The sequence below is a fragment of the Agelaius phoeniceus genome, chromosome 3 (assembly GCF_051311805.1).
Source record: "Agelaius phoeniceus isolate bAgePho1 chromosome 3, bAgePho1.hap1, whole genome shotgun sequence".
NCBI lineage: Eukaryota > Metazoa > Chordata > Aves > Passeriformes > Icteridae > Agelaius > Agelaius phoeniceus.
Genome location: NC_135267.1, coordinates 41,544,622 through 41,686,940, shown reverse-complemented (window position 1 = coordinate 41,686,940; position 142,319 = coordinate 41,544,622). Strand labels below are relative to the sequence as shown.

The 142,319-nt window shown below is 41.2% G+C and overlaps 5 protein-coding genes and 1 long non-coding RNA gene across 11 annotated transcripts; 5 read left to right on the top strand and 1 right to left on the bottom strand.

The window, feature by feature from the left end:
- The first annotated feature begins 21,065 nt into the window (after positions 1–21,065).
- LOC129118329 (uncharacterized) lies at positions 21,066–51,747 on the top strand. The gene is made up of 11 exons (XM_077175113.1): positions 21,066–21,508; positions 31,897–31,956; positions 33,149–33,239; positions 35,616–35,684; positions 37,554–37,769; positions 38,664–38,738; positions 40,312–40,410; positions 46,756–46,859; positions 47,559–47,678; positions 48,938–49,067; positions 49,531–51,747. The coding sequence occupies exons 1-11, from the start codon at positions 21,203–21,205 to the stop codon at positions 49,584–49,586; spliced, it is 1,326 nt and encodes a 441-aa protein (XP_077031228.1). The 5' UTR covers positions 21,066–21,202; the 3' UTR covers positions 49,587–51,747.
- A 620-nt stretch (positions 51,748–52,367) lies between these two features.
- Positions 52,368–59,451, bottom strand: LOC129117990 (uncharacterized). Of its 3 annotated transcripts, XR_008533935.2 has the most exons (5): positions 58,021–59,451; positions 57,634–57,755; positions 56,136–57,176; positions 55,732–55,815; positions 52,368–52,401 (listed from the first exon to the last, which is right to left on the bottom strand). It is a non-coding gene; the product is annotated as an uncharacterized LOC129117990 (long non-coding RNA). The 3 variants fall into 3 exon arrangements; XR_008533934.2 differs by lacking the exon at positions 52,368–52,401 and having other exon boundaries at positions 54,680–55,815; positions 58,021–59,450; XR_013181303.1 differs by lacking the exons at positions 52,368–52,401; positions 57,634–57,755 and having other exon boundaries at positions 54,680–55,815; positions 58,021–59,450.
- A 108-nt stretch (positions 59,452–59,559) lies between these two features.
- On the top strand, positions 59,560–72,881 carry LAPTM4A (lysosomal protein transmembrane 4 alpha). 3 transcript variants are annotated; one of them, XM_054629079.2, is made up of 7 exons: positions 59,560–59,741; positions 66,313–66,433; positions 68,532–68,608; positions 68,701–68,823; positions 70,004–70,099; positions 71,475–71,573; positions 72,101–72,881. In XM_054629079.2, the coding sequence occupies exons 1-7, from the start codon at positions 59,643–59,645 to the stop codon at positions 72,173–72,175; spliced, it is 690 nt and encodes a 229-aa protein (XP_054485054.1). In that variant the 5' UTR covers positions 59,560–59,642; the 3' UTR covers positions 72,176–72,881. The 3 variants fall into 3 exon arrangements, with proteins under 3 accessions (XP_054485054.1, XP_054485053.1, XP_054485055.1); XM_054629078.2 differs by lacking the exon at positions 59,560–59,741 and adding an exon at positions 62,313–62,498; XM_054629080.2 differs by lacking the exon at positions 59,560–59,741 and adding an exon at positions 65,548–65,701.
- A 2,390-nt stretch (positions 72,882–75,271) lies between these two features.
- Positions 75,272–89,433, top strand: MATN3 (matrilin 3). The gene is made up of 6 exons (XM_077175112.1): positions 75,272–75,610; positions 77,298–77,867; positions 81,085–81,207; positions 81,750–81,872; positions 87,036–87,140; positions 88,933–89,433. Exons 1-6 carry the CDS (start codon positions 75,481–75,483, stop codon positions 88,986–88,988), a joined length of 1,107 nt encoding a protein of 368 aa, XP_077031227.1. The 5' UTR covers positions 75,272–75,480; the 3' UTR covers positions 88,989–89,433.
- A 4,703-nt stretch (positions 89,434–94,136) lies between these two features.
- Positions 94,137–137,830, top strand: WDR35 (WD repeat domain 35). 2 transcript variants are annotated; one of them, XM_077175109.1, is made up of 28 exons: positions 94,137–94,262; positions 94,876–94,993; positions 95,827–95,898; positions 97,232–97,324; positions 98,403–98,531; positions 98,747–98,880; positions 101,128–101,293; positions 101,390–101,535; positions 103,564–103,689; positions 106,157–106,342; positions 106,881–106,913; positions 108,961–109,021; positions 117,506–117,650; positions 118,929–118,998; positions 119,747–119,800; positions 121,580–121,689; positions 123,640–123,850; positions 124,425–124,505; positions 124,631–124,767; positions 127,014–127,217; positions 129,446–129,592; positions 130,719–130,851; positions 131,514–131,624; positions 133,068–133,232; positions 134,211–134,351; positions 135,119–135,275; positions 135,884–136,124; positions 137,092–137,830. In XM_077175109.1, exons 1-28 carry the CDS (start codon positions 94,239–94,241, stop codon positions 137,240–137,242), a joined length of 3,546 nt encoding a protein of 1,181 aa, XP_077031224.1. In that variant the 5' UTR covers positions 94,137–94,238; the 3' UTR covers positions 137,243–137,830. The 2 variants fall into 2 exon arrangements, with proteins under 2 accessions (XP_077031224.1, XP_077031225.1); XM_077175110.1 differs by lacking the exon at positions 106,881–106,913.
- A 569-nt stretch (positions 137,831–138,399) lies between these two features.
- On the top strand, positions 138,400–140,606 carry TTC32 (tetratricopeptide repeat domain 32). The gene is made up of 3 exons (XM_054630353.2): positions 138,400–139,172; positions 139,247–139,407; positions 140,180–140,606. The coding sequence occupies exons 1-3, from the start codon at positions 139,060–139,062 to the stop codon at positions 140,305–140,307; spliced, it is 402 nt and encodes a 133-aa protein (XP_054486328.2). The 5' UTR covers positions 138,400–139,059; the 3' UTR covers positions 140,308–140,606.
- Positions 140,607–142,319: the final 1,713 nt, after the last annotated feature.

The window sequence follows — 142,319 nt, the reverse complement described above, 5'->3', positions numbered from 1 at the left end:
TGTGAGATGGCATTGTGTTTTCAGAGAAGGTCATGGGTGGATCAGGTCTCTGGATGGAGCACTGGTCTCTAGTGTTTTTAATATTTTTATAGACTGCAGAAAGGAAATGTGGGGATAAATTCCTAGGACATATCTATGCTGCTGCTGCCCCCTCTATGAAAGTGACAGTGAATTTCTCAGCCTGAGGATCTGCAGAGTGAGAACTTCCAATAGAGCAAACAAAGGGACAATTTTAAGAACAGAGTGGTTTGGCAAATAAATGAGTAGAGACTTCCTTGGGCACATTCAGAGTTGCCAGACTGAGCCTGAACACATGACCTAGCATCTGTCAGGACATGTCCATGTCCAGTTCTGTGAGGGACATGTCAGACAGGCCGAGATCTCAGAGATCTCCTCTGTGCTGTTGATGGTCTGCTGTGTCACAGGATCACAGAGTATCCCAGGCTGGAAGGGATCCATAGCTGGGTTATAGGATATTTTGAGATTATGAGAGATCCTGAAAGCATCCCTCACCCAATTATCGTCATCCCATTTTTTGGGTTTTGTCTTCTACCTTCTGTAACATTTTCAGCATGTGCTGCTAAGCTAGGTTCAATTTTGAACCACATGTCCTTGGAAACTGGAGCAACCTTGTCTCAACCATACATTCAGAAACTTGGGACACTAAATTCCTCTGTGCACCTTGGATTAGGCAGTGTTTCACCAGTCACAGCAGCAAGCTTTAAATGAACAGAACTTTATTAGAGGGAAGGTAACAGAAGGAAGCAACAGTTGGGGAAATCTGAATTAACACCCAGCCAGCCCTAGGCTTGCCCCTCAGCAGAGTTATAAATGAATTAGCCTGGACTCTTCTTTCTGCTTGCAGCTGTGACAGCACAAAGGGACAGCACTGCCCTCCTGCCTGGTCCCATTCACCTTGAAACGTGTCTGTGCTCAGGGTATTACACTGGGGTGCCTGTTCAGGCCATTTCCAGGGCTCTGAGTATCCATAGACAATGTTCCCAGCCCTGCTGCTGGTGTCCCCATGGAATCATCATGCCAGGCAGGTGCTCCCAATTGCCCCTGACTGGTACCCAGTCACCTCCAAGCCACGGGTTTTGCCACTGGGTGCTGTGGCTCATGCAGTACCAGCTCTTGCTTACAGCCAGGGACCTGCTCCCCTCTGCAGCCATCACTTGCTTGGGTCACCTCTGGGCCACCCACCCACAGCTCCCTCGAGAAGCTGGGGGTGCCTTTCCTCCAGGCTCTCCAATGGGGCTGGTGAACTCTACACCTTTTACGACATCCAGGATCATGTTTACAAGACTCCTGAGTGCAGCGGTTCTCCTACCATGTGTTTTCACTGTACCAAGGCCAAAAATTGTAAAATTTTAGGTATTACTATTGCAAATGACAAAGATGGTTTCTGTGATACAATGATACATGGTCTGTAGATTGTAACTCTACCTAATGGCCAGAGGTGATGGGGGTGTAAGGAGGGATGATGTCCCTCTGCCCCCTGATGCCCAAGAAAAGGGATGTGTGCTCAAGTACAGGAGGACGAATGGCACAAAGGGAGGTAAGGAAAGAAAACACAGAGAACAGCAAGGGGGAAAAAAAGAGTGGGCAGAGCACATGATATGAAATGGGTCAAAAGAGCAGGTAGAGAGGCAGCCCATCTGAGACATGGTGTAGCCATTTCCTACTCATAATTCATTTTCCCTGAGGATACCCCAGTGCTTCACCTTCTTCCCCTACAAGTCTTTACTACTGGCACACTCTGACCCTGGGGCTGCAGGCCAGGACACCTCCTGCCTGGACAGCCACAATGGCGCTGGTGCTAGAGACATCCAAAAGAGCCTGGAAATACTCATTTCCACCCTCAGCATGTTTAGCACTGATATTAGCCTTGAAGGTTCTTCTATCAAGCACAAAATACATCTGGTTCAGGTTTGCCAAGCGCTATTACAGTCTATACTTGTATTTCTCCAAAACCTTCCTCCCGGGTCCCAGGATGTACTCTCCCCCTTATTACATGTTACAGAAACCCTATTCGCATGGCACACAAGAAGTACGGGGTTAACCCAGCCCTTCACAGCACTCAGATTTTTGAAGAATAGCCCGTGGGCATTGTTTCTGTCTTTCGTGCGAGGCGCGGGGCCGGAGCGCTCCGTGTGTGACACGGGACAAAGCTCAGGCTGCTGTGATACCCTCGGAGCGCTCCGTGTGTGACACGGGACAAAGCTCAGGCTGCTGTGATACCCTCGGAGCGCTCCGTGTGTGACACGGGACAAAGCTCAGGCTGCTGTGATACCCTCGGAGCGCTCCGTGTGTGACACGGGACAAAGCTCAGGCTGCTGTGATACCCTCGGAGCGCTCTGTGTGTGGCACGGGACAAAGCTCAGGCTGCTGTGATACCCTCGGAGCCGCAGCGGGGCTGTGGCAGGGCTGCTGGCCCGGCCCGGGAGCGGAGACACGGCGCTCTTGGCTTTGATAAGGGTGTGAGAGATGCTGGCACCAAGACACGGCGCTCTTGGCTTTGATAAGGGCGTGAGAGATGCTGGCCCCAAGCCGGCAGTGAGCGTCCCTCCCCTCCCAGTGCCCCCAGCCGGGCTGCCCCGCTCCCGATGGGGATGACTCATGGAGATACAATAATCAAGGGAAACGAGAAATATTTGACATTCCTCACACCCTCTCACAGTAAAAAAAAAAAAAAAAAAATACACTAATCAAGGGAAATGTAAAATATTTGACATTCCCCGCGCCCTGTCACAGCCAGAAATGCTCTGGGTTTCGTGCCCTGCGGGCACCTCACGCCGAATGTCCGCGTTCCTCGGAGCACGGAAGGGCCCGTGGTGTTTCAGGAGAAGGGAAATGCCTGGGCCGGGCCTGCCAAGGCCGGTGCAGGATGAGGAGGAGGAGAGGAGCCCTCAGCAGCCGGGGCTGGGCCGTGCCAAGGCCGGTGCGGGATGAGGAGGAGGAGAGGAGCCCTCAGCAGCCAGGGCTGGGCCAGGCCCGCCTTGCCTGGGGCCTGCCGCCAGCCCCACGGGCATCGGGATGGAGCGGCAGTGCCAACAGTGAAGAGTTGTGAGATGAAACGGAGACTTTCACTGTGGAAGAGTCCTGATTCACATAGAACAAAAGAAAAACAAAAAATCAGTCTGCTGCCACATGCCTGGCTTGGCCCTGTTACAATTTACACGCGATTTTTGAGCAGCCCTCCCCGTGGCTGGCATCAGCCATTTTATGCTTAAGTACAAATTAAAGGATGTCTTATCTTTGTTTTCCCATCGTCTGTCCTCTCTACAGCTGATCTTTATACATCCTTGCATTACAGGAAGGGGAAAATACTCCCAAGAATTCACTTGTATTGTATCAAAGAGAATGTCTTTTAAAAACCACAAACCCTCCACCCTGCCCCTGTTCTCCCCTCCCTCCCTCAGGTGGAGATTTTCGGACCTTGCAATATCAAGTTTGGGCTCCTGTTTCAATGGAGTGTCTTCATGAAATAAATCTTACTGAAATCTGCTTCTCCATCACCAGAAGAGCCCTTCTGGATAAATCCCACCTTTCTCCCTCCTGTAAATGGCTGTGATGATCTCACTCACCTGGGCTGGATCTGCATGGCTTAAAGTTAGCAACAATGTACAGAAATAAAATTAGCTTTTTCACCATTTCTTTCTCAGATTCTCATCTCCTGGTTTCTCTTTCTTACCTACATAGGAGGAAAGAAAGTGAAAGCCTTTCTGCTTGTGAGACAATGAATTTCTCTTTTTAATTATGAGGGTGTTTTGCCATAAATGTGGTTTAACTTCTACCCAGGTTGTCTTCTGCTTCTCCCACTACTTCTCAAAACCTTTAAAATATGTAATGTGTTATTGCTTCATGGGCTCATTGACTCCCACATTGTGCTGGAATATGCTCCCATGGGAATACTTATTAAGTCAAGCTTTTTAAAAATTAAAGGGGCTTTGAGCAATCCTTCTCCCTGCCAGTCCTGATGGCATTGCTGAGGACAGACAGGGCTGAGGCTGCCCCTCTGCCCCCTTACCACGGGGTCTAGGTGGTTTGAATCCCTGCCTCCCTCAGCAAGGGTGCTTTTTGGACCAATTTCTTCATTTATCACCTCTGCAACAGCTGGTTCTATTGTTGAAATTTGAAAGGAAATCACCCCACAAATGCCCCAGCAACTAGAGAGGGTTAAATGTTTCCTACAGAAATCTTCTCTATCTGAAAATGTTGGTTAATATGAACCAAACTTATTTTTTAGAGTATGTGTATCTGTTCTGGAGGGGGGGAAAAAGGAAGTGACTTTTTTGCTTAACACAGGAGAAAAATATTACACAAAGGTAACTAAGAGATCTTTGCCTAGACCAGGATTCCAATGTCCTCTCTACAAATAGCTGGACATGAGAATAGGGACTCGACTTTTCCTCTACAATCTATATCTGAGTATGAAAACAACATTTCCTGTTTAGGCAAAGATTGAATAAACAGTTAGAAGATAAATTTTCCCTTAGGCTGAAGCGAGAAACAGAAGTTTAGGGTTTCTGGAGATGAGAAATACTTCTGTTAATATCTAAGATATTTGTGATCTAAACCAACATGTCTCTTAGGGGAGATATAACTTAAACCTTCAAAGGCTTTTTTGGTAAATTTAAGATAATTTTAAAATTCAAGATGGCTTTCTACAGTGAAAAGTAAAGGGGTTTGTTTAGCAAAAGCCAAGAAGGGATACCAAAGTAAGATTTCCAAAAAATATGTCTCCATTTTGAGGGTCAATATTTTTGGCCAAACTGAACCCAGATTTATAAGTAGATTTATTCTTTCTAAAGATGTTTTGATTTTGGTGGGGTTTTTTGTTTGTTTTGGAGTTTGGTGGGTTTTCTTTTTTTTTTTTTTCAGGAAGAAACATACTGTTTGTAAAACTAAATTTAGAAAGCTTCCCTGTCCTCTCACTACATCTGGAATAAGGATTGTGACCATTTGGTTATGCTGAAGTAGGTGAAAGGCTGCTCCCCCACTCCTATTATTTTTTCATCTCGAAAAATAGTGGTTTTCCCCCATGGTGAAACAAGGAATCAGTTTTCTAGTTGGATTTCTTGCCAGGCTGTGACCTGTCTCCCAGCAGGATGAACTCCACTGCAAACCTTCTTTCTCATTTAATGCCTGGCCAAGGCATAGGGGCAGTTTTGAACAGGAAGACTGTCAGCAAACCCCTGTGCACTTTCCAGTCCTCTGGCATCTCACTGGACTAAAGAAAGAGATGGCAGAGGAATTATCTCAGGCAGTGGTGCAGTCTCTTGGCAACTAATTCCTGAGGGAAGCAAGAAAAAATTGTCCTCCCTCCAGGTGTGAGGCTCTTACTGTCCAAGGAAAAGAACAAAACTCTAAAGGCATTACTTTTGGTGAGCTACGTGTAGGTAAAAACACATTTAATTTCTTGAGCTGGATATCAGTTACACTATTGTGAGTAATATCAGCAGGATTATGGCAATTTTGCCACTCCTGCAGAGTCGGAGGACGGCAAACTGAAATCACTGCCTTGATCTGCTCTGCCTGTTTGCTCTTGTTAAAAGGCTGGGGACTGGTTTTCAAGTGGGACAGGTTTTTGAGGGCTCATTGTCAACAGCTGTAAGTGCTTTCAGCACAGCTCACACCCAAAGGCAGCTCAGCGAGCATTATTGTTTCTTCCCTTGGAAATGTACTGAGCGACGCCAGAGATGCAATTTTATGTAACGCAGTGGTGTGCTACAGCATTCTGCAGGCAATTTAGGGGCCTTGTGATCTAGACCAGCATGAAGAGGCAAGGTTGCTTTAATAAATGCTCACTCCTGCCTCTATGGTATCATCAAAACAAAAAGTTTTACATGACCTCCCCTTCAGGCGTGCTGGTTTTCAGTGGCAGTGGTGCATTAATGCACATGGGAACTCCAGCTTCACAGCCAAAGCATGTGCCACAAATTATTGCAAATTAATAAAATAATAAAAAAGTTTCAGCTTCCCCTATATTTGTAGGACCAAGGTTTAAAATGCTGTGCATTTTATTGTATCCTTAGATTTTACGACATTTCCTCCTGTGGGCAGAAACCTTAGACCCCCCAGATTAATATAATTAAACGAAAGTAAATGCCAAGGGAATAGGGGCTGCAATATAAACTGCCTAAACTCTGACTCCTCAGTGGATACCTTGCTTTTATAAGAGCCAGCAAGTCAGAGTATGACCCTGGGTGCCCAGCCATTGCCTCCAGGCTGTCATGGGGAAAGCAAAGGCTCATCCTGCCACCTGCTAATTCTCGAAAGTGCACAGTGAAATACAACATCTGAAAGGGCAGGACTAAGCTTTACATCACTTTTTAATTCAATGGCTGGTTCATTGAAATGAGATTTACAAAGACATTATGCAATTTTGCAGCACACAGTCACCAGGGTTGTGTAATGAATATCTAACCTGCAGCCTGAGAGCCTTAACTGGGTGTAGATCATCTCATGACCATAGCTGGGAAGCAAACAGGGGCCATGCACCAACTGAGCTTGTAAAAATGTGTTGAAGTTTCTGACTCAGTTGTTGTCTTATATAAAAGAGAAATGCTAGAGCATTGTGAAACCTTGGAGTTATGCAAGGAGGGAGTTTAATTACTGTTATTGAATTTGTACATTTTTTGCACTGCTAGTAGCTTTTAATTACTCATTACATTTTAAGCACTTGACAATTAGAAATAAGAACTGCGGGCAAATTTGTCCTTGATACTGCTTTTAGAGTAATGGAAAGTTAAACCTATCAGTACAGCTTATTTTATAGAGATATTTTAATTCATACATGACATAATGAAAAAGAGAAGCTAATAAAAATCTTGTTCACTCGTTTCTCCCTGGGAACTTGTCAAAGAGATTAAACATTTCTCATTAACAGTGTTTTAACTTCTATTAGAAAGGTTTTCTCACCTTGAAACACTTCAAAAGCATTTATTTATGTTACCAAAAAGCATTTCTGGAAGTTATAACACACACACACACATCTATTTTCCAGCCTCCAGTTTACTGAGAATATTGACATCATTTCTTGCAAACAAAAGGTGTAAAAAAGGTAAAAATACAGTATTTATTGCTGTAGGTATGAAAATCTAATAATAAAAACTTGACACAATTAATTGGAAGAAAAAACTATTTATTTCTCATTTAAAAATTGAGGAAGAAAAAGCAGAAACCTAAGTATGCCTCATTATCGACTAAAGTTTTTGAGTGCTAATGGAGTGAAAGACAGGATGCTTTGATTTTTTTTTTTACATGGACATCTGCAGCAATTCTTATAGAAAATATCAGGAGAAAAACAAGCAAAAAATGCATTTGATAATGATTCATATTTGCACTTGTAAACATGGTGAAAGCACTCGACACAAGGAAATGGGCGTCAGTTCTGCAGAGTTATGGAAGAAACATAATGTACACTAGGCAATGCTGAACATGGTCTCCTTTGTCCCTTAACGTAGTCCCCATGCCCATGGCAGTGACAGACACTGGATTTAACTGAATTCTCAGCTACATTTCTGTTGCCCCTGCTGGGTTTAATTTACTTATTTGGTTTACTAGGTAGGTAATGACTTGTGTGAATTCATGTGTCTGTGATTATCAATACCAGTATTGCTCAATACTTGAGATTGAGTCTCCATTGATTCTATTAACCAGCAAGAAGTACAGAGCCTAAATTGTGGTAATGGGGGGAAAAAAGTATCACATTGGGGGTCCTGTATTTTTATAGTTTAGTTTTTTATTTTTTATTCTTATTTTTTAGTTTTTATAGTATAGTTTCCACTGAGTCTATGCTCTGCACATCCTCAGGGTTGCAGCAATTCATTCTGGTGTCTGATCTCAGTTTAGTAATTTAATTTTTTTGTTTCTTATGTAGCAGAGTGATGGCACATATAAACAAAACATGTCAATTTGGTTTGAGTGTTTTGACTTGTCCTCAGACATCTTTACAGCATAAGCACAACAATAATAAATCTCTGCCACTATTTATTTTTTTGTACCGAAAATCCCTGGCCAAGCTCAGGAGATGAACGTAACTTATTCCTGCACAAAAGTGATGATTATATTTTTGCCCTAAAGGTTCAAGGTGGCTACAAAAATAACTGAGTCACTACCATGGAGGTATTTAAAAGAAAGACATGTAGATGTGGCGCTCAGGGACATGGCTTAGTGGGTGACTTAGCAGTGCTGCTTAATGGGTGGACTCTATGATCTTAGAGGTCTTTTCCACCCTAAAGGATTCTGTGAGTCTGTGAATTAGCATAATGTCAAGGTTTATTCCCACAGCCAGGTGTCCCTGGCAGCCAGAAGGAGGGGGCAGGACATGGAGAGTGTTTTGGGGCTGGATGTGCCCAAGTGCTACACAGGGCAGCTCAGTGACCCAGAACAACATCCCAACAGGTACTGGTGCCTGTGCCTGGACCTGTGCTCTGCAAGCCTGGAGCTTGCTGGTGCCAACATGCCCAACAAGCTGGTCAGACTTCCAGCTCCAGCCACCTACCTGGGGTAGTTACAAAACAAGCCCCAAATTACACAAAGCTCACTCAGTCCACCAGCAAATATTTATTTAGCCTTGCCACTCTCAGACAAAGTTTTCAACTGGGTGGTGAAGAATTTGATGCTAAAGACTGAAGCCAAAACCCCCAAAGGCTAGAAGCAGTGAGAGGCAGCGGCGCAGAGCCGCGGATCCCGGCAGCCTGCGGTGCCCCTGGCTCGCCTGCCCCTGTTTTGGGTTACACAGTGTGGGTGACTGAGCCAGGGAGAGGGAGCCCCGGGAGGGGGAAATAAATGTGTTTGGAGGAGGAAATTGAAGGAAGAAGAGTATTTTCTGTAGGGGAGTAGAGTGGTATGTAGGACTGCTTGGTGGAAATCCAACATAAACCTTGCACAAGCCTGACTGCTATGATCCCCACGACTGTCTTCTCATTCCTTCAGTAATTGAGGCTTCAGCTCAGCAAAGCATTAAAGCTCAGGCTTCATTTTATGCTGTCACTAAGTGCTTTGCTGAACAGGGGCTTAAAGTATCAAGCTCCTTGCATGAGATTTATCCCACCTAATTTTAGACATTTGCAGTGCAGATATTTACGCCAGAGCTAGTGACCCCAGGCTCTCCCCACTGTGAATGAGGACAAATAAGCATCTCTGGGGGGCTGTTCATTAGGCCTACTCTACCCTAGAATGACAAATAGCACTCACAGAAGTATTTGCAATCAGAGCCCAAAATAGCTAAATCAGATGTAAACATCTACCATCCGTGTACCTACACGCACGCACCTGAACCACAACAGCCTCTGACAACAGATGAGTAGGAAAAAAACATACCAGTTGGGAGAAATCAGGAAAATGCAAACTGAATTCTAACAGAGAACGGAAACTGAAAATTATTTTCTCCCTGAGAAAGTTACAGTTGGAATTGTTTTTAAGACAAACAGAGGAAGAACAGAATAGGCCATTGTTATTCCCTTGTTTAAGGCATTATTTCTCTCATACTTGCATTGTTTGAGATTGCTTCCCTGCCTCCATTGGTTACTGGGGATTCCTGCTCATCCACCTAACTTTTAGAAAGCTGTAGTTAGGTGAAGTTAATCTCCTCTTGTGTCAGACAGATGTTTTTGAAGGAGTAATTTCAAATATTTGAGATATTTCTGCAAAGTTATTTGATTTGAAGCTCATGTTTCTCTGAATATTGAAAGTCCCTGCTTTCCCTGCGTAGGCAACTGCGATGTAAACTTCTGGGAATCACTGCAAACATGGGAATGCCTGGAATCCCTCTGGGAAATAACTGCAAAACCTTTAAGCCCTGTTATCTCTGAGAGCACATATTTTTGTTTGCTTGATTAGCAGTGGGAGGGGATGAGTGATTGGTGTGTTGGGCAGTAAAGCTTTGTGCTGTTTTTCTGCTGCTGCCTCAGGCTGCCTTGGGGAAGGTGCTGGTTCCTGGGCAAACACCCCTGAGCAGAAGAGCCACAGCAGTGCTTGGTGTGCTTGGTGTGAATTGGTGGGAGGCTGGGAATGTGTGGCAAATACAAAATCAGCAGCAGCAACTGCAGCTGTTGAAAGTACAACACAGTGACCAGTACTGTTAGACTTAGCTGGTGCTCAATCACAGAATCACAGAGTCACAGAATCCCAGAATGGCTTGAGTTGGAGTTCCAACCCTCTGCCATGGTCAGGGCCACCTTCCACTAGAGCAGGTTGTCCAACACCCCATCCAACCTGGCCTTGAACACTTCCAGGGATGGGGCACCCACAGCTTCTCTGGGCAACCTGTTACACTGTTTCATCATCCCCACAGTAAATAATTTCTTCCTAATATCTAATTAGGAAGAATATCTAATTAATGTGGTCTGACTCCTATGGCAGGAGTTTGGGATGCCCATTTAAGCACTGAGTTGAGGCAGTAAGTTAGGAGTAAAATTGCTCTACATTTCGTTCTGCAAACAGTGGAAACAGGCAGCTCCAGAAAATAATTCATGCTATCCCAAGGAAAAAAATTAAAATTTGTAGATTGAATCTCTCTCTGAAGACAACAGTCTCTCTAACTGCAAGAAAGTCATGGGATACTTAACAGTGGTGGATAGTTCACTCCTTAAACATTGCTAATACAAACACTGCTAATGCAGAATCTTACCACTGGAAAATTCTTTTTTTCTGCACTTTGACATCTGCTAAAACGAGGACTGTGCTAAGATTGCTGCTTCTATGTGCTCTCACAGGGCTGCTGATAACAGAACTCTGGGCTCTGTGAAGCCTGCAGAGGGAAAATTCATGTACTGGACTACAAGACATCTCTCTATTTTGACATCTTTCTGGCTCTAAGGTGAAAGCTTCTACCACAAGCCTGGGAGCTATATGGGGACCAGATCTAGTAAAGGGTGTATTTTACTTGGGGACAGATTCTGTCTGGGTGTTTTCTGGGGCCAAAGAAGAGGAAATGATTCACTGACAAAGGGGGGAACAGATGCCTTGACTCACAGTTTCCTGCTACAACCACTAGACAATTCCTCTAGCTATTCCTTAGTGCATCAAAAGGATGGATTAGTTTCTTAATTCCTTCAACATCATGAAATGGTTTTCCAGTATTATACATCCAGGCTTACCATGTTGCTTACTGGAGGAAGATCTCTAGGTTTTATTCTGTAAGTTTGTAGAAAAAGTGCCAAGCTAAGTGCATTTGCCTGCCCAAATGCTAATTGCTGAGGGAACCAAAGTGCCAGGTCTGCTGCACTGCTTTCCTCACATGTGGAGGGCTGGGAATATGGAGTTGATTTACCCATATCTCACTTAGTTAATGAAATTCCAAAGATAACAGAAGATTTTTTTATGCCTAATTTGGTACATTTCTGGATGATGGTTAAGAATCCCAAAAGGATTATGTCCACATAAAAGCAAATTTCAGACATTACTGTTCAATTAAATAATTCTGGGGTTTCACTTTCTTTCCAGTAAACAGAATTTCTTTGTATCCATGACCACTGTAAATGGTTTCTAGATCATACAAGGATGATCAAAAGAGTGATTTATCAGGCATGGATGCAAAAAGCTTATACTTACACTTAAGCTGTCAGCTGTACTTGAGAATCTTAAACGAAACTCCACTGCTATCAGATTGTCTCATATATGCAGTTTCTTTTATGATTATTTCTCCTAAAGAGAAAACACGCTGTTTTCAAAACCCGTATGCTTAGGCTGTCAAATCCACAGGATCCCCTTGAAGGAACGCTCAGATTCACAGCCCAGGCAGCATTTCCTCTTGCAGGCTGGTTTTAGTTTTAAGACTGTGCCATCTGCTGTTGGAACTGCAGATTTCCCTGAGTCCGCAGAGTCTGCAGTAGTCAGCTCCGACGGCCTGGCCACACACGTCTGTGATTTGCCCCAGGTGGGGGACACGTTGTAGAGTGACTGCCACCCCTGTCAGAGGCTTCAACCATCCCAGGATCATTTGTTTCACTGCTTTGAAGGGCTCTGCTTTGGCACGGACATGTAAGGGCTTCCATTTTTCCTTCCTGCTCAGAAGTATCAAAGGTGGTATGACACACATGGGATGTATAGTCCTATTCTACAATATTAAATTTTAGCAAAAAAATAGAACCTCCTTCTGCTCTTCAGTTCCATGAACAGAGAAGGTGCACAAGCAACTAAGGAATGGGCAATTTCACCTTCCCAATCTTATACTTTAGTTCCCATTGTTTATATGCTTGTGGGATCACAGAGCTATTAAAAACTAGATTGAACAATAGAGATATTATTCTGCTACTGAAACTGGATTACACTCCTAACCACAAGCTTCTCCTATCTGCCAACATGAAAGCGATACCGCTTTGGGAAAACTGAAAATGACTGTGCACTGGGTATTCAGATTCCTCACAAGGGTAACCCACATCCTCTGCAGAAGCATTTCTGAGCTTAAAGGTCTACCAGGAAAGACTGGCGGGGAAATATTCCCAAATGCATTTTGAAGTGTAACATTTCAACACAGGGCATTTTCCTGGCAGTCGCTGCAGAAGAGGCATGCTGTGCTCCAAAAATGAGGCAGTTGGTATAGGGATGAGCTCTCCAAGAGAACAATACCACATTTTGAGAGACACGACTGACCTGGAACGTCTTAATTCCACTCCTGCTTCCTGTTATAACTATATCTGACTGCCTAACATCACCAACATGCCTATCTACTGACACATTAGAAAAGGAAATGCTTACATTTTACACACAGAATTATGTGGGCAGTTAGTTAATAGGATTCTGTTACTGGGAGCTGTAGGACCTGGCACCTTTGGCATCTGTCTAATGAGGGGGATGTATATGCCTAGGGATCAAACTGAGAATGGCCAGCACACCACACAATAAGCTTGTTAAAAATCCTGAGGCATACACCTTAAACCCTGTTCTGCTGCAGGATTTAGGCAGTTTTTAAGGCTTGTTTTTCTCTCAGCAGCATGAAGAACTCCCAGATCAACAAGCATCATTAATACTCGCAGCTGGCACGACACCAGTGCTCCTCCAAGTACTTGTCCCCAAGGCTTTAGGTGTCCATCCTACCATCAACAGTTCCTGCACCAAAATGTGACCCCCTGGCCATGCCAGCCCATGCCCCTGGCCACGCCAGCTGACCCTGCTGGCCACAGCAGTCCATGGCTTGTGGAACCTGCCCCCGTGCTACTCACAGGCACAGCACATTCCAAAGTTAAAACTGAGGGTGACAGGGAGAGCAAGGGGTGGTGTTGCCTTGTGTAGACCATGGGCTGGTGGAGTTTGGGGAATGCTTATCTGAGAAGACAAGCAAATAAAGGATGTGAAAGCAAAGCCATTAGCTCCTGAGCTGAAATGACTTCACCAGTGTTACCCAGCAGAGCTGGGAAGTGAACATGGCCCCCAAAGGTCATGTAAACCATGGTTTGTTTTCTAGTTGAGAAATAAAATGGAAAATACCAGGAACAGAAGTAGAAAATCCCTTTTGCAGGCTGAGAATGTGGCTAATATTGGTGTTCCTCCTCTGCTTCATTTACTTATCTTACAATTTGTTTATAACAGCAAATGATTCAATTTCAAATAGAAACAGGATGAAGTGTCAGCCGAGACCCTTGACATAATGATGGCCAGCATTTCCTTCCAGGATCTGAGTTTCTCCCACAGGGCCTACCATCCACACCAAGCCCTTTTTCAATGGGAGCTGCCTTCTCCCAATCTGTCTGCAGCCTGAGGCTAACTAGAGGAGAGCTGTACAGAGGTCAAGATGCTGAAGACCTTTCCCAGTTTTCCTGGCTTCAGGAGGTTTCAGAGCAAGCCTTGGGCCAGAAACAGGGGGCAAATGAAAACAGGAGGGCTGAAAGCAGGAGGCAAAAGTAGCTGTGAGTTTTTCACCAAGAGGGCTTGGGTGAGAGCAAGACATGAAGGGAAGTGAGCTCCTCCTGGAGGGAGGCCTTGGGATCCAGCCATCACTGGACAGACCTGGCAGCTGGAGCTGGGCATGGAGCCACCTGCTCCTGCCTCAGCTGCCCTCTCCTGCCTGTCCCGAGGCCAGCACAGCTCTGCCCAGCAGCAGCACCACTCAGACAAAGAAACTGAGCCTTGGCATGACTGCCTACATTTTCCAGCCTGGATTGCCTCCTGAGACACTTTGCTTGCCACATTCCCAAGGTGGATTTAAAAATAGGACTGCCTCTGATCCATGCCAGGTAAACAGATCTTATTTTCCTGGTTTGCATGTTTGAATAGCATGTGTTGCATGGTATCTAATGACCACGGTAAGCTGCAGGCAGCACAGTTTTTGGAGGCTGAGAAAAGACACATCTCATCTCTGGAGATGTCTCATACAGTGAATTTAAGCTCAATACCCTAAATTTAGAACAACATTACATGAAAGGAACATGAAGTGTAAGGAACTGCTAAAGGACTTGAACTCAGCTTAAGCACACACTCCTGCAAACACTCAGAAAATTGCAAGGTGCTCCCTTCTGAAAAACAGCTACCACATATGCAGCCTTCCTTTCTAAAATGCTGCATTATCTGGGAAGAAATCTGGAAGAACAAGTAACCATGTGCATGGGAGTCTCCAGTAGCACTGCTGCAACTACATGTTGCTGTATGGTGTGGCTGGCAGGCTGGTGGGATGGCACTGAGTGCTAAATTATGCCATGTTGTGAGAGATACAGCCCCAGAAATGAAATGTTATCAGAAAAGTTACAATATAGTTGCCATGGCAATTATAAAAAGGGAAACCATCGATGCCATTTATTTCATTGTCACATGCCTTATGGTGAAATCTTGGCACCCTGGGTTGTGGAGATAAATGTGGGGCTTATCCCAAGTGGCTGAGGGGTTTTTGTGTAGGCTGAGCTGAAGAGCAACAAACCCAACAAATCCTGATTGTCTGGATCCTTGGGGCACAACTCAGAGACACAGTCTTGGGATCCAGACAAAATGGTAGTTTGAAAAACCTTAGGACTTCGTTGCTAATAGAGATTTCTACTAAAAACCCAGATCCATAATTTTCTTTGTGCTTACTGTAGCCCTGTGGGCCTGGCTGCTCACAGGACAGAGCCCTTGTTAGAGCAAACCTATGTGCACTGGAACCACAGGCAACTGCCAGCCATGGAGAAGAGTCAGCCCTTCACTGTGACTCCCCCTTTGAAGGATCTGGGGTCACATTTTATTTAATGGAAATTAGTAAACTGGCTAGGAAGCAGAAAAAACATGAGCAGCCAGCTCCACTGGTGCCCCTCATATGTTTATGAGGAAAAGAGAGCTAAAATGGTCCCACACCATGTGTCTAGGATAAGTTAATAGGTTACAAAGGCTGAATGTTACCTCTCCATAAGAAAATGCAGAAAAAGGATGTCAAGGGAATGTGCAAAATAAGAGACTCCAAAACCAACATGAGACCTGTTGGAAATGCCTTTTGGTGAGAAATACAGTTTTAATATTTTTTGTTTAAGAAGTGAGTCTAAGAGCTAACATATATGTGACACTGAAGCACTTTCTCAGGAGGAATAAGAGAATGATATCGCTGTCAGAGCAAGTCACAGAAATCAGTGGTGGGAAACCAGAGCTCGATAACATTAAATTAGCAACAAGATGTAGGTTTTTTTTTCACGTGGCAGATGACTAAACATGAGAAGAAACCATGGAGGATGTGGTGGATGTGATACATTTTTCAGACCTCCACATCTCCAGATCAAAGTGGAAGATCCTCTTCAGATGCGAAGTTTATCTGAGCACATCCAGGGACAGCCATGCCTTTGATACCCTGATCTCATGAGAATGGGAAACTGCCTCAACACTGCAGGGTAGTCACACTTTTACCAGTGGATGTGTATTCAGACACTTTTGACTCTAAAATCTCCCTGAGGGAAGTGATGCCCTCCCTCCAGTGTGTCAGCTGCATCTCTCAGAATGCTGGTTTTGATAGCAATAAACTGTGTGTCATCACTCATTTACTGCATGCTCACTGTGTCGTTTGCCAGTTTGGATTAAAGCAAGGAGAGACATCTTAATTTGGAGACTTCTCTGTAGACATCATGTTCCTGCAAAATTGCACACGTGCTGCTGGTTTCTGATGAAGAGACCTAGGAAGTCTTTAAAGCATGAGCTTGAAGTGTTTGTCAAAAGAAACAGCAAATTACCAGCTGGTTTCCCAGACAGCTGGATGTGGGACACAGGCTGAAAAGCACAGAGAATAAATATGCATGGAAAGAACATAATAAAGCCCCTCCTTTTGCTGCTAAACAAATACATTTATTACTTGTATAAAATATTTATAATAGTACGTTGTAAGTTGCATTCAGCTTTTTTTTTTTCTCCGCCAGACTCCCAGATCACCACTGAGATGTGCAAAAAACCTACCAATCCTGCTGTGTATTCAGGCAGCCCTGCACAGGCTTCCACCCAGGGGAAGAATGGGTGCTCAGGGTGCGAGTGACCTGGGGCACTTAACAGCTCCTTTCTGAATTGTTTGACAGGGATGCAAACCTCTTCACCTCCAGGAAAGCCAGTTATGCATACTTTTATGTCTACTTCTGCTTTGCTCTCAAGGCCTTTGATTTTATCTTTAAACCAGCAGTGTTTACGGTTCTCAAGATGATGTGTTCTGCTAAACAAGTTCCTTTGTCCCGCAGTGTGGCTGACAAATCTGCTAGTGAAACAATTTTACTATTCAGCAACTTCAGTTCGGCCTCCAACATTTTCTCTGTCGCCTTTGAACTGCCACTGCAGCATTGATGCCTGCTCTGGCTCTGCCTGCCATGCATGTCATTGCTATAGCCCATTAAAGCAGTTGCAGCCGTGCTTACCACTGGCTTCCTCCTTCCTTTGAAGCCGTTTTCTTTGACTGGTCTTAATTAATGCATAAGCTGGGAAAGTGCCTTCTTTCCTCCTTTCAAGATGTTTTTTGTTTCTTTGTTTTAGTTTCATGTCTTTGGCTGAATAGATGTTTCCAGTATGTTCTTTATGAAAATGAAAGGGAAATTGAAGCTTACACAACTTTTTTATTGGTGAAAGAAACCCAGGCCATGGTCTTTCTTTGACTGCATTACCATTGCGTGCTTTTTTGACTCCGTTGCTTCTCTCTATTCAGGAAAGCCAAGTAACATGATTAAAGTCTTCCAACTCAAAGACTTTGACAGCAAACAAAGATGGATCACTTACCAACTGAATGAATCATGTACAGGAAACCGAGGCAAGTGTTAAACATATTTACTAGGGGAATCAGTTAGGAATGGTATGCTGAAGATCTGCAATTAATTAACAGCAGTTCCCTGTACTGAAACAAGAGATTGAAAAGCTATTAGATAATTAGTAAAATTCTATAAAGCTGCATTCCTCAAAGCAGCCACAGATGCCAAAAGGAAATGCTGGACTGCTAGGCCAGATACCAACTTGTCAAGGAATTAATCATCTTATTTAATGGCTAATACCTGGCCACGTGGGCAGCTGTGCAAAATAGCTGAATAGTCTGAGCAGATGGAGCACTCCTCTCTCATTACTGGTCATTGTCACGCTGCTGCCAGGCGTGCAGCCACCACCTTCCTCAGTTTCCTCATCCACAGGCTAAGCAAGCTCAGTGCTTCATCAGCTTTAGGCATGTCCAGGGAAAGTCACTGCTGCACCAGGGCTTCAGACAGGAGGAAAAATGGGAGAAGTTTGCAAATTACACAAATATGTGACAAATACATGTCCTGCACATCAGCAGATGAGCCTCAGGACTTGGTGCAAATGTCCCTTCAAGCCTGTAAACAAGCAGGGTGTGAGACCATCTCAGTCTGTAAATATCTTTGTTACAGGAGGGTTCAAGCCCACAGCAGGGCCTGCAGCAGGAGCTTGCTGGGGAACGCATCCTCACTCAGCATCTCATTGCCCCCAAATGCCTGAAACAGAGACCTGTGCTTTGATCTCAGCCATGTCCAAACATCCTCCTGCACATGTTTGCACAGTGCTCCCCGAAACCTCTCCCAGCTGTGGGCTCAGAAACACAGGGACTGCTCCATGGCACTCAAACGGGTGCAAACCCCACTGGTTTCCACCCAGTTACCCCAAATCCCTGAGGCTCAGAGAGGGGAAGGGTCTGTTCTGAACAGCCTGGTCAGCACCAAGGGCTCCTCCAAGGGCAGGCACAGCTCCTGCTCTGCTCTGCCCTGACCCCAGGATTTCTGAGCAGCTGCTTGGAAACAGAACTCCCTGCCTTCTTCCAGATGCAGCTTGCTGAACTCCTCAGGGTTAGGGAGTCTGATTAAACAGGTCTCCTCACTGCCCCTCAAAAGGTGGTTTTGATGGGACCTCAAAAGATGGTTTTGCTGGGGCAATTTAAAAGTGTCCTCTCTATATCTCTGACTTCTTTGAAATCCCTAATTTTTCTATCATGTCTGTTGCTGTTGATTAAGCATGAGCAGTGTCAGGGTAGGGCATTTCTCTTAGCTTTTGTAGGAGAATCCTTAAGTCTACTGTTAATACATCAGGTCAGAACCTTATAATTTCTGTGAAATGCTATTAAAAATAATGTAATTCCTTCCTTTTTTTAGTAAATTTCATTTTTAAATGTTTCAATAGAAAATCGAAATAAAAATAATGCTTTAATTTCAGCTAGAAAACTCTGCTTTGCCTTTACCATGAAAACTGCCCAAACCAAGATTTTTGCCTTTTTTTTCAGTTACCATATGATTTTGTCAAAATCAAACAGCTTTCATGAAATATTTAAATATTAATAAGACTGGATTTTTCTCTAGAAAACTTCCCAAAACCTACCTTCATAATTTCAGCACCCTGAATGACAAACTCAGCACAGAAGCAGACAGGTTTGACCAGGACCCATCAGGCATTAGTGTCTGCACTATTTTGTCAGTGGAAATCCACCACATTTTGATCTACAACACATAGGTTGTTCCAGCTCCTAATTATTGGACTTTCTGTCCAGGTATGAAGGGAGAACAATTCCCTATCTGGAATTTGCAATTAGCTCATGTCACACATAAATGGAAAAATATCTGCTCATGTTTGCAATAAAATTTCAGTCTTTCCATATAACATGACATGATAATAATTTGTGCTATTTTCATAGAGCAATAATGTAGGAGATATGCTGCCAAATGAGCCTGTAATAATACTAGAAAAAAAAGGTCTAATATGATGATGTTTATCTTTTTAAATAAATGCCATTAGAGGCCAGCCACAGTAATTGCCTCTATTGAAAAAAAAAAGAAATAGAAAGGAATGTTGCAAAGCAGTAATCTCATACTCAATTAAGCAATGCTGACTCCTGAAATGTCTTTCAGCTTATGTTTCCCAGGAAAAGAAAAACAAACTAATTTAGATGAGCTGAAAGTAGTGAATTTATGTATGAGCTGAGATATAGATTGTATGCATTTTAACAGCTCAGACCTGAAGAGATGTATCTTCACTTTAGAGAAATAAAGAAGGGCAAAAAATAAAAATCAAGATAAGGAAAAAAAACCAAAATACAAGTATCTATACTAACCACCTAACTGCGATTTTTAACTATGGAGGAAGTCCCCCTCTCTGACATTAGCACATGATTACTCAGTTATCAGCTCAGGGCTCCAGATGGGTGCAAGATAGACATATTCTCACAAAACATCAGTATCAGGCCTAGCAACAGAAACACTCACATTCCTGAGGTTTTAAACCACAAGATTATTCAGTGCTGAATTTTAGAAGATAGGCAGTGTGAGATACAGACAGCAAATGATAACTTATGTGATCTGTGTTTAAGCATAAGCTTCCTATCCCAACAACAGTATTTGAAGCACCACCATACCCCCACAGCTCCCTCCTGTATATTAAGCATTTCTCCCTCCCTCCCAAAACCTTCTTCTCCCCATAAGGCCATTCAACATATCATTTTATTCACAATTCTCCTGTATTTCATCTGGAAATTTCTAGAGTGCTATAAACACCTTATTTTGCTTTCAAAACCTAGACTTCTTTAGGATTAATTGTAATTCAGCCCGGGATGTGGGAATAATAAATCTTTAATCCCTGAAGAGTTGGTGATCCAATGGAAGGATGGATAATGAGCCTTCCCCATTGCTATCTTTTCAGTGGGTTTCAGTTTGAGCTCCAGCACTTGGATCCACACTCAAGAGAGAGCAGTCCCTGCTGGGTGTGAAATAAACAATGACAGATAAAAGCCATTCTTTTACCAGCCTTTTCTCTGTGCTGGGTTTACTACAAACATGACTTTTTATGCTGTTTTAGTTAAATAAGTTTGTGGGGATTTTTGTGTGTGTGGTTTTTTTTTTTTTTTGGGAGGGGGAGGATTTGGGTTGGGTTTTTTTTTTGGTAGTTATGGCCCCTGGTAAACCGCCCCGGGTTTGTGCCAGGTGCAAGACACAACCATGCTGAGAGAACGAGGAGCTCGCTCCTTCCCTTCACTGCTATTAAACGTTTATTAACTGCTCAGAGGTTGTCCCCCTAGACTGACCACGGCAAAATTCAGCTTTCCACTTCAAAAGAAACTCGGTGACTTTGAAAAAAAAGACTTTCTGAGAGCATCATCTGCACTTATTCATCAGGTGGCTGTAGAAATTTTCCATCCAGCGCGGCAGAGAGGTCTGTGGTTCGAGGCGCTGCGCTCCGCTGGCGGCGGTGAGATGCTGCTTCTCCGAGATGAGCCCGAGATGAGAGCGCATCTCGCGCTGCGTTACATGGCAGCGCCTGTCATCATCACAGCCATGGTGCTCGATAACGACACGTTTGTAGCTCTGCCTGACAACAGAAGTACATCCCCAGACACTGTTCCGTCTAGACCGGGGAATTTTGCAGAAAAGCATCACTTCTGAGCATCCCTGCGTACCCCAATCCCCGGCCAAACATCTGCTCTCAAACCAACGCTGCTGCTTCCAATCGCATCGCCTTCACCTTTCATCGCGTACCACTCTCATCCTTCCACAGGGGAGACCCAATCCGTGCATTAACCCCTTCCTCCCCCGCACCAGCGATCGGCCGCGCCCGGGGTCCCACTCCCGCCCCCCGCTCGGCGCCCCCGCCCTTCGCCGCGAGGCTCCCGTAAGCACCGACGTGTCCGCGCCCCCCGGGCCCCCCCGCATCCCCCGCCCGCCCGGCCGGTCCCCCGCCCGCTCCGCAGCCGCGCTGGTGCCGCTCGGGGCGGCGGCGGCGAGCGCGGCTCCGGCACCAACTTTGGGAGCGGAGCGAGCGGAGCATCCCCGCCGGGGGCGGCGCGGCCATGCTGGGGCCGGCGGCGCGGATGGCGCTGGGCGCGGGGGAGCTGCCGGGGCGGCTGCTGGCGCTGCTCTGGCCGGCGCTGGTGCTGGCGGCCGCCGCGGCCGCGCTGCTCGTCCTGCGGGGGCTGCGGGACCGAGGGGCCGTGCCGGGACCCCCCCGCCGCCGCGCCGCCGGGGAGGCGCAGGAGGAGGAGGAAGAGGAGGAGGAGGAGGAGGAGGAGGAGGAGGATGGTCCCGCGGGGGCCGGCGGCCGGGCGGCCGGGGCGCTGCCGGCGCGGCAGCCGGAGGAACAAAGGCGCACGGCGCAGGTAAGGTTAGTGCGGGGTCGCGCCTGGCCCGCTCCCCGGGACGGGACGAGCATCCTTCCCTCTTCCCTCCCCGGCACCTTTTCAGGGCAGAGAACAGTCCTGCACCCTCTGCGTCCGGCCCCACCGGGCTGCTGCCATCCCATCTCACACTGTCTCGTCCCATCCCATCCCGTCCCGCCCAGGACGCACCGTCCCGAACCTCTCGGTGGGATTTAGGGGTGAGGGGCTCAGCATTCCCCGCTGAATCCTGTGGGGCAATCAAGATGACAGTGCAAGGCAGCAGGTTGCCCGAGCACCTGGATGGGGGGGCTGGCACTGGCCTTTCATCCGCCGTTCTGTCTGACAGCACAACTCCATATGAGATTGATTTTCTTTGCAGGGAATTGAGAAAACTCCAGTTAATGTCCATCATATTTAGAAGGAATATACAAGAATAGTATCCATACTACGGTGTTAATACAATGTGCTAATTATGTGTATTTACTCAAATCACAGCTCTGTTGTTACTGCATGAATACCTGGCTGTGAGCTGATGACCATGGCCACCCTGTTGAATACGTGCTGAGTTTGATTTGATGCAGTGTTGAAGTTTCTGTATGATATTGTCACGACTGTTGCTTTGACACACTGTAAGCTGTCTGTAGCAGAAAATCTCAGTGTAAATTACAGAAAACAATTTCACCAAGGCACTGCAATATGGAAAGTAAAGGTCTCAGAGTAACTTCCCAAACTTAAGTAGGTATTTAAAATTAATACATCGAGCTTTTTTAACATTTTCATCTGTTACGGTTGTCTCCTAGGTCTCATTTCTGAGCAAGACAAACAAAATGAATTTGCAGGATTTTTTTTAAGTGTGCTATAAAATAAGTGAGTTCGTTCCTCAGGAACAGAAATGTGTCAGGCTTTCCATGGTAATGCTAGTTTTCAAGGGTTTATTATTTTGTCATGGAAGCTTTAGCTTTTAGTTACATTATAGTTATATTTTAAATAGCTATTCAATTTTAGGGCATTTTTTTTTTCATCAGTCAGAGCAGAATCTTGACCTGGCAGCACAAATGCCCCAGAATTAGTAAGGAGCAATTAAATCCAAAAGCAATCTGAACAGAGCTGCCAGTGTCAAGGGGTGAAGAAGGATTTCAGTAACAATTTTTATCAGACCTTTATAATGATCAATACTAGATAACTTGAGTTGCCTGCAGAACAAATGAAAATTTTCCAGAGCAACCAGTACTGGAGGCAGTGTGGGACAGGAAGGGGAGACACCCACTTTATTGTTTAATCTGTTACTATTATCTCCTAAGTCTCAGTTCTGAAAAAGACAAACAAAATGAATTTGCAGGGATTTTTTAAACATGTGCTATAAAATAAATGGTTTTGTTCTTCATGAACAGAAATGTGTCAGAGACAGTCCAGTTGCTGTGATGTGGCAGGGTTATTAGTTCAAGCTGAAGGCATTGATTTGAATAGATATCTTCTAGTCAGAGATGCTGCATCTCACAGGCCTAAGTAACAGAAACCAAAGAGGAGGAGGGATAAACTGAAGGGATAAATTTGTTTACAGTCATGTGCAGTTTCTGCCATTAATCTCATCTTTTCCAGTGCTGAGCAATCCCTGCTCTTTAGGGACTGGGCTCTAGCAGTTGCATTTACACAGTAGCATCATCCTCTGTATGAGACCCACTGACTGTTGTGGAGAGTATGGAAAACATGGTCCTGAGGAGGTGGAGGACGAGAAGAGGGAGATCAAGAAAAATAACTTACAAGATCCTAAAGATAGATAACCCAGAGAAAATATCTTGCATACTGAAATTAAAAACGAAGGCTTGTCCTCCCATGACAGTACCGTGCCCTTTCCTTCCTTTGTTTGTCTCTTTTGTTTTCTTTTCCCCATCGTGTCTTCTCCACTGCTCCTTGTCATTTCCTATCAGGTTCTCTCTGTCTGTGGAACATCATATCCTTGAGGCAAAAACTGTATCTCCTTACTTAAGTGTAAAACGCTGCACTGCTTTGGCACTTAGCTGATGGGAGGATGCCAGAACAGCCAAACACCTTTGATATGCTGAAATTTGCATATGAAAATCTCCACCAAAGCAGCAGCAGAGGTGTCATTAATAACAAAGTCTCCCATTCATACACATGGCCAATGTGATGAGATGGGGTGTGCAAGATGGGACCCCCTTCTCTGCTGCCTGCTGAGATATGAAAAAAACAAGACACAAATTGCCTCCAGTGCTCAGGTGTGTTGATACATCCCAGCAGCCAAACATCTGCATATCCTGGAGTGGTGGATAAGTCAAGATCTTAATTAAAAGAACCTAGGTGGTTAATTATTTTTTCAGTTTGGGAATGCATGTTTGCCAGTGATTCCCAGTTGCTGCCTCAGGGGTGGGCTGTCAGGTTGCCTTCCCATGAAATCTGCTCTTACTTGGCTGCAGGATGGTGTAGGACTGATCTTCCCTTTGTGTGTCCCTACTCCCCATAGCAAATGTCCAGGAGCCATGGTCCCTGTTAGACCCAGACTGAGTGGCTTCAACAGCCCTTGTGAGATCAGTCTGTTGAACAAGCTTTCACAGAATCATGGAATGGTTTGGGTTGGAAGGGGACCTTGAAGATCATCTGGTTCCAACTCCCTTGCCATGGGTAGGAACACCTTTCACTAGACCCGGTTGCTCAGAGCTCCATCCAGTCTGTCCTTGAATACCTGCAGGGATGGGGCACCCACCACTTCCCTGGGCAACCTGTTCCAGTGCCTCACCACCCTCGTGGTAAAGAACTTCTTCCTAATATCTAATCTAAACCTCCTCTCTTCCAATTTGAACTCATTCCTCTTGTCCTCTTGTAAATAGTTTTGCCCTGTGTTCCCTTGAAGTTCCCTTCAGGCAGGGGAAGGCCTCAGTTGGACCACTGTCATGGTTTAGGAATGGTAGTCCCCAATTTCGTGTGCCCACCAAGATTCCCCAAAACCACATGCTCCTCCCTCCTGCTCCGCAGCTTTTCCCCTCCCACCTGCAGTGGGATGGACTTGAGACTTAGAGGCACAAAAGGTAAAGATCATAAACTGAGATAAGATCAATTTACTGGAAACAGCAACGAGATAAGAAAACAAACAGGAACAAGAGTAATACTAATGACCGAGGCTACAAGAAAAGAAATTATTTACACAGAAACCCCTTGACAATAGACAATACCAGACTGGAAGGAGCCCCTTCTCCCCAAAAGAGAGTCCCTTCCCCTGGCACCCCGGTAATGACTGTAATGTGGGATAGAAAGGGCTCCGGGTCCTGGTCACACCCCCTGACAGTTTCTGCAAAAAATTAACCCTGTCCTGTCCAGAACCAGGACAGTCACCCTGAAGTTGTCTCTTTTGCAAGCTGAACAACCCCAGTTCTCTCAGACTTTCCTCATAGCAGAGGCTTTCCATCCCTCTGATTGGTTTGGTGGCCTCCTCTGGACTCGCTCCAACAGGTCCATGTCCTCTCTGTGCTGGGGCCCCAGGGCTGGATGCTGCCCTGCAGGTGGGGTCTCACCAGGGCAGAGCAGAGCAGAGGGGCAGGATCCCCCTTCCCCTGGTGCTTTGGGTGCAGCCCAGGACACACTTGGCTTTCTGGGCTGTGAGAGCACATGGCTGTGTTATGTCCAGCCTCTCACCCACCACTTTGTTCCAATGGATACATGGCCTCCACACAATCATACAAGCACATTTTGAATGTGATCTCATTATGCATAGAAGAAAAAGTTACATTCTGGCTGTTGTCACACAGCCATACACACCAAAAAAATCCATCTAGAAATTATGCTGAGTGTGTTTAGTCTTTTTCAGAATTGCCTTTTCCTTAATTTTGGGAAATTGCTAATGAGACTTGCTGGAAGCCATCTGATCTGAATGGCAGTTGTTAAGTTGGGTGGTTTGTGTTTATTCAAAGTTTTTGGGCTGTTCTGCAAATTGGTCAGTTGTAAAGAAGAGCATTTTTTACAAGTGCAGTGACATCATCTTCCTTAAAAAGCTGCTAAAAATACGTGCCATCTGATACATTCCAAAAGAAAGATTTCTACTTTTCTGGAGTGTCTTTATAAACTGGAGGTACTTTTTGCATCTTGCAGGATTGCTTAACAGTACCAGAACTTCATATCCATCCCTTCAGCTCCAGAGTTTCACAAATCTCAAACAGACGTTTTCTTTTACCCTTTCAGGTTACACAGTATTTTTCATGCCAATGCAACACACTTGCACAATTATTTTTATACGACTATCTTGGATGAGCATTGATTTTTCAAGTATCCTGGAAGGTGTTGGAGTTTGGTAATTGCCTCCTTAAAATGGAGCCTTTATGCCTTGTTGAGATGGTGCTCTAATTAATCAGAATAGAAGATGCCAGGAAACTGATTTCTTCATCCCTCCTCACAACAGTAGTTTTAAACTACTCACGCTGCAGAAAGTCTTTCCCCAGATATGTTTTTTTCCCCGATGATGAGGGCAGCTGAACTGAGGCAGGTATGTGTCATGTGTGATTGTGTTTATGGCTGCTGTGTGGCTTCTCATGTATCCAGGGAAGGCTGGCCAGCTGGAGGACATGTAATGCAGGCAGCATCATCTTAAGGATGTTTCCCTAAATTTTCTTGTGCAGCTGCTTTTGGATGTGAATGGCTACATACATATGCAGTCCTGCCTCCCACTCCTTGTTATCAACCTGTGTTTGTGCTCAAGGGGTTCCTATGGGCAACTCCATCCCTGGGAATATGTGCAGATGAATGGGTTTTTTGTGCTGATGGCCCAGATCCTTTTCCACAAGATTCTTGGAGCATCCATTTGATGGGAGAACTGCCCCTTTTTTTTCTACATTAGGTGCCTTAAGGGAAAGAGAAAATTTCACATATTCCTAGTGTGTAGTTCTATTTTATTTTGTTTGTTCATTGCAGTGTTTCCCATGTAATTTTCCTTTCTAACAAATTCCTCTTTCCTAATGGGAACACATTTGTCTGAAGTGATTTTGCCAGGGAAAACTTTGTGTTTCCATATATCAATAACAGCTATTAACAATAAAATTATTAGTACTTACAGTATTGATCAAAACCCAGGATTCTGCTTTTTTTTTCCCTCCCCTTTGCAGATATGTTTTTGTAGTGTTGTGAGCAGCCATGTCCCAAAGAAGATCCTTTATGTCCTTCTGCCATGCATGGAGAGCCACTCAGTTTCCTTTGCTAACAAACCCAACTTTTTTTTTTGGCTTTCCATTTTTACCTGAGCAGAAATTGCCATTTTGTTATCCTTTCTCTAGCTGTTAGAACTGAATGAGTGATTTTCTTTGAAGCTGGTACTTTCCTGTTTCTCTGATGGCCTCTGCCTAGACCCCATCCTTTCTCCTCTGACAAATGCAGGCTTGTCTTTTCCCATTCACCTGGTTCCCATTGGTTTAGGGAATTGGTCTCCCAGAACAAAGTCCATCATCTGGACGAGACCATGTGGCAAAGCCAGGCTGGCCAGGATGTCTGCTTCCATTTATGAGTCAGAGTTAATGAAAGCCAGCCCTGCTTTGTTTCCCAACACGTTTGTCTCGCCGATGGCTCGCTGTCCGTGGATGGAGAAATGCGAGCCCTGTCCGGCTGCAGCAGCAGCAGCAGCCCTTGGGTTTGCTCTCCCTGTGGCCCTGCCCCTGCTTCTGTGCACAGGAGACAAGAACCCACCTCAAGTGGTGCTGTGAATAATGTGACTCAGAGCATGGAGAGTAGGGAGCAAGGACCGGATCTTCCAGAGGATGCTGAGAGGGATGAAGACTTCCTGCTCACTTTTCAGCTTGTTGAAGATCTACTGAGAAAGCTGAAAAGTGCAGTCATACTTTGTTCAGTTGTAACAGAGCATGTTTAAGGGAGATTATTTATTTCCCTGCTTAGAAAGTCCTTTTTGTTCTTTTCTCCCACTCCCTGCGTTAATATTTTAATTTAATGCCTTTTGGTGTTACTTTTGTCATAGCAGTATTGCCTTTTGGCCTACATCCATGACATTTTTCATGTGTTGTAACAAAGTGAAAAAAACCTCCAGTTTTTTTCACTGGAATTGAGCACTATGAAACAATTTAATTGAAGTACTTCTTAAATCTGGAAATGGTTTTGTGTTCACAGACCCCCTGCCAGAATGGGGTAGTTTTGCTTCCTTTCATTTCCAGTGTCCAACCCACTTAATTTGAGTTTTCTGAAAGTGGTAGCTGAGAACAATTTTCTGAATCTTTATTCATGTTCTTAAATGAATTTCCTGATTTCCAGTGTGTGGAGCACATAATAGCTCCCTTTGGGTTTCATAGGCTGAGTTTATTTTGTCCTAGTATCCCTCTACTGGGCAAACCTTTCCATGCCTTCCTCAGGAAGGCAATTTTAAGCACCTTTCCCAAGAGGGACAAAGGGCAGTTAGTGAACCTGAAGCTGATATTCACACAATTTTTAATTACCCCTCTAACCAGTTGGTGGCACTGAGATGTGAAAGCAGGCAGCCTGATCTGATAGACACAAAGGTGGTGGGTTTTATAAAAATGACTAGTCTAGCAAAACTATTAAAATGCATAAAGGTTAAGTCTCTAGGTGTACAGCTTTATGGCTTTGAATATAAGGTTTATATACTAAACCCAGCATTTTTTGGCACTTGGAGTTGTATCACTTTGCCTCCTTTCTTTATGACTTTATGTAGAACTATATTAAAAGCATGAAATAAATTAAACCCTAGCTCAAGAGAATCAGAAATTGCTAGTTTCAGAACAATCATCAGAAATATAACCTTAAGTTACATAAAAAAGGGAAAAAAAGGCAGGGGGTGGGGGGGGAAATCCTGTTCCACTGGGTCACGAACCAAATGGCCATGAACTAAAAATAATCTTTCTATTGTTCCATAGAATGTGAGTAGAAATTAATATGCTAAGTCTGATTCCACTAAAAGTCTTGATTCTGTTTCTCTGCATATATTTTATGTATTTGGAATTGCACTTAAGACTTAATATAGTCATTTAATGTGGCGGATTTAGATGTGTTTTCCCCGTACAAAACTACATTTTTCATGAAGAAAAAAATTCTCCTGACAATATTAATTTATCTTTAATGATTGCATTAGGTTAAATGAAATAAAATAATGAAAATTCCTTTTTCCTTTTCATAGTGGCCAAATGGCACGATAGAGAGGCATGACTAATCCCCTACCCTAAGGGCTTCAAAAGGAAAGAATAGGGTAGGGTGGGGTTCCTCAGCCACACAGCCAGCTTACTGCCTGAAAAAGGGTTGGATAAGGGCAGGATTTAATACAAAAGGTCAGGCTAACATAATACATTTCCACTGAAAGGAAATAGAACTCAGGAAAAATTCTTGGTGATGAAAGAAAGGGAGTTGCTGGTATTACTGAAGGATGGCAGAGAAGCAAGAGATATTTCAGGTTTGAAAAAAGAGCATCACCACAGTGGTGGGACATTTGCTGAGCATCAGGCAGTGGTCAGGTTTGGCATTTTTTTGCACTCAGCTGCTTGTTAGGAAGGATGCAACAAGGTTCAGGAGTCCCAGGTGGGCACTTAGGGCTGAATAGACACTCAGTCATCATGAAGACCCCTGGGACATAGTAAATGACTGTCAACAGTATATATTTAACCTCCTAGTCAGTGATGGAGAGACAGGGGGATGTTTGTCTAGCAGCTGAAATATCATTTCAGTAGCAAAAGTTGTGCTTGTCTGGTAAACGTACGCAGCAGTCAGGTTGGCAAAGCACTAAAACAAAGTGCTGCAATTTTCCTGCTCCTTGCTTGCTGTCATTTATACAGAGAGAAGGTCCAGGAACGTGATCCTGCCCCAGCTGAGACAAGTCTGTCAGAGCCAATATCATTTGCATCTTCCCTAATCTGTTATTGCACTCAGCATTTTCCTTCTGGATTCTCCCTGCCTGTGTGAGGGCCCTGTACAGCCTCGGGCTGTGCTCACTCACGCCAGCCTGGGGGAGGAAGGCACTTTCATGTCCTTAATCCTGACATTTCCTTGTCTCTGCCTGCAGTCCCTCGTGCTTGCAGAAACATCTTGATGTAAAGAGAGGCTAACAGGAGGTGGGGTGTCTCTTATCCTCTCATCTGTGTGTTTCTGAAAGACGGCAAAAAAGCATCCTCCTCCTTGCCTCCTAAGCTGGTGTTGCTATTTCTGTGCCCATGGTGGCAGTCTTGCTCAAAGTGCCTTCACTTGGGAGGTCCATTTGCAAAGCTTTTAGAAAACAGTGAAGATTTCATTATGGGAAAACAGGAAAAACACCAGCGTTTGATGACACCAGGAAGGAATATTTCACTTACATGTTGTTTGACTTCCCCCAGTCATCTCTTCTTGCATTCATCTGATAAAATTCAGTTTTCCTGAAGTGCTGTCATATAATTGAAAGTAATTCCCCCAAGATTCTATATTGCATAGAAATTGTTGTCTACTGAAACAAGATCCATCTGTATTTTCACATATTTAATTGGACAGAAACATATGCTGAGAAAGAAAGAATAATATAAACTCAAGATTTTCCATATCTATGTGGTTCAAATTTTCACCAAAATGCCCCTGCTTTTGTATTTTATATCCCACATTTTATGTGAGAAGCTGCTTCCCTCCCTGCTGCAGGTAGAGTGGGATTTTTCCCTTAAGCAGAGCAGGAAATGGAAAATGATTTGCTTTGTGGTGGGATTTATGGAGTGCCTCTAGTAAATGAACCTGAGAGGCTTAGAAGAGAGTGCCCATGGGAAAAAACAAGACAGCCTTGCTAGCTACTAACAAATGTTGCTGGGTTTTAACAGAGAAGTAATTATTTTACTAATGTTCAGAATAACATAATTGTAAACAATTATATTGTTTGCATTTGACAGCCAAGGGAGACGGAGGAGATTTTGGCTCAAGCTTGTGATGTGAAGCTGGTGGAATTACTGATACAACAGGCAGGGTTTTGCCTCCTGCTGCTGTGATGTTTTACTGGAAGACCCCAAATCAGTATTGTCTGTGTGCAAAGTCCACGATTTTGGGGCTTCCTCTCCTAATCATTATGGAACTTGGGATGAACACCAGCCTGCTGGTTCTGTGTTCACCATGGGCTTGTAGCTGGTCTGGAATTCCAAGCAAACACCTCCAGGGATGAAGCATTTGCCAGCATACAGGTGCCTGTCATGCACTTCAAACCAGACCTTCTGAGACTTGTGAAAAATAGCTCTAAAATCCTCAAAATATCAAAGAGATAACTATTAAGAGTCTGAAGGATTGCAGCCCCACTAGGTCTGCTGGGGAGAGACATGGGCAGTCACCCACAGGATTTTATCTGCTCCTAACTAATCATGGCCCCATCTCAGGGACAGAGATGACCTGTCAGACTGGGGAGAGGGAGGAGGCAGGGGGAAGCATCAGCTGCCTTCCCTTCCCCAAGGGAACTAGGCACCTGAATTCAACAGGGATCAGATGGGTTTTGCTCCAGGCAGGGCTGCCTTCACCTGCCAGGAATCCCCTTGCCCCAGGCAGAGGAGGCAGAGGATGGATCACATATTTGGGTGACAGCCTGAGTCAGGCTCCCTTCTGGGAGATGTGGGTTTGGCTGGGCAGCCCTACAGGTCTGATGGGCTGAAGGAAGCCTGGGCAGTGCTGAACAGCAGCTGCATTGCACAGGGGGAGCAGCCATACATCCAGCAAGGAGCTGCTCTGTGTGTCAGGGGAAACAGAGGCACCTATGGAGGGAGCTTCAGCCTTGTCTTGGATGCTGCTGGCTCTGCACAGTGTGCAGTGGCCCTGGCTGGCACAGCCCTTGCTGTCTCAGCTGCAGATTTACATCCTCCCATCCCTGTAGCTGGTGGCTGGCAATTCCCAGGGAATTCTGAGACAGCTGAGACATTAGTCAAACTATGATTTGAAAAGTCCTTAAACATTTATTGTTTACTTTACTGGATCTAGGTAGGATAAAATCTATTCTTTTAGTTGGTCAGATAGACTTGAGAGGGAACATAAGGCCCACCCCAACTGGTAAACAAGAATTAAAAATAAGAATATTAAAATAAGCTCTCTCATGTCTATGCTGTTTCTTTAAGACAGGTTTACCCTATTTAAAAAACAACTTTGATCCTAGACAAATCTTCTGATAAACTACAAATATGTCTGCTTTGGAATAAATCTTTCTGGAGTTTCTGGATTTACATTCATAAAGGCTTAGCATACACTAATTAATTTGGAATAAATTACTCCAGTTGGAATAAGGCCACAAATCCTAGCCCAGATTTGTACAGGGGGTTACTTAGCTGTATCTTTCAGACTATTACATGTATTATAGAAAGGTATTGAATTAAATATATTTTTATATATATTTACACGTACTCATGCACGTATATGTACTATAATGCATTTTGTTATTGTCCACTTCTTAGGTTCCAGTGAATGGCCATCTTATCACATCAGTCAACATCAGAGAGAAAAAGCTCCTCAAGGTACAGCAAGAGTTTTAGAGTTTACATATTATCTTTTAAGAGACAGTTGTTTTAAGAATGTTCCTTTTTTAAGATAGTTTGTTCTTCCTTGGTTTGCTGCACTTAAGAGATGATGTAGGAATAAGACCATGTAATTTTCTGGCACAGCCACACTGTAGCGTTTGTCACTGCCACCACAAGGGGGATGGTCTCATCATCCAAGCCCAGAATCTGCGTGCTGGAATCTCCGGTATTTCCATTCCAACTCTGACAGGGACATTTCCTTAGGTCTGTTTAAGGGTTTTACCTTGGGCATTGAGCACTTGTACTGGTATGGAAGAAGAGGCTAATGCTTTAAAGAGCCTCCAAGGCTTTACAGCAAGTTCCAAGTTGCCCAGAGAAGCTGTCTGCCCTGTCCCTGAAAGTGTTCTAGGCCAGGCTGGATGGGGCTCTGAGCAGCCTGGTCTAGTGGAAGGTGGCAGGGGGGTTGGAACTGGATGGTCTTTAAGGTTCCTTCCAAACCATTCTGTGATTTTGTGACTTTAAGTGAGGAGCAGCCCCTGAGCCTGGGAATGGAACTACATTTTCTGGCAGGGGTTTCCCACCTTAGAAAAGTCAAGAGCCACAGTTTAAACTAGAACATTCAAAATTTATGGTTTAGGGTTAGTGCTACCGTTTCATCAAGCTTTATGCAACTGGCCTCAGCTACTCCTGTGCCCTTTCAGATTAGTGCAAACTGCAGATACCTTCATTAAAAATAGGCTGTTCCATGGTTTGAAGTGGGGCGGGAAGGTGGGGCTGGGGTTTTTTTGTTAAGCATTGGCAGAGTCCTAACTCTGATTTTCTGATTTTAAAGGGGGTACATACTTCAGACTTTCCTCCTTCAGAGGAAGAACTTTAGAACTTAGGAACAATGAATACAAATCTTACTATAGAGCGGGTGCCTGAATTAAAATGTGAACTTTCTAATCTAGCAGATAAGTTAGGATTTGTAGATCCAAAGCAATAGTATTTATTGGTTTGGAATTTGCAATAAAATCTGCTCAGGAAGACTTTTGCACACATTTAAAAGACTCCAGCAACCCTCTACTCTCTCTGAGTATCATGGGTTGTCTCCATTTCACAAGTACCACTCTGACTCTTTTTTTCTTCCAGATGAAACATAACAAATACTTGTTTTATCTTTCTGCTCTATATCTCCTCCATACTGCAGCCTAAGAAGAAGAGGAAAACCCAGTGCTCAGACAAGGAAGTGCCAAAAGATCTGCTTTCTGTGGAAAAAGACAAACTGCAAGAGGAAGAAGGTAACAAAAGATCTGATTCTTCTGTTATCTGATGCATACTACCAAATAATAACATGGGATGAAAAATGTCAAAAGGGAGGTATTCTCCACTATTCTAGAGTTCTGTGTTAGTGGGGAAAACTGCCAGTTTGAGAGTTATTTTATCACCTGTTCCTTCCTATGTGTAACTATGTGGACAGGTGCTGTTGTGATCTGGTTTAATTACAGAGGACTAAAGAGAACTTTTTAAACTCTCCTTGAATAAAATGGATCGAACCCTGGAAGATTTGAATATAACCAAAAAACGTGATTCAAACCAAACAAGCTTAGATGTTGATATAAAAAAAATTTATATATTTTATTTAATAGAAAAATAGGCAAAGAGAAAGAAAGAGAAAAGAAAGAAAAATAGAAAAAGAGGTGTGTGGGGGAACAGGGAGAGTGACAAAGGTTAGAAATGTATCACCTCTCCATGGGTTCCAATGATGTCTCATTATTTCCCTCCATGTGGTCTCCTTGGTGGTGAGGGTCCCCTGCCTTAAAGTATAGAATCTCATGGATTAATATACATTTGGGCAGGTGGGAATGCCCATGTGCCTCCCCTGAGGGGGGCAGGTTTGACACTGTCCCTTGCAGCACTGTGGATCTGTTGCATCACATGCAGTGCTCCAGTGCAGGGTCTGGGGGCTCCTTTGGGAGGGGACTTTGATGGGCCATGACACCCCTCTGCTGTCCCTCACATGGATGTTCCTTGGATGTGGCTGTCCTGGGTGAAGGGGCCTCACAGCTGAGCTGGTGTGCACAGCAGAGGATGGGCCCTCACTGGCCAGAGGCTGTGCCACACACCCAAACGCTTTCCTCCTCCCCGCTTTGGTGCAGGGTCTGTCTGAGCTTGGCAGCTGATAAACCTGGGGCTGTGGCCTCCACCTTGAAGCAGGTGCTGGGCTGGGCCATGGGTGCTCTTCCAGATGCCCTGAACAATAGTGTCACTCTCCTTATCTCAAGTTGTCCTATGGGTTGAACTCACAGTTTGGGGTTTCAGTCAGGAGGCCCATCCAGGGAGGGCTTTAGGGGTGCAGTTTCATTATGCACTCTTCTTATAAGGGGCAAAAGTCCTTCATAAAGAGTTTAAGCCACAAACCACAACATTTCAGTCTCTGACATGGCCCATGTGCTTTCCTGCCACACTCCCCAAGTCCTGACTGTGTACACAGGGAGGGCAAATCTGCGGGTGAGGAAGGATCTCTGAAGTGGTCAGAGGCCCAGTGGTCAAGGGGTCCTTCCTCATGCTCTTCCCCTAATCCTGTGGCCTCTGCCATGCTGATGCACAGATGGAGCAGCACACTGTTGTGCCCATGACTGAGGCTGGTAAAGGTGCTGGGGCAATTCACAGCTAACTTGCAGCATGCCTGTGAGCAGAGCCCAAGACCTTTGTTTCAAGCAGATCTGCAGAGAAATCTGGCAGAGGCCAGCAAGGCTCAGGCAGCTAGAATTTCACTGTAAAATATATTGCATCCCATGAGCCCCTCTCTGCCTCCCCCCACCATGGTTGCACTGAAAACAACAAATTCTAAGCTTTTCTGGGCTTAAAAGATTACATTGTGATTAGTGTGGTGGTGAGAGCAAGAGAAGCCCTCACTGCTGTTGGACCAGAGTCCTTCCTGGGGCCTGTGAGGCTGCTGGGGAGAAGGGGACACAGCAGAGGCTTCCTGCAAATGGATCTGTAATTTTTTGAATGGATGAGCCAGCTGAACTGTTTCATGTGTTTTTCAGGAATGCTTCATGTGTCCTTCAGGGATGCTTCAGAGAAAAGAAGTGTCTTGGTCAGCTCCAGGGCTGTGTTTTTCCTTCATTAACCATTTTTGCCAGCACCTCCTCTGACTTCTTGGGCCATGGAGAGCATGGATGGAGACAGGATGTGGCCCCACTGGTGTGAATGAATGTGTGTGTAAACCAGCTGAGTGGGAGAGGGTGTCCACATTGTAGGACAAGTCTTAGGGCTATGGAACCCAGTAAATAGAAGCCTTATTTAATGGTTAAGATTTACATTAACTGATCCCCACTTTCAGACATATAAGGTGGCTGATGCTCTGCTGTGACACCTCTCCCAAGGGAATAGGTGTCACATCAGCCTGACACACAGGACAGAAGAATATGTGCAGTTACATGGGTCAGGACACAACAGACAGGTCTGTGATGGGGATTTCTTATGGAACACATCTCTGCAGAGGAAGCAAAGGCTGCACACAGGAGAGAGACATGCTGCACAAGATCTGATGCCTCTTTTACAGCCAGCATCAGAAACTTTCAGATGGCTATTTACCTTGCTGCTGAGCAGTAAAAGCAATGAAGATAGTTGTTTGATAGCTTAAAAATGAACTTCGCTCTATGTTGCAGGAGTCTGGCAGACCAAGATCAGCAGCCGTGAAAAGAGACACTTAAGGAAGGAAAGGCTGAAACAAAAAGGTAAATGTACAGGCTCAATTTACACACCTGATCTGGCTGGGCTGCTTACCCCTCCCCACAGCCCACTGTCTGTTTGCTCTGTTCATCATTTGGCAGCAAAATCCATGCACTTACTGAGGCTATTTACTTAAGAAAAAACAGCTTTTACTTGGAGCTTTTACTTGGGAGCTTGCCTTTTACTCCATGCTCTCATTAAAACACACAGCAGAGCACACAGCATTACCCACAGGACTTGGAAAGCAGATGTCTCTTAGATGGTAGATCTGCTGAAGGCTTGGTGTCACGTGGGCTTGTTCTTTTTGCATGGCTTGACGGAAGTTTTCTGATACGGAAAATTGGATGGAATTTGGATATTGGATGTTTAAAAACACAAATAATTTTCTCAGTTCTAAACAGGTTCTTTAGTCCAGGATTGCCCAGACTAGAGAACTATAAAAGGAATATAATCTTATCCTAATGAGATAAAATGAAACAACACTTGGTGCTCACTCCACATTTTTTCTCTGGGGATTTCAGGGTGTCTGCTGTGCACTTATGCCTATACACATCTGCTAATCATGTTATATGTAATAACCACTATATGAAAGCAGATCATGGAATTAAGACATTTGGAAATATTTTCATGATCTGTGATAAAATGATCAAAATAAACTTTAGGTTTATAATATTAGAGTAATTTAGAAGCTAAGATAGGAGTTTGGATATTGGAGAGATGTAACTGGATTAGGAGATGTAGCTGGATATATGTGTGAGTTAGTGCACTGTCTGCAATAAGGCTCTTAAAGTGCTCTCAGGTGCTCTATTAAAATTGAAGGGTAAGGGAACAGGACATTTCAGTAGAAAAATATGCAGACACCTTGGGACCACTTTATCTATGATTTGGGTTATATAGAGTTAAATATCAAGAGTTTAGATTTTTAACTCTAGGTTTATCAAGGGTCTTTAGAGGCTGGAGGTGCTGAAGTCTCCACTTTCTCTCCAGCAAAGTGAATGGGTCCACATTTCTTTCTTCATGTAAGTTAACCTCTTGTCATCAGTGGTGCCAGCTCCATCTGCAGAACCCCACAGGGATTAACCCTAAGGTGATGCAGGTGTTAGAGGCTTTGCTGACCCAGGAAAGGGAGCTCAGTTCACCAAGTCTCATTTGAAGCACCAGAAGTCTTTTGTGCAGTCCTGCAGCCTGGGCTGTGCAGAATGCTGACCCTCTGATCATGCTGGCATGGGCATTTCCAGAGTAGTGAGATCTGATCCAGGAAGAAGCCCTAATCCTGCCGAGTGCTGGCTGCTGTTCCCTGGCAGGGGAGAAACAGCAGCATCACCATTAAGGGATGTGAAGGTGGAGTTGGTGTCAGCAGTTGGTGGTCTCCTCCTCACCAGAGGTCCAGAAAATGCTTTGCTATTCTGAAGGGTGGAGTCATGAAACGCTTCAAGAGTCCTTTGGAACAAAAATGTTGGAGATAACTGTCATTTTTTAAAATATTCATATGCCTGCACTGATTTCTCTAGCAGCCTTGAACTACCAACATCCAAGAGGTTTGCGTTCTTTTTTCTTGGAGGTCCAGCTGTTCTCTTTCTCTCCCTTTACTGCTCTGGACCCCCAGCAGGACTCTGGAGGCCTTGAGCCTCCCCTCCAGGGAGGGATGCCCAAGGCCGCTGTGGCGCCATCCTTCTCACATTGGCCTTCCTGTTCTCCACTCCAGTGTCCCATCCCAGGAGCTGTGTTTCACTGCCACCATGTCTGTAAATAATTTCAGTTGGAGAGAGTCTGATGGGTTTAGATCAAGCTTTGTTCTGTTTTCTCTCTTGAACAAACTCTTCCTTGTAACTAAAAATAACGATGATCCTGTGGTAATGTTTGTTCCCGAGAAGACCCCAGCAGAGCATCTCTGGGTAGCTCAGTGGCTGAGCCAGCCTTTGACTGGGACGAGAAGAGAGCAGTGTGGCCGCTCACAGAGGACACTGGTGGTGGTGGAAAAGGTGCTTTCTTTGCCAAGGCAGAGTGTGGGACTGTGCTGAAGGGCTCAGGAGCCCTACGGGAAGAATTGGCAACCTCCAGATCAGAAGATGATGTTTTCTCCAATGTAGGTGAGTGTTGACATTCCAGTATTGCTGAGGTGAAGCTTCACAAATTGCTGTGTCCTTGCTGCAGCCCCACTGGCATTCATCCTGCACACACAGTGTTGTCCAACCCCCTAGGACCCTTTATTTCCCAGCAATGTGAAAAGAGGGGCCCTTATGGCAGGAATTCCTTGTGTTGTAGATTACCTGCTGGGTGCAAGTTGTTTTCTACCCACAGGTACTATTTTTGTCTTTTACAACCAAAGCCTTGCCTTCTGAGGATGCTCACACATGGTCAGATTTAGGCTGCAGGGTATATCCATGTATTTCAAAAAAGGAAAAGGCAGGATATTCCTAAACTGAAAGCATTTGATTTTGACTACATTCTCAGTGATTATTGAGCATGGTGGCTGAACTGAATGGTATATAAGGCCACATGATGACTCACCTTCAGTAGCAGTAATCCAGTACTCTGATGATTCAGAAAATGCTCTTAGGTTGCCCTCATGTGAGTTGCCTTCTCTGCTAGAGTTCTTTTCTTGACAAGTACAGGGTTGGTGGGGGAGGACATTGCTACCATTTTTACTCTAATGCTTTCAAAAGGCCAAATTCCAATACGTGATGAGAACTTTGCCAGCAGTGCATAAAGGGGGCATCAGTTCAGATGAGTGAGGAATTTAAGTCCAGAGAAGTGTCATGCCGGTGTGACATGCACGTTGAAGGTCTGAGAAGGTGTACATGGTGATGGGGCTGGACTCTCTCTGTCCATAAAGGTGATTTCTCCTTGCTGGATGCTTGTCCAGCAACAGCAGTGAATGTAGGCTTAGAATGAAGAGAACATGGAAGAGCTGTAGTGAGCTTGGGAGCATGAGGTGGAAACTGTGAACATGACATGAGATTTTGTTTGCATTTTAAATTCAGGAACATGGGATATTGCAGATGTAAAATCCTGCCCTGTGACCTTTGGGACATTGTCAGATCTCTCCAGGGATTTAGGTGAGTGGCCTCTTGCTGTACTTCTGTCTGAATTCTTCTATCTCTTTCCTAGCTGCTTGGCTGAAAAGAGCTCTCATTGATCACACATGGCTCTTCTTCCCTGGAGCCACGTCTCATTAGTCACTCTCCCTTGCAGAGCTTGCTTACATCTGCAATCCAGCACACCAGTGTTTTAGGGAGCAACATTAGAACCTTTACTGAGTGCTTTCCAAACTCATGTACTCATCTTGGAACAAATTTTAAAAAATACTGCCTCCCCTGCAGATTGTTTCTGTTAGGTTGACTCACACAGAAGGTTTCTGTTGTGCTCTGATAACCAACAAATTCAGAGAATTTCAGGGCGAGGGAGGGAGTGAATGTGCAGCTTGGAAAGACTGTGTTAGAGGTTGCCTAGCCAGCAGCTTCTCATCCAGCACAGTGAGGGATTTCTTGCCTGAGCCTTTCCATGCATGGCCTTGAGAAGGATGGAGCATCTCCTCATTTTGCGTTGAGTTAAGCCTCATTTTTGGCTTTCACTTTGCATCTTTGCACCTGTCAGTCTTCACTGATTGACTGCATGTGCCCCTGGTTCATACATTCCCTGCCTACCAGAAACTCACTCTGACTGAAAGTTTAGCTGATGATGAATGCAAAGTCTGGTCCTGAATCCATTAGAGATGCTAAAGACAAGCATAGATACATCTAGATTGTGTACACCTGTGCACAAAACAGTGTGTGTGATGTTAGCCAGAATGATGAAATCAGCTTCTAAAGCCAGATAAGGCAATTAATATAACACATGCCATATTTAACCATCTGTTTTCCAACACTTTGTCAGTGGATTCAAGCAGTTCCTAATGTATAAGTACTCAACAAGGAGAAATATTTTTTAACATGTGCATTTATGCAGTAAAAAACCAAAATGATACACAATGCATAAACCTCAGAGTTTATTAGGTGAAATGAAGAAAGGAAAAAAAAACCAATTTATGAAAGATGTAAAGAATACCCTAATCTTTTATGTACAGGCCTTAGAAAGGGGCTAAGGGGAGTCATTCAGGGAGGCATGAGAATCCTAGTGGTTGCTTCAGTTACTGAAAGTAATCATCAAAGCAACTTTTTCCTCCAGCAGCTCTCTCACCTGTGCTCTTTCATGGAGCAATTAATTTGGTAATTATGGATTTCTGTTAGCTTGAGCAGAAGCCTTCTCACTGAAGGTGGTGGGAGTTGGAGCTGGATACTCTGGATGCGGCTTTTGTTCTGCAGGAACTACAGCTCCCTCCTTAGGTCCCCAACAGAGATGTGCCAGAAGTTTACTTTTCTGAATGCTGTTAGTGTAGCCACTCCTGAGTGAGTTGTTTTTAATAAGTTATGCATGTAGTGTCCTCGTCCAGCCTTTGTTAATAAATCCACAGTGATGAGATTAATGTGTGGCTTTAATTACATAACATCCAGGCATCGTGACATAGTGAGCAGACAGAGGCATGATTAATTGGTTTTAATAATGTGAATATACCTATGTGATTATCTTTTAGGTTTGGGATTTGGGCTTTTTTGGTTTAATTTTTTAATGAAGATGCTTTCCTGTGTGCAGATAACGTGAAGAGTAAATCATCTGAGGACAGTCCTTCCAGATGCTGTTGGCATGGCAGCTCGACTTTCCTCCCAGCAGATGATGCGTGGCAGGGGCAGGGTACGTCTCTTTGCCCTTCTTCTGTAGCCAGACAATACAGGAACTCTCTTCAGTCCATTCCCTAAGCGTCAGACATCAGGGTCCACTTCCCATGGGGTTCATTTGCTGATCAGGGAGAAATCCCATGTGGGTCTGGTTTTGAGCAGGTGCCCAGAGCTGCTGCGAGTCAGTCAGGGCAGCAGTCGTCCAGGTGGAACCCTTGAGAAAGGCAAGAAAGTGCATTTTATTTATGTTTTCCCTCTGAAGAAAAACAAATAATGTGGTAGGTAGTGTCTCTTTTGGTATGTACATACTGGTCCAAACTAGAGCTGCTGGGCAGCTGCAGCTGCTGTAGGGGGCTGTCTGCAGGCTCTGCAGCAGTGCCCTGCTATCAGCTGTGGGCAGATAAGCACAGGAACAGGGCAAGCACAGGGTGATCCCTCCCCACACCCTGCAGAGAGCGGGTTAGGGACTTCCTCAGCCAGAGGCAGCAGGATGGGCTCTGTGTTTCAAAAAGCCCCATGTGTTAGCAGTCAACTCAGATTACTAAATTTGTGAAATGAGTTGAAAGCTGTGTTTGGGTTTCATAACTGAAGCATTGTGTTTCCCTCCCTCCCTCCTATGGTTGTGTGGGAAGGTGGAGCTGAGTGGCCTTTTCCAGGCAGCTGCAGCCTGGGCTCAGTGGGGTGGCTGGGGGAGAGCCATGGGAGGACGGTGCTTTTCAAGCTCCATGTACCTTTGCCAAAACTTTAAATTTCCTTGGAAATGCCCTGAACCCAGATGCAGAATACAACTCCAGTGCATTGTGGCAGTCAGGATTTCAGTCTTTTTATGACTGGTAATGGGTGTTTTTTTAGTTTTAAAAGAAAGACAAGCATGGGTCCTGAGTGGCTGGAATAATTTGGCATAAACAGAGTGGGTATTAGATGACCTTTTCACTTGACCTTTTGGTCAGGATCAAGTGAAGTATTTATATATACATATATATACCCCTGTTGTTGGGAAGCCTTTCCCTGCTCTTGCAGGAATGATGGCTGATGAGCTGAGCAAACCTCTTTGTTCTCTAGCTGCTCTGATTGCTTAACTGCAGGAGAACCCAGAGGGGAGGAATGCATTAAGGAGAAAAGATTGTGGTTGTCTTCCTTCTTTGCTCAGCGGTAACTGAAGCTCTGCAGCAGATGCACCATTTTGGCCATGATTTTATAAATAACACTGTTTGCTTTAAAAAGAATAAAAACAAAACCCCCAACCCTGAGCCTTCCCTTCCCTTGGTGCTGTGTTTCTTTACCCCTGCGTTGCTGCAAAGGGCGCCTGGCCCTTTCCAACTTTGGAGCCCCGTTGCGCCCACATGGGATGGAGGGAGGCAGTGTGGGCAGCTCTTCAGCAGCGTTCCCTTGCACTACATTTAGCACATGTCAGACTTGGCACACTCTGGGCTTGATCTGCACTTGCAAAGCCAAGCAGAGCTCTGCTTTTGGAGTTCGATATCTGTCTGAGAGTAGAACTATAGGAGCAAATTCAGGAGCTTGCTTCTGCAAACATCAGAGCAGAAGTTTTTAGAGGATTCAGTCTGTCTTACAGCTTGCTTTTCTGTCCTGGTATTTTTTTTTCCTTTGAATCATCAGCCTTGCTCTTGATGCAGGGGAGGGGTGCGTCAGGAACATGTATTCCCTGAATTTAGATGAGGTAATGGTTGGCATGAAGGTTGGCGCTGCAAGCAAAATGAGCTCTTAGACAGTTAAACATGCCTGTTAGCTCTTGCAGGCTTGGGAACTAAAAAAAAAAAAAGCCATTCATAGCCTAAATATGACCTGGGGTCATTTAATCAAATCCAGGGCAGTACATGTAATGAGTCTCTTTGTTCTGTGCTGGGCTGGTACAGCCAAAGGAGATGCATGCTGGACTCCTGCCTCTGGCCTGGCTGGTGGAGCTGCCTTGGCCTGCTCCCTGCTCCACATCGGGTTATCTTTCTGTGAAGTACCAGCAATAATAACACCCTCACTTACAAAAGGCTTGAGATTTAAGTGTTGGCACAGCTGAAAGCACATATACACATAGGGAGAGAGGAAGTTAGTGGTAAAGGGAACTAGGCAGTCACTTTTGGAATATTTAAAAGACTCTCAATCAGGCTGGTTTCCAAACAACACACTCCTGTGTTGACATTCATTAATGATATATGCTTGCTGATGGTTAATTCTCAATTATTGTCATATCTGGAGTCCTGTGTCCATTTCTGGGCTCCCCAGTACAAAACAGCAGAGATATACTGGAGAAGGTCCATCCATGCCTGTGTATGAGCACCTGATGGGGTCGTGGCCTGGAGAGTGGGGAACAGGCAAATGGGTAAGAAGTGAATTTCCACTTATCCATAAGTAAAAATTTTTTTTTATAGGGAAAGTGGTCAGGCAACAGAACAGTTTGCCCAGAGGTGTTGCAGACTTTCCACCTTTTGAAATATTCAAAACTTTGCTGCATTACTGAGAAACCTGCTGTAGCTGAACCCTCTGAGAGACATGAGGTGGGACTAGACAATTTCCAGAGGCCACTTCCAACCTCATTGATTCTGAAATTGTCATTCTGTCATCAGTCATTGTCTCTGCATATTCAAACAATTAGTCCTTAGCAATCTGAGCCTTTGTTAGCTGGGGGCATTCAGTGTCTTGGAGTTGAAGTCACATGGTCAGCACTGATGGCTGCTGTCCCAGCAGTCCCACCAGCAGGATGAGGTGGCCAGGACTCTGCCATGAGAGCCCCAAAGTGGAAAGATTTGCTCATCATCTTTTTCCCCTACTCATCATTAGTGTTTACATACTTTTCATTCCTGTCACAAAGAGAAAGAAAGGGGGCTGAACTCTTCTGGTCCTGACATAATTCACTTCATTTTTGAGCCCAGGAAGTGCTCTGCTTTCACCAGGTGCCTTTCTTGTTCCTGTTCTGCAGGGTTGTTCTCTGCCTGGGAAGCTTTACTTGCATGTGCTTCCTAACACTCCCTTTGTTGTACCTATGGCACACATCTGCCACTGCCTCTTTGGTGACATTTATGTACTTGAGCTTTGCTGTCCCACAGAATGCATTGCAAGCTGTGGCTGGTTCTGCTGTTATAAAACATGTAACCCACACAGTGTGGCCAGCTGGGCTGTTTTTGAGCACTTGTGTCTGGTTCCAAGGCAAGGGAATACTAATTTTATCCCATGCATCTGCTTCCAAGTGCAGCAGACCTGTGCTTTGGCAACAGCGCAGTGCAATCTCAGAAAATCCACATTCTGCTTTGCAAATGCAACAGCTCATGGCCACGAGAGTCACTTTTTATCTGTGTTCTGGCATCCTCCCAATGAATCCCTCTTGATTGCCAAAGCAAATTTTCCCCATAACCTTAAGAAAAGCTCAATGTCTCCTGATCCTATGTCTCCTGACTCCCAACCTTCCTTCTGTTCCAGAGTTACAATCAATTGTAATTCCTTTGTTTTATGGGAATCAGTAGCTTTTTTCCACTAAAAGAAGTCTTCAGTCTGGGGTTTATTTGATATTTTGCCTCTACTGAATTAGACTGAAGGAAGGTGCCAAATAAGGGATTCTTCCACCTAGCTATTGACCTGTAACACAGAAATTCAAGCTTTAGACTGGAAATTATCTACCCATTTCAACTGAATGTATTACACTTAGTCTACAAGTGATGTCTTGGCAAGGATTTGGGTTAGGACTGTGTTCCTAACACAGTAAACTGCCCTTTGCAAAGGGATGGGTTTTCTACAGCAGGCACAGAAAAGCTCAGTGCCATGGACGATATGCAGCCTACTGAGGGGTTTGCCCTGCCAGATGAGCCTCCCTTAAGTTTCTGCTGCCCATTTTTGTGACAGCATGCAAGAGAGATGCTGGTAGATTAGAATCCAAATGTACAACTCCAGATTAGAAAATTTTGAATCCCCTTCTTGGTGACACAGACTGTTTTGCTGCAATACTTTCCAGTTTCATTTTCCAGGCCAGATAATTAGGTTCAGCCTGTCCAATACTGTACTCCACCCTACCTATCAGGAGGCACAGAGAAGTTGCTGACTGTCCCCTTTGAGCAGATCCTGCTGCTGTGGGGCCCTGTTTTCCTGCTCCCCAACACCCCCCCAGGGTGCAGCCATCCGCTCCCTGTCTGCTCCTTGTTACACAGGAGAGAGACTGGAGACCAAGGGCGTTCAGGTAGTTGGTGCTGGGATGGACTTTCTGCCTGCAGAGGTGCTGGCAGCCTCCCTGGTTTCTGAAGACACCTTCAGTGCTGTGCCTTTCAGGATCTAAAAGTGTTTTCATTGCATGGGGTACATGGAAACTACCTTGGCCTTGAAATGCACTCTGCAAATGTTTGCTGCCAACAGAAAAATACAGCTTTGTCTGGGTGGAGTTTGCTGGAGGACTGGGGTGGGTTGCAAGCAAGAACAGAAATGGAAAATGACATTCAACAACATTGCTTTTGTAAAAATGAACAGCAGGAATTGCCAAGATGTTGGCCTGTGTTGGTGCTGAGAGAGATATCACCTCTGTCAGGTCTAAACCCACATGGGGAGCAGGGGGACATGCATGGCACATTTCTTTTAGTGTTTATGTTCACAGGCATTAATGATCAGTTTTAGCCTGTTGGAGAATTGATGACCCAAGGAGAATCAAATTTAAAAATACTAGAGAGTATTCAAAGTTTAAGGACACTGTGGGAGATGTTACTGAAGGGAAATATGCTACACAACAGAAGCGATTTTAAGTCAGAGCTTTGGGATAAGTACATTTAATCAGAGCTTTGGGATAAGTACATTTAATCCGATTTCCCCATCAAATCCAGCAAATTGTAGAGAATCTTATATTGCCCTTAATTTTAGTCTGAGTTGATTTTAAACACCCCTGGGACACAGTAATTTGGGGGAGTAATTCTGAGGTGAGGCAGTCACTACTGTCTGGCAAAGTTTCATGCCCACGTGTGACAAGGGTGAAGCATTAATGTAAGCCCATTGCAGGCCAATCAAAACTATTTTCATGTTTAGAAGCATATACATAAATGCACTTTTTAAGACATCAGAAGTTAAAAAGGAGTAAACAACAGTTGTGGCTTTCCACGTGTTAAGTTATGGTCTGTTTTGCTTGCACACCCACAAGAACATCATCAGCAGAGCTGCTGCCTTGCAGCTCAGGAGGCTGAATTCTGTTTTGGACTGGAATTTTATGGGGGAATGCATTCAAAATTAGTTGTTCCTTTCCCCTTTGAAGAAGGAAAGACATAATTGTCTATATAGAGGGCGTGGATTTTAAACTGAGAAGCTTAAACAATGTTTATAATCATGTTTATAACATTTGGCAGCAAACTGGTCAGAGCAACTTTTTGGAAACAGTTTTCTTTTATCATTCCCAGCATGCTTTTGGTTTTGGCCCTGCTTCAAATAGAAGTTTTTCCATCCCGCTTGGGATTTTTTTTTTAAGAGAAGTAATCAGCTAAGAGTTATTATTATATGTTTTCAAACTTATATTGTGTTTTTAAAGTCATTCTTCCTGTTAGGATAAGACTTAAGATTGTTACATTCAAATTGTTAAAAAATAATCAAGTAGTCCTTTCAACATCTTATGCTGATTTATCTGCTTTTTTGCACCTCATTCAGTTTGGGTGAAGGAATTAAACTGGTCTGTTTTGCCTTCTTGACTGAGGATAGTTTGCCAGTGCTTTGTGGAGAGGCAGCTGAGGGCTTGCAGCCAGATTTTCAAAGGTACCAGATGCTGAAAGACAGAGAAACCTAAACGATTTTGAAAAGTTTTTTGCCCATTTCCCATGAAATTATCAGAATTGACGCAGGGTAGGTGTTCTCTATTTCGTGCCTGTTTAGAGTTGTATATCAAGGAGGTTTGGAAATCAGTACTGGGATGGTGCTTTTCTGGCTTACATTCAAGAAAAGAAAATAGAAAAGGAAGATGAAGTTGAGAATGTAGTTGGTTCTATTTTTTGTAAGAAAGAAAACACCAATGAGAGCAATAATGAATGCACAAATCCTTTGTTAATATTACTCTTCTATATGAATAATTGTCCAGAGTTTTCTTGAAAAACAAGCTTTACAAAACTAGAAGGGCTTTTGGTTTTGTATGTGCTTTTCTGCCCTTCTTTAATTTTTCTCCTGTCCTGGAGAGTGCTGTCACTAATTGTGAATTGGCAGTCAATGTATATGTCTTAATACATTTTTAAAATAAATTTGTAAATGTTTTAACACATTTAAGACATGCATACATGCACATCCAAATATCACATGAGCAAGCAAGAAGATATTTTTGCAGCATTTGTGCTGCTCATGTGAGGCTGGGAAGTAGTATGGATTTGAACATAATTCATTCATATGCGTGCCCTAATAGGTGACCCTTCCATGATTGACCTGGACTCTGACTGGAAGGCTCCCACGGAGGAGTGGGGAAACTGGACTGGAGTTGAGGAACATCAGACGAGGGATGAGAAGAAGGTGAGGCAGTGCTGTTGATGGCCAAGGGAGACCTGGTCCACTGGGGTCAGTCTCATCCACACTGGGGTCTCCAGTCCAGCCCTGGAGCCAGGCTCCTTTGGTTGTGGGGGCTTTCTCATGCTGGGAGGAAATGCTTGGCATGGTCCCTGCCTCACCTGTCTAAGATAGCTGGAGCTGGGGAACACACTTGCAGGAGGCATGAGATGGGCTGGGGAGAGCTGGTTGGTTCTGGGAGTTCATCATCCCCCTGTGATCACTGTCCTAAGCAGCAAACCTTGGGTGTTTGCACCCTACTGCTGCTGACCTTCTCAAATACCCAGGCCTTAAAAGAGGTGTGGAGTCCAGAGCTGACACAGCCTTCACAGGATCTCAGGCAGCCAGGACATATTTATTTAAGTTTGCTGATAAGAGGGTTTGGTGACAGTGATACAGTGGTATCTTGGGTGGAGATGTAGAAGCAGAAGTCTTGCTGTTTAAATGCTTTCTAGAAGCCCAGAGAAATGTTCCCTTCGGGCAGCAGTGGGAAGAGCAGGCTGAGCTTTTTGCAAAGACATGCGTTAAGCTGAGGTGTGCACCCTATCCAGAGAGACAGCCCCTTGTACACTGTCAACACCTACTCCTGGAGGTAATCAGTTTTCCTGAAAAAAAACAAAATTAGCTGTCCCATGACTCCTCTTACAAAATCTCTGATGATTTCAGGATTTGCCAAAAGGCAAAGCAGGCATTCGTTTCTGTCTTTCTGGATCTGAAAGTAAAACACGACGGAAGAAGAAGAAGATGGAAGTGAAGGAAGCAAAGGGTGGAGCTGGACTGAGGCATGTGAGTATTTTGTATTCCAAGAGTAGTGTTTGGTTTTCCATTAGCAGAGGGGGATTCTTCTCTCTTAGGATGACCTAGGGGAGACTTTTCTTCCTCTCTGTCTTCTGGCTTTCTCTTCTCTTTTCTCCCTGTCTTCCCATAAAAAGCAGTTATGAGCACAGGGAACAGTGGAGTTTTGCAACATGGTATTCCCTAACATATTTTCAAAACACTTTGATTTTGCAGTACAGAATGTTGTGCACTAAACTTGGAATGCATCTGCCTAAACATTTTTTCATCCATGATTAAAACCAGATGCACTCCAAATTTAGTGTACAATTGGCCTGTGTTTCATCTGTAGCTGAAGGTCACCCAGAGATATCAACAGTAATGAAAAGGTGGTTCCCAAAAGTCAGTGAAGATAAAACAAGGCCATTGTTATACCACTAAAAAGCTTATTGAGAGAAAATTGTCTCAGAGTGTAACAGAGAAAGGCTGTGGAGAATGTCAGTTCATTTGGGATGGGAAGTGCACAGGAACAGAATGTTGACTGGCTTTTGGTCCAGTGCTTGCCTGTGATTGGTGTTCAGTGAAATGAGAAATGCCTGAAATGTCCAAATTGTATTTCATTCACTTGTCATAGAATGTGTTTTGGACATGTACAGCTGCATTTTTTTTTTTTTAAGTCATATGTCTTCCCCTCACACCCACTGTGGTCTCTCATGATCCTTGAGACGATTTTGCTCCCAGATCTCCTGATGCTCCCATTTTAAGGGAAAGGTTTTAACTGCCTGACTGACCACAGTCCACATAATCATTAGGACATCCTAGAGTTCCCAGAGTGCTGCCATACCTTTTTATATCCTTTTTGGACATAAAATATGAAATTACTTATGAAGCCAGATCCACAAAGTTGCTCATCCCACTCCAGTGTTTCTGTGGACCCTAGTCACTTAGCAGTCACTGGGCACATGTTACTCTTCAGTGTCACTACACAATGACAGTACTTTCATCTCAGTATTTCTTGCTGCTCTTCTGTTCACTGGGAGAAACAAGGGGAAAAATAACACTGAAAGACAACTTCAACACTTTAATCCCCTCTAAAACAAATAAATAAGAGGTAGGTAGATAACATGGCGAACTATTCTAATCATATAAAAATTAATTTGTCCTGCAGTTTCTTTAAATGCCCCACAATAATGACATTTTCTCTCATATTTTGTACTTGCATATGCTTCGTTTAACTCATATGCTTAGTGAAGCATATTGTTTCAATTAAGCCCCAGCAAGGTTTGCAAACAAGAATGGAAGAAGGCCCCAGGGACTTGATATCTACAAGAGATAGCAGTGATGCAGTGAGTGCTTCCTTCGAAAAATCCTTGGACATTGTTAATAATTCACCCAATAATGGTAAGTGATTGTTTTTGCACATCTGATGAATTTTCAGAATAATGTGTAATCTAAGAAGTATTCACAAATGCATTTTTAAGTGAATATGTGAAATGCTTCTCCTTTAGCTGCATATTTTAATTCTTTGAGAGGCTCTGTATTACTCAGAGGCTATTCTGACAAATACTTGTTGCTGTTCCTCTCAGAGTTACTGAGCAAAAAAAAAGCTAGTATTGCATTTAGTGACTGTAATTTTTGCACAGCTCTTTTCAACATGAAACAGAAGCAAATATGAGTGAGTCAGAGCCCACTTAAAAACACTGAGTCCTCCCCATGATTTTGAATTACCCCAGAAAGTAGGTGGCCCTTGTAAAACACATCTAAAAACCTTTAAATCCTCTTCATCAGGCAAAAAGCCAACAGTTCTCAGAGATGCAATTGCACGTGGAAGGTTTGTGCATTGTCCCTGTTGTTTGTATGGCAGGTGTACCTGGAAAAAAGGAGAGGAGGAAGAGGAAGAAAATGAAGAAAGAGACTTGAGGGAGCTGTGTCGCTGCCAGGGTGCCAACCTGATGGGGCAGACATGCCAATGAGCTGCAAGGATTCTGCTTTCTGCGATGCTGCTGAGCCCCAGGCAAAGAGAGGCTCTGGGAGACCTCCCAGCGAGAGGAAGAGAAGAGGAGCAGTGAGCCAGAGAGCGTGAGTGTGTGAGAGAGGAGAGAGGGAGCAGGCTGTGCACAGGAGGTGGTTTTGAAACAGAGTGGCTGTTCATTGCAAGCTGCTGCCCTTGATCAAAAGCTGTTGAATGGGGTTTGACTGGTTGCATTAAGTCCTTTCAGTTTTTTGCTGTCATGTTGTTTGTCAACTTGTAGTGTTCTATGCCATTGTAGAAATAGTCGGGCTGTACCTGACTGTGATTGTACTTTGGTCCTGTGGAGGATCCTCCAGCTAGTCTGGTCTCCCCTGGCATTTCTGCAGAGGTGCTCATCGACAGGCTAGTAATGTACAGAAGGAAGCACTGTTCAGAAACAAAGGGAGAATAACATGGATCATTCTCCAACCTCCTAACTCTTTTAAATCCTTGGTGGCTGCTATTTGTCAGACTTTTGCCTCTTACCTTGCCATATTTATACTTTTTACCCCACATCAGACTAGTTTGCTCCTCAAGGAACATTTCTAAAGGAGGTTTTTAACTTGTTTGGAAAGATGGTCTAAACCCATTTTTTCCCCTGGATTTCATGGTGGGCTAAAGTTTAAGGTCTGTATGTCCAAAGCATGTTGCATTTGTACTTATAGTAGGCTGAGGTAACTTTTAAAAATAATTTTTCTTAACCTGATGTTTGGAAGTTTTTTATCATTTTGTCACTTGAATATTCTAATATAAACTAAATTTGTGAATGAAGTTTTTAAGTCAGTTTAGTATTTATTGATGGGTGTGTATTTCTCCTTGTCAGAGGGCTCATAGTATGGAGGAGAATGTGTTACAATAGAATACCGTGGTTTATAAACAATGCTGAACTGACACCACTAAAAGCAGAAGCCTTTTATCCCCAGCGGAGCTGCAGCTTTGGTGGTAGCTGGGGGCTCTTCTGTAGCTGGTAGACAGTCCTGAGACTCTGCCTGACCCATCCCAGAAGTGCTGCCTCAAAGGATGAGATCGTTTTTCTCAAATCTCCATCTGCATTTGACTCTGTGCCTTTGGAGATGGGGGGGGACAGTTACTAATGCATGTTAAATGTGTGCACATTTGTAGGCTTTGGGCTGATGCTGTGAAACTCTTCACTAGGACAGTGAATAACCAGGGATGTCCGTGGCTTTACACTGCCACAGCTGCACTCCTGTTTGCATCATGGAGCCAGAGGAGAGCTCTGTGCTTCTGCCCTTGCATCCCTGATCACCAATCCCAGCTTGTCTAAGCTTTACTTGCAGCTCAACACTTTTCCCTGCTGGCCTTCATCTGTTGCATAGCTGTCAGATCGGCTGTACCCTTCAGAGAAGCAATTAACTGCAGCAATGTATTTGTGTTTAGAGTTTAGCTACTACATGTTGAAGCTGCTATACGTTGAATCATTCTTGTGCTGTGATTTTTGGGGTAGTTAGCTGTACCATGTGCCCTGAAATTTAGCACAGTAGGGTTTTTTCAGAAGGCAGGGGATGGGTAATCTTAACTGATGCCACTTAACAGCCCACTGTCTAGGATCTGCACATCTTGGTGTTTGTGTCTCAGTGTAGGCGAAATATTGGCAGTTCATGAATGGACTGAACAGACCAAAGAGCTTTTATGGGGAAAGCAACTGGTTTGGAATAGATGCATAACAAGAAAATACATGGCCTTGCTGGAGGAACAGGTACAGCAAGTTCAAGGATTTAGAAGATGTGGTAATGAGTATGTGGGTAATGAACAAAGTTCTGCTATCTCTGAAGCCAATGGAAAACATTCATTGACCTCATTGGGGCCAGGATGTTGCCCATGGCCTTTGCTTAGCATTGAAGCACTGTCATGCAAAAAAGAAAGAAAGAAAAAAAAAAGAGATAAAGAAAAGCTCTTGGTGGACTACAGATTTCTTCTGCTTTTTTTTCCTCTATATCTGCTTGTAAACGTTTTGATGTCTTTGTAATTATGCTTTATTTCAACATTTTTCAGTATTTCAAATGCCACTGTTTTTATAATAAAACATTAAAACTTTTGTCCAAAGCCCAACACTCATGAGGTGTTTTATTTAATTTGTATGTGTTTGAGTAAGAGCATGTGTTTTTTGCTAGAACCATTCAATTTTCAAGCCTTTTTTAAGAGATTCCCTTTATCTGAACTCTTCAATGTTTAGGAAATCCTAGTGACATTCTTTGGTTGTTGGGATGAAAGAACAATCCAGACTTATAACACTGACAAGCTGACTGAGGTGCTGATGACAAGCAGCAGCAAATGATATTACTGTTTTTGTGTCAAATTCTTCAGTACCCCTCTTCCTGACTTCAGTGGTGTCTGAGGGTTGCATTTTCCTTCTGGCCTCACTGTTTCACCCCTGGGAATTCATCACAGTAATACAGAGATGGGCTCAATAGTTTACAGCAGCACATTATTTAATACCACTCTCTAATGTAGGCAAAAAAGAATACACTTCTACAACTAAATATTCTTGATCATAGGCTTTCCTAAATAATTGAAAAGCACCTTTCAGGGTAAATTAGGTGGCAATGTACAGCATGCCTGTGTGATTAATCTCTTTTGTCAGCAGTTAGGAAAGGGTGTATTGGTTGTTGCTTGTTTGATATGGCTGTGGCAGTGCCTGGAGCCTTCCAGTACCACATCCCCCAGCAGTGCTGCTGCACAGGCTCCCAGGGATGCAGAAGTGCTCTTCAGTGAGAGAACAGAATTTACAAAAACAACCAAATCAGAACACAAAGCTCTAAGCAACTCTTGTCAACTTCCATTCTTTCACTTCCCATTTGTCAGAGGCTGAAAAATCATCACACAGCTTAATAAATGGTCTCTGCAGTTGCTTTGAAAATCAGACAAAGCTTTGAGTTCCTGAAGAAACTCCCCTTCATCACCACATGTTCAGGTGAATCCCTGGTTTCTGTGCTTTTAGGACAGAGGCTGTGCAGATCATCAGCCTGCTCTGCTGCTCCTGGCTTCAGGAGGGTTAACTGGGTGTGCTGGATGTGTGCATTCTCCCAGTCTCTGATCTTTGCTAGCTGAAGACTATTGAAAATCCTCAGACAGAAGATTCAACATCCCCCCAACATGCTGAAGCACTGCTTGAGCTATAACTGAATGTTATTCCTTAGAAAAGTAAATAGAGAGTAGTTCTCTCTGGTCATTCAATAACTCAGTGCAGTCTAATTGCTAGTTCATGGGCCAGGTCCAGCTGGCACCCCCTGCCTTTTCCCTAAGCAATTCATTAGCTGCTTGAGGGGCACTTGCCTTAGGAACAGCCAAAAGCTCTCCACATGCCTGCAAATGGCCCAGCAACTGGAAATTGAGCCTCTGGTGCAGCCACAGTGTGGGATGTGGGATGAAGTGTGGCTGGCAAACGTCTATGATCTCATTAAGGGCAAGCAATTAATTGTTACAGCTGCAGCTGTAAATGATGAAATACATGGCTTTAAGTTTCCACTTTCTCCTAAACTCAGTCTGCTCTATTTTTCTAATGATGCTCTTTCTTGTGGGCAGCTCTTGAAGGGGGAAGATTGGCTATATCCCTAATAAAAGAGCCGTGTCCAGATGTGATGAATCCATAGGCATTAAGATGTGGCTGATTATGTAACTGACAAGCTCCTGACCTACAAAGTTGTGTTTACTTGCAGGCAGACAGCAGGATGCAGATGTAGAGGCTGAAGGTTCACACTCAAACCATGGTGTAACACTGCCAGGGTAAAGACAGGCAACCATAGAGAGGAATTTGGCCTGCTGTTCCATAATTATCCATAACTGTAATTGTCTATAATTATCATCAAGGTCCCACCCAATGTGGAGATCAGTGGCACAGCCAACACGTGCACAAGCTGACTAGCAGGTAGACATGCTAATTGCCTGGCAGGAAATAATTTCTTTGCTATGCTTACAACATGGGCCTACTCTGTAGTGCTGAGTATTTTCTAAAGGTAAGCTGAATGTTGTGAGAGAGGTTTTTTAAGTCATGGGCCACAAAAATCAGATATAGGAAACCTTGTCCTTCTTTGATTGTACTGAATGAGACCCAGGGATCTTTTCAAGGTAAAATGAACTTTCTAGTATGTGCCATCCCTGACATTCAGCCCTGCAGGTGTTATTGCAAAGGAAAGATCCTCCTGTACTGACTGCACAGACACTGTAATGCATTGATCTCAGAAACAACTCTGTGTCTTCTGGGGAAAAGGCCACTGTAAGAGTAATTGACCCCTGTGTCATCCCACCAAGAGTGTATCAGAAACTTGGCAAACACTATTTTCTATCAAACTTTAATTCTCCTAGTACACATGATTTTCCTTTGGTGGTGGTTCTGTGCAGCACACCTTGCAGGGACTCACGATAAACGGCTTCATCGAGCTCTTCTGGCAGCACCAGTCTCCTGCCACTGTGTTCCTTCTGGACACCTGCTGGTGTCCCCAGCTGCAAAGCCAGTCAAGGAGCTCATGTGTAAAGAAACCACAGCCATTAGGGGGTGACTCCCCGCCTCCCTGAGGAGGCAGTGTTCAGGTGCTCAGGCTCCTCCTGCTCACCCCGCCAAGATTCATGGAGGGGCAAATCCAGGCTGAGGCCGGAAGGGAGAGGCTGCCAGTGAGTACAGGAGATTTTCAATTTCCAGTGCTCACTGTTGTTCATGTGAAAGCACTGAGATATTGCAAGTACCATTTTAGATCGTGTTATTTTTAGACATTTTCATAGCTCCTCAACTGTGTGGAGGCTGCTATAAATGAACCACAGCTCTTTTAGTTTTGAATATTTTGATTATCTAAATGAAGAAAAGAATTTTTATTCGGTGGTTAAGACTTAGAAAATCTGAGCATACAGTGAGTAACCCAGAAACAGTCCTGGGTTTAGAGAAACTTTATATCATGCTGTCATATTTTAGCTTATTTTCTAACCCTGACTTTCTGACCCATCTGTTATGAGTTTAAAAGGTTTGGAACTGAGTTAAACTGACTCATACTGGTAAAAGATAATTCATATTGTTAACAGCAACCAACTAGAACAAATAGTACAGAAGCTTGGAACATTACATTAGGAATCCCAAAATGAAGTTGATTAATTCAGTAAACAAGAGTAAAATTCAATAATCACAAAACTCATTGTGATACATTTTTATTACTTTCTAGTCCTTTTTACAAGAAACCACTGATCTTCCAAATTAGGCTGTTTTCCTACAAAACTAATCTTGGAGAAAAAAGATGGTAAAATTTGTTAATGCTGACTTCAGGATATCTGTGATTTTGCTGTATGAGTCACCAACAGGCAAGCTTCTCCCTGACTAATTTATATGAGGGTTTTTTTCCTCTCATTGATATGTTAATCCATTGCTTTTACTCGAGTACATTCTTCTCTTTTTTAAGGAAGCAAAAAGTCGATCCATACTTTCAGCCTGGGTATTTTTCACACCTTCTGCACCAGTTCTATAGATTTTTCTAAATTCTGCTGAGGGGATACAGTATACTTTATATTGCAGTTTCCGTGTAAAGATACTACTTTCTCTGTGACGTTGAAAAACTTTTTAAATCTAAAAATGTTTGTTCAGCATGGAAAATAACCAAATCTGAGGAGCTAACTAACCATTTCTCTCTTTTTTTGGTTTTTTTTTGGTTGGGTTTTTTTTTTTTTTTTTTTTTTTTTAGTTTTAGAATGCAGAGTAGCAGGCACATGCATAAAGTTATAGGAAAAAAAATTAAAAATAGCAGTAGCTTGTTCCTGCCCTCATACTCAAGTGCCTTCCATTTGGGATGGAGGAGCTCCAACATGTCCTGCACTGCACCTTTTATCTCCTGGCAAAGAAGCCAATGGACAAGGTGTTCCTGTAACTTTGGTTGACCTGTAGTAGTGTTGGTCAGATCAGATCATCTCACTGTGCCTCTGTTTCTGAACCCCCATCAGGACAATATTTTCACTAGAAAGTGATGTGAGCTCTGCCCGAGGTTGCATATGATTATCAGTTCAGAGTCTGTAGGTTTCCATTCACACAACACAGCAAATGCTGAAGCAGAACAGCACCTTATTCTTCAAAATCTTGCCATCCTGGCTATAGTTCAGTGTGTGGTTACAGCATTCAACCCCCATCTTCTAGCCAAGGACAGACTGAAGAACAGCACAAAAGAGAGAAAATATGGTATTACAAAAATTAGCAGAAAACAGTCTTAGTGCTGCATTGTTTTGACATCTTGCAAGTGCAGGACTTGAAATTTTTGAAGAAGTTGAAGCCTGGTCTCTCATTTACCTGACCCTAGCTGTTTTGCTGTCACCTTATTAAAATCTGATTATCCAAAACTAATTTGTGTTTGGTAAAACATTGTCAGGCTCTCTCAAGACAGAAGTGCAAATCTCCTGTCTAGACATGGGTTTTGAAAGCCCGACTAGTTTGGCTAATGAGGAACACCTCGATATCAAACCCTCCCTACCTGCTGAGAGGGAAGGAGTTAAAACGTCCTGCTGGTAAAGGAATCCCAAGCATTCTTTTGCAGCTGCTTCTGACTTGCAGATCTGTGTATGGCTTCCTGCTCTTACTGCTGTGGATGCTTTGGTCCTGCATGCCATGGTCTGTTCGTGAGGAAGTTTTATCACTAGTACTCGCTGATTCTCTGAGATTTTGCTCGGTCTGTCATGACTGTAAGCTGAGCCCAGAGTTTTTAATATATTTAGCCTCAGAAATCCTCTTTGAACTAGCAAAAAGGAGAGAATTAAGGCTCAGCGAGAAGGAAGTCTCTTGCCTGAGGTCATCTGGGCTGCTTGTGGCAAGGAAGAACTGGAATCTTTCACAGAGGGTAGGACTAAAATCATTACCCTATCACCTCTTCCCTTAAGTACAAGAAACAATGCCATCATTCTCAAAATACTCTTTAAATCGTTCTTTTCCTTTTTTTTTTTTTTTTGGAGGATAAAGTGGAGAGGTTTTTTTTATGCAAATTCAATAGTTCCACATCAGCTTTTCCTGCTGTGGAAAGCTTCTTTGTGATGTTAAATGAGATTCACATTATTCTTCCCAGTATCTTTGTTGCCGAGTATAACAAGCAGCGTTTGCAGAGTATAACAAGCAGTGAAGCTCAAGGGAATCACATCATTTTTTATTCTGAGTCTGGCTGACAAAGATATGAACACTTAATTAAGATTTCTTTCATCTCATGAAAATAGCCCTGACAGTCTGAGCCTGAGGAGAGCTTGATCTTAGCGAAGGCAGTGTCCAACTGCAAGCTCTTAGCTGGAACACTTGCCCTCACAAATCGCTTGAACTGGGAGTGGGATCTAAAGGTTTCCAAGTGGATGTCCAAACTTTGAGGGAGGGGCTCCTCCTTTAATTTCTGGCTCATTCTAATCCTGTGAACTCCTGCTTCACACAGGGACAGACCAACAGGAAGGAGAATCTCTCAGCTCCGCAGAACAATGCCATCAATTCAGGCATGCATGCAGCAGGAATAGTTGGCTTAGGCTTCCCAAAGTGCTATCTGTGAGAAAAACGATTTTTTAAATGACTGATTACAACAAAATGCATTCTTTTTTCTATTTTTTTTTTTTTACATGGACACGTGTATATTGATTAAAATTAGTCCCTTCTTGTTACATTAAATCAGTGTTGATAATTATGCATCTGTGCACAGGGCTGAGAACATCATAGCACTAAAGAAACAAACAATAGTTTGTAAGAGGATCATTACAGCCATCTCAGCAGCACTTACAACATGTTTATTCAAAAATGAAATATGCCCTAAGGAAGAAAAACACCAACTATGGAACTCTGGGGATTTAAAATAAAAAGGTCACTTTTAAAGCCCTTAAGTAAATAATTTCAAACAACTCAGCAACAGCTCACATTAGAAACAGACTAGGCAGCTAAAGCAATAAAATGTGTTAATTGTACAATCTGGAATGTATCAAAAGGACAACCACTGTCACCCCCATTACCTTCTCATTGTTCAAAGTGAAAAAACTCAGTACTGACGTCCATCTTGGTGTATATAAGGCACAGCAAATATTTATGGTTCTGTGTCTCAGACTGTGCACTGCCAAGAAGGAAATACTTGCAGCTGCAAGTAGAAGGTTAAATAAACTGTGTGCACTTCTGCACCAACAGCTCAGGTCTCTCCAGAAACCATGGGGTCAGGGGAAGTTTACAGATCCTGCTCCATGTGGGAACAGGAGACTGTGTGTCTAAGTGGTGGCGAAACTTATCACATACACAAATGAAGACAGCACTTGGATTTACACACGTTATTTCTAATTAACATATTCAAAAGTGCAGCACCCGCAGGTTTCAGTGGAACTAATGAAGCATTTCCATTACCCACTCACCAGCAGGAGCTTGAGTAGGGCTTGGAGTCACCAACAAAGTAAAGCACTTCTGTGGACTAAATTTCACCTCTTCTGTTTTCCCTCTGGATGGCATATGCTCTTAGCATGTAACACAGTCTTAATATTATTCTTTAATCCAAGGAATTAAAAGAACAGCAAAACGGTTCACGTGAGCTAAACCTTCTGTAGCGAAATTCAGCAAAAGCAGGAGGATGTTGGCAGCAGCTCAAAGCAGACCTCTTCATGCTCTGCCCAGGTGTCACGGTTTAATAATGGTACTTCTCAGTTCAGGACCCCCGCTGAGACCTTCCCAAACCACACACTGCTCCTTCTCACTCCCCCTTCCCCTCATCTTTCCTGTTGCATTGGGATGGAGTTGAGAATTAGAGGCACAACAATATACTGGAAACATCAATGAGATAAGAAACCTGCCCCCGCTCCCAATACACAATACCAGTCGGCTCCCTCCTCCACGTTTTCTCCACAGGAAAAAACCCTTTTCCCCTGCTCCTGGCAATGATCAATGATGTGAGCTGGGACAGAATAACCTCCACATCCGAGCCACGCTCCCTCCTGGCACCTGCAAAAAAATTAACACTACCCCAGCTGGAATCAGGACATCAGGAGACATTACTTACTCATTACTATATTAGAATTAAGGGCTGTCCATAATCACAAAATCAATTAGGTCGGAAAAGACCTGTGAGATCATCGAATCCAAACCATGACCTAACACCATGTCAAACAAGACCATGGCACTAAGTGCCACGTCCAGTCTTTCTTTAAACACCTCCAGGAACACTGACTTCTGGTCCAACGTCTCATCACCCTTTCAATGAAGAAATTCCTCCTGACGTCCAGACTAAACCTCCCTGCCGCAGCTTGAGGCCGTGTCCTCTAAATCTGTTGCCAGCTGCCTGGTAAGAGGCAGAAGAGGCCGACCCCACCTGGCTACAGACTCCTTGCGGGGAGTTGTAGAGAGCGGTAAGATTCTCTCTGAGCTGTCTTTTCTCCAGGCAAAATACCCTCAGCCGTTCCTCCTTCTACTCCAGCCGCTTCACCAGCTCTGTTGCCCTTCTCTGGACATTCTCTACAACTTCCATGTCTCTCCTGAACTCGGGGCCACAGAACTGAGAATTCGAGCCACCTCTCACCCGTGCTAAGCACACGGGAACGTCTCTAGACAACGCAGTTTTCCGCATAGGTTTTTCGCTACGTCCCCGGCTGCCAAGTTCCGGTTCTCCAAACACCCGGCGAGCTGCTCCCTATGCGCCAGGCGAGCAGGGCAGGGCAGGACTTTTTCCTGCCAGACCCGCCTAAGGGCCGGCGGCAGAGGCGGGCAAAGCCCAACATGGCGGAAAAGACACCGCCCCCACCTCAGGTGCGGCCCCCGCCGCCGCAGGTGAATGCGGGGCGTCTGTACCAGACTACTGTGATTGGTTAGAGGTGCTGTCAATCACCTGTCACCACGGCAACAAAGGCCCGCCCTGCGATACTCTCTCGGCGGTTGATTGGTCAGGACGGCGGTGACGCGCGCCGGGGGGTTTTACGGTGTTCGGTGTCGGGAACTGCTTGGAGAGGGCGGGTGGTGCGTCCGGCGGTTGGAGCTGCGCGCTGCCGCCATGACGTTCAAGCGGAGTCGTGACCGCTTCTACAGCACCCGGTGCTGCGGCTGCTGCCATGTGCGCACCGGCACCATCATCCTGGGCACCTGGTACATGGTGAGAGGCGGGGGCGGACGGCCGGCGGCTGGAGGGGCGGCGGTGGGGGCCGTGCTCAGCGCGCGTGCGCGGGGTGCTCGGTGGGGCGGAGGAGCGGCGCCCGCGCGGCCGCTCTGAGGGACCGCGCGCGTCCCGCTCCCGTCCCCGCTCCTGTCCCGCTCCCGTCTCGGGCAGCCGTTCCCTGTGCTGGGGCGGTCGGGGGAAGCTGCACCAGGGGATTTCCTGGGGTTACCCGGTGGGGCTCGGGTCCCTCTTCTTTCCCGAGGTCTCCTTCGGGCTAACGAAGTCCTGCTGTCCCTCGGCAGCCCCCCTTGATGTGTTTGCAAAAAGAAAGTGAAGACAAAGTTCAGAGTGTTTTAATCTGTGTTTCAGAGAGATTGTGTTACTTTTCTCTTTCTTGGTTTGGAGGGGTTGAGACTTGAATACAGTACTGAGCGTGTAAGGGAGGAGATTGGGAGACAGTGGAGTTCGGAGTGTGTAATAGGGGAATAAGATGACGTACCCGTGAGTGGTGTGCAACCTCTGAGAGGAAGATGAGTGTCCCCCACTTTGTGGCAAGGGAAGTTCCTGGTTATTCCATACTCTGTTCCTGAAACAGTGATTGAAAAGCAGTAGAAACAAATTTGGCTCCCAAAACGCTGCCATTTTTCTGACTGGTGAGTGCTTTCTCTCCGAGGAAGAGCTGTGGTAGTGCGGGCGAAATACTAGAAATAAAGTTCTGAACTAGGGCGAAGTAGAAAAGTGAAAACAGTAGCAGCAAGTTAAAGGCCTGGAGCCCTAACTTCCCTTGGTTCCCTTAAAGGGGGCCTGAACTCCCCTTTATTGAAGTAATTTCCTCATCCTTCCTTCCCCTTAACCCTCGTGGGCAGTAAAAATGAGAGGATAGTTTACAAAAGTTGCATCATACCTTTTCTGTTCTTCTGAAGCTGTAATCAAAAGCTGTGTTCTCCTCTGGCCTTCTCCGAATTGTAAGAAACAAACAACGCTGAATTTTTGTGTTGATATGAAACAGCCATGCACATAAACTGCCTTTAGAGGCATGGGGGTTTGATTTTGGGGAGCTTATGGTTTATTTTCAACAAGTATGGGGAGGTCCTTTATTTTTATGCATCTTGGTCCCTCAGTTGGCAAAAAAAAAATGCACAGGCAAACAAAGTCGCTGGAGAGACAGGACTTGAGGAAAAGGGAGGGTAGGGCGTTGGAAATGTAACAAAAGCTTAGGGAAAAGGTATCTCTTTCAAAATGAAACTGGACAAAAGTCTTGGTGCCGATTAAGTTCCATTATTCATTTCAAAGGAAAAGGTCTATTGGAATTTTGAGAATCAAACTTTTGGAAACCTGCAAACCACCCTGTGCTGATGGATGGAGTTCAAGAATATGCTTCTGGTCCCTGAAGTAAAAGCATAAATCGTGAACAGCGAGGGGGACGGTGATCCTTGTTACAGAACAAAAGCACCTCGCTGCCTTCCGCACTGCGATTCCTGTTCGCGGGAGTGTCCCTAAACGCAGGAACTTGCTGGGGGCGGGGGACAGGGAGCTGTTTCCGTGGCCACAGACCTGGTAGCACTTCCAGTTTCTACCTCTCCTGCTGTGCTTATGTTTCCCCTCGTTGCCTGGATGCGGCACCTCTTTCTTCTTTCTGAATGGGTGCTGGGGACGGTGGCGGCTGCCCCGGGCACCCGTGGGGCTGCGGCTCCAGGGGCGGAGTGCGGCTTTGATCTCGTGTGACCGCAGCCGCTCGGTCGCTGCAGGGAAAAGTAGAGCTGAGTTCAAGGTAGCAGGGGGCATGCAAAGTGCGAGTTTTTATTAAAAAAAAAAACCAAAAACCCTGTGTATGGAACACTTTGTTAAGCCGTGCGTTGAATATTTTTATCCAGTTCTCGGCTGTCACCTGGGTAAGGGTGAGAACTTTAACGTCTGGCAACAGCTGTTTGAGCTGGAAAAGGTTATAACGTGGTGGTCTTCCCTAATGCTTTAAAATCAGAATTCAAATATAGATTACACTTTTTTTGAAGGTAAAATACAGTTTTGACAGTGAAAGTTAAATTTAATTGCCTTCTGCCAAGCTTTAAAAAATTGTCCAGAACATGTCAGATTTTTTAGACGTGTTAATTAATGCCCCATTTACGAATAGCTCTAACTTAGTCTTTCAGGTTCTTATGAGAAGTATTTCTAAATCAATTAAGTAATCTCTGCTTTTAAGTTGCAGTGGGACAAGTAGTAATAACTTCATGTGTAGGGTGGTGTTTTTTGGTTTGTGGGTTTGGTGGGGCTTTTTGTTTGTGTTTTGTGTGTTTTGGTTTTGTTGGGGTTTTTTGAAGGATGTAGCTTTTTGGAGAGGGAGAATGTTTTGTTCAAGAATAGTTTTATTTTACTGAAAATCTTGCTATTTACTGTATAAATTGTGTTCTTGTGCAGTGCAGTCCTGAAGGAATTTGCTATCAAACTTAAAATGGAGTCTCACAGCAATCTACTCCAGATGTTTTAGTAAGATAAGACTTCTGTCTACTTAATACATGTGTTATTCTTACATAACCATTTCTTTAGGCATTTTCCTATTCCTTGCTATTTGTGTACTTTTAAATCATGCCTGTAATTAACTTTGCTCCTTACTGGAACAGTTTTATTACTGTCCTTGCTGTGTGCTTCTGCAAGTCCAGAGAGAACCAGGACTACTTTCTAAAATGTCTGCTGCTGATGCTGTGTGAACAGAGTGTGTCTCAAGCACAGTTCTGTCTGTGTGCTGCTGCTGTTTGTGTACGTATCAGTACATAAAAGTGTATTTACCAAAAGACAAGTTAAGAACATTTCTGGCAGAATTGTACTTGAGTTCCAGGTCTGATAAAGCTTGGTTAGCTCTGCAACACCCACTGCTGTTCTGTGTAGGAAGGAAAAAGAAACCTCCTGTTCCTCTCTCCATAATTGCAGTCGTGTTGCTTTGAAGTTTGTTTCTTCCTGTAAACTTTCATATTGGGCACTGCACTTTCCAGAGACCGGAAGCAGGAACACTGCCCTGGCAAAAATGGGATCAGAGTTCAGTAAACAGCATAGAAGCCAATAGTATTGTTCTGGAGGGAGGGGCTGCTGCCTTCTGGCAGCAAGCTTCAGGGCTGCAGGCAGTGATGCAATTGCTGCTGCTTAGCAGGAGCATGAGGGGGGTCTCTGCAACTGTGTGTTCACTGAACCACATTGGGACTAGTTATACTGGCTCGTTTCTGTCAGTCTGGTACTGGTACTCCTAGAGGCTCTGAAGTACCCTATGTAAAATTACTCTTCTTCAGTTTTTACTATTTCAATATCATAATAAATCAAACCAAATCAGAATCTCCATCTTGTTTGTGTTTTTTTTTTTTCCTTTTTTTTCCCCTTTGGAAACATGTCTGGAGAAAAAATACTGGAAAAGTGAAAGGAAAATGAGTGTAGTAGTGCAAGGCAATTTCCCTCTTTCCCCTCATGAAAGGATATAAGCAAATTCTAAGTAGGAATTCTTGGTTTTGCCCAAGTCCCTCTGAGTGCTTGGGGAAAACTTGACTTCATGCTTGGGCCTCCAGAGAGTTGAAGCACTTAGCTGATGAGGCATAAAGTGCACCCTGTGGAGATAAAACTCACTAATTAAAAAGCTAATGCTTCTTAAGAGTTCCACAGTCTTTGAGTTCTAATCATATGGGGAGCTAATATTTCTGTTACAAGTGTGTAATAAATGATGACTTTCTACTTGAGAATTTGAAATTTCAGCGATTTGAATTTTGATACAAGCTACACCAAACTATTAAACTTGGCTATCCCAGATATGAAAACGTAAAATACACTCCTTAAACTATTACAAAACTAAATTAAGGTTATTTTCATCTTAATGGGATTATTTTTTAAATAAGAACTTGAACATGCGTTTTGCAAACTTTTTTTGTTACTATTTTTGATTTCTTAGCAAAAAAGACCAGAATGATGCTGCTGAGATTTCTGAGGTGTTATTTTAGGGTGCTGCCATATCCACTGAGTGCTGTCTTGTCAGGCTTAGGGTTTTTTGAGGTTTTTTTTTTTTTGTTTTTTTTTTTTTTTTTTTTGAGGGGGAGATGGTGACGGGTTTAATCCTCATACTGAGGCACACATGAGTTTCATTTTTTCTGACTTCTCTATGTAAACATACATTTGATTTGCAGTGAGTATATACTTAAAATCTCTAACAATGTTCTGTGGTCCAAACCATATTCTTGCTGCCTGTTACACTGATTATTTTGAAACTAACCTTGTGGTCTTGCTGTTATCAAGCTTCTGGGAAAGAATGGAAGTAGTTAAAATAGAGGCTCTGGCTCTGTAGGTCTTGATCATATTTAACATGAGTTTCAATTAATTGCTCAGTGTTGTGATGGATTTGTAAACAGTAGTAATGGAGCGCTGGAAACTCTGAGGTGTTAATTGGCCATGGTTTTGGTTTGTTACTTGTTTTTGTTTAGATTTGTTTTGGTTTGTAACTATTTTTATTTTGTCTCATTGATTCTAATAGATTGGATTTTGAATGACTTATTTTCTGTTTTACTCGAATACTATTTCAGGTTGAGAAAATAAACCTTTAATACTTGGAACTACACTCAGTAACTAGTGAAATTACCAAAGACTTCGGTACACTGAATTAGGACCACAGATCAGATGAAAATAAAAAAGAAAGTGACAGATGGAGAATTACAATCTCAAAATTCTGAGGCATTCAAGTTCTTCAGTACTTCTGTAGTAATTCAGGTGTTGCTTACTCCTTATCCTGAGGCAAATAGTAATGAGTTTGACTGCCATGACAGGCTATGTATAAACAAGAAATGATTTAGTTGTAATTGAACATGTACTTTTGTGCTTTATAAAGTAGAGATCAATATTTCAGCTGCCAGAGACATGAACCTTGACTTAGGCTTTTTGAAACAAGTACAGTGCAGAAAGGTATTTTCCAACATACCCAGTTCAGTCACTGAGAGGAGGAAATAGAGGGTTGAAAATGCAGAGAACATTGAGAGCAGAAGGCCAGAGTACAGAAGGATGAAGCAGGTGGGAGATGAAAGTGTTCCATATTTTTCACGAATAGTGAAGCAAAATAAGATTTGAAAATGAGACAGGTGAGCAACTTGACAGTTTGCCCTTTAAGAAGTACCCTGTGAGGGTGAAAATAAGTGCAGTTCTAGGCTAAAGATATTGGTGGTTAAACAGAGTTCTTCACTGCCAGCTGTTTTGGCTACAATGTTTTATATAAAATGCCTTATAGAAATACAAGTGGCTCAAAATAGCTGGAAATTCTAGTAAATTTGTGTAATACATGATGAGATGATTGCATTTCTACAAAGTGAAATGCACTACCGACTTTAATTCCACTGAAGGCTTCTTTTAGCAGAAAGTGCAAGCAAGCTTATCACCATATATCTGTAAACCCCAGGGGAAAAAGAAGAAAAAACTAATAAAAACAGTAAGGGGAAAAAAGTTATAGGAACTGTGAGTCTCAAAATTTTTACAAGATTCGGATTTTTTTTCCTTTCTGAAATCTTCAGTAATTGTACATAGACTTGCCACCATCAATGATTTCTGGAACCATGTCCATAGAAGAAGAAATACCTGGCAAATATTCTTCAGTTGTTAGAAACTACAAACCAGTTTTCTTTTTCTTTTGAGGCTAATTGGAAGGGATCCTGCTTCTGGTGGTGACAGTACTGAATACTGATTGGAAAATGTCTGCAGCTAGAAAAGACCAGCACGAGGTTTTTTTTTGTGTTATGCAACCTTTGGCATGTGTCTCCAGATACTAGTAACAGAAACTATGTCCCTGTAAACCTTGGATACCTTATAAATGCTGTCAAGGCAATTTTACAGAAGCTTCAGCTACTTCTGATTCTTTGAGCTCTTACTGAAGACATTTCTGGTGTGTAGCAAAATGGGGCAACAGAAGGAGTCTTAAGTGGCAGCGTGAGGGAGGAGAAAGACTGGTGAGCACACACTGTGGGGGTTGATCTTTGTGTGAAATTTTTTAACTTCCCCTGTGGTTGTGTGGACCTTTTTGATAAGGTGAGGTTTTAATAAGTGACCTGGGAAGCAGAGGAAAGTCTTCTCTCTAGCTTATTAAGGCTGAAATGTGGCAGAAACCCAGTAACTTATTGGTATGTTAAATTAACTCAATTTGTTGTAGAAAGCAGAAATTCTTTCAAAATATTCCTCATTCTGTACCTTTATCTTCCTGACCATTTTTAACTGTTTCCAGTTTTTCAGTTCACAAGCCTGTACATTCATCAGGCAGCATCAGCTTAATTATGTTATTTGAATCCCTAGGAATCTTACCATCCCCTCGATTTGCAAAGTTATTCAGTGGTGATTCATTGAACCTAGCAAGTGCTCCACACTCTTTGGGTTGTTTTAGTAGTCATTTAATTAAATGAGCTTGAAATTTAACTGTAAGTTGGGCTCTTTTTTTTTTCTTCTTCCACATACAGGCAAAGAGAAGAGTTTATTTTTAACTGAAATAAGGGATTATTAGTGGTCATTAAAAACATCTTAGCTGTTGCAAAGTAATTAACCTTGAGGTAACTGTGATCTCTCTCAGGTGGTGAACTTGCTGATGGGCATCTTGTTGACAGTAGAAGTGACTCATCCAAATATGGTTCCAACTGTTGATATCCAGTATGAAGTCATTGGAAATTACTATGCTTCCGAGAGAATGGCTGGTAGGTCTAGAGCTCTGCTGGCTGATGGGAATATACAGCATGCACTACCATGGATTTGTCTTACACTAGGTTGTAATATATGCATACGACTTTTCAGAAATATGGTTATCTTGTTTTCTGAATTTCTCTTCAATTATTCTGGGATCGAATTCTTCTACAAGAATAAAAACAAAGCTTTATGGATTATTATTATTATAACTTCATTTTATACCCAAGCATTTTAAGTCACGAGATTTCTTGGCCTTCTGATACTTTGAGTGTTGAAGTATGTGTGGGACATCTCTGACTCACTTTCTCCATAAACATTAATTATCTTTGCTGACTCAGTAAAACAAGCAGCAGAAAACAAGTTTAAAGACTTTTCTTCAGAATTTTTGGTCATCTTCATAGATCAGGAAATACCTTAGAGCTCCTGCATATGAATTTACTGAGAAGAAAACCATGATACCTTTTGAAGAAGAGAGGAACAATTGGGATGCCAAGTATTTGAGTGAAACCAAAGTGTTTCTTGAAGTTTCACCTGCAGAATAAATGAGAGAAAGCACCTTGAGCAGAATTGTGCCCACTTTTCACTCTTTTACTAAGTGTATATGTATACAGCTGTAATTGGTGTCAAGCTTTTTAATTATTGTATCTGTAAACTTGAGCATATGCGTTGCTTCTCTTGGTTTTAAATGTGCAGAAATGTTTAGTTTAGTATGGCACTTCTAATCTACCTCAGTCTGTTGTATTACATGAAAATTTAGAGAGGGTCAGATTCAGCAAAGTTAAATAGAACAGCACAAAACTGGTTTTGAGCATTTTGGATTAATTGTTCATGACCTGAGTTGAGGATCTGTCAGTTCTGACCTGTGACTGTAACTCACATTTGGTACTAATGAGATGGGAGTGGGAGCAAGGACCAAATTCTTCATGAGGCTAAGATATTAAGTAAAATCACAGCAGATGTCTGTAAAATGTCATATGACCTGTAAAGGCCTTTGGGGTACTTGGTAGCCTTAAGCTTACGTGAGTGAAAGATGCTTTTGAAGCTGAAGGTGCATTCTTCACTCTTTAGTGTAAAATCTATCACATGCTTTTGACTTAAAAATTCTTATTCCTTATGTTGGGATCTGGGCTGGAGGGCTTTGTGTGTGTGAAAGAACCTTACAGGTGTTATTGTACTAGTGTATATTGTGAGTAATAACTCCTCAGAAGACAGCCACGCTCGCTGGTGATTGCTGAGACTTATGTCTGATCAACACAGTGCATTTCAGACATGGGGGGGCTCTTCCTTGATGCCATCTGTGTATGTAGATATTAATTGCAGAGTAGAAAGGATTCTCAGATAATCTTTTTCAAACAGAACAAAAAAATTTTGGCTTCAATACTGCTAAAACCCATTTATTTACCATATCTATAGACTCTCAGGCTGCTTTCTTTGTGTTTCAAAAAGAACAAGTTTAATCTAACTTGCGGAAAGCAGCTCTGCTTCTGTAATCAGTAACTGTGATGCACAAGGAGAATCTTTATCATGCAGCTTCCATGAATGTCCTGGATTTTGCTACAAATTGGTTTCTGTTCAACTGCCTTTTCTTGTAAATAGTGGGATACCTTCCACACAGTGATTTCCTGTTTTCCTTAGTGTTACTGAAGGAGCAGTGCTGCTCCCACTGCCAATGACCAAATTATGTAACCAAACCATTTTCAAGTGTAAAGGTTGATAGTGTGCTAGCTTCACTTAAGATTCTGTCCAGTTGTAAAGTTAATCACTCACATACTTTCAGCACTGACACATATTGCAAATCAGCATCATTATGGTGCATTACTGTCAAACTATGTCAAGCTTCTAATTGGTGTTCCTGGGCTTTAGTCAGGCTTTTGATTAAGGCAGAGGGGTTTTTCCAAGCAGTTGTAGGTTTTCTTGAACCAGATCTTTTTTTGTTATGAAGGATTTGAATTACTCTATTCTGCTGCTGGTAGTTGGCATGGATGAGTCAGTTGGGAACAGATCATAGTAATGGATAAAGCTTGGGTACCTGTCAGCTGCAGTGTGACAGCTCCAGGAAATGACTGATTCTTACTGGTTTTTTTTTTTTGTTTTTTTTTTTTTATGCAGAAAATGCCTGTGTACTGTTTGCTATCTCCCTCCTCATGTTCACAATCAGTGCAATGATGGTGTATGGTGCCATTGCTGTAAGTATATTTATAATCCATGGTTTGAGAGTTGCTACTTGATTTTTTTTAACTAAATAATTTACATGCTCCTCCTTTTTTCTATTTCTTAGCATCGTGTAGGCTGGCTGATACCATTTTTCTGTTACCAACTCTTTGACTTTGTGCTCAGTTGTCTGGTTGCCATCAGCTCTCTAACCTACTTGCCCAGAATCAAGGATTACCTGGATCAGTTGGTAAGTATTCAGCTCAAATTGATATTTTACATTTGAAATTAAAGATTTTTTTTAATTGGATCAGTGACTGAGCTACACTTCCCTTTGCATAAGAAAAAGGAATTCAGCCTGCAGCAGCCATAGGTGGTTATTAGGGGCATGGTAGCTTACCAGAGGTGGAAGAGTTAAAGTAGTCATTGCTCCCTAAAAGGAAAGCCAGGGAGAGTAAGGAAAGAATTGTGATGGGAACTCCTGGTTTAAACTGTGTTGGCTACAATTGGATTTGAAAGTGTGTTCTTTAACACACTTACCTGTGCCTTTTAAGCAGTGGGGCTCAATGGCACATTTGCTACTGCAGATTAAAAATGTGTTGACCCTTATTTGGTAGGGAACAGGAAGAGAAGTATAGGTAAGGACTGTAGAAGTGTAGGTAAGGGTTCCCACAGCATTACACATGGAATCTGAGCTTTCCTTTTTACATTCTGTGTGTCTCTTCTCAAGTTGCAACAACACTTTCTAAGGAAACTGCAGTGGAGTTCTCACTAACACTGCCTGTGTTTTAACTGCAAGAAGAGTCAATACATAGAATGTACTGGCTGCATTGACAGACCATGAGCTCTGTCTGGCTGGTGCTGTGATTTGTTCAAGTAGATGTTTAAAAGCAAGTCCTTTTTAAAACAGATAAAATCTTGGATTGGTGTTTGAGAGACACTTTGTTATTGTGGTCAGGGAAGGAAAAGAGACAGGTTTGCAGAAGTTCTCTGTTTTTGCTCCCCCAAGTTTGGGGTGACATCTTACACTGCACACCAGTGTGTTACAGGTTGGACTGACAGGATGTAATTAACAGTAAGTCATTAGAGTTGTAGAGGACCATGAGTACAAATACTGTCCTGCAGCTGTGAAGAAGAATCTGTGTTGGCATGAGACTGATGAAGTGACACAGGGACACAAACTGTACGGTAGTGATCTGTTCTTGTGGGACAGAGACAGGATTAATACTGTGCTTTGTGGGAGGATAAAGAGGAAACTTGTTAGAAATGGAACTTTTTGTTTCAGGGGAGTAGTTTACACAAGGGTTTGTTTTATTTGGTGTGAAGTTTGGATATTTTTCTATCATATTAGATTGTGCAGTGTTCATTCTTATCCCTTCCCTTTCTCTCCCTTCCCCCCCGTTTTGTTTTTTTTTTTTTTTTTTCACTAGCCGGATTTTCCATACAAAGAGGATCTCCTTTCTTTGGACTCCAGCTGTCTCTTGTTTATTGTTCTGGTGTTCTTTGTATTATTTATCATTTTAAAGGTAAGTTAAAACTTAATCATGTGTCTGTTTCAAGAGTTAATAAATATTAAGATGGTGTCAATCTGAGTTAATTCTCAATGCTGAATTTAGAACCCAGCTGCTTTCTTAATGCTGAGGTAAGAACTTCTTTGAGCACAATTGTTGGAATGTTCAGTTCCAGTATGACTTAGGTCTAATCTGTTGTGTACTGGTGTCTTCAGCTAACTTGTGTGTGTGTAGTGGGGTGTGCTTATGCAGCTCTGCCATTCCTAAGTAGAAAGAAGGAATGCAAAAAGACTTTTTGTCTATGTGGAAATAATTTTAATATTTGTAATTAGGCTTGTAGTGAAATAATACTGAGTCAATGTATATAAGTTTCTAAACAAAATGTTTAAAATCTCTCACTGTGCCTAGCAGACCAGAATGGAAGTTTTGGAAGGAAGGTGATGGAATGAGGAAACGTATAAGTTAATTCTAGACCTGCATCTTCCTCCCTTCTGAAGGGTGATAGTAGCAGGCACTTTCTTTCTGAAGATCTAAATAATGAGGCATTCATTTGGGTTATAAAAATTCTTGTGTAGACAAAGTATATTAGAGAAATGTATATTATAAATACATTGGCCATGATACTGTTCCTTTATTGCATTCAGGTTGCATTTAAGAAAAAATAAATAATGAAAAATATTTTTACTGATTTTCTATACTTTTTCCAAGAGGAATGTTTAACTGGGGAGAGTGAAAGCCTAATACAGTAGATAGCGCTTGTGTATTGATTGGGAAATTTGGTACCTTTTGTACAACAGTGCTAACTTGTCAGTGAGAGATTTGGAGAGGTTAATGTTACACAAATTAGTAATAAAAAACCCTTAATCCTCATCATATCATGATAATGTTTCTGCAGCAGTCAGTGTTGACTCGAAGTTCGGGGTTCACTGCTCTACGCTCTCGCTGCTGCCTCAGTTGTGTGTCTGAGCCCTCTCCTTAACACTGGCAGTTAGTTGGAGCTATAGTGCTAACTGGGGGATGAGTGGGATTCTACTGTTGGCCTCTCCTCCTCCTCCTCCTCCTGGCAGGCTTGGACTGAGATCTGCAGAAGCATCAGCCAGTTGGGGATTAATTTGATTAGCACTGCTGAGGCAGACAGAGATTAGTTGAATGGATCTGTGAATTCTTTTGCTAAAACCTGTGTGGTGCATCCTCTATGAGTCACTGTGAATGCAAAATGGGGAGCAACATATGTATGTGGCCAGGTCTGTGAAATAGCAACCATTCCTCAGCTATGTGTTGTCTAAGTTGATGTATGCTCCTTTTTATCATAGGAATGTCATCCAGCATCTAATTTCTGAATCGGCCAATGCTTATGAGGTGTTTAAAAGAAAAATCTCTCTTCTTTCAGGCATATCTAATTAACTGTGTATGGAACTGCTATAAATACATCATCAGCAGAAATTTGCCAGAGATTGCTGTGTACCCTGCTTTTGAAGCTCCTCCACAGGTAAAATCTCGTTTCAAGTTAAAAGGAAGCAGTATCATTCATTTTGAAGTAGAAAAATCACCACATCCATGTATGTTTCCAAGCCTTGTCCAGTTTTCTAAAGAAAGACTGGAAAGATAAAAAATTATAAAGCAGCTAATTTTGTGGCGGGTTATTTCTTAACTAAATTCTGAGTGTCTAAAAGAAGGGTCTTTAGAGAGGAGTCTTTGAATATTTTTCTTGTGGTAGAGGGAAACTTTGATTGCACCAGTCTGAACCTTCCTTGCTGCTTTGCAAAGTCAAGATGCAGTGGGGTGTGGAATAAAGGACCAAGGGTTAGGCTCAGCAGAGCAGTAAACTGCTTCTGCACCTTCTTTCACTTCCTCATTTGCTTACTAGGAACAGCAGTAAATTCTTAAAATAACTTTGCCTGCAACAGAGGATTAAGTTGCTGATGAGCCATGTATGCTTTTGTTCTCTTTTTTCTTTTTTTTTGTTTCCCATTTGAAATCTCTTGCATTAATCACTTCAAAATGTCTTCTCCTTAGTATGTTCTGCCAACCTATGAAATGGCAGTGAAGATGCCTGAGAAGGAACCTCCACCTCCCTACATACCTGCCTGAAGCAATTTTTATGTTCATTAACATCTGTACCAGCTTCCTGGGGGTTTTGTCTTTTAATCTTGCAAAACTGCTTAAGTAATAGAAATATTCAGGGCTTTAGGAGCAAACTGTTCTGTTTAAAATATGTTTGATATAAACTTACTAAGCAACACACATCTGAGAGTGATTTCATTTGCTTTAATTTTTGTTCTCCCTAATGCTCTTAAACATTTTATTGCCTTAGGGCCTTACACCTGCAAGAACTTATGCATGTGACTAACTTGTGGCTTTTAATAATACCAATTGAGCCACTCTGATTGAAGTTAGCTGTGATTATAAGTGTCTGCAGGATTATGCCCTTAATTTATATTAATTTTTTGTAAAGTAGTTCATAAAGACAATCTGATCGTGCAGCAAAATGACAGTTTGCCTTTATCCATTTTTTGGAAGGGGAAGGGTTTGAATGTGGTATATATGTGACTTTTTTTTACTTTGCACTTTTCTCATATGTTATCTTACCTTTTATTGTGGTTTTTTTGGTTATCCTTTGTCTTGAAACAGTATTTTTGAGGAACAAGTGAGGGTGGCACAGGAGTTCTATTACAACGAGCTGGGAATGCAAGAAAAAAAAATAGAAATGTGGAAGATGGTTGCATGCTTCTAATCTTCTATGTATTTTCCTCTTTGTGATAAATGATACTTAAATAAATCTTTTACAAAATGTTTACCAGTAGTGTTGGTTGATCTTTTTGGTGACTTTTTTGTTTAAGTGCTTCAGTGTGCTGCAGACAGTCCAGCATACTTAGTTGCAGGTTTAGTGGTTGATCCATGCTTCAGTAGAAGTCCTTATGTGGCTGGAGAACTTGGATTCTCTCTAACACACAGTCCTGTGTTAAAACCTTTGCATTTCAAATGCTTGGTGACTTACCCTTGTCTGATTGGTACTTACCCATGAACTGGGAAAAGGGAATTGTACTGGAGACTTTGAGCCCTTGGGGAAATCTGATGTCTGGTCAGCTCAGGCATTAAAAGCAGGACAGACACCCAGTAGGACTGCAACATTTACACTGGAAAATGTCCAGAGTTGTTGGAGATACGCCATAACTTAGTGATGTTCTATCATCAACAAAAAAACCAAACCAAAAAACCAAGGTACAAAAAACTTTCCACTCTTCCTCTTTTGTAGCAAGAGCTGTAAAGAGGTAAAAGATTATTTAATGATTTAGTATGGCTGAAGAAATAAAACACTTTACTGCTTTGGAAGAGAAGAGCCTCCTGGTGTTAAATTCTGGGAAAATGGATTCAAATTGTTGCAGTGTAGAATTTTTGGGGTTATTCCTGTATTTTCAATATGTATCTCTGTACACATTTAAAAATGCTCTGTTAGGGCTGTGCTACCAGCAGTAGTTTCCCCTTTTTAATGAACTCGGGTGCCACCTGTGAGAGCACTTTGAAGTGCAGTGGTCTCAGAGCCTCTCTGCCCTGTTCTGGCAGTACTGTCCTGGTGGTTACCCCAAGGGGGTACCCGGGGTGGGCCCAGTGCTGTTGGCAGCTGCACTCTTATTTCCAGATTCTGAGGAGCTGCACTGCATCTGAACTCCCACAGAGGCTCCAAACCCAGGGCATCTTTAGATGCTGCCACGGACTGCTTCAGTGTGACTGTGGTTTCATGCAGTATAAGAAACAGCTGAAACTGGGCGTTGCTCAAACATGGATTCCAGCACACTCTGCTCTGGGTCCCTCTGCAGTGAGGGAGTGTCTGTGTGTCTGATCATGAGTGGGCAAAGAGCTCCTGCCAAGGACTGTTTACTGAGACTGTCCTGGTGGGTGGCTGACCATGTGTGTGAGCAGTATTTGACAGCAGCAGGCACTGCCTGAAATTTGTCTGGGGGGTGTGTGCATGTGCTCTTGCTCGAAAAAGCTGCAGTGTCTTCTGAGAGAGAGAAACCATTATACTCCCCTGGAGCCCTGCCCTGTGGCTTTCTCTGCCTGAAGGGTGGTGGTCCCTCTTCCCTGCCACCGTTTGCAGCCTTTGGGAATGTGATGGTGGCCTCTTCTACTGTGCTTTCATGGTAGAACTTGCTGAAGAGAGTCAGTGCCTGCCTGATACTGTACAGCTGGGGGCTTGGTGGTTCCTCTTCTAAATCAAGGCTTCCTGTTCCCCTGATGGAGGTGATGAGAGAGAAGATGATCCTGCATGTGAAAAATGCCAGTCCCTTGTTTTTAGAACTTTAAAAATTTAATAGTAATAAAATGGTTATAAAAATAGTAATATAATTAGAGTAATAAAAATTTGAACAATTTGGATTAGGACAATATGAGACAATAAAAACAAAGAGTTACAGACGGTCTGGGTACCTCTTTCTGGGCAAAAGAAGCCCGAAAAAGGACACACGTTAACAGAGGATTAACCCTTAAAAGCAATAGCCTGTCGCATATTCATACATCTCATACATGATGCATAAATTCCATTCAAACAAAGGATTCTGTCTGATCAGTGTCAACTTCTTCCTCTTACTCCTGACGGCGTCTTCATGCCTGAGCAAGGCGGGAAGAAGTTCTTTTCTTCTGATAAGTGAGCAATAAATTCTTTTTCTCTGAAAGATTTAGGTGTCCTGTGGCTGCTATCTCGGTGCGAGTCCTTTCTTTAAAAAAGTATCTTACATAGTTTCTATTTTAACATTATGTTATAACCTAAAACTATATTTAACACACTACTTAAGAAAATTAACACAACTTTCTAACATAACACATAAAATATTAGTTTTAAAATTTGCGAAAAGCCAATCATAAAATACCTATTTTTCACACTGCAGTACAACGAGATACAATTTGGCAAACGCGTCTTCTAACTCCCTGTGCTGGAGATGAGGGTGCCTTTGTGCCTAAAGCCGTGCTTTCCCAAAAGCTCACTGCAGCTTCCTGCAGGAACCGGCCAAAATGTCCTTGGCCACGTTTGGCAACAGAGCTGGCAGTTCCTTGTGCCTCGGTGATCACATTAGGAGCTTTTCTCCCGTTCTTTGCAACTACTGTCCTGGAGGCTGAAATGCAAAATAAGCCTGGAAGGAGGAACGGTGTGTCAGCTGCGCCCAGGTTTGAGCTCCGCCCCGGCCCTGCCGCACGTTCCCAGCGAGGAGCTCTGATCCTGGCCCCGTCTCTCTCCCCGGTGCTGAGCGCCCGTCGGGGCGGGGGAGCGAGGGTCCCCGGCCCGCCCTGCGGAGGAGGCGGCGGGGGCGGCCGATGCCCCCTCGCTGTCCCGTCCCCCTTCCCGCTCCCGGCAGCTTTAAAGGCGGCGCGGCGGGCACGGGCCCGGCGGCAGCAGCACCATGGGGCGGGCGCTCGGCATCCTGCGCTGCTGCCTGGCGCTGGCGCTGGCGCTGCCGCCGCTGCCCGCGGCTCCGCAGGGCCCCGCGCTCCGCCCGCGCCGGCAGCCGCGCCCCGGCGGCCGCTCCGCAGGTACCGCACCGGGCCCGGCCCGCTCCGCGCTCCCGCTGCCGCTCCGCGCAGCCCTTCCCTACCTGAACCCCGCGTAGCTGTTCCCTGCCTGCGCTCATTGCTCGAAACATCTTTATTTCAGACTCGCGGAAGGACCAGGTTACTGAAAAGGTTTTTTTCCTTTTCAATCTAAAAAAGGGAAGTTTTCTACCTACAAATACTGCACTGGCCACTGGCTCCACTGGCTCACTAGCTCTTTTTTCTTTCTTTTCTTTCTTTTTATTTTTTTTTTTGACAAACCTTGTCTTTTTTTTTTTTTTTTCCTTCATGTCTTAAACTACGCATGCATGCACTAACATTTCTTCATGTTCTTTTCAGCTTCCCAAAGGCGAAACTGAGTGAAACTGAGTTACAGGATGAATATAGAATTGTATAGAATATAGCTTGGGTGGGATCCTAGATTCGGCTGGTCTATTACTCCATCCAAAGGCAAAATCAACTATGCTGCTGTGCTTCCTGAGGGAATTTGTGCAATTTCTTTTTTTCCCTCTCTTTTCACTTGAATTAGAAAAAAAGGTTTCTAGTGTCTTGGGGGAAAAAAAAAGTGCTGTTCTCACCTCTACTTTTAAGATACTTGTGAAGATTTTTTAAAATTTCAGCTGGAACAGAATAATAAAAGTCACCTTGATAGTAGCCAGGAGAGGTGGGTCAGGTTCCCAAAACAGCCCTCAAGGTGTGAATTCAAACTGAACACTTCATATTTTGCTATTTAATGCACTGGTGAGCCAGGATGTCTCTTTTATAGAAATACTCTTGTTTTGGGTTGCCCATTTTTCAGCTGCAAATCCAGCCTTCATGGTATAAATTAAGTACAAGGTACTGTCTGTGTCAGGATGTGGTATATCAGGACAGGGAGGGGGCATTTCCTTTGCCTGCTGTCACTGTCTTGATTGGTTTTTGTCTTCCTAGAGGTGATGTTTGTCTCTGATCTAGGCTATGGCTTTTCTGCTTCTGTCTAGATTTATATGGCAGTGAGGAACTTTGGAAATGTGTGTGTAAATGTTTATTTTTACATATAAAATTATTTCATGAGTAATTTCATTTTTCTCTCTCTGCTCTACAAGCCATAAACAATAACAATTTCCAAAGAAGCCTTTTTACAACATCATTTGTGTCTTTTTCCTTGTTGTCCTTTATTTGTTCTGGTTGTGTATTTTGGATTGTGATTTACAAACAAGAAATAATTCCTGATTAGCAGTTTATATTGTTACTATCCAAAAATATATTATGATCCATTCCCTATATGATCTAGTCAGATGTTTTGCCATTTTATTTCTTTATCTTATAAAAACTGGAATTCAAGCATTATGAAAATAAACAGTAAATACATTTATATATAATTATTTCATTTATTTGTTGGCTGTTACATGAAAACCACCACCCTTTGTTTCAAGGATAGTTAGACATTTTGAGCGCTCAAATGTGCACCTATCTATTAATGCTTAGAAAAACCCAGTTATTTATTACTTGTCAAAATTAATATTTACGGCTCTCTAATATGTTGCTCACTATAATTTGAAGCCTCTTCATAAAGAATCACCAGCATTATGTGGCAGGAGTAGTTTGCCATGACAGCACTCGCTGCCCTTGGGTGAAGCTCCTGCCCCATGTGGGAGATGACTGCAGCATTTTCCTTCCCTCTTGGCAGACACCGCCTGTAAGAACCGGCCTCTAGACCTCCTCTTCATCGTAGACAGCTCCCGCAGCGTCCGACCCGAAGAGTTTGAGAAAGTGAAACTCTTCCTGTCAGAAATGATCGATACCCTGGATGTCGGTGAAAGAACGACACGCGTGGCTGTCATGAACTATGCCAGCACTGTCAAGGTGGAGTTTCCCCTCCGGACCCACTTTGACAAAGCCTCTCTGAAGGAGGCTGTGTTCCGCATTGCGCCCTTGTCTGCTGGCACCATGACCGGCCTTGCCATCCAAACTGCCATGGAAGAAGTCTTCACTGAAGAAATGGGCGCCCGGCCAGCAACCTTCAGCATCCCCAGGGTGGTCATTGTAGTGACGGACGGACGGCCGCAGGACCAGGTCCAAGGTGTGGCGGCGAGCGCGCGGACGGCTGGCATCGAGATCTACGCGGTCGGGGTGGGCCGGGCAGACGTGCAGTCCCTGAGGATGATGGCCAGCGAGCCCCTGGATGAACACGTCTTCTATGTGGAGACCTACGGCGTGATCGAAAAGCTGACATCCAGATTCAGGGAGACTTTCTGTGGTAAGGGGAGCAGTCCAAGAGAGCAGTGTAACTCGGCTCCTTTTGGCTGCTGCTGTGGTTGCACTCCGTAAGAAAGACGTTTTTCAGAAGTGTTATGTATCACATCTAAATCACATCCTTTACCATCCGTTGGACAAACAAGCCAACCCTCTTTTTCAGTGGAGGCCAAGTAATGGCCTTTTCATTTTGAATAGTGACCTTAGTGTAATGTAGGTAACAGACCTGACTCGCGTGAACCTCCTTGTGCAGTTGGTCAGATTTAGAGAGAAAGAGAAATCACAGCAATCTGGCAAAGGTTTGACTCTATATATTTACTGAATTTCTGAAGGTACACCAGAGCTGTGCAGGCTGCTCGTTTCTTTTTCCATCTCACTGGGAAGCAAGAAGGGTGGGTGTGTGGAGCTGAAGGGATTCCCTGTAGGTTCAGAGCAGGGCAATCAGCGTGGCAGGTTACCACCACACTGGCTTGAGCAATCTGGTGCAGGATAAAGTGCCCAAATGCAGCAGCAGATCATCTCAGGACAGGCTTTCACTCCTTAGGCACTGCTGGGCTTTTCCAGTGTGTCAGGCTCACATCTCCCTCTGTTTCTCTGCAACTTGATTTAGACAAGGAACTGTGGGATGGGATTAATTAGCTTTGCTTTTTCAGGGCTGATCTTCAAAAAATGCTGTATGTATTTGGTTTAGGCTAGAACTCCCCTAACAATGCTAGGCCAGAGTGGGCTGTTACTGTCTTTTACAGGGAAAAAAGATCATCTGGAGTATTTAGAACTGCCTATAGATAGCTGTGACACAGCCCTACTCACAAAAATCAAAATACAACTTTCTGACAATTAAAAAACTTGTGCAAAGCAGATTTTTCTAGTGAATTTCTAAGAAATTTACTTTAAAATAAATCTCCAGCAAATAATAGGTAAAGTAGGTATAAATGACATTGTAAAAGAATTAAAATAACAGCCACTTCCTTGGGAACTTGGTTGGCAGTCTGTTACTTTTGTTATTTCAGAGCCTTACTAAAAATGACCACTACACCTTTTGAGTAAGTTTTAAGTGAATAAACCTCTTTCTCTAGGTATGAAATAATTGTGTAAGACCATCTGCAGACAGGACACTTTGCCAGTAATTAGCATAGGAAATGCCTTGAGGTTTGGCTTGACAGCATATTGTGCTGCTGGTGTGACCAGACCCTCACAAGTGCCCACCCGGCTGGACAGGTACGTGTGCTGTGAACACAGCACTCGTGTCCACTATGTTCTCACCAAACCAAACCCTTTCATAGCAGCAAAGAAAAATCTCTTGTTCTTAGGAATTTCTTAGGAATAAACTGTTTATTGTGCTGTAGCATAGAAATTAGGCCCCTGCAAGGCTGGAGGGTAAATCAGAGAGCTCACACATGTACACTTCCAGTGGAACTCTGAGTCGCTTGCGTGCAGTTTGCCAGAATCTGGGATTCGTGAAAATAACAGGGTGAAGGAAAACAGTCTTTATAAAGACTCCTATAAACCAAATGAATCTAAGAGGGTCTTTTAAGTCAGTGTGGTAAACTGGGTCTCTTTACTGCTCCAGAGTGCTTTTTGGTCAGAAATCTGGACTCACCAGTGGCAATTAGGATTTTCTTTCACTTTGACCAAGGCAATTAATTTATTTGCAGGGTGAACTGAAAACAGGGAAATTATTGTTCAGGGGAAAAACAGTTGGCTAAGATCAAGTTCTTGATGCACTGAGAGCATTATTCAGCATGAAGCCATCCCAGAGATGGAAAAGTCTTAGCCTTGAGTAGCTGTCCAAGTCAGTGGACGTTTGACTTTCCTACCACAAAAATCTGACTATTTGAGTCTAAGCTTCTCACTTATGCTTGAAAAGATCACCCAGAGATTTTGTTCATGTAAAATGTAAAGACAAGACAACTCTATCAGCCTTTTTTAGAAGAATTCTAAATCTTCCTTGTTTTAGAAAATGGGAATGTTGCCATTTTGTTGCCACATTGCCTTGTTTTCGGAAACACATGAGAAGGTTTAAGCTCTCTTGCTTCTGATTTTTTATCTCACCAGTATTGCTTTGGAGATTGATTTTACCAGTAGTCCATACCCACAATAATACTAATTAGTAACTACAAATCTAAGTAAAAATCTCAGGTAAAACCTTCCCTTCCCTTCCCTTCCCTTCCCTTCCCTTCCCTTCCCTTCCCTTCCCTTCCCTTCCCTTCCCTTCCCTTCCCTTCCCTTCCCTTCCCTTCCCTTCCCTTCCCTTCCCTTCCCTTCCCTTCCCTTCCCTTCCCTTCCCTTCCCTTCCCTTCCCTTCCCTTCCCTTCCCTTCCCCATAACAGAAAGGAATTGCATACAAAGACTCAGAAGAGCTTTTCATGGCTGAGTTCCTGTGTAATGTTACTGAATGCTTAATATCTCTCCTTGTTGAACCATCTCATTTTCAATTCATCTTTTCCCCTGCCACCTCAGGTAACGAGTTATTTCCCTGCCGTTTATGGCCTCTCTCTCCTGGCTATGGAGTGCTGCAAAGGAGGTCTGTAACTTGTGACAGGAACACTGCACTGACATTTACTACCAGTAATCCAGCAAACAGTGCAAGATGTACTTGTGTAAGCATGAATGAGTAATGCCTGTTCCTGTCCTCCGGGGTGGCTGAAGTAGCTCCCTGTCACTGCCCTCTGCAGCTGTGAGCGTGTGTGCCCTGGGGAGCCACGGCTGCCAGCAGCTCTGTGTGAGTGATGGGGCATCCCACCTCTGTGACTGCTATGAGGGATACACCCTGAATCCAGATAAGAGAACCTGCTCAGGTATTATTCCTTTGGATAATGAGTTCAACTAGGAAAAAAAAAAAACAAACCACTATTCGTGGTTTTGAGATGCTACTTGTTTGCTTCTGTTGAAACAACAAACATGTATCTTTTTCAATAAGAATTCTAGACATGAATAATAAATAAAACTCAGCTGCAAGTAATGGTGAGATGTAGTTTGATTCTATCACTGTCCTTTTTATTGTGCCTACAGATCCATTCATTAGGGCCAGATGCTGGAACAAAGTCTCCAAATGTAGACACTATAGATATTTTCTCCTACCACTTGTTCTAATTCCTTCAATTACTATTGCCATTTCTGAGCTGATTCCAAATCAAAATTTATTTAAAAATAGGAGTGTGCACTCCATCCCAAACTGCTTGTTATTAACAATAAGTTTTGTCTCTAACATGCCTGCCAAGCTATGGACCTGTGTGCACCTGGGAGGCACGAGTGTGACCAGATCTGTGTGAGTAACAACAGATCCTATGTCTGTGACTGCTATGAAGGCTACACCTTGAATCCAGACAAAAAGACTTGCTCAGGTAAGAATTAAAGGCTACTTGATTATATGAAACTCATAGAGATATGGACATGTTTTCTGTGAATTACCCTAAAATGAGAACTCAGCTGAAGTCTTTTCCTTGTTTCCAATAACAGTAACATTGCATTATTCTTTACATTTGTTGATTAGAAAATGCAGTTTTGCACTTATCTACCATTTTATTTTATTTGTTTATTCTTCACAGAATTCCATAAACACTGTTTGGCTGCTTAGTCTGACACAGGGCAGGTTATTGCTCATCTCGTGGGGGTTTTTAGCTTCATCCTTACTGGGGATGTACAAGACTCTTGGAATTGCTGATGAAAGACAGAATTGCATGAGATGTGGTGTAGTCATGTCTTGCAGTATCTGCCTCCTCCATTAAATAATTAATAACTGAATTCACCTGTCTGCAGCATAATATAATAATGTAGTAGGACACTGGTTAAATCATAAGGAAATTATAATTTAAAATGTTGAGCATTTAAAACAGTATCTGGGAGGGATTAACAGGTTTCTTTCCTAAACCATGGCTCACCACAGCCATGGACATGTGTGCACCTGGGAGGCATGACTGTGCCCAAGTCTGTCTGAGTAATGATGGATCCTACAGCTGTGGCTGCTATGAAGGATACACTCTGAATCCAGACAAGAAGACTTGCTCAGGTAAGATCTGATTAAGGAAAAATGTGTTCCACTAAAACCAAGCAGCTTTTAAAAATCTGGCTAATTGATTTTTTCTGATAAATTATTCCAGAGTTTCTGTACAACTCCTGAAAACTTAGGGCAACTTTGTTTTTCCATACGTACAGTAGTAAAATGAGATCCTTGGCTCTTCTGCAGTAGTGTGAAGGTTGTATTTGGTTAAAATTAAAATGCCATTTAGCATTTCCTTGAGGACCTCACAGTATTTTCATACCCATGGAGCATGAATTGCCATATCCAGTATGTGATTTGAACCACTTCTGTCAGAAAATCTGCAGTAAAGCAGTACAAGGGAATGAGATGAGGGAGAACATGGACTGTGCTGGAAGAATGATTGTAGTCTGTATCATCATGAGTGTGATTGCTCTTTCTGGTGGATGTGTTTGGACCTTAAAAATATTCCAGCCTTAAGGCTCTAGAAGATGGAGGGAAATGTTCCTTCTCAGTGCTGGTCTCTTGTGGAGAACAAGAGCATAGATGTAGCTGGTACTCAGGGATGTACACATAAGTATATATTATCTACAAATTGTTATCTATTCTATAATATCTTCACTTGGTTAGGGTTTGATCTTCACTCTGAATTTCTTTGGATGTCTCATGATTTATTTAGGCAAAATCCTTTTCTTCCCCCAGTTCCACTATAATTCCTTTCCTTCCTATATTTTGTGTGACAAACTGTTGGATTTAGGCTTCCAGTTCCAGGAAGTTCCTGGGCAAATCTCTCAAGGTAAGTCACACGTCTCACATTTCAAAGAGGTGAAGCCAGAGGGTCCTAGTATTTCTTCCTGCCTAGGTTAGGAGCTGATTTTGTAAATATGGTGCTTAGGATGAGCTCTTAGCTGGCATTACAGAGGGGCAATAAACATGTAATGGAACGTAAATTCAGTTAGGCCTCTCCTTTGGGAGTCTAATCCCAAACCTCATTTCATAGCCCTGATTCTCCTTCTGCTTACTCAAACTTTAAATTATTTTCTTCACATGCTTGCTTTTTTTTCCCTTTTGAATCTCATTTAAATGATGCAAAAATAGTCTAGGTCTGGGAGAGGGTCTTTTTTTCCCTTTTCTTTTACCTTTTTCTTTTTTTTTTTTCTTTTCCTTTGCTTCCTTTCCCTTCTCCTTTCTTTCTCTCTTGCTCTCTTTTCTCTCTTCCTTTCTTTCTCCACTCTTTATTTTTTCTTGTGCCTTGCTGGGCCCTCTTACTGCAAAGATATCCAAATATAGGAACTCCTTCTCAGCGTGCCCTTTCAGAATTGACGTGTTAAATTTGGCAGAAAACAGCAGCCTCACACATAAAGTGCCCACTTTGTAACTGGCAGTGGGTGTCACATCTTTTTTAGCAGCCACATATACTTTTCTGTTTATGGTCTTTTCACTCCATAAAACAGTGTCTTCTCCAACTCAATTAGAGCTGAAATAATGCCAAATAGTCTCTTAAAATCAAGATATTTGTTCTCTGAAATTCTGTTGGATAATTGTTTTGTAACTTCTTCACTTTCAGTTCCATTCCTTATGCCATCTGTTACAGCTGCAAAAAAGCGTTGCCAGTATTCCAAAATTTCCTACTAATTTTGTGACGTTGATAGTCAGATAAAAACATGCTCTGTGCACCCTGCTCTGGTTAACAGTGTGCTGACATGCAGTAAAAACATCCTGGTGTGAATGCAAATGAAGATACATTTGCTAATGGGAATCACTATGACCAGCTCTAAAGTTTGGATATGGGTTGATATTCTCTAAAGTTTGGATATGGGTTGATTTTCTCTAAAGTTTGGAGCTTACACCTGCACTTGGGTGTTAAAAAACAGTTCTGTGTCACTCTGCCTTGCCCACTTGAGCAAATGTCAGAGACACAAAGAACTTTATATGGAACAATGTTAGTAAATACTCCCCATGTAGTCTTTGTCAACTTATAAATAAGGCCTTCCCTAATTTATGTAATATTCAGCAAACCCAGAACTGACAAATTGTTGAGAAGAGCTGGGGTTAGTCACACACTTTGCAGTACTGTGGAATGTGTGTACCACCATGCAAGACAGTTTGAGGTGATGTCCTCCCCTCCAGCCTGAATTTCATCTTGCTGTTCCTTTCTTTAGCTTCTCAGTGACTTTGTGTTACAGTAAAAATAGAACAATTTCAGAAGTGTTTCTTTCCTTCCCAGTCTGCTTACTGTAAAGTTATTGCATACTGGAAACCTTTCCTAGTGTGCCTTTGGAGCTGATGTGGCATCTCACATCTGGTGGGGTTACACAGCTGGGTCAGAGGGAGCAAGCTCTGAGGTATCCCTTGCATTAATTAATGTATTAATCCCCAGTAAGACAATTGCTGCTCCAAGGTGAGATCAGTTACACATCTCAGCAGTCCCTGATAAGATTCATAGAGGAGAGGCTCCCAGCATGGAAAAGCATTGCCATTGGGAAGAATTAAAAAATGTTATCTTAGTTTTGGATAACTGCTTCTCCAAAGGACATCCTGTGTGAACTGGTGTGGTGCACCAGGAACCTATGACTGGCAGCAGATCTGTGTGAGCTATCACAGGCCTGTGACTGCTATGGAGGCTTTATCTTAAATTCAGATGACAAAACATGCTCAAGTATTTGGATTTTTTCCTGAATATGTTTATTTATTGAAGCACCTCTTTTTAATGTGTTAAACATCTTTAATCTGTTTGAGAAATGGTCTATCAACTCACAAGCTCTCAGGAAGTATAATCCCTTTTCATTCTTTTATACCTCTTCCCACAATATTTTGAGCTAGTTTGGTTCTTCTCCTTTAGTTTTAGCAGTTGCTGTATTTAAAGCTAGTTTAATGTTGTCATCACACCTTGAAGGACTCGCTGTATTTAAAAATACACTCTGCATTCCTGAAATGGGAATAATTGGGGGTGTTGGGAAAGCAGGGTTCTGGGGCATCTGTCTCAGGGATGTGAGTCTCCATTGCCTACCAGCATTTGGAGAATGGCTGGAGGGTCCCCAGAGGAACACAAATACTCGGGTTAGAACTGCTGCAATGCTAAACCTTGCATCCTTGGCATCTCCTCTGAGCTCAGTGGGGAAAGAATGAACTCACCAACTGTTTTCAGATGGGCAATACTGGGATCAAGTGTTGGCAGAACGTCTCCACAGTTTGATGTAGAATCCAAAGCTAAGTTGGGTAGGAAGGGACCTCAAGAGCTGCCTAGCTGTACCTCTGGTTCAGAGTGGGAATCACCTACCATCACATCAAGTGGCTGAAGATGCTGTGTAAGAGCACAGTTATAAAATTGGTGGATATAGACAAACACCATCTGCAAAAATAGTTCCTTGTTGATCTGGACTTGACCACAAAGGCAGTGTAAATACACAGCTTAGCATGCTTTGTGTGTCTTGTTGGGCATCCCAGGGGCAACAGGAATCCCCAAATTTTGAATATCAAATACTGGAACACTTTCAATTTCACAGTAGGACTGTAGAAGAATTCAGAACACCTTTGAACAATTGCCAGAGGTGGTTGGAAAAATAATTTTGTTAAAAGAGATAAAATCCAAGGAGGATCAGTATCTATCATTGGAGAATTTAAATGCAGACATAAAAAGTTAACTGGCAGTTGGTTGGAAACCAACCATGTTGGTGTGATGTTCTGAACTGGCCTTCCTCCAGCTGACTCTTGAACAGCTCTTCTTTGTACATTGACCCTAAAGCCAGTGGAATGTTCCAAAGAGGGGAGCTGAACAAATACAGCCTCAGTGGAATCAAGGAGACACCAATTTCAACATTGGCTTTAACACAAATGAGTTTCTGCACTGCCAGATCTGCAACCTCATAGATTTTGCAGTTTCCTTTTAAAATGGGAGTATTAATGGCATGATTGACAAAAAAAACCAAAAAAAACCAAAAAGCAAAGCAAACCAAAACCAATTAAAAAAAAAAAGCCAAAACAGTCCAGGGAAAAACAGAAATGTACTTGTGTATAATTTACTGTTTCTACAATTTACTTTACAATGCTCACACACATTGTTTGACATTGATCAGCTATGCATTTATATGTCTAGAGAAAAAAAATTATTAATATGCTATTGTTGCCTTTGCAAGTAATGTAAAAAAACCCCATTTATTAAGAGATGGGTATTTTATACATATAATACCTCTTGATAACTTATTGAAAATGTATTTGTAGGCTCTATTTGAAGAAGGCTTTGCTTTTGGAAGCTTATTATTCCAGTCTCAGATGTGGATGGTGAACTCACTACAGTACCTGTGCTGCAGTAGCTGTTGATACATTTGTTCTCAGCCTCCAGCAAAGTGGTGCAGCCTTAACTTATTTACTTTATGGAGTAGGTGATATTAAATTGCCTTTCATACAGCCAAGATCTCACAGCCATCTACTGATGCTTGATATTATTATACTACAGTGAAATTGTCATCATTGCTGATTTTTTCTGTGAATTATGGAGAAAAAGGAATTGTTGAGGACAGCTGAGGTTGGTCTCCTGCACGTCTGGAAGACTGAGTTCAAGACTTAGGAACAGATTCAATGGAAGCACTGTGGAATACAGCAATGATCACTTTTCCTTTCTGAAGAGATTGGTAACTCCTGTTATACTAACTGGCTCCTCCAGTTAGATTGCTGGGTCTTTCTGCCAGATTATAAATTCACCTGGGCGTATTTGAATGATGTAATTCCCTCCATCTATATTCATGTGACATTTGAATGGCTTTGTGTCCATCCTCCCTAGGCATGCATGTTGCAAATGTCAGAAACCAAGAGTACTTGTGGGGTAACACAATTAAAGTTGAAGGGGAGGCTGCTTGGTCTCTGCAGCCAGGCCCTTTTTAATTTCTAGTTTTTCTCAGTAATGGTCTAATTTAAAGAGTGTAGAGGATCCAGGTAGGCAGGTGAGGAACATCCTGCTCTGCTTCCTTCTTGGCTCGAGTTGAGCTCTCTGTTCCCTGCCCTGGACTAACTCAGGTCTCTGGCTACACACCAGCCCCTGTTCACTGCTGCTCCTCCTTCCCACCTGCCCTGGCTTGCAGTGCTTGCTGTAGTCTCAGACCATGGGTTTGATCCTTCCACAAGATCAAGAATTTTCTTGGGATCTAAATGTTCAATAACTGTAGTAAATATAGTAAATGCTGTTTTCTCTCTTAGGAGCCATAACGAGCAGTCTTGTAACTGAAGAGTCCTGTAAGTGTGAAGCCATAGCTGCCCTCCAGGACTCAGTGACCTCACGCCTCGAAGCTCTGTCCACAAAATATATCCTTTTTCTGACATGATCACCTGCATTCAGCATTTTCCTGGTATTTTAGAGGTAGCTGTTTTGTTATTAACCAGGGAAGAAATATCCAGGGAAGAAAGTATTTTCAGGGTGATTTTAGAAATATTATGGAAAAAAAGATAGGTTGTTGCAAACACCACTATGTTTTCACATTTCATTGAAGAGCAACATGATACAGATAAAATAAATGCATATGCCCACACTCCCTAGATTATATCTGCCATGTTGAACATCAAGCACTGTTCATCAAACTCATAATTCTAGTGGCTGGCTTTTACTGTTACATCAGACACTCAGTTTTGAGCCCTCCTATTATGTCCCAAAACTTTAGGGACAACTTCACGGGCAGTGTGACAAGAGTCCCATTAGCTGTGGTATCCCTCTGCATCCCACCTCCATGGGCAGGCACTGTCCCAAGTGATTTTCAAGCACCTTCTTTTCCCTGAAAACGTGTGAGCCTGTTAATATGCAGGCATGCAGGAGCATGAGAGGGCTGCAAGGCAGGGTGCTGGAGGCTCTGGGCAGGCCGGGTGCCCATGGGGGACCTGAGGTGCTGGCTGGGGTGGGATTTGCCGGCTGCGTTTGCTGCAGTGCCGCAGCTGCAGCCGGGAAGGGAATCGCGGTCAGCCCCCGGATCAGACATTCCACAAACATGTGGGAGAGAAAAGAAACCCTAACCAATAAACAAAGAGAAAGTGGTGATCTCTGTGGTACCACAGTAGGCCTGAATGCTGAAATAAATGCCCTCAGATGACATGGTAGGAACTAATAACTGGAAGTTGAAGTTGGACAAGCTGTGGTACATCATAAGGCATAATTTTTAGAAGTGAGAGTGGTTGATCACTGCTACAATTTACCAAGGAAGGTCACAGATTTTCTTCACTGAAAACTTTTGAGACTGAAGGCTTTTTTTGTCAAAGGTGCTCTTATTCAAATAGGAATTCATTTAAAGGAGCATTATGTCTGTAGTTATCATCCCAATCTCTGAGGCTTCAAAATCAAGGAAGAGTGGACTATTTAAGATTAAAAAAAAGGAGAGCTTTATACATAATTTAGATAGATACAAGAATTTTTCAGTTTGCCAAAGTTTCTGAAAGTCAAATAAACACTTCTGCCAAGGACACAAAACTTTCCCAGTTTTTGGATAAATTCAAAGTTATTTTTATGAGATCTAATTGCACATCCCTCTTCATGCAGTGTGCTTGGAGTTCAGTTTATCTGCCTGGGAAAAGCAAGGGGAAGAACTCACATTTTCCTGGATGATAATATATAATTCTAGGGAATCTAATGAGTTAAATCTGAACACCAAGATATTTAAACCTGTAATGTCATCTCAGTAGTAGCATGTCCTTCAGAGATCAATCTTTCTGCCCCAAGAGCTCATGTTAAACAAGAGAATGTTGTAGGTTTAAGTTAGGAATAGACTTTATACAAAGAACTGAGCCTTTCTTTCAAAGTTATTCTTTGATGGCCATTTCTATCCCTAGCATCCTATCAAGACAATCTGGAAAACATAGCAGAGACCTTCTGCTCCTCGTCCCTGGGTATCACCTGATCCAACACTTTATAAGAAATTAGGGTTGTTGAGATTATTTGGGAAGATGCCAGATCTTGACAGAGCTCTAGTATGTTTGGAAATCTCTGTTTCAAGCATGTATTGACCTCACCCAGAAACCAGACTGTTTTTTTTTGAAAATGCAACAATGAGAAAGACTGTAAATAAAACAAACCTTATAGCCATCTATTTTATTGCCCTTAACAACTGACCACTAGAGGAAGTGTCTGAGAAGCTGCAGGCATATCAAGACAGACAGCAGATTGTCTGAGCTATCATTTTGCTTTATTTTAAAATAATCTTTCAGAATCAAGCCTTTTTATTGTTTTCAGGAAGCTTTATTTCATTGCACAGCTTACAAAACAGCAGTGGTTAATTATTATGGACAAACATCAAGAAGATTTCAGGAAGACAAGAGTCTTGAAAATACAGTGACCCTAAGGATCTTCATGTACAGTCACTTTATAGCCATGAAGCTACTCATACCTGCTGTGCTTCAGTGTCTACTGCAGATACTGCTTTTCTGTAGTAACTGCATTTTTTATTCTCTTACTTCAAAGAAAATACAGGAAAAAAAGAATGGATACAGTATATTACATTATATAAAACTTTGAAGTGGCAAGGCAGAATGAAAAAATGTGCCTATGCATTCTTTCAATTAAATGGGAAAGTTGGAATCTTGTAACTTATTTTAATAAAATACAATATGATATGCATGTTGATGTTGGAAGTTATTTTGTATTCAACCTAAAGGACATGTGTTATGAAATAAAGGGTTTAAAAAACCCAAGGAAACAAAACTTCAAGGATAAAGGAGGCATACATGGAAGAAATAAACAGAACACTGCCCCACGTCACATGTTTTGAAAAAGAGGTATTTGATTTTAAAACTTAGATGTCTGTAATATAAGCTGTATAAACTGTATATATAGATAAAAGATTGAACAGTAATTTCAAGTACTAATAATGTTTAAAATGTAGAAGAACAAAAAAATCCTCCAATTTAATATTTTTATCCTTCAAGATTTACTTATGTTCTTAGTCAGACTTTCCTGTTGTCATTACTGATTTTATTGACAGTTGTGTCAATCAGGCTTTTAGGAAAAAACACACAAGCTAAGAATTAAAAAAATAGTTGTTAAAGGAATCCAATTATATACACTTGGCATTTATAATCATCCAAATACTTTAGAAATGATATTTAAATTAGGAGTCAAAACCATAGGGTTTTTTAATGGAAAAATCCCACATATTTTGTAGACCTTTGCAATATAATTATACAAAATATCATATGTGGTAACTGGTTTGCCAAGGATGTATGAAACAACATCTGTACTTGTTTCACACCCTGCACATACCACATTCAAGCACGTTCAGTTATGTTCACTACACATGGGAGTGTGACTGCAGGTATGCCTGCACAGTAATGTGAAGCTGGAATATAACACGAAACAGCGCAAGTGAACATGGGACACAGCTTCAGCTGTAAGGGCTAAAAATGAGACTATAAACCCTCCAAGAATGCTGGATTTGGCTCTGATTTGTATTTTGTGGTGTGTCCCTGTACTGATATTAATTTGCTGCAGTACAATTAAAGTTAGCATGGGACATCCTGGCTATACTACACTTATTTCTTCAAAGTGCTGTGCATGCATATTTTTTTTATATTTCTCCAAGTCATGGAGTTTTATATCCAGCACTTTGCTTACTTTCATGTCCTCTGCTTAAGCATGAGTATTATACAGGCATTTACAGGGCCAGAAGTATGCCTTGGCCTCTGTAATTGGTAAGAATAAACAAATTGTAAATCTAATGCAAGACTTTACAAGTTCTTGGCAATTGGGAGGGGATGACATCAGTCCTATTTACACTAAGGCCAGTTGTCAGATGAGATGTAAAATTTTATAGGATAGTGGAATATTGTCCTGGAGGCCAGATGTATCTTGCAAACTGTCAGCTGGGCAGGCTTTGATTCATGCACTAGTAATTGTAACTTCATTTTGTTTTACAAATGATAATATTTACATTCAATTCCACTGAGCAATCACCTGCCTCACTTTGTGAGTACCAAGTAAAACTCCAAGACGATATAAATGATTTGTTTAAAATAGGACATATTGTTGTTCAGAAAAATTGAATTTATTATCCAGTGTGCTACAAGCCAATAATTACACACTCAAAAGAGACTGATTGTTTATTTCAGAGTTGTGCACCCAGGTCTGGGTGCTCAGTGGTGTTCCAAAAATCAAGCACATTGCCTTATAAAAACTTCTTAAACTTAGTAAAACACAAAAATATAGTAAAATTTCTCCTGAATACAATAAAATTGCAGTACAGATTCTGTTTTTGTCCATGTGCAGTTCATGAGTCCCAAGTCAGTTTCAGTTTTGGGGGTCTTTCTGTTAAGACCACCACAAAGTTGGAGGAATACATTTGGTCTGTATAATGAATTCATGAGTCCAGTCATTTCAATTCCATGGCTCTGTGTGTGGTTAGCAGTACCTGAAAAGGTCCTTTCCACTTCTCAGCTAGTGGATATCTTTCCAGGTTTTCAGGTAGACTTCATCTCCATGCTTGAAAGAATATATTGGTGACTTGATTGGGACTGGTGTTCTAAAGAGCAAGTACCTGTGTAATAATCTCAGGTTTTTCTTTAAAGACAAGAGATAATCTGTTAAAGCTTTTTCTCTTACCACATCATCTGGTCAGTTTTCCTGTCAGTTTCACATTATGTGGTGTACCATACAGAATTTAAAATTTTTCTCAAATTTTTTTACAGCCTGGCAGACTCCTTCCAATGTATCAAATCAGTGGTTGAAAAGGGAACTTTTACGTATACAGGGTTTTGGTGTGCCCAAATTCTACCTGCAATTGCACTAAATGCATCCCTTAATTCAGTCTTACCATCAGTACTTTCCTGGTCCCAATTATCACTATCCTGATTCTTTCTCAGAGAAACCAACAATTGTACACCTTCTTCTTCACTATCCACTTTCAGACACCTTTTCTCTATACTAGAAGCAGAACAGCAACAAGATAATTTCTTTTTCTCTTCCATCATCATTAACACATTTGAATCGGACACCAATTACCTGCATTTCTTTCTTGTTTTATGACCATTTCTCGATGAGAAAAATAAATCCACACACAGGATTTCATCACACTTATCTAATCTTCTGCAAAATAACAGTTGTAGCATGTTATTATAATTTAATGTTCCCATTTCTGGCCACTTTTTATCACCATCCAATTTATATTTTGGCCACCATTGAGTACAGTATTCTTTTAACTACCACTTTATAAGAAGTTCTCCACCAAACTTTTCCCAGTGATTCCAAATACATCCCAATGGAGAACAAGGAGAAGGTTTAACTGATTGCCCCATTCCACATTATTACCCAAAAAGAGAAAGATTTTTAACCATGACTTCATACACTCCACTTGTCACTCTCAAGCATGTATGAGTTTTCCAAAATTCTACTACACAATACCAATTCCACAATATTATATCAACCCCTCTATTTACTTCATACGGTTGCTTTTCGTATATTGCATCTTTGTGTCTCTTATCCACTCCTGGATGAGGAGATAGTCCCTGACCAAAATGCCAATGGGTGCTGGAGTTACAGTGCTACAAGTTACATAATTCTTCTATTAATTAGTGTTCTACCTTCTGTTGGTCAATGATTCTCTTTCTTCTCATGTTAATCAGTCCATGTGCTCAGTCTTTCTTTTTGCTTTTGGTTTGGTGGATTTCTTGGGTCCGATGGTTGCAATCTGCCCTGCCAGAATTACCCGTTACCCAGTCTGAGCTGATTGCTGCACGACACTGAGTTGACTTTATTAGTTTCCTTCTTATCTTGGGAGTTCTGCCAAATGCGGGCCTTGCGGCCCATAAATTCTGCATTCTTTGTGTCCATTATCAGTGTGACATCCTTCTTCCCAAGCTTTATTAACCTCCCCCTAGGTCTGAGATCATCAAAACTTGTGCAGCTGTAAATTTTAACATGGCAGTATTAGTGACAAGTAATTTATTTTCCTAATACCTCAGCATCACTGAGAACTTGTTAGTGTGAAATACAAAGCTGTGTTTTATGTCAGGTACATACAGACAATGTGTGTATTTGTGATTGTGATATGTGTGGAAACCAACCATAGGACAATTATAAAGACAAATTCTAATAATAACTGAGGAAAGTAAAACATGGAAGAAGGCCTTTGAACCTATCTTTTGTTCGCAATTAACCTTAGTTGATTTAGGAGCATTTGAATTAAAGTGTTAAGGATGTTGCTCTTTGCTTGTAGTTAAGCCTTAAAGAGTTTTGTAATAATAAACTTTTGAAGTATAACTTTAGAATATTGCTTGTATCCCTGAAACTATAGCTTTGGAATATATATAAAGGAAACATGCTTATCTTATGCCTTAACAAAACAGAGAAAAGCAGCTTGAGAAAGGAAGATGAACATCACCTCAAGGATTTATGGTTTCAACTAAGGGAAGCTGGACATCACTGTTATGAGATTTATAGTCCTTGCAATTAAAAGGTGGACCCACATCTGGGGAGCTGGGTTCTACCAGATGGGATTCTTCTTCCTTCTTTCGGAAACTGGACCATCACCATCTGGGGATACTCCTTTCTGGGATACATCCTGAGAAAAACTAAATCACAATAGTGTATAGAATTGTGATGTAAAAATTGGGAATAGAAACTGCTGAGAAAGCTTATGAGTACCCCTAGCAATACCTATAAGCCTCAACTATCGGTGTGCAGTTGGAGGGAAAACTTCCCCCACTGTACCCAGCGCTGTACTGCTCATACTTTACCATATTAATTAATAAATTGATTGTTGCTTGAATATTGGCTTAGTCAAGCTTCTTATTTAAAACATTAGTTGTTCTTTGTTTCAATTATTAAGTCTCCTTCCTTTTTGATTAGGAATGCCTTTAAGCTGAAAAAGGGCAGGTTTAGGTAATATATTAGGAAGAAATTCGTTACTGTGGGGGTGGTGAGGCTCTGGCACAGAGAAGCTGTGGATGCTCCATCCCTGGAAGTGTTCAAGGCCTGGCTGGATGGGGCTCGGAGCAGCCTGGTCTAGTGGAAGGTGTCCTTGCTCATGGCAGGACATGGCAGGGATGTAGATGGCCTTTGGAGTCCCTTCCAACCCAAACCATTCTATGATTCTATGTTGATGTAAGTTACACTACAAACACCGTGTGCAGACAACCTGCGGTTCACAGACTTTGGGATTTTTCTTCGTGTAAAAGCATCGTGACCTTTATTAACGAACTAGCAGTGCTTTCTAACCGAGCCGAGCACTCCCAAACCGCCTGGGCCGGGCGATGCCCTCAGGGCCCAGCGCGGGAATCCGAGCCCGCCGCCGGAGCGGGCACACCGTTAATGGCGCCGGCCGCTCCCCCGGAAGCGGCGCCATTTCCGCGGGCGGTTGCCAGGGGGACGCGGCGCCGGCTTGGCCGCGCTGCCGTGAGGGCCGGCCCGGGCGGCTCCCGCGCTCCGCCGCGATGTTCATCTACCTGTGCAAGAAGGTGCTGCTGGGGAGGCGCGGGCGGCGGAGGGCAGGCTGCTCTCGGGCAGGGGGAGCTGCCCTGGGGAGTCCCGGGGATCGGGAGCGCGGAGCCCGCGGGGGCTGAGGGGACCCTCGGGGCTCTCCCGCCGCCTGCGGCCGCTGCGAGGCGGCCGGACACGGTGCGGCACTCCGGGACACGGTGCGGCACTCCCGGAGCGCTGCCCCGCTCTGCCCCGCCGGTTCCCTCGGCCTGGCTTGGGGCTTTTTCCGTGTCCCGCTGCTCCGGCAGCTCCGCAGTGTTTCCCCCGAGAGGCTTTGGACGCGGCTTTTCCGCTGGAGACCGAAGCCCTGTGCACTGTGTGACCCCTGGCACCTGTTTTTGTTGCTCAGCACACCTTGGCAGGTGTCCTGTTATTATGTTTTACTGCATAAGTTCAATTGCTTGAGGGTGGCACAGTTTCTCTAGTGCTTACAGTTCTGTCTTCTCTCTTTTTTTGCATGTACGGGTCTGTTAATAGAAATAAATTTATCTCTTGTGCTATTGTAGATGTCTCTGAGGTGTTCAGGTAGACCATATAAAATAAAACGTGGTTATTGCAACTGTGTAGAGATACAAAATACTTCTTTTTCAGATTGCAATTCCCGGTAATGTTCGATTAAAATGTATTTCCTGGAATAAGACCCAAGGTTTCATTGCCTGTGGTGGAGAGGATGGATTACTGAAAGTTATAAAATTAGAAACACAAACAGGTAAATGGGAGGGGTGTGTTAGTTTGTTAGTTTTTGTTTCTTTCTTTTTTTTTTATTTTTTAAATTTGTATCTTAAGAACAAAACCCATCACACTTAAGCATAACTTCTTCCCCAAGTTACTTGACAATATTGCATATGTTTTAAATCTGTACGTAGCTATTATGTATTTCTTCTAACATCAAATTTTTTCATCACTGTCTTACGTATACAGTTTTTCTCTAGCTGGTCTTATTTGGCACACAAATAATTTGTCTACCCATTTTATCTGCTGGAGTTTTCTTCAGTGCTGCTTCCTTTTTTTTTTTTCAGGGCATATAATTAATTATTTTTGTGTAGGCTCCCTCTTTATTTTGGAACTTACTTTGTTATTTCTTAATTTTATTTGAATGTTTTCTACCATCTTAATTATTTTTCAGAGAAAGCTGTGTATTTTCTTTTAAATAAATATGTTCCAGAGAAAGTAAAATCCATTTTCAAAAATTTGAAACTTTTTTTTCTGAATGTAACGAAATGTGATAACCATATATATTGTTGTGGGGTTTGGGGTTTGTTTTTCTTTGGTTGTTGTTGTTGTTGTTTTGTTTATTTTGTTGCTTTTTTCCCTGAAAAACTGCTAGACCATAAGGCATGTATCAATTTGGATGACAGATGTGAATGGGAAACAAATGGAACTGAGGGGTGGAAATTTCATCCTGCAGTTACTATGTACTTCTTTTTAAGTGGTTTAGTTTATCTATGTAAATTGTGATTACAGCTTGAGTATTCATAGAAACATGGTAACAGGTATGCTTTGTTAGATTTATTTTCATAGTGAATTTTGTTATTTTTTTAGATGAGGCAAAGATAAAGGGACTAGCAGCTCCTAACAACATTTCTGTGACTCAAACTCTGGAAGGTCATAGTGGTAAGTGTATTTGGGCATTTGGTCTACTTTTAGTTAGAATAGAAATACAAGATTTTGTGAAGCTGATAGAGTAATTTTGGTATAACATTTTATTGCAAATCCAAAATAAAGGCTGTGAGTATTCAGCATGACATGTAACAGCTTGGCTGTATATTTTTACCATGACATCTTGGATAAGGCTGTTTGGGTTTTCTTTTTAATCATGTCTGTGAGATTACATGTTACAGTAGCTTTCCATTTTCTTCTGAAGAAATGAAAATTGGTTCAATAAACTTGATTTCTGTGTTAAATATATGGTAATTTTCCCCTTTATTGACGAATTACAGAATGTGTACATGCATAGACTGCAGTGTACAAAGTTTAGAGAGGTTAGAAAGCAAGCTGGAGAAGTATAATGGGTGAAAGTAAAAACTGAATGCAGCAAAATTAGGGAGGACTTAACTTCTCACATGAGAAATGCTGGATGGTCATCAGCCATGGACAATGGGATATGAAGAGGATGCTAAAATCCTTGCATTATTTGAGGAAGTGGACTTCTTTATGAGGACTTGCAGTTGAAATCTGCCAAGAGTCAGGTTATTTTAAGGGCTTAATTAAATAGGATTGGAACAAATTAATTGGGAGGAATTGATTTAGTGGATACTTTGAATGGATGTCTTCAATTCTGAAATAGATTACTATTACCTTAAAAATCTCTGACAATCAGAATATCTTTGATTGCATCTGTTGATAATGTTCTTGACTGAAACACTAAAAATGGAAAGGATACAGAGAAAATGGGTACCCAGCAGTGAGGGGAGGAAAAAGTGTGATACAATTTGATCTGCAGTATGGAACTGATAAAAGTTCAAATGTGTTTCAAATATTTGTGAGTGGGATCCCATATGAAGCTTGAGGATCTGAAGGATTTGTGTGTAGAGTGCTCTTTTGGGTAATTGTCAGGGAGATTATGTTTTAAAAGTACAGCAATAGTGAGGATCAGACTACTAAGAGGAAGAAAAACCCCAAACTGCCTACAGCTGTAAAATTTTGTCAGTGACACAGAGTGTCAGAGGTGGTCAGAAACTGCAAAACCATGATTTGGGTTTTGGGTGTGGAATCAACAATGAGCAGGATTTGGAGAGGATGTTACTCCAGTGGGTGAATACAGAAGCAAAAAGAGCTCTTGAGCAGAATTTTGAAAGAGGAAATAAGTGACACAGAAAGAAGCCTACAATTAAATCCAAGTCAGCAATGTAAATTTCTAAAAAGCTCCAGGTTGATTAAGTTGGATGTTGTATTTTTTATTAACTACTTAAATAATGCCAGTAAAAAGTTTTTTATCACTTTCTAGGTTTTGTGCAGGTTGTGACATGGAATGAACAGTATCAAAAATTGACTACCAGCGATCAAAATGGCCTCATCATTGTGTGGATGATGTACAGAGGTATTCTGCAGGATAAACTAGAGATGGCATAATATTCTGTGTCATGAGAAATATTTTTTTTCCCTCGTAGTTTTTACTGTTGTTTTTCAGAGTGTTTATTTTGCAGATTGTATAGCTCAAAATAGTTTTAAAATTACTTTCAAGTTTTATTGTAATATTTGTCTGTATCTTTTATAGTGTAGTCACATGACACAAGGCATTCGTCCTGCAGAGCTACCACAGATGAAGATATCAGTACTTAGACATGTGCTTGATAAACTGCTCTAATTTTTCATCTCTGTTGCTTGGAATACAGCATGAAAAATATATTGTGCAGTGAGCACAAACATGTTAGTAGACTACAAGAACTTATCAACACTGCATAAAGCATCAATTAAATACTCTCATAAAACCTATCTTTAGAAGTGTTTAAGGTAGTGAACCAATATGACTAACCAGTGTATGACTATAATTATCTTTTATTGCTCTTGACCCTTTCACACACACATATACTGTGGTTCACTGGAATTCATTTAAAAGCCAGCAAACCTCACAGTCAAGGTAACCACTTTCCAACACATGTGGGAAAGAAAAAGAAAATAAAGGGTTTTCCTGTTCTCTTGGGAATTTTAGTTTAATGAAAAATGGAAACAAATAAAATCTTAGCTGTTCTTCTAATTTCAGGAGTAAAGAATAAAAGTCTTTCTGGCTGATACATGGTGGCTACTGTCACATAAATAATCTGTTAGTTTTCGAAAATAATCAGTAAATTACTTATTACCTATTCCTAGCAAAGCCAGTTGTTCCTTCTGTTTATGTTTCCTATTTTATTGTCAGTTCTGAAATTCTTGAAGCACAGAGCTCTTTCTGTAGGCCCCTTTTGGACTTTGGCTCCCATTTCTGTGTCCTCATTCATCACGGTCAGCTTTGGGAATGAGCAGCTCCCATGGGAGCACTGGGTTTCACAGTAACTGTGTCTGTGCCTTCTGGGGACACTGTGCTGTAGTCTTGCTAGGCTTTTACTGCAAGGGCAGCTCAGTGATTAGCATGTACCTTGAGTTCTCTACAGGTAACTCAGTTTTTCTTTCACTTCTGATAGGGTCTTGGTATGAAGAGATGATTAACAACAGAAATAAATCAGTGGTTCGAAGTATGAGCTGGAATGCTGATGGCCAGAAGATTTGTATTGTATATGAAGATGGAGCTGTGATTGTTGGATCGGTGGATGGTAAGATTTTAAGCCCTACTAATTGTTGTGCTATCATACAAATTTGTTTAAAGTGTTATATACACAGTGGCTCTGTTTCTCTAGGTAAATATAATTAATAGTTACTTATTAATTGTGGCTTTGACTTCAGCTGTTTTAGTTTTTGCATTGGTAGCTTGCATCCTGTTTTTAATTTTTTGATATATTTATTAAGTGCAGTCATTGTTTTGTTCCAGGCAATCGCATTTGGGGAAAAGACTTGAAAGGCACCCACCTGTGCCATGTGGCCTGGTCCTCCAATAGCAAAATTTTGCTCTTTGGAATGTCAAATGGAGAGATTCACATTTATGACAATCAGGGAAATTTTATTGTAAGTTCATTGTGGTATAATTAAGGATTATATTTATAATATCAAGGTATAATAATAATTATATATAAGGATTATAATTTACTTCAATAGCCATAAAAACTCACTTCCTTTTAATTTATTAATGTTTATTTAATTGGTGGACATCAGTACTGAGAGCTGGACAACCTTCTGCACAGAGCTTTTATTCAAGAGTTCTGCAGCTTTTTATTATAATTACTTCTTTTTTGGTAGCTAAATGATTATCACATCAACTAATGCCTTTCAGCCTTGCAATAGTTACTGAAAATGTAAAAGTAGGACTGGTCAGACTGGTGAAATGAAGTTAAACTCTTTGGGACATCTGAAAATCTTTACTTTCAAAGATGTTTGTGATGATAGGTCAGATTTAATATTTTTTAGCTGTTGTTTTTTTCCTTCTTTCATTATTTGGAGGAACTAATGCTGGCTTAAAGGATATTGACTTCTTAGAGTTTCTGCTTCCTAAAGTATTAGCATGCTTTTAGAAAAAGCTATAGTTTATTTTCCTATTGCTCCTATCATTCTTTAGAGAGATCCTGGTAGTGAGTAGAAAAATAAATGGAAATAGCTGTAGTATATTGCTGAATTCCTGCAATCTAGATTTATTTATTTAATTATTTATATCTACCTAAAGTATTGGAGTATGACTATAACAAAATGCTAAGTAAAACAGTGACTTTAAAATCCGTGTATTTGAGACCGTGTTTTTAACTTTCAGATGCTTAATATGGTGAATTTTCTTCTCCTTTCCATTACCTTCCTAAGAAAGTATCTGCTACCCTTCCCATTTTCTTTTCTTTATCCTCCCACTGTATCTTTCTTTCTTTCCGCTGTGTGAGTCATGGTATTTCCAACTGCTACAAATTACTGAAATTCTTTAAATAATTTGCTGTCATTTCCCCCACCATATCAACAATATGCATGGTTGTGCTCTCTCTCCCTCTCCCCCTCTCTCCCATAACTTACCTGGCATTCCTCTTGGAATTGATTCAGGAATTCCCTTATCTTTCAGACAAACCCTTACTTGTGTTACCAGGTGTTCTGGGCTAGTTATTGCAAAACTTCTCTTAATTGGTGTTCTAATTTGGACACTAGTTTTTTCCAATTAATTAATTAATGTTATTCAGTAAACTTTAGTCAAGAAAAAGCAAACAAAAGTTTTTTTGTTTTGTTATTTTTGTTGATGTTGCTGTTGTTGGGTTTTCTTTTGTTGTTTTTTAAATATTGTGCCTATGAATGGTTTGAAATAGTAATTGTTTTTTGCTGTGTTCCAGGGGGTTTCTTGTGTCTAGGTATATGTGTCAGTGGTGGCCTTTTTATGTTGTTGGTCTTCTTTGTTTTTAAGTTACTTTTCAAAGAGAGAAAATGCCAACATTAGGGTACTTCTTTGTAGTTAAAAATATATGTTTTTCTATGTCTGATCTGGCTTTGATTATATGTGGGATCTCAGCACATCGTTCCCGATGTCCAGAGATGCCAGGAGAACCCTTGGGGGTCTCGAAAATCCTGGAATGTTGCCAAGAGTGTTTGGTGGCTTGATTTTGATCCATCCACAGAAGTAACAAGAGTCTGAGGACAAGAGAATCACTTTAGAGTAAAAGGTGTAAAAGAGACACATTTAGAGGGTGAGATATAGACTTTAAGGTTTTTGGTACAGGGGGGTTATGGAGACAAGATGGAGGGATCAGGGCGTGTCTTGTCCTTCTTCTTTCTTCTTCTTGTCCTCCATCTCCTGTGATGATGTTGGCACTTGGGGATTGGTTTATGGTGAAGGTGCACTTGCTAACATGGGTGAAAAGCATTGGGAAATAAAGGTAAATATTGTGTACGTAGATTTTAGTATAAAAAGACATGACCGCCCCGTGGGTGGTCAGAGAGTGCCTGTGACTGCTTGCAGATCAGACCTCTGTTGGGCAGACAGAAAATTTTGTAGATAAGAAATAATAAACAACCTGAAGATCGAAAAGCTGAAGAGTCCAGACTCGTCCTTTGCATCGCGTGCCACCCAAGAACCACCCTACCCGTGTCGGGGCAGAGACAGACAGCCGGACCCGACAATTATATAAGGAAGTTTTTCAAACCCATAAAATTCTGAGAACTTCAAATTTTTTCTTGAGACAGGAAAACAATTTTGCTTAGACATCTTGTCTTTTGCAAGTATCAGTAGAGATTTAAATTATTCTTTAAATAACATGTTTTATATGACCTGAATTAACCATTCCTGTGCAGGTGAAAATGAAGCTGAGCTGTTTGGTGAATTTAACTGGAGCCTTCAGCATTGCTGGCATACACTGGTACCATGGTACCCAAGGCTACATTGAACCCAACTGCCCTTGCCTTGCTGTCTGTTATGACAATGGGAGATGCCAGATAATGAGAGATGAGAATGACTACAGTAAGTACAAAATGTAGGGTGCAAGTTACTGAGCTTCCCTTGACCCCAAATGTCTACTTGTGTTAATATTCTTAATGTTTATTCCTTAAAAACTAGATCCTGTTTTGATTGATGCTGGTATCAATGTAGTGTGTATTCAGTGGAACTCCAATGGAAGCATTCTGGCACTGGCAGGCTCCCTCAAAGCAGCTTCTCAAGATAAAGATATCAATGTTGTGCAATTCTACACTCCCTTTGGTGAGGTAAAAATATTTGATACATAGTGTAAATGTTTGGGTTTTTTTTTCTCTCTAAATTTTTATTATGTTTTGCTACAGGGTCATTACTGGTGGAATTTGGATGCCAAAATGTAGGTGTTTAGTGCTCTTAGGTACCCATCTGGGATATCCACATGGATCTGGAAACAGGACCATGTACCCTTTTAGAACAGCAGCATAGGGGCCGGTGTGAAAATCCCAAGTGCCTCTCAAAACACTAGTGATAGGATAAGTGTGCTGTCTGACTTTGAACACCAGATCCCTGAGATAAGACTATGGAAGATAAGCAGTTTGGAGCTCAGGTGGCAGTCCAGATGTCAACACCTGTGTATCAAATCCAGAAATACTTGTCTTTCTATACTGGCTGTCTAAGAGACCTAGGCATCTCTAGATTAGAAGCTGAAAATACAGCAGTGAATGAGTATTGGTCTTAAATACTTGGTATTTGCTCTTTTATATGGAATCAGTAAAACTGGCAAAAAGGCATCTTATACCAGTAAAAGCAATGGCTCAGAAACCTCAAAAAAGCTAATTTTTTTTCTAAACTTCTTCATTTGACTGTTGGGGCCGTTGTTTTGTAAATGGTTTTTGTTCATCCTGGTTTTTTATAGTAGATTAAATGTTTGATAGTTGAGAGACAACTGGTCAATATATTTTTTTTTGTGTTTTTGTCCTATTTTTGGCTTACCAGGTAATATCCTGTTCCCTCTTGGTGATACACCTGAAAATCAGTGAGTTAGTGTTGTGTATCAGAGTGTAATGAAGTTTGTCCCTTGTTCAGAGGAAGTACTGGCCAGCTCTGAGCTGTGCTGTGACGAGGAGTTAAGATCCAACATCATCTATAGGGGTTGCCTTAATTGAAAGGATTTAATGGAACCAAAGGTTTTGGCAATAATGTTGCATCTCTGGTTGCTGATGTCCTTTGGATTAACTGAAACTGGTGTTCCAGATTTTGTATTTAGTGTTTAAAGTAAATTCTTCAGGTTTTAGAATTGTTTTGTACTCGTTCTGATACTCATAAGATATGGACTTAACTTTTTGGAAGATGGTATTTTCCATGAATAATGTGTGAGCAGTATTTGGACTTGGTATTTGCATCTGATCAAAGGCATGAAATAGGAAAAGGAAAGGAAAGTTAGAACTGAGCATCAATGTTCAAATATTTTTTAAAGCCTAAGATTATTCAAAAACGTACAATAAATAGTAGATAACTGTATCTTTTACTACATACATCTATATTATTTGCAACTAAAATGGTGCCCTTTTAGAAGGATACCCAAAGAAGTGCTCTGTGTGACTAAGGTTATAGCTTTTGAAAACATTATTTTTTTTCTAATTGTTTCCTTCATTCAATTTAAAATTCTTCAGCAAAATAAAAATATTTGAAAAAAGATGGAAAGTGTACCAATTGCCTTTCTTAGATTCTTTTGGAAAGGGGATAGAGAAGAGGAAAATGTCCATTGCCTCACTGAAAATTGTGTTCCTTTGCAGCTAATTAATTGTGTGCTCTTGACATTGAGTAGAGATATGTTTTTATTTGTTTAAGCTATCAGCTGTAGTTTAGAGTGTTGTATGTGAACTGACTGATACACTGCCAGTGTCAGTGAAACTCCTGAGGCATGTTAGGATCAGTGCTACTGCTGTGTTTTAATTGTGACTGAAATCATAAAGTTGATTCAAATTACCAACCAAAGGGAATAATGTTTATACTGTTATTCTCTATCTACTGTTTATTTCTTCAAGCTTGAACTATCACTGAGTCCTGTTGTTTCTTTCTCTCTGGAGAAATAAAGAACAAATGAAAAAACAAACCAAACCTGAGGTGAAAGAACACATTATGGTGTACACCTTAAATATCTCTCTTTCTTTGCATATGTATTGCAGTTTGAGAATTGTTATGTAAAGAATATGTATAGGGCTTTTTTCAACAAGAATCAAAACAGTAATTTATGTATTTTAGAGTGGCTTTCCTGTGATAAATTCAAATCTTTTTCTTTCCTTGTTCTAACCAAGCACTTACGTACACTGAAAGTTCCTGGCAAACAGATCTCTTCCTTGTCCTGGGAGGGAGGTGGACTGAAAATTGCACTGGCTGTTGATCATTACATATATTTTGCAAACATTCGTCCACATTACAAGGTACGTAGTAATGTGAAACTTAATTGTATTAATTAGTTTCCTGTTACTTACTGTCTTTATGATCAGGTTGAAAAAGTAGCTTGCTCTAATATACATACATATATGTTGTGTATATGTATATATATGAAACTAGTGCTTAACTTAAGATTGCAGCTTGATCAACACTACTGACTTGCAGTTTTTGTGGAATGTCAGGGTCTGTCTTGGTGATGCAGTGACTTAGCCATTGCCTTTACAATCCATTTGGAGTTTCATTGTCACAATAAGAAAACAACTGGGCATGATTCTAAATTTTGTAGGACTTGAGGATGTCATTAGGTAAGGCTGCTGTGTTTTCACTGCTGTTTGGTTAACTAGGTTGGGCTGAGTCATGCAATGGGAATTGTTTGAGCCTTACTTTACTGCCATTTTTTTTAGTGATGAATTATTCATTTGAGCCTGGAAAGTTGAGTAGACACCTGAACAATAGGAGTGAATGCAACCTGATAGATGTACTTCCTGCTTACATTTCAGTTCCCAATATACTTCTTACAAGTGTGTCTCATCTAATTCTAAATAATGTTTTATCTTGTTTACCACCTGAGTTTTTTAATTTGTTGTCTTTTTTTTAGGAGTTAGAATTATTTAATTTAAATTTACAGCTTAACAAAAAATAGCAATTACTGTCCAGTATAGAGTATTGTATACTTTTCACAGCATGGGATATGTTCTTTAATCATCAGTGTGTAGCCACTGTAATTGGAGAGAGTGCAATGTGAGGAACATCCTGCAGCTATATTGAAATGTATTTTGGTCAGGGAGTTGTAAACACAAATCTGCTAGGAAGCATTTTCAAATAGTTTGTTGTAAATATTCTGGAAAAGACTTTGGAAATCTGAGCTGGAAATTAGTCTTGCAGGAAATGCTACCTAATGTTTATTCTGGGAGATGTGCAACAGCTGGAACACAGGCCTGTTGCTTTTTCTTAAACTCATCAGTATCTAGGAGACCATGTGTGTTTCAAGATCTAGCACAGTTTGCAAATTAATAATGCTTTGAAACTTTAGTTTTAGGAACTGCATGTGTAAGCTCATTTTTTTCCATTTTGCACAATTGAAAAGGAAAGAGATATGTTCAAATTAATTTATTTCTGCAGCAAATAAACTTAATATGGTGGTAGTGTACTCTATTTCAATGTTAAATATTTTTATGGTGAATGAGAAATGTTTTCCTTCAATAAATACTTCTGCTGTGTTTTGGTAATATAAGTAACTCCCTTTTAGAGGCTACGTATTCTAAAAGGTGACAGTCATTAAATAGGAGTGATTCAAAGCTGTAATTATCTTAGGCTGGATTGGAATTAATGACCTGGAGATGAAGAGTTAATATCACATTACCAATCTACTGAATAATCTGTTTTCTTCTATTTTTCAATAAGCCATAATAAGAGAAAGGGGGCTTTAAATTAACATGACAGTAAAAACTATGGATTGAGCGGATCTTTTTTTAAACTATTCATAGTTTGCATGGAGTTCTAATACTAGTTTAGAGTCTGTGGGTCTATTCTAGAAGTTCTTCTGTTGTTGCTGTACTTTATCACTTTGGTTTCATTTCCTGAGGTGTGTGGGAGCCTCTCTTGCCAACACTAATAAGCTTTCTCTTCTCCCTCTCTAGTAGATGCTGATGCAGAGAATTCTATTAGGTTTTCTACAATTGCATCATCATCTTTAAGTGTTTTGCTTTATGTCTCATTTGTTTGACAGATTCACCTCCTTCCTAATTTCTGATTCTGTTGTACTAGAAAGGATTTTCATCATTATATTTTGTACTTTAAATCAGTTGAATGCAATGAAATGCATCCTCATGTATGTTCTGTTTCTTTTGCCTTTTTGCCCTTTCTCCTACTTGTTACAGGAATAATTACATTCTTCTGGGAGGAAGGGAGGGGTTTTCTCATGGTACTAATATGGAAGAGGTGATGTGAGTTATTACAGTGCTCCTGTGTAATTGCTTATTTTTGCCTGCTTCTGGAATTGCATTGTTTAAGGTATTTATTGTATTTCTTTGGGAAATGAACTTCAGGTTTCTGAATCAGTAGTCATAAAGCAAGCATTTCCATGGCAAAAAACCATCATCACACTGGGTCCTTCTGAATACCTGCTGAACTATAAAAATATACCTATATACCTGCTGAACAAGGAGGAAACAGGGCAGAGTGAGATCTTGTCACATTTTAAGGTTGATCTTTCAGTTCTGAAGGTGATAGAAAAAGCTTGGTGATGGAAAAGCTTCTATTGCCAGTTTAATATTATTCCAATATCTTATTATGTGAGCTGTGTTCTCATAATAAATCAGGTTGTCACTTGACAGGTAAGAAATATTGAATACTGATTGTGTATATGAAATAAACTCTTTCATGGCTGGAACCCTTCATTATTGAATTCTTGTAGTTTCTGATTGGTTTTACCTACATTGTCTTTCTTGGCAGTGGGGTTACTGTTCCAACACCGTTGTTTACGCCTATACCCGAGCGGACCGCCCAGAGTGCTGTGTAGTCTTTTGGGACACAAAAAACAATGAGAAATATGTGAAATATGTCAAGAGCCTTATTTCCATAACAACTTATGGGGACTTCTGTGTTTTAGCAACTAAAGCAGATGAAAATCAGCCTCAGGTAAAATCTGTCTTAATTTTAATTTGAAATGCTCTGTTCCACATGTCAGTTCTTTACAACTGGAATAAGATGAAATGTAAAAGTCTGAATCTGCCTTAGAGTTGTGTCAGTTGTCATTTGACAGAATCGTGTGAATGGGTTCAGCGAGTCCCAACAAACAGCAAAGTAGCTGATTCAAAGTAACTGCATCTACAGATAACTCCTAGTAGCCATTAGTAACCTAATAAAAACCGTAGCCTTCCAGATGAATGTTTCTTCAGAAATATTTGGAACAGTTCTCCAGAGACAAGGTAAAAGCATGAGAATGGTAATGAATATTTTGTCAGTCAGAAATGGAAAAAATGGGGCAATTTTTTAGGTGATGTGTTACATTTTACTGCAAACTTCTTTGTTTATTAATTTATTTTATGTGTAATCACAATTGATAAATGTATTCTTTGGTTAATGAATGTTCTGTTAGTGTGTTACTGTTACATGATTTTTCCTGTGTAATCATTTCAGAATTATTTTCTGTATCACTTATATATTGCTTACAAAGGAGGAGCAGGAGACAGAGTCATTTGGTGCCATGGTAAAAATCCCCAAAAGTGCTGTAGTGCTGCTTTGCTTCATTGTGCTATAAATGGTATACTCTCATATGGATTGAAAACATGGGATTGTGGCCATTTGGTGAAGTTGAGTGCAATAAACTAATTTTTTCTGAATTGTAATTTTAAAGGAGGAAACAAACAGTTGAGAGACAGTGTAACTCTATTGAACATAAATAAGAGATTTAATTTTCTCACCTGAAAATTACAGATAGTAAGGACCTATCATTTGTTTTGAAATGGCTCCATTGTCATTATTAACACTGTGAGTTGCCAGGTTTTAGGAAATGAAGTGCATAGGTTTGTGGGTAGCAGTTATTAGAGTTGTTGTCTGAAAAACTGATTGGGTTTACAAGAGATTTTGGTCATTAGAATTGTGGTTTCACAATGGCAGAATTTAAGCAATAGCTAATGGGAAAAAATGACTATAATTTCAGCAGGACCTGTTTAAAGATATTGCAAGTAGATGTGTCAGTAAATTAAGGACTTCGTGTTGATATCCATAACAAGGCTGGATAAATCAACCAATGGAAACTTCCTTCCCTGGCACCACTGTGTGTGGGTCATACAGCCTGTCTTGGATACTTTTACTCCACTACTCCTTGACAGGCTCTGATCTGCTGACTTGGAGTCTCAGAAATGACTAGAAAGGACATAAAAGAAAAATTTATTGTAGACTGAATGTGGGGATAATTTACCAGAGAAGAGTTACTGTAAACATGATATAAATAAAAAACAGTTAAAAAAGCCATGTGTGTTTTCCTACACAGGCAGACACAGAACATTTTTTTTTTTAAATAGAAATCTGAGAATGCTGGTGAAAAGTTTAACTTATGAACAAAGAAAGAAAAATACTATTTTTGTGAGGTACTTCTTCGTGGCCAAACCAGAAAAAAAAAAATTAATCAAAAGAAATCCATGTTCAGCTCTTTTTCTTTGGAAGAATGAAGTTCATACAGTAGATGAAAAGCTAAATTGAGCTGCTCTCATGTGATGAATAAGATGTCAATCTATCAGTTTAAAAGGTTAGCTGTACAGTTACTGTAGTCTGCTACCACAATTACATGGATTGTTCAGGAGGTGAAAGAGCCATGAAAAACTAATTATCTTTCATTTCCAGGAGAGTCAGGGTAACAGCTCATGGGTAATTCACATTTTGGTAGCCCTGTATATTTTACTTATTTTAAGTTTAAAAACTTTACAATAAAAGTTGCTCCTTAACTTCCATACTTCTCATTCACGGCATTTCCCTATGCAATAACTATTCAGATATTTAATCCTTGATTTAGACCTGAAGAAATAAATACATAAACTACAACAATAAAGCATTATTGTCAAGTGAATTTTTATGTATTTGCATCTTCCTGAATTTAACAGCCCAGTCTCTGAGGTAACTGTGCAATTAAAGCCTTCCTGAGTGAGATTACAAGAAGGGAAAAACTGAAAAAAACCCCTCATCATTTCTGTAGTACCTGTGATACTGCAAGGCAGAGGGAGAGCCTCATTGACAATTCTCCCCAGACTTCCTCTTAGAAGTTCAAGGAGATGGAGATCTGCAAAGCCTAGAACAAAGATCCTAATTTCTGGGAGTTTATTAGATTGTCTTTTGCATGAGCAGCTGATGAGAGCTAAATCCCTGAGTCAGGGCTGTATCATGGCTGTAAATGCTCTCAGTGCAGCCTGTGCCTCGCACAGCAGCAGGGGAGGCGCTTCCTGTCTTGCCCATGTGTTGTCTTTGGATTTTGCCTGGTAGATTTGCTCCCATGCATAAAACAGCTGGTTACTTGCCTGTTTTGTGCTTGTTCTTAATTTATAGTGCTAATTGGCAAATAGGTCTCATTTACTCTCCATTGCTCTCATGCTTATGCTGCTGTATATTTGCTGCAGTCATGGTCTCTGTGTTTTCTGTTTCTGATGACCGTTAAAATGTGTGCTGTGGGTTATGAGATGCACCTCCACAGAAAACTGTGTGCAGCTTCCCGATCTACAAAAAGTGTGGTACTAATGACACTTGCTTTTATTTCCATACAGTATGTGCTGGTTCTCTGCAATTCTATTGGCACACCCTTGGACCCAAAATACATTGATATTGGTAAGCAACTTGCAATAGTCTTATTCTGTAATCTGTGTTGGAATTGACCTGTTAGTTTTCTTTTAATAAAGATAATGGCTTATCAAACAGTAACATTCCGTGTCAAATTGACTCAACTTAAACTGATTCTTCCTGTTAATGCAAACTATGAATGACATAATTTTAAAAAATTGCTACTTTTCTTTATTTTTTTTTTTAATGGATATCTTTTGGTACTTCAGATTTTCCTTCATGAACAGTGGTAATTCAACTTCTTTTTAAGTACTTTGAAAAGGGTCCAGTTTTACCAGAGGAAGTGAAATAATTAGATTTGGACTTTCATTTAAAAATAACTTTCTGCTGCTTTCCATATAACTTAAGCATCAATTTCTTGTGTTTCAGTGTTGAAAATATATTTTCCTTATCTTCATCACAATTGTTTTATCTAAGTAGTTTCAGATTGTAAATTAAAAGTCAATATAAAAAATCAGTGGATTATAAGACAAATATGAAAACACTCCCAAATCCTTCCTAGTGCTGAATTCCAGCTTTTCCCTACTGCTTGTTTGCTGCAGATGTGGTAGAGAACATTGCCAAGTAATTGCATGCCACTGTTTTCTGTGATTTTTCCTTGAGAATAAATATCATTGATTATTTTCCCTTTAAACAGATGAGGGAATTGTAGTCAAACTGACTAATTAATCTTTTTTTTTTTGACTAATGAATCCACTTTTATTTGTTCTAGTTTTTGTTTTATTTTTGGTTTGTTACCCAAATAGATCTGAATTTGGATTCAGAGTAGACACTGTTTGCAGTTTTCTTTTTGAACCTTGATTCTTTGATTAACTCTCCTGTTTTGATGTAAGGCTAAATAACTTAATTAAATTTATAAAATTATTTATTTGCTTTTGAATGAGAGGGAAGACTCTATTATGACAAGAAACCTCGTGAATTTTTTTTAATGCAAATTGCCTTCTAGAGCTGTTGTTTTATCCTCTCTGCAAAAAGAAACTTCTGGCTAAATTAGTCTCAGTAGAGAAGTTAGTTTTAAGTCATAGTGCTAATACTTGGTGTTAATATTAAAAAACAAACAGCCATTCTCTCTGATAAAATTGATAGGTAAAGTGTCTAGCAAAGTTTTGGTAAGATAGAAATGATGAGGAAAGTAAGGTGAAGTACTATTGAACAAGGAAGTTACAGCAATTCACAGAAGAATATAGGTAGGAAAAAAATCTACCAAGGACTAGAAATAATCAAGATCATAAATGATTATTTTCCTTTGGTCTAAACAGCTTTATTCTTTATTATATATAAATTAAATTGTAAGTATAATTTTCTAATGTTCAGTTTTTCAGTGATAGCAGGAGGAAATCAGCTTTGAGTCATACATATATTTTGAAATTTGTGCCCTATATTGTAGATTGTAATTAAAATTCAGAGTATGCTCTGATGAATGAGTTTGACTACTTTGTCATATGGAACATTTATGAAATCTTGTTGTAGTTTTAGTCTTGTGATTTCTGTTTCTGTCCCTTTGATGTCCTCTTGCCACCTTTGCAATAGGGGGAGCCATATCAGAATCTGAAAGACTAACATGTCCAGGAGCTTCAATACCAAAAAGTTTATCAAGACTGGAGGAAAAAACATCAATAAGACATACAAACAATGCTCTCCCCTGCCAAAAAAACCCAAACAACCCAAACCAGAAAACCTAAACCCAAAATAGAATCCCATGAAGTAAGATGATGTGATGGGTGATAGGGGTGTGAGTTGGGTGCCTGTTTTGTCCCTGTCCCATCTCTACTCCTGATCAGATGTCTACACTGTATGTGCCCATTGGTTTCCTGGATTTACTTGGCAGGCAGGATTGGGGTGGTGGGAGAGGGTTCAGGGACTTAGAGGGAGTAGTTCTTCTCATTTCTGCAGCTGACATCTAAAATAAGTTGGGTGAATCATTGATGAAGGGGGTCTTTTTGCTCTCCACTGGGTATGAAGAAACCCAGGGCAGCCAGCTCATCTCTGTCAGAGATGTCTAAAATTAGGTGAGATGAATCCCACTCACTGTTAAAATTAAATTAGCTTTGCATGTACATGTCGAACTCTGCATTTAAACTCTTTGCTTTGCATTTTTCTAGTGTTCAGTTTATGTGAACTTTCTGAGTCTGTGAGAGTTTAATAATTTTTTTTATTATTATAAACAAAGGTTTCTTTATGATTCTGCCAGTAGGACCCATCTCCTACAGCTGCCTGTACACAAGAAAAGAATCTTTTTCAGTAACTGGGAACACTTAAAAAGAAAGTCTATTTAATTGAAAAATGCTGTTGTTTTTCCAACTGTACTTGAATTGTGCTGATTAAATAATTTTTTCCTTTAGCATAACGAAGCTTTCTGCAGTCTGCTGCTGTTCCCTCCAGTACTGGAGGACCAGTTTAGTGCATAAATTTGCTCTTTCCTAGAAGTGAGTTCATTTGTGAAAGTGCTGGCATTATAACGTTCAGCTTCATGGATGGACAAATACCTGAGGTTAGGAATATTTACATTTTTGAGTCCTGAAAAATTTCTGTAGCCTCAATTATAAGCGAGTCTTTCATTACTGTATTACACAGCCAAAGATTCAACCTTTTTTTTTTTTTTTAAATATATGCATCCTGTAAGACTCCTTTAAATTTTGCTCTCCAAACTTGCAGAAGGATTGAAGGTAAAAGTGAAAAGCAAATGCCTATGAATGCAACTCTTTTGGAACACATTGTGCTGGCTTCATCATAGTTACTTTCCTCTTTTTGTAATATTTGAAAATGCAACTTTATAGAACAACTAGAAATATTTACAACATAAGGTCAGTTGGTGTGAGAGGTTGACAGCTGTACATAGTCAAGGTTCTATTGTACAGTAAATCATGCTGTTTATCACAGTTGGAGCTTTTTGGCAGTAGGAAGTGTAATTGTTCCAGTTTGACAGCATGCTGAACTTAAGCAGCTGTCTGGCCTTGCAGAAGTCAATAGAGAGAGAAGACCTTGTAAAACTTTAAGGGCAGAAGACCTTTCTGAAAGTTCTCTAAGATTCTGGTTGATACACGATTTCTAACAAAATCATTGTCCTTTTGTTCTGTTTATAAATGAGGAAAATCAGCATTAATTAAATCAATTATCTGATGAGAGTCATTATTAATAGTTTAAGAAATAAGAGTTAAACATTAAAATGAACTTCTCTCTTACTCAAGATACTTGGATGAGTGTTACTGACTTATGAAAAATGCTATTATCTGTTTCTAAAATTCTTTTTTTCCCTTCTTCTTTCTACTAATACAAATTTTCAGCTAATTTCCTTTTAGTAAACTAATAAATTGTTGCATAAAGTTCTGTCCATAAAAAGTTAGGTAATTTTTGTTTTGAACTCTTGTACTTGTTTCAGACTTCTAAGTGCCATCTTTCAGAGTGGCTTAAATACACTTAGGTTGTTTCTTTATTTGATTTTCATAAATGCTGGTGAAAAATGATTTGTAACATTGTAGAATGTCCTCAGCAGAGCAGTTGCTATCTGTGTGCTCCTGCCTTGAGTGTGCGCTCTTCACTACCATGAGTCTAAACTATATTTTTTGACTGGCTGTAATTACTGCAGATTGAACAGGCACTATCTGTGGTTTTTAGCAGACTGCCCCTTGTTGGAGCTCTACTGAACATAAAGTGTTTACTCCTCCTTGAGACTTAGGTGCCTTGCAGGCCTCTTGGGCAAAGCCTCTTGGATTTTGTCCTGGTAGGAGATGGATAGTGGAGAAAAAAGGCTGCTCATGTAGGGATGCTAAGTAGCTGACAGAGCATTTAAATAATGCATCTGAGAACGTGTGTTAAGACACAATTTGTCTGAATTGTCAATTTATAATATTTTATAATACTGTTTCAACAAAGCACTATTAATCTCCTAATGACAAAGACGTTATGCGATGTTTGATTCACCCTCAGGAGATGTAAATCTTGTGTTGTTGGGCTCTAAGCCAGTAGCTCAAGTAAGGCTCAAAAAAAGAAGAGCTTATTTCCTTTATTCTGTTGATTTTTTAATTATGTCATTAGCTTTCTAATGTTTGTCTCTGTTAATGATGGCAATAAAGTATTAATTAGTCATTATCTGATGAAGGGCCATCACTTTAGCTTTCTTTAGACATTGATGGGTGGTTACACTTTCAGCTGTTCCTCATACTGCTTTTTATTTTGTCCAAAGGCATTTTGCTTCCCCTGCTTCCTGTGCCTTGTGTTTGAGGTCCTTCACAATAGCTCGTGTTTGCTAGCCCATAAATTACTCTTTTCTTCATTGTCTAACATTACTGCATTCCATCCTACTCTGGGACAAAAATTAACCAGCACAGTGTCTTGTGTGCTTGTTTTACAGGCTCACAGGCTTTCTGTCAAAGTCCTTTGATGAATAACTAAATATAAACTACAGAAGGTTAAATATCTTGTTATATAATATCTTTTTAATGGAAACACAACAGATGGTATCTGCTAAGAAAAGGTCACTCAGGCTGGATTATATCATCTTCTTACATGTGCTTAGGAGCACTGACATAGCGATGTGTTGAGTTATCTTTCAAGTGTGTGTTAGCACCCAGTGAAATTAATACAACAGCTTGACCAACATACAGGTGGATTAAAGGCAGAGCTGGAGTCCTGCCCAGGTGTCTTGCCTCCCTCCTGGATGCCATAACAGGGATGACTGAACTACATGTGAAAAGCACTTGAATTGCTGTTACTTACTTGATCCTTTTAATGTAAATTGTAACGGATTTTGAATATTTATGTTCTGTAAACTGTGGTTGTTCATGAGTTGTCCCACATGTCCCAACATGTTCAGTTGTCCCTGCTGTTGCCTGACATTTTTTTCCATTTGTGAGCCAACACTTGTAGAGATATTTGAATCAGGCTCTAAAATAAGGTAGATTTATTGATTAGACTAAGTTCATTCCAGTTTCTCAGGAACAGCCTGTAACAGACTTGTATGAAAACAACAGTTTAATATTGTGTCTGTCAGACTGCTTCCTTTCCATCAGATTTAGGTGGGATCACTTGTCTTTCTTGTTTGGGTATGCTAGCTCATAGACTAGAAAGCGTCTCAGCCTTTTCATGTGGTGAAGTAATGTAGTCATGCATTTAAGTTTGATTTCTGTCTATATTTTTACAAGAAGTTTAGACACTGAAGCAGGTGTTTTCTAGCAGCTTTGAAGTGAGATGGAGTGTGTGTGGATGAAATGCAAACATTGTAGAAGGTTATTCGAGATTCCTGGGTATATACAAAAGAAAGTTTCTTTCCTTCAGGGAGGAGGCTTTATGAAGGAATAGTGAAGAGAAATGAGGTGAGAAGAGAAAGGAGGGCCAGAAAGAATTTAAAGGGCAGTTGTTTCACATTTTGGAGTTGTTTTGATGGGGTGGTGTGTTTACCCTTTTCAGTATTTGGTCAGCATCTGAAAAGTGAAGCACCTGTTTAAATGTTCTTCTCACATATTTTCAATGTCTGAAAATTAAGTATTAAGACATTAATACTGAAGTTGAGTATTGGCAACATCAGCAGGAAGAACTCAACAGTGTAAGAAGTTTACATATTGAGCATGGAAAGCTGCTGTGTAGTGGAAGTGCTGAGAAGTGTCCAAATTTCTTGCCTTCTTCAGACTTGAGGTGCTTGCATTTCTGTCTGCTTAATAGTCAGAGCACAGGTTCTGTGAAGGGCACTGATGCTCAGCTGAGCAGTGCTTGCTGGCAAATCAGTGCTGCCGTATAAGATGGTATTTCCCTATACACAAGGAAACTTAAGTAGTTAAACCAGCTGCCTGGAAAGGGATTCTAGGTCTTCCTCAGCCTGAAGGGATTGAAATGAGCATATTGTCTTTCCTTCTCTGCCCAGCAACAGCCCAAACTTGAAGAGGCTGGGACATTCTTCCCTCATGTTGAATTTATGCTGTCATGCAGTCAAGAAGGAAAACATTTTAGGAACAGAGCATAGCCCAGTGTGGAAGGCTCTGAGGCAAGAATGAGGAATGGAATACTTTCAGTTGGAGGGGACTGACAAGGATCATCCAGTCCAGGATCACTCCAGGGCTGACCAAAATCATGTTGCTAAGGGCATTGTCCAAATGCCTCTTAAACACTGACAGGCTTGGGGCACTGACCACCTCTCCAGGAGGTTGTTCCTATGAGTGTCTACCCCCTTGTAAAGAAATGTTTCATAGTGTCCAGACTTGCATTTCAATTTCTTTTTCCACAGATTTTTCTGTTTTTGATTTTTTTTTTGTTCAATGACTGACCAATATAAAAAGCTAAAACAGTCCTACAAAAAATGCCATGTGTCCTACTTTTATGTAATTGTTGAAGTTATACAGGCAATTCTGTAAAAGCATCAGTTCCCATGTAGAAATGCTGTTCTCTCAGATGTGGCTCTGCATGGATCTGATCCTGATGATTGTGTCTCTGTGCTGTGCCCTGCAATTTCACATTTGGCTTAACTCCAGTCATTGCTGAGCCTCTTGTTGCAAAGAAGGGAAGGCCCTGCCCTCCATGCTGGCTGCTCATTCCTGCCTGCTCCAGCATTTGTGATTTTCTCTTTAATCCAACTTAATGTAATCTTTTATTTATTTAATTTTGAGGTCAGTTAGATGAATGAACTGATCAAATTTACTCTGTTGTCCAGCTGCTGCTAGAGCTGATACGAAAGAAGTGGCAGGAAAATGTGTCAGGGGTTGGTGCGTATGTGCTTTTTGGCAGCAACTGTCAGTTTAGTCTGAGGCATGTTCATAAAACACCTAATTGATTGTATTCTCATGGATAAAGCATGGATACTTTACCATCTTCTTTCTGGTTCACAACAGACCATATGTGAACAACTTTTTTCCCAGATTCAGGTATTTCAAGGTGTGCACAAATAAGTTTAGGCTCCATGGAAGCTGTAAGTCAAAGGAGGGAGTCACCTCTTGAGTGTGAGGAATGCCCATGGCTTCAGAGGTTGGCATGGCAATAGGGTTTAACATTGTCTTGGACCACAAGTACTCAAATGCTGACAAAGTTAAGTTCAAATATGAGGCTTAACACAAGTGTTGTGATTTGAGCAAACCTTATTCCCTCACAGTCAGGAGATTTTCATGTTTAATTTTTAAAGGATAAAAGCATTGGTTGTTATGGCACATACAGCTGGAAGTTAATAAAAATCCAGAGCAAACACATAGAATTTGTTAATGTTTTTGATGAAACAGGAGACTGTGTCCTTCAGTGACTAATTATTGAAATGAATGTGTTATAAGTACATGAAATACATGACTTGCATATAATGAGTAAACAACTGTGCTGCTCACATTAAGCATCATCACTAAGCCTTCTTGCCCAGTATTGACATTTTTACTAAAAAGTATTCTGCAGCCATTGGGTAGCTTATATAATCCTCTTGGTTTCAAAGAAATGAAATCTGTTTAATCAATCTTCCCCCATCTGTCTCTTGTAGCACTGCTCTTCTATGTGGCAGGCTTATAGCTCCCTCCAGAGTTCTGTTCTGTGCTAAAATTAAGAGGAGAAAAAATAAGAGATTCACTGTAAAAGAATTGTATTTTCTACTCACATCGTGTTATCTGCATGACTCAGTGTTCCACTACCAGGCTGGTTTGCACAATTCTTTGGAATTTATCTAGCTTTTTTTTGGTATCATAATGATTTACTTATAGAACTTAAAAAGACATTGGCTGATTTGCATACTAGGTTTCTTTATTTTTCTATGCCTTCACTGTTTTGGTTTTTTCTTTTTTTTTTTTCTTTTTTTTTTTTTTTCTTTTTTCTTTTTTTTTTTTTTTTTTCCACTGAGCATGGACAGCAGGAATGAGATACTCAATTTGTGCACATATTCTAAGTGGGCTTAGAGCTGAAGTAAAGAAAATGTCCTGCATTCCTACACTGTGATTTTTTGGTATATTAAAATAAGACTAAGTATACAGTCTGCTAAATATTTAATTTGTTGCCAGTCAGATAAAGATTTTATATTTGGCCCAACTATTAACTAAGGTACAAACAGCGTTTCTAGGTCTTGTCTAACTTAAAATTTATGAATTGTTTTTAAGAAAAAGAATCTCTTCTAGATTGTCAACTTTTGAATAGCCTTAAATAAGTATTTAATAGATCTTGTTAAGGAGATTCAAGATGCTCCTGAGCTGGTCATTAACCTGAAAGTTTGTCTATATGTATTTGCTGTTTTCTGCATCAGTGCATGAAGATTTGCTGAAATAGCAGGGAGAAGAAAGTGTTAATGGTAAAGTCAGAACTTGTAAAGAAGTTCTCTGCTCTTCTGGACAAGTCCACAAGGCCCCTGTGAAATTTGCTACCAACTAATGAAAACTGCTGTTAGGTTGTGTGTGGGCAGATTTTTTGGTCATTGTTTTTTGCATTTAATGTATGGGTGTATGTACAAATCAGCATATGTACAAATCAGCATACTCCAATGCTTGCTGCTCTAATTTTGCAACTCTTTGGGTTTTGTAACAGAGCCATTGTTTGTCACAATGACCAGAACTCATGTGATCGCGGCTTCCAAAGTAGCGTTTTACGTCTGGCAGTACCGGGTGGCCAAGAAGCTCACAGCCATGGAAATCAATCAGCTGGCACGGACCAGGAAAGAAGGCAGGGAAAGGTTTGTCTTCAGGCTTTGTCATTTTTCTTCCTCTGCTCTAGTGTCATTGATAAGGTGGATTCTGACATGTCTAAAATGCAAACCCTTGTCTTCTCATTTTTCTGATCAGGTTTTTTGAATTTCAGGCCTGTAAGATGATATACTAGTTTTGTATAACAACTATGTGTTTGTTATCCACATCCCTCAGACATTTTTGGATTAGTTTCTGTTCAGTGTCTCCATTTGGTTGCTGCATGTTTTCCCTTATGGAGCTGTGTGTCTTGATGCCTTTTTACCCCTCTCCTGTTTCCCCTCCATGCTCTTAGTTTCAGGCAGCTCCATTCCCTCTGATAACTTTAACTGCTTCTCGTCTGTCATTGCCTGTAAGAACTTAGTCTGTCCAGCTGGCTCTTCTCTAATACACTTGTGTCTGCTTGTGGCTTTGACAACTAATCCTGCATGGACTTTTATCCTCTCAAACTAAACAAGCCAAAGTCAACATCGTTTTGCTTCCAAAATATTTCTTTCCCAGGTGCTCATTTGTGGCATTAACTTTTCTGTCACCTCCACAAAGCTTGCAACTTTGTTACGGTTTTCTTTTTAGTTATTTTGTGTGTTCTTCCATATAATCTCTACACTATATCATCTTTCTATAAACCTACCATCTCCTGTCACCATATATCCCTAATAATGAGTAATTATTTGTGCATGATATAATAACTTAGATTGTTGTAGGACTTGGATGTCCTAGCCTTGGACAAGATTATAAATTGATAAAAATATCAAAAAATGTAGATACTTGTAATTCAGCATTAATGAGGATTTTAGCATTCTAAAATCTTTCCTAATGCTACTTTTTAAGGCAAAAGAGAAGTTAAAAATGTTGAGGAGTACAGTAATACATAAGTTTTTGTGGATGTTAAGGTGAAGTGCTTCATAGTTATGGAGAAGACCCTGGAGAGATATGGAAGTGCATGTTTGAAAAGGACAACTGAGTGGTTGATGGTTTTCAGCAGGACACTTAACTGTAACAGCAGAAACTTAATGTTACAGGATGAAAGTTTACAGTTCACAGGGAATAGACCCTCAGGGGCTGTGAAAGTGAAAGCAACTGCCATATCTGTATATCAATATAAAGCAGGTTTATCAAAGGGGATGCTTTTGAACATAAGAACAGGCATAACTTTTACTCTCTTCTCCAATTCCAATGGTTTCTTCTCCAAGGATGGAACATACTGATGCTACCAAAGTTGATCCTTTCTTTGGACTCACTTTTCTTCTCACTCTCCTCCTTTACAGGATATATCATATTGATGACACCTTTTCAGGGTCTGGAGAAGGTCACCTTGATTACAGCAAAGCTTTTGAAGTGAGTGATGTTATGACCTAGTTTATTGTGGTGTCACTGATAGCTTGAAAGGGCAGTAATTAGTGTTGATTTATTTATTTTCATAGATTTTCATTAGTAGAAGTGGTTGTACTTAAAATTTCTTTTACTTCTACCTTTTTTTACGTGTTATGTTTCTTTCCTCTGGTTGGTGCTGTTACTGTGTCATTGTATTACTGGAAATATATAGCAAACTATAGTGAACATGGAAAAAGTATATTCTGAGTGTGTACAGTATATTGACATCTGCTGTCTTCCTGGTCAGAAGCAGCTCCCCCCACTTCAACAAAACATAACTTTGTTGAAACTCAATAACCTTTATTATCTTTTCTAGTATTTTTGGCCATTTTCACTTCATGTGTGTGTGCAAGTGCTGTCTGTCCCTACTAATGTACCTGAAATTAATTACTTAACAGCCCTCACAAGCCAGGGATTGTTGCTTTCTTCTGTTTTCTGTTAAACACCTGTTACATTTTGGATTTCTTATTTTTCTGGAGGGAGGGGCAGGAAAAGAAAGGAAGCTGTTAATGTTATTGTTATGATTGCCATAGCAAAGGCCACTGATACCATCTACAAACTATCCACAGACTGTATGCTTACAAGGTTTGATAGCCTCTTTTCATGTGGATACTTAGCAACACTCTTGTTTATTTAAATAACCTTCTTTCTTTAGCAGGGCATGCTTACCTTTGCAGTAAAACTGATACTGATATCACTTGTTTACTTTCAGGGAACAAGAGATCCAATTTGTGCAATAACAGCATCTGATAAGATACTACTTGTGGTAAGCTACATGATTAACAGAACTCCTAATTGCCTCTTGTGCTTGTAGGTATAAGATTCTTCTCTCTATGTTCATAAGCAGTCATAATTTCAAAGCATTTCTGAATTTAGAATTTACACAGACAAAACCTCTTTCCTCTTCTTCAAAGACAACTTTAATGGTTTATTCTGTTAACTTGGATTCTTTCTTCAGGAAGGCTAATTCACTAAGTACTTGCAATTTAATTACAGAGTAGTTGCCTGAGTTAATACTTACACATAGGATTTTATAAAGTCTAGATCAGGACTTAATTCTGTAATCTGAGTCCTGAGAAGTCTCTTTGAGACAGTATTTGAGACAGACAAAGATTTACAAAGTTTGTCTGTTTACATATGAATGGTGTAATGCATGGTACTGTACTATATACAGATGAATACTTATGGATTATACAGTTGTGTGAGGTATTGAATCATGCCAAAGAGCTGGTGCATTTTTTTATTCTAAGCTGGAAAGTGATCTCATTAGATGATCAAACTTACATGTGGGCTTTAAAGCAAGCTAAGTGAACAGAACAAAGAGAGAGAAAGAACAGTGTTTCTTCCTGTTATTCACCTTCCAGGAAAGATCTTGTTTTGTCATGTTCTGATTCTAGTGTGGATTTTTGTTTGTTTTTTTTATTTTATCCTTTGACTGCATTTTACAAAATCAGAAGGTCATGGGAGGAAGCATGAACAAAAGAAGTGTGATGGTTAATAGGTGACTATGGGATCGTTGCTGCTTGAAGAATATGTAAATGAACTTCTGAAAATAATTACTCTTTGACTTTTTTAAAAAAGGGAAGGAATGAGAGGAAATGCCTCTGAGACCAGATCTGGATAAATGTGCTGAAGCTGAATCCAAATGATAGTGGTTCAATTTTCTAACACTTCTGAACTAATCTGCTTTTTAGTCTATAGGGTATACATATGTGAAAAAGTCAAAAATGGTAATTTATGCTGAGGATGTTAGGGACAGCTTTGGGGAAAGAAGAAAAACAAGGAATAAAGTTTTCACTCCTTTGAAATTTAATGTTGACTCATTTTCAACATAAGAATTGAACAGTAGGCAAACCAAGCTGGATATGTTATTCATTTTACAGAAAGACCTTGAGAAAATAGTGGCAGTGATCATTTCATTTCAGGGATGTCACTCCTTTCACCCTGATGGCCTGTGGTGGTATCTTGACACGGGGAACTGGTGTTTCATTCAGCAAAATAAAGATAAACCACACTGATACTTAGATTTCTTTCCTGTTACTCAAGGCTGTGAATAATCAGTATATTTTATAGAATTTCCTTTTAAATCTAGCTCTGGTCTTGCAGTAACTGGTGAGACTTGTTGGTATGGAGACAGCCCCACATGAGCAGAGTTGTCCTGCTTTCAGACCTGGGTGGGTGCTGCTATATGGAACTCTTTGAAGGGATTTACCAGTGTGGGACAAGAATCTTTTCACACTTCTCCTGTTTTATTATGTAGACCCTGTCTGGAGGGTCATGGCTCCTGAAATTCTGTGTGCTGGATGTGGACTGTAACTGTTTGTTTTAACATTCCTGATTTAAGTAGATTTGTCAATTGTAGCATCTTAGAGTATCTTGTTTAAATACCAGAATTCAGAACTTTTAGAGTGATGATTCTCCCTTTTCACTCCTGCTCTGTCACTTATCCCAAGGCTCCTTTGTCTAAACCAGCATATAAATATGACCATTTTAAAGGTTTACTGATAGAGAAGTTCTCTCACTAAGGCAGCATGCTTTCCTCTAGGGAAGAGAATCTGGCACTATTCAGAGGTACAGCCTCCCTAGCGTGGCTGTGGTGCAGAGCTACTCCCTGGACCGTCGTGCCTATCAGCTGTCTTTGAACTGCAACTCCAGGTAAGCACAGACCTGTTTCTAACACAGATATCCAAATTCAAAGTGAAGCACTAAAATTTGTGCAAATGCTAATTCTGTAAAATCTATAATTCTATATTCATTATGTACTAATTTTAATTTGGTATAAACCATTTATTAATTTTAGTTGTCCTTAAGGGTTGTTTAACCATTTATTTATTACTAATTATTTCCATCTGGACAGTCATTATTCTGAGAGACTGTTAGTAAAGGTCTCCTATGTTTTACACCCTGTGTACATGAAAATACCTTTGTTTTATTAGATGAACCAAACATAACCTTTCTTCGATCATGACACAAATAGATAAAATTATGTCATAACCTGAAATTTCATATCTATGACTTCTTTCTGTTTCTGTGTCCTTCTAAAGCCTGCAAACTTTGTTCATCCCATTTAATTTTCCATTGTAACAGTCTATAACTAGTGGTGATGTTTCTAGTAAGTCTGGTTCTCCTGAGCTTCATCTGTGCTAATACTGAAGTTGCTTTCTACTCAACAGCTTTTTTTTTGCAAGAGAATGCATGAAAGTGTTGGCAGAAAAGGCAAAAATACACAAGATTTTGCAAGGCAATTTTACTAACTTCAAAATAACTTCATCATTTCAAACAAAATTCATAATGCATGTGTAGAAATCTCTTGCTTCTTCAGCTATAGCCCAAAACCAGATTGCTTTGCTTAAAAGGCAGCATGATCTAGTCAGAGCTATATTCATTTTGTTTTGAACCCAAGTTGTTTTCTTGCTAAATGATTTTGTTCTAGGGAAATAAGCTCAGATCCATAAGCATTTTGAGGTTAATTTTCTAAATTATGTTTGAAATTTTAATAGGAATTAAGGCTGTCAACCTATCAATATTTAGAAATAGTTTTAAAACGGCCTTGTAGTAAATATAGGTTACTATGATTCACTGAAGACCTATGCAACTGTAAATTTTCAAATGTAGCCTTTTAGAAATTGTATTTTTCCCATATTTTGTCACTGTGATATTTTATGAAAAATCCCTTCACCAGGATTTTTCTCCTGAGAAGCTGAGGAGCCTCAGAAAAGAAATGTAAATAATAATTATCTGATTGCTTGGAATGTGGTTTGGAGGTTGCTTACCAACAGGTGCATCTTTGATTGGTTCCATGTGAATTGTTTATAATTAATGGCCAATCACAGCCAGCTGTGTCAGACTCTCTGAGTCTGTCACAGGTTTTTATTATTCATTCTTTGCTAGCCTTCTGATGTCTCCTTTCTCTTTCTTTAGTATAATTTTAGTATATAATTTTGTTTTAAAATAATATTATATAATATCATAAAATAATAAATCAGCCTTCTGAGAACTTGGAGTCAATGCTCATCTCTCACCTTGTCCTGGGGACCCTCAACAACACCACAACAATTAACAACCACAATATTTAAATAAAGATTTCAAAGATGAGTTGGATTATACTTAACAATGTTTTTGAAAAAAAGTGAAGAATACTCTTTGTAGAAATGCATGAAATCACATTTTAGGAATTAACAGTCTGCTTCACCACATTGACTTTTTAATTTAATAATCTGCTTCATTGCCTCCTAGTAAATAAGGAAAACCCATTCTATTCAGTTGTTAATTTGAGTCTTTGTAAAAAAAAGTTTGGTGAGCAACAGACCTGTAATTTATTCAATTCGGTATCTGATGTATCTTCAAAATGCTGGATGTAAAAATGGGCATATTTCAGAACCTTTGCAGGGCCAGATCCTGTGTGAGCAGATGAAGAACATCTTTCCATGTGTCTGGTCTCTGCTGTGCAGGTACATGAAAACCATATGGATCTGTGCTGGTTCTGGCACACGACAGCATCCCATGGAATCTATAGAATTATGCTGTGCCAGGTTAGAGAACTATTTCAGATTCACAGCCTTGAGCAGTGTCATTTAGCTGCCTTGTTTCTCTGTTTTTCTGTAGTCGCCTTGCTATCATTGACCTGTCAGGGGTTCTGACTTTTGTGGAGCTGGAGGCGCGGACCGCCGACAGCGCGGGGCAGCCGGAGGCAGGCGGGCAGCTCAGGCTGGAGCGCAAGGACGTCTGGGACATGAAATGGGCCAAGGACAACCCGGACCTGTTTGCAATGATGGAGAAAACAAGAATGTATGTCTTCAGAAACTTGGATCCAGAGGTAGATATCAACATACATAAACTACTCATTTAAAAAAATTCACTCTTAAGTTAATGGCTCTTTCTTGAATAGCATTATTCTTGTGTTTGCCGCTCAGTTCTGCAAATGTTTGTTTATATAAACTTGCTTCAGGTTATATAAAGCTCAAAATCTTATCAACTTTCACGTGGGAATGTTGTTTTGGACCATATAGGTAGAATGAATGGTCAGTCCTAGAAACATAAAAATGGTGTCATATTTTTCTTAAATGTATGAGATTTTCATGGGTGTATTTTTTTGTATGCTTTGGAATACATAAATACAGTTTTAGTAGAGATACTTGTAAAACGGTTCAGTTGAATCTAAATATTGGCAGGTGTTATTCTATCTCTTTGTCATAATTTAGTTGCAGAAAGCATGAGGATTTTTAATGATGTCTGTATTTACAGAATTGTCAATAATGTTAATGATTATAGTATTTGTTTCTTGTTGGAAGCGCAATTATATCCTAGTTTGGAGAAGAATGTATCTAAATGTATACTTAGGAATTAGACAGAATACAAGTTCATTCCTTTATAATTTATTTAACTTTCAGGAACCTATACAAACATCTGGATATATTTGCAACTTTGAAGATTTAGAAATCAAGTCTGTTCTTCTGGATGAAATATTAAAGGTCTGTATAACTAGTTTTATTTTGTAGGAAAAGTCGGTGTCTTTCTTAATGATAGATATCTGTTTTGTTGGGTGAGAATAAAAGTCACCAGGAATAAAAATATGTTTCTTTGTCCATTATGTTAGAATCCTGAACATCCTAACAAAGATTACATCATCAATTTCGAGATTCGGTCATTACGAGACAGTCGAGCATTGATTGAAAAAGTTGGCATTGAGGAATCTTCCCAATTCATAGAAGACAATCCACATCCCAGACTTTGGTAAAATCTCCTATAAGCCAAATTTGTTTAAATTTGTCTACTTTTCTATTCTTTTCCTGTTCAGACAGATCCAGTATGAAAATAAAAACCCTCAAATTAAAACCAGCCAAAGCAGTATACATTTTACACACAATCATTTAAGATTTAATGAATCTTGGAGTTCCTAGAATGTCAGGCATGTGCTGTATCATGATAGTAGGTATAGAGTGTAGGCTCAGGACACCTTTTTGCTCTGTGCTATCATAGGCCCCAAAACACAGGGTTCCTCGTGTCTCTGAGGGAATTTAAAGGAAATTAAAAGCTAACAGCAAGTTAACCAAGTTGGTTAAATTAAAAATAAAATTTGTATATTGAACATTAAAGAGCTTAAAACCTGGTAAAGGGAACACATCAGACTGATAGTAGGGTTAGAGTAGTTTGAACAACCTTGTAGCATTTAGACAGGCCTTGAAGGACAGAAAGAAGGGCTGGGTGTGCTGTGTTCCCATGGAGCATCTCAGAAGTAATCTGAGAAATGGAGATAGTGGCATGCTTAAACTAAACATGGCTCAGCTATTAAACTAAAGTTGAAATGCCTGCAGACTAAAGATGTGAGAGTAAACCTGTGAAAACAGGAGTGCTGGAAATCTGTTTAATATCCCAGCTTGTAAGGGCTGGAAGAATAAAGGCTTCTACTGATAATTTAATGAGGAGGCAGTGCAGAACCTAAAACTTCATTGACAAGTTCCTTGATGAAGGAGACCAATTCTCCTTAACTCTCTGGAGACTGTTTACTTACCTGTGCCTTTCTTCAGTAATTTTGGCTCTGTTTTGAAGCTAATGGTCTCTTGCAGCATTGGATGCTTAGCTTGCATCAAGGGGGTTGGAGAGTTCACTATTAGTTGTGATGGTTCAGAGATGAATTTAGACTTGCTGAAAGACTGGACAAGACACCTTGCTTTAAAAGTTTGTCCCAAAAACCATTCTTTTCTATCTAGTTGTTCCTTTGTCTCCAGAATGTTAATTTTGAAAAAGAGGATTTGCTAGTTATATATTGAAAGTTTCTGTAATACTATAATTTTATTAGCTTGAGTGCATAGGGTGAAATGTTAGTGTTTTGAGTCTTCATTTTTACAAATGTCTTGAAGTAGCTGAAGATTTTTGGAGCTTTCAAACTGTTCATGTGTTTTTTTGCTAGTCCTGTCTGTTCACTTAATAAAAAATTACTATTAGTTTTGCAAGTCTGTGTCTCAGTAAAAGTTCTATATCATAAAATCACAAAATATAGGTCAAATTCTGTTCACTTTGCTCTGGAATTGCCATGAATTTTATTTTATTATGAGAGAAAACACGTCACATATTTATGAAGAGATTCATTAGAAGTGCTGGATATAAAGCCAATATATTCCAGATCAGAACAAAACAGCGACCTTGCTTCTAGAATGCAACAAACAGGGTGATGTGTAGATCAATTGGTTTCTTTGATGTCTGTGATGAGCACTTGAGTTTAAGTGATACCAACCTTCTCAAATTGATTGAGAGATACACATGTGATACTGCCTGAGCATGGCTTGGATCACTGATTACAGCAATAATATTAGTGGTTTTGTCAGTGCCTCACTGCACTGAATTTGTTTGACAATGTCAATCAGCCAGTCTAAATTTTAAATAGCCTTTTGCAGAAAATTCTAGAGCTCATTCAAGCACCTGATGCACACAGGTTGGCCTGAATTCCCTATTTGCAGAACTAACCAATAGGGCAGTACCAATCATAAAGCTCCCCAAAGGTTTTCCCTGCTGTCCCAAGCTGCTGTCCTAACAGGACCAGGAACATCTAGATGGATCAGAAGGATAATTTATTTGTCGTGGCCAGTGGAGCTGGAGGCACTTAGATTGAGGCTGCCATCAAGGCTTAAAGTTTCCACAAATGCACAGGCAGAAATAAATAAATGGAACTGCTCTGAGACCAGCAACACATTTCACGTAAGTGTAACGGTCAAATCTTGCCCATTCCTCCCAAGCCAGTGTCCCTCTGAACAGCTGAACTAAAGAATATTAGCAATTATTTGAACATTTTCTCCTTGACCAAGTACCAGGCAGATCACAGAATGTTCTAGGAATAAACAAAGGACTGTATTAAGATTAGCTAGTAAACAATAAATTGCAACAACTTGTATGTCTTCTTTAAATAATTACTAGTTAAATATACCCTCATTTAATTTACTCTGTGGCTGCTCTTCCATCTGCTATGTTTGTTTTTCACACAGGCGACTCCTGGCTGAAGCTGCTCTTCAGAAGCTGGATCTGCAGACGGCTGAGCAAGCTTTTGTGCGTTGCAAAGATTATCAAGGCATTAAGTTTGTGAAGCGCCTGGGCAATCTGCAGAGCGAGTCCATGAAGCAAGCAGAAGTGGCAGCCTATTTTAGCAGATTTGAAGAAGCTGAAAGAATGTATCTGGATATGGACAGAAGGTAATTGCATGTAAACATCTCAGCAGTAGAAAAGTCTGGGGAAAAAAAAAAAGCATTCCTTCATTCCTTAATCAGGAATGACTGTTTTTTCTGGAGAGTCTTTACCAGTTTCTGCAAAAACATAAAAGGATCAAATGGAGAGAATTTTGGTTTATCCATAGATAACCAGTTCTGTATGTAAACCAGTGCATTCCAAACTGTTTACAAAACCTTGGCTGCTCTAGGTAGTGCTGTGTTTTATAGATGTTTTTTTCACAAGTATTTTGTCGGTATTTCAACTGGGATTCCAAAAATACAAACAATCTTAAATAATGTTTAATTTATGTGGTGTTGCTCTGTGCTAGTAGCCAAGTACACATTCTTCTCAATTACATATACAAACAACTGAGTTTTTAATGAACTGTAATCTTTGGAGAGACAGAAAGACTCTGGATGAAACTGTGAAACATTGAAACCAATCAGTGTAATTTTTTCTCAGGAATGAAAACAAACAAAGCAAAATTTTAGTATTGCTGGGAATATAAATTAACATTAAATAATTAGCCAGAGCATTGTCTCTGCTGAAAAAGGATAATGAGAAATCATCAGCAGCAGTTGTGCAGTGTAGCCTGTAGATGGTGGTCAAACATGGAGAAACATGAATCACTTATGCACATGAGAAATTTTTAAGCTTTGATTAATGGAGCCATGAAAAATAGTAGGGAATGATGGTATTATTTCATGGTGTAAGAATGAAAGTAGGGGGGACAGAGTGGCAGGGCAGAGAGAAGGCAGGAGCTGGGGAGAGATGCCCAATAGTGCCTGGTAATGAAAACTTCTTTGCATGTCATTAACTTGTTGCTGGCAGTTGGGTGGTTTGGGGATGTGGGCTGCCTCCTCAGCACTTCAGTCACACTGCAACACCCAGTTTTAGATATGGCATATTCATTTTCACATGGCTGAAGAGAAGTTTGGACATAGAATTGCAGAAGTCAAAAACTTACTTTTTTGTTTACTGGTTTCAACTTTCACAACTAGAAAAATCCTCATAAGGATCTACCATAAATCACAATGAAATAAATCTATTTTTCAAATAAAATTCTAATGTTTTTAGATAGATGCTCTTACTTAGCTGACTGCATTGAGTTTCTCGTGCCTTCCTTAATTTACTTGTAAGTTGAGGGCATTTTTAAAAGAAGGGCATAGGTCTCTCCCATTTATTTTCTACGCACCTGCAGAATTACTTTTATATGAGGTAATATAGAATTATTCTATTTGGTGGAAAAATCATGCCAGACAGACACACAGTGAGTCATATGTATGCATGAATAATAAAAAGGAAAAACTACTGCTGAGTCCTTTCTCCTTTATCCAAAATCACCCTGAATCTGGAAAATAAGTCTCTGAAATCCATTTTATTACATCTCAGCTTTAGCCTCCATTATTCTTATTTGTTGCTTCTTGGTCTTTCCCCTCACCTTCCTTCTGCTTTTAGCCTTTTGCAGCTGCTGCCATCTCTTGTAGTGGGTCAGCAGTGAAAGATACAGAACAGAGTAAGAGGGAACCTGAAGTAACAGCAGCCCAACTGTTGCACTCATTTAACTCCTCACACAGGAGTGCGGCTGATAAGGAAACACATTCTGTTGTATTTGCAGGGATGCCCCGACGGAAGGCAGGAATGATGCATCTGACTCCATGTTCTCAGAAGGCTAATTTATTACTTTATTATACTATATTATATTAAAGAATACTATACTGTACAATATAGAAAAGATACTTACTGACTGCTCAAAAGATAATAATGAAAACTCATGACTCTTTCCAGAGTCCTGACACAGCTTGGCCATAATTGGCCAATGAGTCAAAACAACTCACACCAGAATCCAATCAGGCAATCACCTTTGGATAAACAATCTCCAAACACATTCCACATGAGCAAAACACAAGAGAAACAAATGAGATAAGAATTGTTTTCCTTTTCTCTGAGGCTTCTCAGCTTCCCACCAGAAAAATCCTGAGCGAAGGGATTTATTCAGAGAATGTGAATGCCACATGCATATGCGTGATATAACCTGGGAGCTCTCCTGAGTATTTGTTTTAACTTGTTCACAATTTCAACACTATTCCATTATCTGGGATCACTCTGATACCTGCATTGGATGCTTTTGGATACACTTTTGGATGCTTTTCTTGAGATGTTTGTTACCTCTTTTGTTGTGCTTGACTTTTCCCTGCTGTTTCCTGTTTAGAGACCTTGCCATCGGGCTGCGGATCAAGCTGGGCGATTGGTTCCGCGTGCTGCAGCTGCTGAAGTCGGGCTCGGGGAACTCGGATGACGCCCTCCTGGAGCAGGCACACAACGCCATCGGAGACTACTTTGCAGACCGACAGAAATGGTATGGCCTGTATAGACACCAGTAGCAAGGAACTTACAGAGGAAATTATGAAACTGATGACAAGACTTAATTTATGAGGAGGGACAGATATAAGGAAAGTCAGGATGCAATACATTGGATAATTTTGGAATAATGAGATTTTGCTCATATCTTTATGGTTCCATGATATGATAAACAGAGAGCTGTTGATCAGCTACCTAAAGGGTGAAGGTCATAGAAATCTCTGCTTTGGCAGAAGTCTGTCTGCTTCAAAGGAAGGGAAGGAAAGAGAAATACCTATGAAGTTATATTAGGCTGGATATAGAACATATTAAAAAAATACCCAAAAGGGATTAAAAGTAGTACATAATTACTAACTACCAGTGAATTTTCTAAAATGCTTCAAACCGCAAATATTTGAGAAGGTCCAGAGTTCTCTGACCTGGATCTGTCTCCAGCTGTCGCCCAAACTGGGCACCCAAGGAAGATTTTAAGGGCAGTGCACACCTGTCATGGTATTTATCCAGAACACATTTTGCAGCCAGGTGCTTACTGAGCCAGAGGTCATGTCTTCATAGCTAATAACTTGCAGGGAATGTTTTTTTCATGAACGTTTATTGCCTTCTAAGCCCGTATCTTAGAGTTGCACAGCTCCACTATATATTGCCATTACCCAAACTGTATTGTTACAGTGCAGCTGAAAACTTGTGATTAGATTAGATTTTGAAAGTTGACTTTTAGATGCTTTAGGTAACTTTGGAGAGTGGTCTTGGAGGTCTCGGTGTTTGCATTTTAAAATACAGAAACACAACAGTAAAGCCCTTTTCTGGAAGTTTAGCTGTAAGTTGTCCATTGTCTGCCCTCATCTCTGCAGACGTGGGAGTACAGCTTTAAGAATTCTTTGACTTCCTAATCTTATGCTAGTCAGAGAATCAATATTGCTACACTTTTAATATAATGATCTGTGAAAATTAAATTTTTAGTGTATTTTGGAAAAACTGAAATTCTAGCTATGAAAGTTTTTCAAGCAAAGTTACCTATTTAGAATAATGTGATTTTAAATTTACAACTGCAAAAGACTTACAGAATTAAAAACTTCTCTTGTGTTTATACCTCAGAAGCCACCAGATTTTTTTTGTCTTATTAGGTTAAATGCTGTACAGTACTATGTCCAAGGACAAAACCAGGAACGTTTAGCTGAATGTTACTACATGCTAGAAGACTACCAAGGCCTGGAGAATTTGGCCAACTCACTTCCGGAGAATCATAAATTGCTTCCTGTAAGCAAAAAGCACCTTTATTGTTCATTGTCTTATACCCAACTATTTATTTAAAATTTCCCATCCTGGGAGGGTTAAGAACGAGAGAATGAATGCAGTGTATGACCTACTCACTTAAGTGCAGTGGTGTTACTGTGGTATTGATCTCTAGTATTACTGTTATTTTCACAATCCATCACTTTTCCTTTCTCTTATTGTCCCATTCCCCAGAAAGACCTGACTGACAATACACTAAAAGGAGGGAAAGTAGATGGGATAGGGTGTATAGGATATATAGGTGTACAGGGTATAGGTCTGTATATGTAGCAGGAAATGACCTACTAAACAATAGCTAATTTAAAACTATGCTGTGGTTGACTTAATCCAAAATGCTTGAAAAATGCAAAACGTGGTCCTTTAATGCCTTTTCCAGTAAATCAAAACATAGCATTTTATTTTAACCTCATTGTAATAGCTTTATTGAATTTAGAAGCAGTGTGTGAGCCTAGCACACTGTTCTAAAGATTTACAACAATGCCTGGTGCTTTCACAGGGTCCATGAAGCAAACAACCCATTCCCCACCCTCTTGGACTTAAATTAACCAAACAGGGGCACTGCTGTTGCTGCACAATGTACTAAAAATGCAGATGTGAATTTAACACAGTTCTGATGCTTTTTGCAGGATATAGCTTATATGTTTGTGAGAGTGGGGATGTGTGAACAAGCTGTGTCAGCCTTTCTGAAATGTAATCGACCAAAGGATGCTGTGGATACCTGTGTGCATCTCAACCAGGTAAAACAGCAGGAGATAAACTGTAATAATACCAGGTTAACAGTGAGACTTCTATCCTAATGCCCAGTGGAATGCAAATACTTGTTAAGTGTCAGATGATTTGTCATAATTTCTGGAAAATTCATACTTCAGTGCTTAAACCATTTCTCTGAGATTAAGATTAAACCACTGGAGGGGCTACATGCAAAGCTACATGTACATGCAGGGTATGTGGGCAGCATGCTCAGCATACAGAGATTTGCAGCCTCTGTGGAGCTAGGCTGTGCTGCCTCCTGATGGAATGGGACAAGACTGGAGAAGAGATAGGTGTCCATTCTGGATATTTTCCACATCCCCCTACTTTGTATAGATGCAAATGGATTTGTGACTGCATGAGGATGTAGCTGGAAAAAGCAGAGCTGGAAACTCATCTTCATGTTTATAACTAGAGCTGTTTCCTGGTGTCACTTAACCTGTGCATATGTCTATGTCAATACAAAGAAGGGAGAAACTGAGGATGGCTATGAGGAACTCGGCGGATGGGAATGGCAGGACTGCCTAGGGCTGGCTTTTTGTGAACAATTCCTTAGTTTATGGCTCTGAAGAGCTATAAGGTGTGAGATTCAGTTAAGATCTCAGTCCTGCCAAACTTTTCATCTGGGACAAACACAGTAGCCAAACCACTGAAGATCGATGAAATTCACAGACAAAATGAGGTGTACAGAAGAATAAGAATTACTGTGTGCTTTAAGCTTCTGGGCTGAGGTCCTCTTTTAGACATGCTTTTGCAAGTCTGGTTAAGACTTTTCTTGGTTGAAATCCCCATGTCCAGCTACGAGCTACAATGAAAGGATTTTGCATAGCTTTCATAAAAGTAGAGGCAACTGTTTTATATGTGGTTTTGGACAGAGGTATATAGCGATGAAAAGAGATGGGGAAGACTTTGAGATGGTCAAAGAATCCGATTTTATTGTGGACTACAAATGTTTATATACTGTTTTAGGAAGGCTAGTAATGTTTTACTACAATGATTGGGTTAAAGATCACATAAACAAACTTATACTTTAAACATCTCTTGCTTGCAGAAGTCTGATGTAATTTTCTTTTTTCTGGTAAATCCATCTGATTTGATCTTCTTGCAATCTTGATTTAATTCTCAAAGTTCTGTTTGCTCTCGCCAAGACATCCTGTTATCAAATCTCTTATGCTAATAAAGTCCAAAGTAATTTCTGTTCTGGGTACCCCAACATTGGCCCAGCATTTTTTCAGTACTGCTGCATCACATGATTGGTAATGATGTAAGCATTTGTATTCTCTTGCTTTTTATGTTAATTTATAGTAGTCTGGTTCAAAATGGTGATGAAATATTGCACACAGATGCTGCAGTCTGTTCATGGATAACTGGTTTGTTCTGAGAGTGTATTTGAAAAAATGAGATTAATAATTGTCTCCTTTAATTTCTAGTGGAATAAAGCTGTGGAGCTGGCCAAAAATCACAATATGAAAGAGATCGGATCCTTGTTAGCCAGATATGCAAGTCATTTACTGGAAAAGAACAAAATCCTTGATGCTATAGAGCTCTATCGTAAAGCCAATTATTTCTTTGAAGCTGCTAAGCTCATGTTCAAGGTATGGCAGGTTTTATTTTTATGTTGAATGACTGAGGTTTTTGGACTAGCTCTTACTATTTCTTACTCTTACTATTTCTGTGCTACTTTTATTCCCTTGGGGTTATTTTAGTTTTAACAATGTCTAGGCAATAAGCAGATGTCATCATACAGGATACTGCAAAGATGAACCCAACTCCCAGAGCAACCTCTGTGTGTAATAGTTACCTTGGGTGTCCTCTGTAGCTAGCGGAGAGGAGACTTTGGGGACACAAGCCATCTATTTATTTATGTTGAGACTTTCACTTCAGTAGGAGATGAACTGCACCTCAGGAAAGGTCCTGATGCCCTGCATTGCCTAGTAAAAGAGTATAGTAGACTGGCCTGGGGTGCAATGTCCACATTATTTTAGATGTCATGGGAGTTATTTTTATCTCCTTTAAAAAAAACCAAAACCAGCAATGTCAATAACTAGAAGTTAAATTTTGGTATTTCTTCAATTAGAAATGGCTTTGGTGTGCTTTTAAGATAAAAATGTTGCTTAGATTTGGTTTGGCTGCAGAAATTTCTCTACATAGCTTAAAGTCTTGTAGGACAGATATGTAATTTTTACAGCAAGTATTTATAGCAGTATATATATATATAAAATATATGTTACTTTCAAAAGCCATTCTTCTTTTCTGGGAAAACCATCAGACCTTATTGAAAGCTATGTATGTGTTTAAAAATTGCTATTTTTTTAGTTTCTTTTTATACTAGATCACTAGACTTATACATGGTTACACTGATTTATCCTTCCTGAGAATCTGGCTTTATATACATGTTAGCTAAATAAATATAAAATAATGTGCATACTTCACTTTGACATTTTCATTTATAGTTCTGTTTGCAGTCTAAATTATTACATTTAAAGGCAGAATCACTTTTTGGCATGATTTCCTAGGTTTGTACAAGCATGCAATTGTCCAAGAGAATTAAATCCCTTTGTTTTTTTTTTTAGATTGCAGATGAAGAGTCAAAGAAAAGGACGAAGCCTTTGCGAGTTAAAAAGCTTTATGTGCTATCAGCCTTACTTATGGAACAGTGCCATGAACAAATGCAAAATGCACAAAGGGGAAAAGTTAAAGAGAAAAGTTCAGAGGTAATGTCTTTTTTTTTCCCCTTTCTGAATTCTGGTATCTGCTAGCTAGTCAGAATAAAGCAAGCCATCTTCATGGGAGCCTATAATGTTTTTTTATACCCCTTTTCCCTTGCTAAGAACAAAGCTTTCCTTCAAGCAAGTCCCCCATGAAAACATACTGTTTTAGGTATTCTTTTAAAACATTTAAATCGTATGTATTAATAGATATTTTGCTTCCTAAGTTTAACATGCTTTTCTTAATATTTTCACTATAACAATGAAAACCATACTAAGAAACTTCCTTCAAGACACTTGTGTCATTTAGGAATAAGAATTGATCCCAAAGGGTGATCTGTGATTAGATTAAGCTATGTTGACTGTAATTCAGCAGGGAGATGGCTCCAGATACAGGGGAAGCAAATGGAAGAATTTTTTTTTCTCTGCTTACATGTTCATGTGCACAAATGAAATAGTTTAAACAAATTTTTAAGAGCTCTGGTGTTGAAATGCAGTATTAATCCAAACTATGAACCAGTCTGCAGATGTGCACAAAATATATTTGTATACACACGTATATGATATTTATCTTTGAAAATCTGCACCAGATGTTGTGTCTGTGCTCTGTACAGAATGCCTGACAATGCTCACTGTAGGTCCATTTGTATTTTGCCTACTTAACATGGACAGTGGTGTAATCACCAAGTATAGAAAAGCTCTTTTCATATATCCCCATTTCCTGCTGTATCTGTTTCATATAAAAATTACTTGTGATACTGGTTTGTTTTCAGAGTGCTTCAGCTTTGGCTGGTTTGCTGGAAGAAGATGTTCTTTCTTCAACGAATCGCTTTGCAGACAATGCCTGGCGAGGAGCTGAGGCTTACCACTTCTTCATACTTGCACAAAAACAGCTCTATAAAGGTTCTGTAGATGCAGCACTTAAAACAGGTAAGAATTAATTTTCAACCCTGTAAAAACAGCACATATCTTCATTTATAGCTGCCACATTTTTCAGTTCTTAATAAATCCATGGAATTTAAACCAAAACCATATAATGAATTGAATATGGCTGTAGTCACTATAGCTGGAAAGGACTTCGCTGAAGAAAATGCAAATCTTTCCAAATATTACCTGGTAAATTGGTTAATCTCTGTAGATGTTCTGCTGACTGTTTTGTTTCTCTCCCTAAATTATAAGGCATACATGAATTTACATCAGACCTCCTTGCAGGGCTTCACAAAAAATCTGTGGGAATTAGAGAAACAAAGAGTGCCTTGTACTTTGTCCAAGTAATGAAGATTTCAAATCCTTCTAATATTTTTACGACCAACCAACCAAAATAAAATGTTTCAAGAAGACACCAATTTCCAAGTGAAATCTGCTAATTTGTTTTTTAGAGCAATGCTTCAGTCATGTCAATAAAAAGACTGTGGTTCATTTTGTCCTATTTTTAGAATGAATACTGTCATCTAGTAGTAACTATTTCATACAGATGCTTGCACTTTTCAGAAAATGTATAATAATTTCCTTGGATTTCTTTTTTTCATTTTTTGTAGCTCTTCATTTGCGAGATTATGAAGACATTATACCTGCAGTTGAAATCTATTCCCTTTTGGCACTCTGTGCGTGTGCAAACAGAGCATTTGATACTTGTTCAAAAGCCTTTGCTAAATTAGAATCCTTGGAAACTCTTAAGCCAGAGCAGAGGCAACAATATGAAGAGCTTGCTCTAGAGATATTCACAAGATATAGACCAAAGTATAACAAAACACCTGATCTGGATGATGTTCTTGAGAGGTGGGTTTATTTTTATATGATAGTATAATAATACTGTCACTTTTTTCTGCTGTTTGCTGTGTTTTGGATTTTAGCAGGTTTTGTGTGTGACCAAATTAATTAAGTGCTTTGCTGCTTAACCAAATATTGGGCAAGAATCAGGCAGGAGTTAGCCAGTTTGGAGGAAGGTAATACAGCACTGTGTTGTTTGGGAAAATAGACACTGACTGCATTTGAGGATCTGGGCACAAAGATGTAACTTCATCTTAATTTGAAATGCAGGTAGACAAAGCACAGGAGTTTTAGGACCTTTGAGACTGTGTCATGTGACATTAAAGAATGTTACTGTTTGCATCTCCATGGTGGACTACTGAAAGTAACAACAAGGGACTGTTTAAACATTATTAATGAACAGGTCTTCAGTGTTTTGTGAATTACCCAAATCTACTTGGTGTGAAAAGAGCAATATGTGAAGTTAAAATTAGTGTGAAGGGCACATTTAAGGGGTAAGTCCTTGGAGTGGCTGTACCCACAACAGTGTGTTTGACGTTTCCTGCTGAGAGCATGTAAATTGTAAATATGGAAACTTGTAAATATGGAAATCAATTGTAAATCAATTTTCTTTTAGCAAACAAGATTTTAACCTGTCTTGATTGATCCTACAGTGCAGCTGTACAGAATCTCTGTAGCAGCTGTGATTCTGTTGACCCTTCAGACATGAGAGGACAGAGTATAATAGCAGTGCAGGTGTCTAATCAGACCTTACTTTTATATGGCCTTCACTGCTTCTTTTCACCCCATCTTTTGGATCTGCTGGTCCTGATTTGTTGACTATATGGTTCTGGGGGTGGGCATTCTCTGGTGTGAAGATTTATATACTTGGTTACTTGAACAGTGAAGTGTTGCATGAGCTAATAACTTCTAATCAACAACTGGCACACTGCATTTTTATTCTTTCAGCTTTACTCTTTTCTTCTTTTTTTTATAGTGGAGATGGTAAACTTCCTGTATGTGTTGCAACAGGAGCCCCTATCCTGGAGTATCAGTTCTGGATGTGCAGTGTGTGTAAGCATTGCATGAAAGCCAAAGAAGCAGGCCATTATAACGCCTGTCCTCTGTGCCACAGCACAGTAAGCTGAGGATAAAGACTCTGTATCTGCATTTATGACTGCTAAGAACAGCCTCTAAAATGTTACTATCTTTTGAAATACAACTCAGGTACTGTATTGTTGCAGTTAGTGCTGCTATTAGAGAAAGATTAAAAAAAAAAAACAAACCCAAAACCAAAACAGAAAACCCACAAGAGAAACCTTCGCTGCTTCCATTTAGCTGAAGAAATTACCATGTAAATAGATTCCATTTTTTTCTACACTTTTGAAAAAAGATTTAAGGTAAAAGCATTATTTTTGAATTCTAGATTGAGCCTAGTTTCAAAACCATGTGAGTTGAATGTAGGCTCATATCAATATGTTCTACTCTGAGCAGGCTCAATTTTTTTGTCTAATTCCATAAGAAATTACTGAGTTTTCTCAGAATTCACAGTTTTTTGAGGGAAGTGATTCCCGAGTTGAAATAACATCACAATAATTTTGATAATATTACCATATATGTTTTTGTACTACTGTTTAGAGTTACTAGAGTGATGATACCAGTATAAGCACCCATTAGTGCTGGTTTCTTTTACTAAGTGTATTTAAACCCACCGTAAAATAAAGGGCTTGAAAACACGCAGCAGTCAGTGTGTCACTTGGGCTCCTGAGCCTGGGTGATGTCATCTTCAACAGCTTAAGGAAACCTCCATGAACTTGCAACCTGGAACCTGGCACTTTCCATGTAGCTTGGGAGAGCAGTCTGCATCTGTTGAACAGGTTTCAGGAGCTGAATTGTCACCCTCGTCACACACAAAGGTCCAAGGAACAATGTCTCGCTGTCCCACCTTCATGTTGGTTTGTGCTCTGGCAGTGCTGCAGGGCCTTGAGCACGGGGTGAACTGTGCCCAGGGCCAGCACCTGGCTGCCTGACAAGAGCTGTGGCGTTCACATTGTGCCTTGGCACGTTTGAGAGGAGATCAGAGGAGCTCTTCTGTCTCTCACCTAAGCTTAAGCCAGGTAAGGATAAACCCCATCTCCACAGAATCACAGAGTAGTAGAACTGCCTGGGTTGGAAGGGACCTTAAAGACCATCTTGCTTTAAGCCCGTTGACAAGGGCTGCAGCACCTTCCACTAGACCAGGTAGCACAAAGCCCATCCAACCTCTTCTTGAGTATTTCCAGGGATGGGGCATCCACAGCTTCTCTGGGCAACCTGTTCCAGGGTCTCACCACCCTCACAGTAAAGAATTCCTTCATTCCTGCATTTTAAAGCCGTTCTCCCTTCTCCTATCCCTTTATGCCCTTGTAAACTGACCCTCTCCAGCTCTCTTAGAGCCCCTTTAGGTACTGCAAGGAGCTCTGACGTCTCCACCACGCCCTCTCCAGGCCGGACACCCCCAGCTCGCCCAGCCTGTCTCCCCAGGAGAGGTGCTGCAGCTCTCTGATCGTCATGGTCTCCTCTGGCCTCGCTCCAGCGGCTCCACGTCGTGCCTGTGCGGCGGCCCCGAGCTGGGCGCTGTGCTGCCGCTGGGGGCTCGGGAGAGCGGAGCGGAGGAGCAGAGGGCTCCGTGGCCCGGTGGTGTTACTGACACTATTGCCGTATTTCTGTGCTCTGTCGGCAGCTCTCTCCGGCACCTTGTAAACTGGTAAAAAAGGGTCAGTTTACAAGGGCATAAAGGGATAGGCGAAGGGAGAATGGCTTTAGGATGAAGGAGAGCAGGTTTAGGTAAAACACCGTCTCTCCGCGGCCCCGCTGTTGTTACAGACTCTATTGCCGTATTGCCGCGCTCTGTGGGCAGCTCTCCCCAGCCCAGCGCCCTCTCTCACGTGGACGCGCGCGCCGGCGTGCCCGTGACGTCATCGCGATGGCGGGGGAGGCGGCGGCGCTGCTGGCGGCGGCGCGGGCGGAGCTGCGGGCGCGGCGGCTCTCGGAGGCCGAGGAGCTCTTCAGCCGCTTCATCGCCCGCAGCCCCGCGGGGTAACGCCGGGGCCGGGAGCGGGGCGGGCGCGCCGGGCCGGGCCCCGCTAACGCCGATCCCTCTGTCCCCGCAGTGCCCGCAGCGAGCTCGCCACGGCGCTCAACGACCGCGGGCAGGTGCGGTACCTGCGCGTGGAGTTCGCCGCCGCCGTGCAGGACTTCACGGCCGCCATCGAGTGCCAGCCCGGCTTCGAGGTGCCCTACTACAATCGCGGGCTGGTGCGCTACCGGCTGGGTACGAGCCGGGCACGGCAGGGCCGGGCAACCCCGCGTCACGGGCGGGACGAGGGCGGGCATCGCTGAAGGGCCGGCGCCACACGCGGTGACAGCAGTGACAGCGCCTGCCTGCCCCCCGTGTGCGCTTACACCGCTCTTGCAGGCTGTGCTGCTGTCATTCGAAACGATGCTGCTTCGTGGAGAATAGGAGGAAAGGTGTAGTTGACTTGTGGAGAAATTTGCACTGGGGTGAAACAAGCCAGTTCTAAAAACTGTCATTAAATCTGAGCTAAAGCATCTCCTAAGCACCTGTAGCACAGCTTTCTCGATTTCCAGTGGGCTGCTGGCCACCTCTGGGGAATTTCCTGCCCCATTTTTGGTGATGCCATCCCAAAATGACAGCCCCGTGCCTTCTATTAAAGCTTGGCCATTGCAGAGGTCGAGGCACTGGAGAATGGAGCCGGGCCATGGGCACCAGCTGGAAGCTCTGTGCCTGTGTGCCAGCTTTAAGGCAGCCTCATTATTGGTGTGGGCCTTTTGTCTCCTCCTCTTGGGAATAAACTGGCTGAACTGAGCCCTAAGTGCATTTGAGTCCATTCTTGATGTGAAACTCTTTGACTCCCAGTTAGGCCTGTGGAGAATCCAATGCCATGGAGCCAGGAAGTAGCTGCTTCTTTGTGGGTGAAAGTATTGGAGGTGTTCTTGAGTTGTCAGAGGTTTGTCAGTGTGAGCAGTTACAGAAAGATAATTTTACTTTTCTTTTTTTTTTTCTTTTTTCTTTTTTGGGACAGGAGACTTTGATGAGGCCATGAAAGATTTCAGGAAAGTATTAGAGTTAAACCCCCAATTTGAAGATGCTGCATTGAGTCTAAAACAGGCTATGCTTGATAAAGAAGAAAAAGAGAAGCGGGGTTATTGAAAATTCAGGTTGTGATGTGATGTGAAAATATTCCGCTAAACGTGATTTTTGTCACTGATGGATGAAACACAAGATCATTTACATCTGTTATGACCTGCTGAAGAACTTCATTCTAAGTTAAAAAATGATTATGATTGCAAAATAACCTGGATTTGGGATTTTTATTCTTGAGGGAAGGTGTAATGTTGATCTCTGTGAGACACATGTACAGATTTTGTACAGAAATACTTTGTAATGCTATTAAAAATGTACTGGCCAGATTAATTGGAAATAAAAATGAACATGTACTTTTTATCTTATCATTGTCTGCAGAGTTTACCATAGAAAATATTCACAGGAGGAATTGTGTCTTTCTCTTCCTTATTAAAGAGATCAATTCCCTGAAAAATGCAGTGTGAAATCCATCTGATGGAGCTGGCTGTGAACACCCAGGCAGCTTCATTTCTCACATGGTAGGAGGGACCATTACTGAAATCTGTAAATCATCAGCAAGGAACACCCTTGCAAGTTCATAGCAACACAATTTCTAGTAAAATAAATACTCTCTGATTGCTGACATGAGCATTAGGATTTTGTTTTTTAAATTATGCCAGTGACATTTCTGCTTCTTATGCCAAGTTCCCCCATACATGAGCCGGGAGCTTGCAGAAGCACAGGGCTCACTGAACATGGTGGGACCACTGGGGCAAGTGATGAGAGCAGACTGGAGCCTCTGGACATCCTTCCCAGCAGCCTCACCAAGATCACTTTCAGTGTGGGGATGAAATTGCAACAGCCACAATGAGTAAATTTGAAACAGCGCTGAGAGAATGCTGCATTTACCTCTCGTGCTCTTGACATTTGACTGCAGCCATTTGAAGTTACAGAAATAAGATATGTAGTACCAGGATGTGACCATTCACAGTTTGAGAAATAGGCAATGCCCATTTTTCCCCCTCAGAAGTCTTAATTTTGGACTTGATATATTAAGCACATGCTTTGCTACCATTTATCTGGGTGTTCTGTCTCTAAAACAACACAGATAATTCAATGACTTGATACACTTCATGCCACCTCAGTCTTAAAAAACTGAGCAATCCTACCAACTCTTGACTGATGGTGAGAAGGTGAGCTAGAGCTAGACATGTTCCTGAGTGACCTTGCCAAGACAATTAAAAAAGCAGTAATGAACAATTGGATGTGACTTAGGAAGTTTTACTGTGAGAAGAGAGATCACAGATGTGATTCTGCACAGAACACTTAAAATGACAGGATGTAGATCAAAATGTTAACAGTGAACAAGTATTTTAGAAAACAAAGATGCTAGAGATAATATTCCAGCTTGTGTTGTTTTGTGAATGTTGCTTAATTACTTCTCATGCAATTGCTGGCCCAGAAATACTGCACAGGGCTGGGAAGCAATTGCCAATTCTCCACAGTATTTCCTTGTTTCTCCTGTGAAAGGATGAACTGTCATCATGCATTTCAGCTTAATCTGGAATTCTTTCAAGGTAATTTTGGCCAGTAGGGTTTTCACATTTTCCTCTTTCACATGCACACAAGTCACTTAGCTCTCTGGCTTTCAGTTTTTCAGCCTGAAATTATTAAATAGCCCTGCTGGTTTCAGCTGGGGTAGAGTTAGTTTTCTTCACAGTGGCTGGAACGGGGCTGTGTTTTGGATTTGTGCTGAACACAGGCTGATAATACGGAAATGTTTTTGTTATTGCTGAGCAGGGCTCACACAGAGCTGAGGCCTTTTCTGATTTTTGTACTGCCATGGTGGGGAGGAAGTTGGGGGTGCCTGGGAGCATGGGAGGAGACACAGCCAGGACAGGTGATCCAAACTGACCAAAGGGATACTCCACAGGGCATAATGTTCAGTATATAAAATGTATAAAAAAACCCCAAAACTTGAAGAGGAGGATGTCCTGCAAAGTTTCCTGTTGTAAAAGTTTAAGAATTAAAAGCCTAATGGAGGGTAATAAAATTCTTTTATGTAATGTTTTGTGAAATTCAGGCAACCTTTCAGCCTG

Bases quoted from the DNA above. Each gene is read 5' to 3' on its own strand.
- LAPTM4A (XM_054629078.2), top strand. From the start codon at position 62,328: ATGCCTGTAATTAACTTTGCTCCTTACTGGAACAGTTTTATTACTGTC. The intron at 66,434-68,531 runs GTAGGTCTAGAG...TTTTTTATGCAG, and splicing joins TGCTTCCGAGAGAATGGCTG to AAAATGCCTGTGTACTGTTT. The intron at 68,824-70,003 runs GTAAGTATTCAG...TTTTTTCACTAG, and splicing joins AGGATTACCTGGATCAGTTG to CCGGATTTTCCATACAAAGA.
- WDR35 (XM_077175109.1), top strand. From the start codon at position 94,239: ATGTTCATCTACCTGTGCAAGAAG. The intron at 103,690-106,156 runs GTACGTAGTAAT...CTTTCTTGGCAG, and splicing joins ACATTCGTCCACATTACAAG to TGGGGTTACTGTTCCAACAC. The intron at 121,690-123,639 runs GTAAGCACAGAC...GTTTTTCTGTAG, and splicing joins TCTTTGAACTGCAACTCCAG to TCGCCTTGCTATCATTGACC.
- MATN3 (XM_077175112.1), top strand. From the start codon at position 75,481: ATGGGGCGGGCGCTCGGCATCCTGCGCTGCTGCCTGGCGCTGGCGCTG. The intron at 75,611-77,297 runs GTACCGCACCGG...CCCTCTTGGCAG, and splicing joins CCCCGGCGGCCGCTCCGCAG to ACACCGCCTGTAAGAACCGG. The intron at 87,141-88,932 runs ATATCCTTTTTC...ACAACTGACCAC, and splicing joins CGAAGCTCTGTCCACAAAAT to TAGAGGAAGTGTCTGAGAAG.
- LOC129118329 (XM_077175113.1), top strand. From the start codon at position 21,203: ATGCTGGGGCCGGCGGCGCGGATGGCGCTGGGCGCGGGGGAGCTGCCG. The intron at 21,509-31,896 runs GTAAGGTTAGTG...TCCACTTCTTAG, and splicing joins AACAAAGGCGCACGGCGCAG to GTTCCAGTGAATGGCCATCT. The intron at 46,860-47,558 runs GTGAGGCAGTGC...TGATGATTTCAG, and splicing joins AGACGAGGGATGAGAAGAAG to GATTTGCCAAAAGGCAAAGC.
- TTC32 (XM_054630353.2), top strand. From the start codon at position 139,060: ATGGCGGGGGAGGCGGCGGCGCTGCTGGCGGCGGCGCGGGCGGAGCTG. The intron at 139,173-139,246 runs GTAACGCCGGGG...CTGTCCCCGCAG, and splicing joins ATCGCCCGCAGCCCCGCGGG to TGCCCGCAGCGAGCTCGCCA. The intron at 139,408-140,179 runs GTACGAGCCGGG...TTTTTGGGACAG, and splicing joins GCTGGTGCGCTACCGGCTGG to GAGACTTTGATGAGGCCATG.